This window comes from Euleptes europaea, chromosome 4 (genome assembly GCF_029931775.1).
Source record: "Euleptes europaea isolate rEulEur1 chromosome 4, rEulEur1.hap1, whole genome shotgun sequence".
Taxonomy (NCBI): domain Eukaryota; kingdom Metazoa; phylum Chordata; class Lepidosauria; order Squamata; family Sphaerodactylidae; genus Euleptes; species Euleptes europaea.
In genome coordinates, this window is record NC_079315.1 from 99,265,341 (window position 1) to 99,409,519 (window position 144,179).

The 144,179-nt window shown below is 43.2% G+C and overlaps 3 protein-coding genes across 3 annotated transcripts; 2 read left to right on the forward strand and 1 right to left on the reverse strand.

The window, feature by feature from the left end:
* The first annotated feature begins 33,008 nt into the window (after positions 1–33,008).
* On the forward strand, positions 33,009–41,567 carry MOCS2 (molybdenum cofactor synthesis 2). Its single transcript, XM_056848697.1, has 4 exons — positions 33,009–33,053; positions 37,052–37,173; positions 40,404–40,550; positions 41,457–41,567. The coding sequence occupies exons 1-3, from the start codon at positions 33,042–33,044 to the stop codon at positions 40,528–40,530; spliced, it is 261 nt and encodes an 86-aa protein (XP_056704675.1). The 5' UTR covers positions 33,009–33,041; the 3' UTR covers positions 40,531–40,550; positions 41,457–41,567.
* Positions 41,462–49,361, forward strand: LOC130476721 (molybdopterin synthase catalytic subunit-like). Its single transcript, XM_056848696.1, has 4 exons — positions 41,462–41,582; positions 42,788–42,941; positions 45,823–45,946; positions 49,203–49,361. Exons 1-4 carry the CDS (start codon positions 41,462–41,464, stop codon positions 49,269–49,271), a joined length of 468 nt encoding a protein of 155 aa, XP_056704674.1. The 3' UTR covers positions 49,272–49,361.
* A 9,580-nt stretch (positions 49,362–58,941) lies between these two features.
* Positions 58,942–111,767, reverse strand: ITGA2 (integrin subunit alpha 2). The gene is made up of 29 exons (XM_056848378.1): positions 111,648–111,767; positions 107,047–107,156; positions 105,487–105,578; positions 98,985–99,099; positions 97,587–97,714; positions 96,570–96,718; positions 95,322–95,472; positions 93,864–94,029; positions 93,096–93,169; positions 88,960–89,098; positions 88,538–88,683; positions 87,539–87,682; positions 85,270–85,473; positions 83,545–83,681; positions 82,797–82,936; positions 81,810–81,961; positions 80,816–80,926; positions 79,784–79,866; positions 77,801–77,942; positions 76,126–76,218; positions 73,883–73,959; positions 73,673–73,756; positions 72,588–72,690; positions 69,131–69,241; positions 68,318–68,422; positions 66,281–66,394; positions 64,958–65,047; positions 59,951–60,067; positions 58,942–59,031 (listed from the first exon to the last, which is right to left on the reverse strand). The coding sequence occupies exons 2-29, from the start codon at positions 107,111–107,113 to the stop codon at positions 58,942–58,944; spliced, it is 3,324 nt and encodes a 1,107-aa protein (XP_056704356.1). The 5' UTR covers positions 107,114–107,156; positions 111,648–111,767.
* Between the last annotated feature and the right edge of the window lie 32,412 nt (positions 111,768–144,179).

Sequence of the window (144,179 nt, forward strand, 5' to 3'; positions counted from 1 at the left end):
GGTTGATAAAACATCCCTGATGCAATCAAATTTAAGGATTCATAACTTATGCAAACAACATTTGTATTACTCCCAATAAAGCTGCAAAATGTCAGGTATCCAAACTACTGCCAGCTGTCATCTCTGTGTCTTTTACTTTTGTTAATATCTTTTGAGAGATAGCTGTTAACACATTTATATTGTGGGGGCGCTGAGTTCCAGTTTGTGACTTCTAACTAGAGGAAGAAGAAGAAGAAGAGTTGGCTTTATATCTGCTTGCTGTTTAACTCCCTCTAATGTCCTTTTTCGGGAGTGGAGGTGGCATGGTATAGCCCGATCTCGGAAGCTCAACAGGGTCAGTACTTGGAAAGGAGACCTCCAAGGAAGGCAATTGCAAACTACCTCTGGTTTTCACTTGCCTTGAAAGCCCATAAAAAGAAGAAGAGTTGGTTTTTATATGCCGGCTTTCTCTCCCACTTAAGGAAGAATCAAACCTGCTTACAATCACCTTCCCTTCCCCTCCCCACAACAGAAACCCTGTGAGGTAGGTGGGGCTCAGAGAGCTCGAAGAGAGCTGTGACTAGCCCAAGGTCACTCAGCTGGCTTCATGTGTAGGAGTGGTGAAACCAACCCAGTTCACCAGATTAGCATCCGCCAGTCATATGGAAGAGTGGGGAATCAAACCTGGTTCTCCAGATTAGACTCCACCGCTCCAAAACCACAGCCGCTCTTAACCATTACACTACTTACATTGTGTTCCTCTTGCAGTCTCTTCCAGTTTGGCAGTTCCCCTAGTTCATTTTTACAGCACCGTGTAGTTTTGTATCATTTGCAAATGCATAGATCTTATATGGAAATGCAGGCCCTGCGATCCCCAGCATATACTTTCTAGTGATCAAGGAGGACCCCTCGTCTTTCTTATCTTAAAGCTGGTATCAATCCCATGGTCTGGGAAAATGTGCTTGGGGTATATTTAGAATCAAAATAGGAATTGCTGAAAATATTATAGTAGGAATTTGCCCCACTAGTAGATTTGGAGGTGGGGCTTATAAACCAATGACCCTGGGGCTGGGACACAAGACATTTTTGGGTACTTCATACACACAGACTAGGGTTGCCAAGTCCCTCTTTGCCACTGGTGGGAAGTTTTAGGGGTGAAGCCTGAGGAGGGTGGGGTTTGGGAAGGAGAGGGACTTCCATGCCATGGAGTCTAGTGGCCATTTTCTCCAGGTGAATTTACCTCTATTGGCTGGAGATCAGTTGTAATAGCAGGAGATCTCCAGCTAGTACCTGGAGGTTGGCAGCCCTATCACAGACACATTATATTTCTTTGAATTTTTATTTTAGTGAGTGTTGACTCACGAAAGCTTATACCCTGGGAAATGCTGTTGGTCTTTAAGGCGGTAATGGACTCAAATAGCACATTTCTGGTAATCTAGGGATGAGGTATCCAATGTTAATAATTAGGGTTGCCAGGTCCCTCTTCACCACCGGTGGGAGGTTTTTGGGGCGGAGCCTGTGGAGCGCAGGGTTTGGGGAGAGGAGGGACTTCAATACCATAGAGTCCAATTGCCAAAGTGGCCATTTTCTCCAGGTGAACTGTTCTCTATCGGTTGGAGGTCTCCAGCTAGAACCTGGAGGTTGGCAACCTTACTCCTAAAGACAGTGGGTCCCTTCCAAACAAGCAATAGTTGCATCCACATATTCCACTATGATAAATTAGTTGGTTCATTTGTGTATTTCTGAAGGGGAGCATTTAATAGCAACACAATATCGTGAACTGAGAAACAGATGCGGCTTTCTTCAAAAGTTGGTTTAATATTAACAAGCAGATATTCCAGTTAAGACTTGTGGCTACAACGGGGTATTAATGCACAATACAGACATATGTTAATAAGCCCACTGCAGCACATGTAAATCAATACATTTACCCATGTGTGAAGCGGTGGAGGATCTGAAGAGCAGTTATATTATGACACATGTTAATATTTCACACTCTGAATTAATGCCATTCCGCAGAATATAGTAAACGATTGTTTATGTTATATTAGCTTACACAGATGGAAGTCATTTGGCAAATTATGAAACAGTTTGTTAAGCTTTTTAGCAGTCTAAATACAGTCGGTTTCTCTTCAAACGGATAGCTAGATATGCTCTTAAGAATAGTATTTAAGAAATGAGTTATAATCACTTGTTATTTCCACCTTTTTAAAAAGCACAGATTCAAGTGCTATTAACTTTGATAACCACATCCATTTAATTTCTCATTTGCTCCTTATTTAGGGTTGCCAGGTCCCGCCAAGCCTCCGGCAGGAGGCTTTCGCGTTTAAGCGCGTGTGTGTGCGCATGTGCGCGCGCAACGATGCACGCACGGCACTTCCGGTTTAGAACCGGAGGTGCCGCCTCGCAAAGGGCCTTTACCTCTTAGTTTGAGTGTTAAAGCGGCCCTTTACCACTCAAACTAAGAGGTAAAGGCCCCTTGCGAGGCGGCACTTCCGGTTCTAAACTGGAAGTGCCGCACACGGTATGCACGCGAGTGCACGTTTGCCCGCCGACCCTCAGGTGGTCAGCGGGCAGAGGGGGCAACTGCCGGGGGTTTGCCTGCCACCAGCAGGCACCTGGCAACCCTATCCTCATTACTCCTCATATGTATGTGGAGTAGCCCTGTTAAATATATATTTGGAATATTAGAAGAAAATTTCAGTTGTAGACCACAAGCTTCAGAAAGACTAAGCCAGAAATGTCAGTCTCTTTAATCTTAGAGCATTACCCTTCAGTGTGACAATTTATTTATTTATGAAATTTATATTCTGCCTTTCTGCTCTCACAAGGGCCACCAATAGCGGCTAACAAATTAAACCATACATAATAAATTCATATTTTAAAACCATTTAACACCTCCACGGCCAAAACATACACATAATGAAAACAATAAAGCAGAGCTAAAATACATACAAAGACATAAAAACAATTAAAATGTTGGCCAGGAAGGAGGGATTAAAAACAAATTCTGCAAACTTGAGTTTTCCTCAGGATTTGGAGAACCCTCAATGACAGCCATAGTTTGTTCTGTCCCATTGTTATATATTCGATAGGGTGCAGCCCTTAGCTGTTAGATATAGTAAAAGTAAAATCCAGTGATCCAATCACATATTATTGGATGCTGCTGTGTGAGAAAAACCAGAGTAACACACAAGTAAGGGGAAACCATTCCACTGGGTTTATCATTTTATGCACTGTCTTGCATGTGCCAAGACCCCTCAAGAAATTTAACCATGGATGGATGGGTGCAGTTACACCTTTCTAACCTTTACTCCATTACGGTGCAAATATGTACACACATCTAATGATACTATCATTCCTTGTGGCTTTTCATATGTGGAGCTAGTTACACATAATGTTCTGTTGTGCACAAATATCTTTGGGCCAGGGACAGCATTTTCTAATAGTAACATCCTTCCAAAGGACAATATGTTTTATTTAAAAAAACAAAACAAAAAAACAACAACCGCTAATGGAAGAACAATTGCTAATACAAATGAATAGCCATTGCTGCTAATTTATTCTGTTCCAGTTTTCTGAAACGTGAGTGTCATTCTCAGGAAAGTCATGAATGATGTTTGATCTGAAAGATGCACTATGTCTTCTTCAGTCCATGATTCTTTTCTTTTCAGAGACAGAACAATAGTTTTGATGTTAACCAAGCAATGTTTGGTATATTAATACCAATGGTTGTATCCTATTTTCTGAACCCTTGGTGAGTTTTGTTAGAGGCAAGAGAGAGAGAGAGAAACCAGTAAAAATATCCAGCATTAATATTTCCCTTCTTGCTTTTCTTTAGGCCACACTATTTTATCAAGCATGCTGATTACTGAAAGATCTAAGCACGCCACAAAATCTGGCTCTGTTTCCATACTTTGAAGACGTACAACTTCCAGAAACTATGTCATCTTGAGTCTGGTTCATTTCTAAGCTAGGTCCATTTAAAAAGATTATGGCAGACTCAGCACAGTACTTCAGTTTCAGTAACACTTTGGTAGTAACTGCAGTATCAAGTACAGCAGAAGCATCTACTGGTTTTGTTGAAGAAACTGTGTTCAATTATTGTATTTCAAAAGTGCACAGATCACGAACGGAAAGTATGAATGTCATTTCAACCCACTCTTCTCTGCACACATCACAACCCAAGCAGTTTTTTTAAATGATATAGATCTAAGTATACTGAAAATATACTGAGACTAGGAAGGTCAGCCATGAAGGAGCTAGAAAAGATTTTTAAGTGTAAGGATGTATCACTGGCCACCAAGACTAGATTAATTCATGCCATCGTATTCCCTATTACTACGTATGGGTGTGAAAGCTGGACAGTGAAGAAAGCTGATAGGAAGAAAATAGATTCCTTTGAAATGTGGTGTTGGAGGAGAGGGTTACGGATACCGTGGACTGCCAAAAAAACAAATCAGTAGGTTCTAGATCAAATCAAGCCTGAAGTGACCCTAGAAGCTAAAATGACTAAACTGAGGCTATCGTATTTTGGTCACATCATGAGACGACAAGAGACAGTCATGCTAGGAAAAGAGGAAGACCCAACAAGAGATGGATTGACTCAATAAAGGAAACCACAGCCTTCAATTTGCAAGATCTGAGCAAGGCTGTCAAAGACAGGACATTTTGGAGGACTTCATTCATAGGGTCACCATGAGTCGGAAGCGACTTGACGGCACTTAACACACACACACACACATACTGAAAATAGCCACCTCGGTCAGCAGCTCAGTTTCTTCCCAATCAGTACTTCCTCCCCACGCCCAGGTGTCTTGATGCGAAAGTCAGCGCATTATTAGAGAAGTAATGACTTTCCCATGAAGTCTGGTGCTTGTTTGGACAAACCTCAAGCGACGTCCTACCTCCTGGCTTTTATACATGGTTGTGGATAAAAAATCAATTCACGGTAATGCACTGTTCAGGTAATATGCTTTGGCTTCTCTTCTTGAATAGACACACTTGGTTAGAAAAAAAAATAACACCACAACAGTTCCATTAGGGATTAAAGTGGCACACTTCGCTTTTCCCTGTAAATAGATTTACTTCACAGAAGGCATTTGCAGCTCACCAGTTTAAGGATGCTGACAGAAAACTGTTGTCAGTTCTTCTCGTTGGTAAATTTAAAAGAAGAACATGCTGTAGAGTTGCGACCAATTCATGGCAACCCCATGCATGGCAAGAGAGGTGCAGAGGTAGGGTTGCCAACCTCCAGGTACTAGCTGGAGACCTTTTGCTATTACAACTGATCTCCAGCTGATAGAGATCAGTTCACCTGGAGAAAAGGGCTGCTTTGGCAATTGCACTCTATGGCATTGAAGTCCCTCCCCTCCCCAAACCCTGCCCTCCTCAGGCTCTGCCCCAATAACCTCCAGGTATTTCCCAACCCAGAGCCAGCAACCCTTCTGAAGCCCCTGCCATTGCTACTGCTGATTTCTTCATGCTGCCTGTTTTAAAAAATATTTCCCTTTAAAACACATATATTACACACACACACACACAGAGAGAGAGAGAGCATGGAAATAAAAAGAAAGTAAAGTGGTGGCAGGAAGGAGAGAAAGGGGGAATGAAGGAAAGCCAGAGAAGGGGAATAAAAAGAAACAAATGAAAGCCTGGGGGAGGGAAGGACAAATAGAAGGGGGGATAAGAAGAAATGAAGAAAAACCAGGGGGGAGGGGGAATGAAGCCACACACTAAGGAAAGATCAGGGGCTTACCAGTCCTCCTGATCCTCCAATGACTGTATGAAAATACTTTCATTTGAAGGACGACAGCCAGTCACCAAGCTTGCCCTACAATAGCCCCACCCACTTTCTGAAAAGTATAGTGATCACATGGGGAGGGGCCATGGCTCAGCGGTAGAGCATCTGCTTGGCATGCAGAAGGTCCCAGGTTCAATCCCCAGCATCTCCAGTTAAGGGGACCAGGCAAGCAGGCGATGTGAAAGACCTCTGCCTGAGACCCTGGAGAGCTGCCACCAGTCTGAGTAGACAATACTGACTTTGATGGACCAAGGGTCTGATTCAATAGAAAGCTTCATGTGTTCATAGTGGGCACCAGGTAAGGTTGCCCACCTCCAGGTAGGGCCTTGAGATCTCCAGGAATTACAACTGATCTCCAGACTTCAGAGAGATCAGTTTCCATGGACAAGATGGCTGCTTTGGAGGGTGAATTCTACAGCATTACATCCTGCTGAGGTCCCTTCCCTTCCCTCCCCATATCCCTTCCCAGGCTCCACTTCCAAATCTCCGGGAATTTCCCAACCTGGCATTGCCAACTCTAGCATCAGGGGAAGTACTGGTGGGTGCCATGGCTTACATAGTTCGTGCATGCATCCATCTCTGCTTCTGTGGGCTGGGCAGCCCAAATATTTGACTGCAAAGTTAATAATTGGATATTCTGCAAATATTTTGATATTCTGCAAAAAGTTAAAACAGCAATTTTCTTGTTGTAATTGTACCAACTGGGATTTTATCTTTTCCCCTGGTGAAATATTTTGCAGATGTCAAGCAGAGCAGTATAGATAAAGTTCAAATCTTCATTCAACCATGATGCTCACTAGCTTTGGGCCATTTGTCGTTCTCTGCCTAGATTACAGCATAAGGTTTTCGGAAGAATAAAATATGATTGGGAGAACCATGTAAGACCCGCTGAGCTTAGGGCTGCCACATCCCTCTTCGCCACAGGTTGGAGGTTTTTGGGGTGGAGGAGGGTGGGGTTTGGGGAGGGGAGGGACTTCAATGCCATTAAGTCTAATTGTCAAAGCGGCCATTTTCTCCAGGGGAACTGATCGGTATTGGCTGGAGATCAGTTGTGATACCATGAGATCTCCAGCTAGTACCTGGTGGTTGGTAACCCGACCTGAGCTCCATGGAGGAAGGATGGGTTAAATATAAATCAATAATAATTGCATGAATCCTGAAGGCAGACTTTTGACAAGAAATGGTTGGATTTCTTGGTTTTAGCTGTTCAATTGTTAAGTTGTATTGTAGGTTTTAATGCTATTTATCTATTGTTGTGGTTTTGTATTTTAACTGGGATATTATTGGAAATTGTGTTTGGATGTAAGCCAACCTTTGTTAAGAAAGGTTAAAAAAATCTAACAAAAATAAATAAATAAATAAACTCCTTTTGTTCTGCACGGAAGGCTGTCCATCTTTTAGTCCCAGCTATACTTGCTTCCTGTTTAACTCATTCTAATGTCCTTTTTCGGGAGAGAAGGCGGCATGGTATAGCCCGCTTTCAGAAGCTCAGCAGGGTCAGTACTTGGAAAGGAGACCTCCAAGGAAGACTCTGCCGAGGAAGGCAATGGCAAACCACCTCTGCTTTTCACTTGCCTTGAAAGCCCATAAGTTGGCTGCAACTTGACTGCACTTTACACGCAAAATGTCCTTTTCTCTCTCTGTTCTCAACTAGCACATCTACTCATCTTTTTTCTCCCTTTGCACTTCTGCCTCTACGCCTCGAGTCTCAGCTAGGATTGCCAGGTCCCTCTTCGCCACCAGCGGGAGGTTTTTGGGGAGGATCCTGAGGAGGGCGGGGTTTGGGAGGGGAGGGATTTCAATGCCACAGAGTCCAATGGCCAAAGCAGCCATTTTCTCCAGGTGAACTGATCTCTATTGGCTGGAGATCAGTTGTAATAGCAGGAGATCTCCAGCTAATACCTGGAGGTTGGCAACCCTAGTGTCAGCACCTATTTCTCACGCTGTCATTAGGCCTCTCTTCTGCATTCCTATACCACTGCTTAGTATGTTTGGTATCTAGGGTTACCAACCTCCAGATGGGACCTGGATTACAACTGATCTCCAGACTAACAGCCCATTCCTCAAAATATGGCGTGTAGAGTCACGAAGAAAAGTGCAGTGGTGCCTCTTCCTAAGCCAAATCGCGCACGCCGTTAATTAAAAAAAAAGCCGTTTTGCAGCCTTTTTTTGTTTATCTTGGGGATTTTGCCCCATTGAAAACAGCGAGGTGCTCTTGCAAAATAGCATGTGCAGCAATGCCCTTCCAGCCGCCGGCGCAAGTGGCCGAAAGGGGGTAGGAGAATGCCCCCTGCGCCGGCACGGCCTCTCTACGCCGTTGCCAGTGCCACAGAGATTCCGCTCCGGCGGAGGAGAGTGGCGCACCTCTGCGGCGCTTGGGCACCGGAGGAGCAACCCTCCCCGCCGGCGTAAGTGCGTGTAAGAGGTTACCCCCCCCTCAGGAATGGACTGTAAAAAGACAAGTTCCCCAAGACAAAATGGTAGTTGGAAGGTGGTCTCTGTGGCATCATATCCCCACTGAGCTCCCTGCCCTCCCCAAACTCCACCCTCTTCAGGCACTGCACCTCCCAGATCTATGGGCATTCGCCAAGCTGGAGTTAGCACCCCTATTGAGAGCTAAATAAATATAGCAGTATAACAATTGCAGCAAAAGTTGCAGTGATCACATGCTTGTAGAAGGTTATGGCTGACTAACATGACTATCCACAGTCCTGCTATATTCACTGGTGCTTACTTCCAAGTACAAGTGCATAAGATTGCGCCGTTATGCTTCAATCAGATGAATGCTTGCTTAGAAGTAAGCCTTCTGAACAGAGTGGGACTTGCATTCAAGAATACATGTATGGGATTGGGCAGCACATGTTCTGCTGAAATCAGTACAGTTGCACTGTTGGTGGGGGAATCTATGCTATCACAAATTCCGCATAATTTTTGTGAAATGCTATTTCCTAAAGATAAGTCCGGAGTATATTTTTGACATGATGCCTCTGATTCTCATGGGCACTCTTTCTCTGGAAGTGTCTTTGGGGGGGAAAGAAGACGGGACAGGGGACATCGACTGAGCAATTGAAAAATATTGCTTGTTTGCTCAGCTGTCCTCTGCTAACAGACACGGATGGCTGTTTTGCAATGAGCTTCTAAACATGGTATTCTGAGGTGGGAACAGGAAAACAAACACCAGCAGAGACGTCATTACCTTCTGTGATATGTTGACATTCTGGGAACTTTTACTCACAACACCATTCTGGATACAAGCCATTCCGTTAGAAGATTAAAAGCATTTCATCGTCTCAAGGTCTCGAGGAGAGGCTACTAAGTTAATAACCTCTGGCGTTGCTTGCAATGAAATGACTTGCTTGCCAAGGCCAGTGTAAATTGATCCCAGAACTGATAAGAGTTCCCCTAATCACTAGCTCCGGTAAGTGCCTTGTTCTTACCATGTGCCAAACCAACAGAACTCTAGTGGCACCTGACTCCGTACTCTCCATGGCTAAATGTAACCAACAAACATTGGTTGGAATCATTATTATCATACAAGTGGGGACCTGCAAAGGGGTAGCTGCGAGAGCAGCTATCTCATTCCCCCCATCTTTGCTTCCTCCCCTCTCCCTCTACATTTCTCCATCTCTCACTCTTTCTCCCTCCTGCTACCCTTTTTCTATCTCTCTCCTCCATAACCAGATCAAACTGCTTATCTCCCACTATTACAACTATTCTCCAGCCGACAGAGATCAGTTCACCTGGAGAAAATGGCTGCTTTGGCAACTGGACTCTATGGGATTGAAGTCCCTCCCCTCCTCAAACCCTGCCCTCCTCAGGCTCCACCTCAAAAATCTCCAGGTATTTCCCAACCTGGAGCTGTCAACCCTACTGAGTGGTCAATGCAACACTACAAGTGAGCACTGCAGGGGCCATTCAATTCAACACTGCCAACCAAAGGCATTAGCTCACCCATTGGTTTCTCCCACAAAATGGCGGCAGTGCAGAAAGAGGCAGTTCGGCTGCTGAAGGGTCTGAGTCAGTGGCCCTGAAGAGGTGGCAGAGTTGCTGGGGCTTGGTTCTGCTTGCTCCTGGCTGACAGCAACCCTACAAGACAACACCCTATCAGGAAATGGCCAGTCTGCTCCTGCCTGCCTCTTCCCTTGAGAAATGGTTGTTCCTGAAAGATCGTGCAGGCTAAATTCCAGGTAATCTTTATACCAAACTCTACACCAAACTGAGAACTGCTTGTATATTACTTTCACTACAGGGATTAGTATATACTCATTTAATTCCTTCTTTCCCCTGCCCGACAACACTGTGGTTTGGATCCAGGCTAAATGTTCCACTCTCAAAAGCACTTTAGGTGGAACAGAATGTTCCTCCCCCCTCGCCCACTGATATCCCTGAAATAGTACACCTGGGGGGCAGGGGAACCTTAGGAACAGCATGAGAAGAAAATTGGGGGTCTGCAGCAGGAAAAGGGAATTGGTGGAAATTACCCCACTCCTTCCATTAGCAGAAACTTTAGTCTAGATCCAACCCACACTCATTGTGAGTATAGAGGCCATCACATAATGAGTTTGCCACCTCTGTTAGGACTGCCATTGATATCAAACAATGGGACTGGGGAAAAACTCATCTTCCTATCATGGCTGAGTCCCATTTATGATATACAGATCTGAGTTTAATATCCGACCTTCCTTTAAAATGGGAAGCTGACCTCTCGGTGAAATGAATAGTCTAGATGGGAGCTGTGTTTTGAAATTTCACCTTATAGAAATGGGAAGGTGATAGTTTGGAAAGGTCTGAATTGCCTCCCCAAAAAATCAACAATCCACTTGTTCTAGGATTTTCACTGAGGTTGGTGGTAACATCATCCCTTAATGGGAACAGAGCAAGATATCATTTCTCCATGTTCTATGAAAAATGCTGGCTGCGTTAGAAACTTCACAAAACAAAGTATCACTTTTTGTGGCTTTGTTCATGCATTTGATATATATTTCATTCAGGGTACTTAGAAAAACACATTTTATGAGTAATTTTCCATGTTGATCTTAGTATTCTTTTAAGGTCCAAAATGAAAACCTTGTTTGTTTTGGTCATCAACCATTTTTCTTCCCCAGAAATCCAAAGTTATTAGACTGGTGTTCAGAGCTACTGGTGTTCAAAACTATTGCCCATTTTAAAGTTAGCAATGGCGCATCAATGAACACTGAGCTTGGTTCTTTAGGAAAATCAAGTTTATCAAATGCAAGTAATTTAAATGCAAGGCAGGATGGTCTCCTCCTACATGCTGTGAACTGGAGAAACCATGTAAACCTATCATAGACAATAAGATTTAGCTGTGGACTTCCTTGGTTGTTGGGCTCTTTCAGACAAATTTGTTGTCTGAACTTTATTTTTAAAGCATAGCAGCTACAACAACCAACACTTGTGGGTTAAAATTTGTACTTTGGAATCTTCCTATAGATTTTAGCTCGCTATTACAAGAATTTTGTAACTGTACGAACAGCTCACCAAGAGAGCAAACTATTCAGGGAGGCTGCAAAATCTATTCCACATGGAGTTTTACAGACAAAGAATGAACAAGAATCTTTTAGATCTTTTAATAGTCTTAGTATTTTAGCTCTCAAAGGCATAGGGTGAAGTAGAGATGATCTGATCTTTGCAGATTGGTCATTGGCACTCGAACTTTCTTTGATCACAATGCCTATTTCTTTTAAAGTCAAGCACCCTGTATAATCACACTGAAGCCATCTTCACAATTTAAAACAAGCGGTATTTTAACTTGTTTTCCATCTCCATAGTTAGCAGCATTCTAGATGGCAGCTGGCTGAGTACCTGCAGTTGGTGCATGCTCATATAATTGGCTGGCTTACTTGGCTTACTTGGATTTTATGTCCCCAGGGTCATCTTGGGTAGGTCACACATAATTTCAAATAAGCTATATTTTAAGGATATGAGCTGCTTTGGCACCTGCAGGCCCAGCAGCAGCATTCATTAAATTGGCGCATACTCTGAACAGTTCCCAGCCACCAGTGGGCAAAGTATTTGCGATAAAGTTTAGCACACTTGATGCACATGAATATGCTTGGGTTTGTGAACCAGACAGGAAAAATGATCATGGATAGATAAGCCTTACAGATTGCCCCAGCAGGCTCAAGGCCTTCTTATAAGCTCTTCTTTTGAATGGTGGCATTTTTTAAAAAAGCATTTTAAAAACATACATGTGCAAAGCATTGCCATACTGTTTAGAAAAATGTTGAATGTTCAGTAAAAGTGGGTCCCCCCACCCAAGAGTACTGTTTGTGTTCTAACTGTATTTTTACTAAAGGTCCCCTGTGCAAGCATCAGGTCATTCCTGACCCATGGGGTGATGTCACATCCCGACGTTTTCTAGGCAGACTTTTGTTTTACAGGGTGGTTTGCCAGTGCCTTCCCCAGTCATCTTCCCTTTACCCCCAGCAAGCTGGGTACACATTTTACTGACCTCAGAAGGATGGAAAGCTGAAACAACCTTGAGCCGGATACCTGACACCGACTTCCGTTGGGATCGAACTCAGGTAGTGAGCAGAGTTCTGCAGCTTACCACTCTGTGCCACAGGGCTCTTACTAGGGGACTGTTTTCACTTTTTAAAAACAGGAAAGAACAAAGTTGATCAGATTAACGCAATAATAGAACATATTAAGTGCCTCTTTGGGGCAACATGTAAATATCCACAAAAACCAATTTTTCACTTTCCTATTTTTTAGATACAGCTTCTTTAGAAGGAACTGCACAATAAACAGATAAGTGGCAACTCACAGGTCAGATGTGGGTAGGGTTGCCAACTTCCAGGTTGTTGAACTAACAAGTATATCAAATGTACTAGAATGTTAGTTGAACAAAATGAAAGTACGTGCTCATATGCAAACAAATTTTATCAGTGTATCCAAACAACAATGATACATACTATATAAGGTGAGAAAATACCTAAGCTAACTAGTCTACTGTGTCTTATAAACAATCACATACGGTACATAGAAAGTAGACAATATATACAATATTTACAGAAGTGAGGAACCTTTTATACAGGAGAAACCAAGTTTTACTTATGGTGTCATGAGCAATGCATGGAAAGTTTATTCAATACCAGCAGTGAGTGGAGTGCGAGAGGCAAAAGGTTCTGTGGCGCACACCGAGGAACAAAAGTCAGAATAGACCTCCAAATGTCAAGAATGAGTGTCTTCTTAGTACACTTCACATTTGGGATAGATGCAAAGGAAAATTAGCTCCAGATATTTCTCCTTTGTCTTCTTTTTTGAATCAAAACTGGTTTGAACCAGGGAAAGATTCCACAATATTTAAGAAATGGCATAGAGCTGGTCTGTTTCAAGTGTGTGATTTGTTTAAGAAAAATAGTTTTATGATAAAGGTAGAACTTGAAGACTGCCTCCTGGAGTCTATTCCCTGGCTCCAATTCTTACAGTTAAGTCATCTTGCCAGCCTATCATAGAATCATAGAGTTGGAAGGGACCACCAGGGCCATCAAGTCCAACCCCCGGCACAATGCAGAAAATTCACAACTACCTCCTCCCTCCACACCCCTAGTGACCAGAAGATGGCCAAGATGCCCTCCCTCTCATCATCTGCCTAAGGTATAGAATCGAAAATCAAGGGAATCGAAAATCAAGGGACGAATTTCAAAGCTGTTGACAGAGTTTGAATTCCTTTTGAAATCATATGATGATCAGACCAGGGGGACTTTGACTAAATTGTACAAGATTTTGGGTAAAACTCAAGAACAAAAATATTTGAAATATCAACAATTATGGCAACAAGATTGTAATATAGAGATCTTGGAAGATCAATGGGAACAGATATGGAATTCTCCAGGGTTTAGATCTAAGGTTTTTCTGATTCGATTCCAGACTTTTAAGGTAGTTACTCGTTGGTATCTTACTCCATGTAGGCTCTCTAAGTTTAATCAGCAGTATAGTCCTCTCTGTTGGAAAAAATGTGGACAGCCTGGTACATATTTACATTGCTGGTGGTCATGTGGTGTAATTAGGAATTTTTGGTATTTGGACATGTAGAAAAAATGATGAATTGTAAGATCCCAGATAACCCTGAGATTGCTCTACTCGGTTATTGGCCTAATTGTAAATTGTCTAAGTCGAAATTAGCGATGATTTTAACACTTCTGTCAGCAGCCCAAACGGTTATTGCAGTTAAATGGAAGGATGTTAAACCACCTTCGATACAGAATTGGTTTGATAAAATATGGCATTTATTTGTAATGGGAAAAATCCAAGATGGTTTGGACTCCTTAAATAAGGATAGCCCTTCCAGTTTTGTAGAAAATTGGTTTCTGATAGTTCAGTATTTGACTGACCTTGATAAACTTCCTTCAGATTTAATAAATCATAACTGGTTGTATTTTTGAATGGGAAATGTAAGGTTGAGTATAGTTGACCGGTTATTGTAAGGGCAGTCTGAAGTGAATTGTATTGTATGATGTGTTATATCAATAAAGTGACTCTGAACCCGGAAAAAAAAAAATCCAAGTTCTGGATGTAAAACTTTACTTTAATGATACTGTTCATATGGCCAGTTTGGCCCTGAACAATGTCACATTGAGATCAAAATAAAGAAGGGGGGGGGGGAAAGCAACTATCTAAATAGCCCATAAGAAAATTAGTATTTTTTAATCTTGATTGACTGGGAAAGAAATGTGGGGACTGCCAATGTAGTATTAAAATCCACCCCTGCTAAAAGAACCCTCAGATTATCCAGTTTAGAAGTTGTAAAACAGAAAATAGGTAAATTTATTTCAGTGGTGAGTTAATGTCATTAAATCTGGATGTAAATTGGTGCCCTCAAGTGGAGACGATTGTTCTTACATGCATGAAAAGGGAAACATAAAGGTTTTGCTGGACCCAACAGAACTTCAGTCTCTTACAATTATTGTGGTTACAGCTGTATCAGTGAATAAGTTAACAATGATAATGCCTATGTGGTTATGCCAATCAACTGGGTGATGGGAGAAAAATAAGAGGAAAAGGGGGGGGCATCAGCAGAGTACCGATACACTGACATCATTTCTGGTGTCTGAATGCTCTGAGTCCCACCAGCAATGTAATGAGAGAGAAAAAGAGAAGTTGTTTTTTTATATGCCGACTTTCTCTACCACTTAAAGGAGAATCAAACCGGCTTACAATCACCTCCCCTTACCCTCCCCACAACGACACCCTGTGAGGTAGGTGAGGCTGAGAGAGCTCTAACAGAGCTGTGACTAGCCCAAGGTCACCCAGCTGGCTTCACGTGTAGGAGTAAGGAAACCAACCCGGTTCACCAGATTAGGGTCCACTGCTCACGTGGAAGAGTGGGGAATCAAACTCGGTTCTCCAGATTAGAGTCCGCCACCCCAAACCACCACTTTTAATCATTACACCATGCTGGCTCACATTGCTGGTAAGCCCCCTCCCTCCCAGCCATGCCATTTACCAGCCTCATTCTGGCAACCCTAGTTTGAATGGATGTAACTATGCTTAGGACGGCACTGTTAATCACACGACATAACATTTATTGCCCTCAGAGCTTCTCTTTAAAAGTTTGGCCTCAGACCTTCCCAAAAACCAGAGAAATGGAACAGAGAGCCAGCAAAGCCCAAGCATTTTTTTTTTGGGGGGGGGGGCACATTTTCAGCCCAGGTTATAGTCCCACTGCTGCATTTCATTTGTCACACCAGAGTCTTACATTATGTTGTATTATGGGATGGGATTGCAGTGGTGGTGGTTCTACATTACAATTTCATACTAAATGCATGGTCCATGCCTCTGTGGAAGAAGTCACCGAAGAGGTAAAATGCTAGGTGTTATCTACAGTAAGAGACAAGCTAGCACTTTCTGGAGCTTTGGAGTTCCAGTAATTCAGTCTCTCCAAGACTGAAGGTGAATTACAAAATTTAAAGACCATGCAACCGAAATATTATAAAATGCACAACAAGCAATGAAATAAGATTGGACTGCAAAATTATGAAACAATGCAACAAAACAGTATCTGACATGGCATATCATAAGCAGTGCAAAAACTGGATTGCAGAAGAAAATAATGGAAAATAATGGAGAAAAGAACAATACACACAATAGTGTCATAAAGTACAGAACTAGACCCTTCCTGTCCTGAATGATTCCATCTTACTACAGCTCTATTTTCTTTATAAAAATGTCCTCCTGAACAATTCCATTTTATACTTTCTGTGGAAAGGCAGAAGTGCCTCTTCTGGCAGACTGTTCCACAAAGTGGGAACCACAGCCAAGAATGCTCAAATTCAGGCAGCTGCTGATCTTACTCATTTGCTGGGTGGGACATAGAATCATAGAATCACAGAGTTGGAAGGGTCCATACAGGCCATCTAGTCCAACTCCCTTCTCAAGGCAAGATCTGCTTAGAGCATCCCTGACAAGTGTTCGTCCAGCCACTGCTTGAAGACTGCCAGAGAATGGGAGCTCACCACCTCCATAGGCAGCCAATGCCACTGCAGAACTACTCTTACTGTAAAAATTATTTTCCTAATGGCTAGCTGGTACCTTTCCACCCAGAATTTATACCAATTATTGCAAGTCCTATCCTCGTCTGCCAACAGGAACAGCTCCCTGCTCTCCTCTAAGTGACAGCCTTTCAAATACTTAAAGAGAGTAATCATGTCCCCCCTCAACCTCCTCTTCTCCAGACTAAACATTCCCAAGTCCCTCAGCCTTTCCTCATAGGGCTTGGTTTCCAAGCCCCTGATTATCCTCACTGCTCTCCTCTGCATCCGCTCCATTCTGTCCACATCCTTTTTCAAGTGAGGCCTCCAGAACTGCACATAGTACTCCAGGTGCAGCCTGACCAAGGCAGTGTACAGCAGGACTATGACATCTTGTGATTTAGATGTTATGTCCCTGTTGATACACCCCAAGATAGCATTAGCTGCATCACATCGACTGCTCATATTCAACTTACAGCTCACCCGTACCCCTAGACCATGTACAGTGTTGCCCAGAAGGGTATCCCCCATCCAGTATGCATGCTTCTCATTTTTGTTACCCAGATGTAGAACTGTGCACTTGTCCTTGTTGAATTCCCTCTTGTTCACACCTGCCTACTTTTCCAATGTGTTCATATCTCGTTGGATTCTATCTCTATCTTCTGGTGTGTTCGGCATTCCTTCCAGTTTGGTGTCATCTGCAAATTTAACGAGTAATCCTTCCACCCCCTCATCCAGATCATTTATAAAATTATTGAAAAGTACTAGGCCCAGAACCAAGCCCTGTGGCACCCCACTGGACAACTCCCTTCAATCGGTAGAAATACCATTGACAACTATTCTTTGGGTGAGGTTCTCCAACCAGTTCCCTGTCCACCTAACTATCCTAGAGTCTAGTCTGCCATTCTCCAGTTTACCTGTCAGAACATCACGTGGGACCCTGTCAAAAGCTTTACTGAAATCAAGGTAAATGTCAATGGCATTCAGTAAGCTTGTCACTCGATCAAATAAGGGACCTTCAGAAGACTGTGCTCAGTTTTATATGTCAGGTTATGTTATGCTTATTGTATCTGGATAGTACAGCTTTACTTTTGTTTAAATTTTTTTGTTAGTGGCTTTTCTTGCCTATAAACTGCATTGGCCACCTGATAAGAACAAATGTAAAGTAAATAAAACAGATAAATAATCCAACCAGGTCCTGATAGGAACTTTGATGGCTCCCTGCCCCAATTTCTCTTGGTCACAACCTCAAACTCCCCCTAAAAAATGAGTAGCCTGAGCACCTTTATTTAATGAAAGCAGTTAGATAGGAAAAGAGCAGAGAGCATGCAAGATATTGTTTGAGACAGCCAGAAGAGTTTGGGATTATTTGCGTGCTCTTCTGTGAGATGCTTTGACTGAAAGGCCCTCTTAAACCTGGGTGATGTATTGATTTAGGGGACTACAGATTAGTTCCAGATGTGGTCATTATGCTAGCTTAGTCCTTCAAAAAGTAACAGTTGCACCATCTGTTTGGTTATGGACAATATCAAAGGGGTGCCAAGGCAATGTTAAAAACATTGGCCTGAAGATGATGATGTCTCTTTTAAACACCAAAACATCGAGGTCAGAGCACCTTGGTCTGATTCATGTTTTTCCCCTAGCTACTCATTCAGCTGCCAGTACACTTCAAGAAAGAATTCTCTGTGTCTTTTAACAAATGGTGAGAACATGTTCTAGGCTGTTACTACACAAATTCAAACTTCCAAATTGTTGATCATCGCTGGAGAGTCGCGATTTCATTCCAGATATAGATTTGGTTGTTCCGCCCCAGAACATTTTGACTTTATTTTCAGAATAAATCTTGGAAGGAGCTCAGCGCTGGAAAAGGATCAGTTGTCTGTGCTATATGACAGAACTAGTAAAGCACCTCTAGGATTGTAATAGCACAATAACTGGGACGCCCTAGAAACTGTAGCAGTGGAAGTTTCTCTTTCTTGAGTGTCTGTCCATTATGCACCAGAAAGCCTTCCAGATAAAACTTTATTTATTTGGTTTATTTTATACTCTACCTTTCTCACTGAAACTCAGTGGATTACTTTTGACAATTTGAAGGTATATTAGATGCTTCTGAGGCTTTATGTATTTTTTTTAAAATCTCAGAGTTGTAAGGGGCATTTAGTCCAACCACCTGCCAGTGTAGGAATTACAACTATAATATCCCTGGTAAGTAGGTATCCAATCAATACTTTAAAATTTCCAACGGCGAAGAATCTACCACCTCACAAGGGAGATTGTTCCAGTGTCAAACACACCTCACTGTCAGGAAGTTCTTTCTTAAATTTAGATAAAACTTACTTTCCCAAGATGCCATATGTGGTTATTTCTATATTTAAAATTCATGTAGGTTGCTTGTCTTCTTGTCAAAGTTTTTGAGGCTGATAAAGCCAAATACACCATTATATTAGTTGTAGAGACAGTTTTCCTGGTAGCTGCCATTTTGCAATGTGGTGGATCTTTTTTCACATTCTTGTAGGATGCTCATATTGTTGTCAAAGCATATGGGGTCAATAAAACCGTATATACTACTCCATTTGCTGTAACAACAACATAAAGTGTTTTTTAAAGGTTCGTAATATTTGGGGGGATGATAAATCCAGACAAACTGTTATTTTTTAATGTTTGTATTGTTTGTAAGATTGGGACAAACTGTAGGGGGGAAATTGTTAAGGTGACAACTCCTAAAAGTACAGAACACTATTTATTATGCTATCTTAAATAACAGTAAACAAAATATTAGAGTGCCTGTGCTCGTCACAGGAAGAAATTTCAAATGTGGAAAAGTATCTCATCAGAGTATGGTCCAGAAAAGCTGATGTGGACTCATTTGATGAGCTGAGATTAATTTCGTGAACAAAAATGACCAAATCCCACGTACTTCAGCTCCATCAGAGAACATATTCAATGGGCATTTCTAGTCATCAGAGAGTCACTTACACTCCTTTTGCATAAGCATTCAACTCTGAATCCTATGGACAATGGCTTGGAAGAGGTGGAGTGGTATTTGATATCAGGAAAGTGTCTCATACTGGACGAACTACTGACATTATGTGGCTGTAAAACTTGCAAATCTAATCCATGCAGGTGCAAGAAGGCAGGATGGCTTTGTTCTCTTTATTGCAAGAACCAAAAGAACTGTAAAAATGTGGCACAGCAAATTACTTTTCATATTAGGATTGTAAGCTTTGTTTGCCCTGACCTGGGTGGCCCAGGCTAGCCTCATCTCGTCAGATCTCAGAAGCTAAGCAGGGTCAGCCCTGGTTAGTATTTGGATGGGAGACCACCAAGGAAATCCAGGGTTGCTATACAGAGGAAGGCACCTTGAAAACCCCATAAGGGGTCGCCATAAGTCAGCTGTGACTTGACGGCACTTTACACACACACACAAGCTTTGTTTAAGAATGAGAGTTTAACCAATATATAAGCATTATAAATATCAAGCAAGCACTCTAATATTTTGTTTACTGTCATTTTCTCAATCCCCCCCAAACATTACAAACCTGAAAAACATAATCCTTTATTTTGTTTTTACAACAAAAGGAATGGTACATTCAATTTTATCGACCCCCAAAACGTACGGCTTGACACCATTATGAGCATCCTACAAGAATGTGAAAAAGATCTTTCACCATCATTAGTTAAAACCTGCCCATCATCTCCCCTAAATCATTTCCTTATTCTTCCTCTTACTTCTAACATAATTAAAAAAGACCCCTCCTATTGTTATTCAACGCCTTGGTTTTAAAGCAAATGTTTCATTAACACCTTGGCAGTGTGCAGAAAAATGCCTTATGACAATTATGTTCTCATGCCCATACCAAGAACCTCATGTTCACTTACTAAGAAAAAGTATACCCATCTCCTGTCAAAGTTTAGAGGACATTACATCAAGAGGAAAACCAGGCACTAGTGTAATAGCAGAGTCATAAGCTGTTTGGTGAGAGAGCAAATTTAGCAGCACAATTGCCAAAGCAACATCTTTTTAATATATTGCTCATAAGATGTGAATCACAGGCAACAAAACCAAACCAAACCCATCTGTAGTAAAAATGCTCCAACATGCAAGTTTTCCCAGCATATCCCATCTCATGCTTGCTTTTAGCCCTATAAAGTGGATGACCGCTCTGACTTCAGTCCACAGCAGGGCTGAAGAATGAGACAGCAAACATTGCTCTTAAACATGGGTTGTATTGTTGATAAGGTTGCCAACTCTGGGTAGGAATTTTTTTGGAAATTTGGGGTTGGAGTTTGGGGACGGGAGGATTTAGGAAGAGAAAGGGACCTCAGTAGGGCATAATGTAGGGTTTCGAGCTTCGTATTGGGAAATACCTGGAGATTTTGGGGTTGGAGCCTGAGGAGGAGATGGTTTGGGGATGGAAGGGACCACAATGGGGTATAATGCCATAGAGTTCACCTTCAAAAGTAGCCATTTTCTCCAGGTGAGCTGCTCTCTATTGCCTGGAGATCAGCTGTAATCCCAGGAGACCTGCAGCCACCACCTGGAGGTTGGCAAGCCTAGTATAAGTTCACTCTCCAAAGCAGCCATTTTCTCCAGGGGAACTGACCTCCATAGTATTGAGACTGGTTGTAATTCTGGGAGATCTCCAGGCCCCACTCGGAGCTTGGCAACCGTGATTGTTGAACATGGTCCTCAACCAGCCCTCCCTCACAGGTATTTAGGAAAGTCAACAGGCTTTATAAGTATGGTAATGTCATCTGGACTTTAGTTTCAAATGGCATTTTAACTGTTAATGATCTGAACGCAGAACTTTTGCTTCTGGGATTTATGTGAAACATTTTTATCCTGACTCAAAACAACCTCATATCACAAAAATATACAGGTAACGAGAAGGAGGAGGAGGAAGAGAAAGAGTTGGTTTTTATATGCCAACTTTCTCTACCACTTAAGGGAGAATCAAACCGGCTTACAATCACCTTCCCTTCCCCTCCCCTCAACAGACACCCTGTGAGGGAGGTGGGGCTGAGAGAGCTCTAAGAGAGCGGTGACTAACCCAAGGTCACCCAGCTGGCTTCATGTGTAGGAGTGGGGAAACAAATCCAGTTTACCAGATCAGCATCCACTGCTCATGTGGAAAAGTGGGGAATCAAACCTGGTTCTCCAGATTAGAGTCCGCCGCACCAAACCATCACTCTTAACAACTACACCAAGCTGGCTCCCACTACGCCAAGCAGGTTGGATAAGCTCCACTTTACTGCGCTTCTCAAATCTTTGCAAGGTTGAGGCTTCCTCACCGCCCCAGGAACCGCATTCCATAACACAGGTACAGCCACACAGATTTCACCCAAGCCCAAGTAGAAACAGTTCTCACTGAACTGAGAGGGGGAAACTACTAACAATCCCATGTCTCATGATTGGAGCACCCTTATGGGCACATATGGGTACATCTTTCTTGTTTCCATTCTATAAAAATTGGCAGGAGTCAGGGACACTATTTTTTTTAAACAACTTCCACTTAGGTTTGCCAACTTCCATGTGGGGCCTAGAGATTTCCTGGAGTAACAACTGATCTCCAGACTACAGAGATCAGTTCCCTGGAGGAAATGTCTACTTTGGAGGGCAGAATCTATGGCATTATACTGCACTGAGATGTCCCCAAACCCTCCCCTCCCCAGGCTCCACCATCAATTATCCAGGAATTTCTGAACCCAGAACTGGCAACCCTTCTCTTCTACCTAACAACATACATGCATGCTGAAAGTGGCCAGTTCTAGGCCATGAAAAGTTGCTAATTTCTGCAGCGCAAACTGTTAGGCTGCCAAAGGAACCCCAGACTAGGTTTTTCCAGGTTGGTTGACAATTTGAATGAGGTGTTCATTCTCTCCTTGCCAACCAAGGGATGGTTTCCCTGTCAGCTACACAAATGATGAATGCAATGTCAGATACAGTGACTCAAGATCATGCAGCCCAGGGAAGAATGAATCGAAGCAGTTGTTCATGGTTACGAGCGGCCATGTTATTCACCCAAGGCATGATGTCTTGAGCAGAGTTCAATTTGTAACAGCAGTTAATCATCCACGTCTCTCACAAAAGGGAGATCACGCTTGACTACAACAAAATTAACCTCTTCTGATTCCCAGGACGGGAGATCAAAACACAAAAGGGTAAAATTCTAATTCCAGGGCTTCCAAAGTTAATTTAACCTGAGGGAGTTGGAGGGAGATCACACTGGTTTAACAGAGCATAACTGTCTTCAAACAGGCAAACCTTCTTGGATTGTGGTGCTTTGTTTTGTTTTTTAACCTGCTTCATGTCAAAATAAGGCTCATTTCTATTTTTGCCAAGTTGGGTTTTTTCTCCACGGTGTAATAGAACTCATCTTCCTTCTCTTTCCTACCCCACTCTTTCCTAGTGGGTTAAGAAATAAAAAAAAAATCCCACATATTCCAGTCTACCAATTTCACATGGAGCCGTTCAATTATTGCAGTATGCAGGCCTGAAAGTTCTTCAATATTTGTTCTCGTGTAGATGTTAAAAGTACTAAAAATGCCATTTGGACCTGCTCACAGCTTGAGCTCTTCAAGGATCAGCATTGTCCGTGAGCTGACTCTGCATGAGGTGAGGCTGGTGAGCATAGGGTTCCCAGCTCCAGGTTGGGAAATACCTGGAGATTTGGGGGGTGGAGCCTGAAAAGGGCAGGGGTTGGGGAGGGATTTCAATGGGGTTTAATGCCATACAGTCCACCTTTCAAAGTGGCTGCTTTCTCCAGGTGAACTGATCTCTGTTGCCTGGAGATCAGTTGCAATAGCGGGAGATCTCCAGCCACCACCTGGAGGCTGGCAACCCTAGGTGGGCACCATGTGAGACAACTAAGGTTCCTAACCTCTAGATGGGACCTGGAGATCTCCTGGGATAGACTAGAGGTCTAAGCAGATCTGAAACAAGATGCTGGACTTGATGGGCCACCAGTCTGATCGAGCAGGCTGTTACTACATTAGTTAGATAAGTGCCCATCTTTTTTTTCTTTAAAGAGCTAATAACAGTGCAGGGTCCCCAGTCATGATTAACAAAACTGTGCATGGATGGAAGGGCTAAATCCTCGCTCTTCCTTCTTACAAGAGTTGAGGACAGAATATGGATGGCCGCAATTAACACCTGGCTCAGGCTATCCTGCCAACCTCGAGGCCTTGCTCCTTTAATTATTAAGGATGATTTCCAATCCTCATGGAAACAGATAAAATGTCTACATTAGGCTTTACACTGCAGGTACTAACCCACATGGGCTATGATCTGGCTAAGGCAATAATTAAACAACGTATAATCGACACAGAGCGTCAAACAGATCTTGCCATAACACCAAACTTCATTATTAGTGAACCCTGCAGATATCTTACTACTCCCATGGAGTATCTAAGCAGACTTGAAATTCCAAAACATCTAAGAGCTTTCACCCTGGCCAGATGCCAAGCCCTCCCGTCAGCCATCCAGGAAGGCCGCTACAGAAAGATGCCATATGAGGAGAGAAAATGCCCCTGTGGTTCAGGATATATAGAAACCCTTGAACATGTTCTTTTTCATTGTCAATATTATACAGCTATCAGAGAAAGGTTCATCTCACCACTAATTCATAAATCTTCCAGCCAGTATGGACAGTTCCATATGTCATCCCTGCTACAGGATGTCAACTCAGATATAACATATCAGTTGCTAGATTCTGTGCCGCTGCAATTGACATACGACGGAGGAGAGGCTGTGCTAGCCAGCAGTTTTGAAAATGAAGGCAAACAGTTATATTATATGTGCTCTCCTTTTCTTACCAAGTGGTTCATTCATTATACTAACTAATGAACCAGCATGTTTTATTCAGATGTTTTTTTAGACAACTGTAAATTGGTAACTTACCTATTTTACTTGTGCTGGTCACTGACTGTAATAAAATTTCTATTCTATTCGCTCTTCCTCTCATGTATCTTTATTCCAATTGTGGGATTTCTTCCACGCCTTTCATAATTTTATAATTATCATGTCATCTCCTAACATGGAATTTGCACACTGAGTTGATGTTTTCATTGAGATCTCCACCATGACTCCAGTATCTCTTTCTTGGTTAGTTCCCACCAGTTCTTAAGACTTTACAAATGAATATGTGAGTTTGGGATTCTGTTGCTCCAGTCACGTTGTACTTCCATATGCTGATTCACATTTGACATTTTGGCTACAAACCTAAGCAAACTTATCTGGAAGTATACCCCATTGAATAAAATAGGACTGATTTCTGAGTAAACATACATAGGACTGCACTGTTTGCCACCCATTCACCAAAACACCCTTTGGCACACTTCCCCACACGTTTGGGCATCTTAATCCTGAATAATCTGGTGTCCTCTAGCGTGCACATGAAGTAGCATTAAGTTGCAGCCACTTTATGGCAACCCCATAGGGTTTTCAAGGCAAGAGATGATCAGAGGTGGTTCTGTTCACCATTGCTTGCTTCTGTGTAGCAGACCTAGCCTTCTTTGGTGGTCGCCCATCCAAGTACTGATCAGAGCCAACCCTGCCTATCTTCTAAGACTGGGCCATTCTGGGCCATCCAGATCATGGCACAAGCCTAACAGCCCATTCCTGAGCTGGCGGCAACCGGGGATGGCGGGGAAGAGGTGCCGCCGCGCCGCCTCCTAAGCCATTCCACGGCCACCGAAAGACAAAAAAAGCCTTTTTTTTTTTGTCAAACGGGGCCTTTTTGCCCCATTGAGAAAAGCAAGGCTGTGACAGCAAAAAAGCTGGTGCAGCCTTGCTCCTCTCGCCACTGGTGTACCGGGGGCGAACAGGGACAGGAGACTGCCTAATGGCAGCTCCCCCCCCCCGAACACCCCGGGGACACCAGCGCGGGCCTTTACACTGGTGGGATGCCGGCGGAAGTAGGCTGGACACCGGTGTGGAGGGCCCCAACTCCAGTGCAGCGTCTTCCTGGCCTCCTAAGGGCTTTCGCCCTTAAAGGTGAGGAATGCGCTGTAACTACCTCAGTAATTTTAATCCCATTAATGCAAAATCAATCCAGTGCCCCTCAAGTAATCTATTACTTGGAACAATGGGGTTGCCAATGTTGTTGCTCCCGTGCCGTTACCAGTAAGCTCTGCCATTTCTGTCCATGTGGATAGGGTGGGTTGTGTGATTACATCATTAGCATGGTATAGGATGGTCCTGTGGATGGAAATGACAGATGTGGCCAGAAATGACTTGAAATCAATGACAAAACTCCAGATAATGTGTAAATGAGTCTCAGTCATTGCCATGGCTGTCCCTTAGTCACATGTCTACACAGCCCTAGAAGGTAAGAGAGCATACCAGTCAGCACAGTCAAGGGATGCGGGTTCTAAAATGACTTTTCTTCACCTCCGTTTTACGCTGCCCTCCTCGAAGGAGTAGTAGGCAATTACCAGATCCCCTTCCCACATTTAATTCTCACAGCAATCTGTGAGATAGGTTAGGCTGAGAGGAATGACAAGGCCAAATCCATCCAGTTAAGCTCTTTTTATCATACTGTATCCTCACAGCGACCTGTAAAAATGGTTAGGCTGAAAAAGAATGACTAGACCATGGTTACCCTGTCAAATTTGCTGTGTGGGGATTTGAACCCATGTGTTCTGATTCTTATTCCAACACTCTAACCACTATGTGTGTGTGTCAAGTTGCTTCCTAACCACTATATTAGAACTTGATTTCTTTTAAAGTATGTATGATATTTGGCTGCATACACAAATTTGTTCAGGAAAACCCAGTTTTCCAGTCAGCAAACTGATAGTAAGAGAGTTTGACAACATTTGTAAGAGGTAGGATGGGAAGCTTCCTTTACTAGAAAACGTTGTCAGATGCCATTAATCCCAGCTTTCATTTTAAAGAAGAGTCTTTTTAGTATTTTCCCCCCATACAGACACTTTGATGCGCTCAGCCCTTCTCGTTCCTTTACTGCAGACCTGTATATAAACAATTTAGAATGTGGACAGCACATAGGCTGTAAATGTGCATCACAACTGGAGCTTCAACAAGAAATCAATAGTACAGTAAATGTCAAAATGGATAAATAGGCTGCCTAGCACCTGCGTTGTTAAAGCAAGCAATGACAGCCGGTAGAGCCAGGGCAAGGGCCAAGCGTATAAAGGAATATATAGGCCAGTGTTCTGGCAGCAACACAAGCTACTTTAATTGAGCATCTTGACAGGACATTAGTCAATAAAATGGACTTGTCCGCCTCCCCCCTCCCCACTTGCAACCTCTCGATTGTTTTGCTTCCATCATTCATCACAATGAAAAGACAATAAAATACGTGGCTTATGAATAAACGACAAGTCAGAAACAAAAAGTGGGGTGATGTGTAGTGTATAAAGGAATCACAGAGTCCTTTTATGCATGGGCTGTTTCCGCTGGATCTGCTGCTCTCTAACTGCACAGTGATTTGCAGTCGATCTGTGTTGGGACCGGTGCTTTTCAACCTGTTCATCAATGACCTGGAGTTGGGGTTAAACAGTGAAGTAGCCAAGTTTGCAGATGACACCAAATTATTTAGGGTGGTTAAAACAAAATCGGACTGTGAAGAGCTCCAGAAGGATCTCTGCATACTGGAAGAATGGGCATTAAAATGGCAAATGAGATTCAATGTGAGTAAGTGTAAAGTGATGCATATTGGGACAAAAAATCCCAACTTCACATTTACACTGATGGGATCTGTGCTGGCAGCGACAGACCAAGAAAAGGATCTTGGGGTGGCAGTGGATAGCTCAATGAAAATGTCAACCCAGTGTGCGGCTGCTGTAAAAAAGGCAAATTCCATGCTGGATAAATAGAAGAGGAATAGAGAATAAAACGCTGCTATCATACTGCCCTTGTACAAATCTATGGTGAGACCACACTTGGAATACTCTGTACAGTTCTGGTCACCACACCTAAAAAAGGATATTACAGAGCTTGAGAAGGTGCAGAAAAGAGCAACCAAAATGATTAGGGGACTAGAGCAACTGTTCTATGGGGAGCGGTTAGGACGCTTAGGGCTGTTTAGCTTGGAAAGAAGGCGGCTGAGGGGAGACATGATAGAGGTCTATAAAATTATGCATGGTTTGGAGAGAGTGGACAGGGAGAGGTTTTTCTCCCTCTCCCATAATACTAGAACACGGGGTCATCTGCTAAAGCTGGAGGGTGAGAGATTCAAAACAGATAAAAGGAAGTATTTTTTCACACAACGCATAGTTAAATTGTGGAACTCCCTGCCCCAGGAGGTGGTGATGGCTGCCAGCTTGGATGACTTTAAGAGGGGAGTGGACATATTCATGGAGGAGAGAGGCATTCATGGCTGTTAGTTAGAATGGATATTTGTCATGCTGCATACCTATTCTCTCTAGTATCAGAGGAGCATGCCTATTATTTTGGGTGCGGTGGAACACAGGCAGGATGGTGCTGCTGCAGTCGTCTTGTTTGGGGGCTTCCTAGAGGCCCCTGGTTGGCCACTGTGTGAACAGACTGCTGGACTTGATGGGCCTTGGTCTGATCCAGCAGGGCCTTTCTTATGTTCTTATGAATTCTCAAAACACTATGCACAGGGGCTTTTTCCCCTGGAAGAAATTCCAGGAGTACCTTATGATCAACTATATGCATGCCCAGCAAAAATGCAGAGCTTCTGAACCTGTGGGGGGAGTTATCCTTGTTACATGGCTTGCCACCCCCTCCTTTTTTTTTTTTTTTTTTGTTCACTAGCAATAAATGCTCACTAGCAATAAATCGTGAGATCCCTACCAAAAAACAAAACACGTCAGTGCACATGTCTTTCCTCTCTGAAAATGCTGCTTTATAATTTGCTGTGGTGTATTTTTTTTTTAAGTCACCAGCCCCCCCGCCAGCCTTGTGGAAGGATTTTTTCATTTGAGCTGAACCTAGTAGCCATTTTACAGCCAAAGCAGAGAAGGATGCGTAGAAGGGGAGGGTGGCAAATGAGCCTGGCTCTATTCCATCTGGCCGAGGACTGAAACTGACCACTCGCTGTGAGACCGACCAAATAAGCAGCCTCATAGTATTCCAGCATTCTGTGCCTAGTGCACTTGCAAGCGAACAAACAAAGGCTTTCATGCCTGTAAAAGGATGCGTATAAGGGGAGGGTGGCAAATCAACCTGGCTCTGTTCCATCAGCGGAGGGCTGAAACTGACTACTCACTGTGAAACTGACCAAATAAGCAGCCTGAAAGTATTCTAGCATTCTCTTGCTAGTGTACTCACAAATGGCTTCAAGGGTGAGGTAGGCTAGGCCAAGAGAAAATGATTGGTTCCAGGTTATGGTGAAGTTTGTGGTAAACAGGGTACCTGAGTCTCTCCAGACACAATCTAAAACTCTAACCACTGCACCAATTTCATGTTTCCACACTTAAGATATGAATATCAGTTTGCTTCTTTTGAAAAACCAGGTTTGTTAATCAACAGGCAATTCAGGGGCTCATAAGGATTGCCTTGTGGGATTAAAAAGAAGTCTTCGGGAAAGGGCTTGAATTACCCAGGATTGTAATTTATTTATTAAACAGAACATTTATATCCTAGTGCAGGGGTCGGCAAACTCATTAGTCAAAAGAGCCAAATATCAGCAGTACAACGATTGAGATTTCTTTTGAGAGCCAAATTTCTTAAACTTAAACTAAATAGGTAGATACACTGTTTATTAACTTAATAAACTTTAATTAAAGTTTTAAGTCTTAATTAAACTATAGGTACACTGAATAAAACTTTATATCATACTTAATAGTGATCTTATTTATTGATAAAAAATTAATTGTAAGTTCCTGCCATTTCCCCCTCCCCGTCCGGAGTCCTCGTCTGGAGGCCTGGTCTACCGCCATAGAAGCCAATTGGTAGACCTGGCCTCTGAAGGAGGACTTTTTCCCCTCCTCGGAGTCCAGTAGGTAGACATGGCCTCCCAATGGGACTCAGCCGGAGGCCAGGTCTACCAAAGTAAGCCCGCCCAGCCCAACAGCTGATAGGCGGGGGGGGGGGGCAGGAACCACCGAGCCTCCCGCCCAGCAATCGCGCGGCTAGAGGGGAGGGGAGGCTTTGGCCTCCCAACCATTGAGGGCAAGGGAAAGGGAGACCCACTCTCTCTATCTCAGGCGCGCCGGCTCCGCAGCCCGGCTGCCGGCGCGAGCGGGCACAAGAGCAGGGGCTCTGAACCAAGTTCGGAGAGCCGCACTCAACGGGCCAAAGAGCAGCATGCGGCTCTGGAGCCGCAGTTTTGAGACCCCTGTCCTAGTGGCTCAAGGCAGCTTACAACTCACAATTAAAAATACCACAAACTAAAACACGTACAAAATAGAAATCCAGATAACACCCCACCCCCAGCAAGATGTCTGTCATCTATACCCTGTCCTGGCAAATAATGCTCTTGGATGGTGCACCTCCACCCCTTGGAATACTGTGCATGGTTCCGGTCACCCCATCCCAAAAAGGATATTGTAGAACCAGAAAAGATCAAGAAAAGGGCAGCAAAAAGACCAAGGGATTGGCACACCTCCCCTATGAGGACTGGCTAAAAACTGTGGGGCTTTTAAGTCTATTAAAAAATCCCTTGATGGTTAAGGGCAGGATAGAAGTTAAGAAAATTACATTTGGTGTAGAAAAAGGAGCTATTTTACTCCCTCTTTCATAATAGTAGAACTTGAGGCTCCCCCCCCCCCATGAAATTGATGGGCAGTAAACTAAGGACAGACAAAAGAATCTGCTCCTTTGGATATGTAATTAATTTATGGGATTTAATGCCACAAAATGTAATAGAGGCTAGGCTGGCTCGTGAGGGCTTTAAAAGGAGAGTAGACAAAATCAAGGCAGGTTTCTCCAACTATGGCTCCTGTCCATGATGGCTAAGCGTATGGTCAGAGGTACGGTGCTCTAAATAAGAGAACTTGGCTTTGTCCTTTTTGCCTTACTTGAAGAAATTCTAGGGGTATCTGACTGGGAAAGCAAGGTGTTGGGGCAGATGGACTACTGGTTTGATCCGGCAGGCCTCTTCTTATGTTTTTGGTGCAAATAGTACCAAATTCAATTTCTGGATGAATCAGGGAGCCCACAAGCAAGATATGAGGGCATGCCCCCCATTTGCTCCTAGCACCCAGCATTCATTGAGATACTGTCTGTCATAGTGGAGGTGCTGCGTAGCTATCATGGCCGATAACCACTGATTCTTATAAAAATCTATTTTTCAAAACCATGCTAGCTGATGGTCATGTCATGCAGCAGTGAGTATCATAAGCTGGGTGTGCTTTCTGTATTTTCCTTGGTTTGGCCTCATCCTACTGCCTGTTTTCTTTGGATGATCCTGATTTCTCAAGTTACAAGCAAAAAAAAAGAAAAAAAAAGAAAAAGAAAAGAATAAACCCTCCCCCTTTCTGTGTTTGCCTTTACTTTTCAAAATGTATAAATGTATAAACTCATTCTTATTTAGAAGACAATCCTAAGAAGGGTTACACTCTCGAAATCAGCAGTGCAATCCTAAGTATGTCTACTCAAAATCTTACTGAAGTCTACTCAGTGGGGCTTACTTCTAGGGAAGTGTTCTCAGGACTGCACTATCAGTCATCTTTACCACCATTCTTTCTTCTTGGGGAAATGCATGTATGTATTAAAAGGAAAAGGTCCCCTGTGAAAGCACTGAGTCATTCCTGACCCATGTGGTGATGTCACATCCCGACGTTTACTAGGCAGACTTTGTTTACGGGGTGGTTTGCCAGTGCCTTTATGTATATGGGTGTTCTAGGTACCACTCCCCTTTTGGTACTGTAAAAGGTCCAGGTCCCCTATGCAAGCACCGGGTCATTCCTGACCCATGGGGTGACGTCACATCCTGACGTTTGTTTTACAGGGTGGTTTGCCAATGCCTTCCCTAGTCATCTTCCCTTTACCCCCAGCAAGCTGGGTCCTCAGTTGACCGACCTGGGAAGGATGGAAGGCTGAGTCAACCTTGAGCTGGCTACCTGAAACTGACTTCCGTCGGCATTGAACTCAGGTCATGAGCAGAGCTTGGACTGCAGTTCTGCAGCTTACCACTATGCGCCACGGGGCTCTTTACTATTATGGTAGGAAAAGGAAAAGGTCCCCTGTGCAAGCACCGGGTCTTTCCTGACCCATGGGGTGATGTCACATCCCGACGTTTCCAAGGCAGACTTTGTTTGCGGGTGGTTTGCCAGTGCCTTCCCCAGTCATCTTCCCTTTACCCCCAGCAAGCTGGGTACTCATTTCACCGACCTTGGAAGGATGGAAGGCTGAGCCAACCTTGAGCCAGCTACCTAAGCCAACTTCCATCGGGATCGAACTCAGGTCGTGAGCAGAGCTTTGGACTGCAGTACTGCAGCTTAACACTCTGCGCCACGGGGCTCCTTTACTATTATGGTATCTCAAAAAGGGCAAGAGTCCAGTAGCACCTTAAAGACTAACAAAAATATTTTCTGGTAGGGTAGGAGCTTTCGTGAGCCACAGCTCACTTCTTCAGATAAGTATCTGAAGAAGTGAGCTGTGGCTCACGAAAGCTCCTACCCTACCAGAAAATATTTTTGTTAGTCTTTAAGGTGCTACTGGACTCCTGCCCTTTTCTATCTGAAGAAGTGAGCTGTGGCTCACGAAAGCTCCTACCCTACCAGAAAATATTTTTGTTAGTCTTTAAGGTGCTACTGGACTCCTGCCCTTTTCTATCTGAAGAAGTGAGCTGTGGCTCACGAAAGCTCCTACCCTACCAGAAAATATTCTTGTTAGTCTTTAAGGTACTACTGGACTCCTGCCCTTTTCTATCTGAAGAAGTGAGCTGTGGCTCACGAAAGCTCCTACCCTACCAGAAAATATTTTTGTTAGTCTTTAAGGTGCTACTGGACTCCTGCCCTTTTCTATCTGAAGAAGTGAGCTGTGGCTCACGAAAGCTCCTACCCTACCAGAAAATATTTTTGTTAGTCTTTAAGGTGCTCCTGGACTCTTGCCCTTTTTGACTACCGCAAACAGACTAACACGGCTACCCACTGTGAATTATCTATTATGGTATCTACACCATATCCCGTATAAGCAAAAAAGAGAGAGAGGAACCACCCGCCTTCCATGCCCACCCCACGCTAAAAGCATCCCTGGGTAGATCAGGGAATTCCGCGTGGCTGCTCAGAGAGGGGCGCACCGCCTTTCTACTCCGGCCCTAGGGACTATTGGGGGGCCAGTTATGGCCGGGAGGTTTTGCCTGGGACGGGCTGCTCCCTAGATGCACATTTCCCCCCCAATCCGAATTCTCCGAACGGGGGCTGATGGTTGAGTTTTGCCAATTCGGATGGGGGGAAACCGTGCATCAAGGGCGAAAACGCGCGGCCGCTTGAGCCTCCTTTCTTCCCTGTTCCAGCCAGGATCCAGCCAGGATCGAACTGCGTTCGATCCTGGCTGGATCCTGGCTGGAACAGGGAAGAAAGGAGGCTCAAGCGGCCGCGCGTTTTCGCCCCTGGAGAGCTGCCCATCCCAGGCGAAACCTCCCGGGCACAAGCGAGCCCGGCTCCTCCGGTGCGGCTGCCGCGCCCTCCCTCCGCACTCGGCCCCAACAGGCAGCGAGGCTGCCTCCTCCTCCTCCTCCTCCTCCTCCGATCTGGGCACTGCCCCGCTGCCAGAAGCCGGCCCTTCGGAGGCGGAGCAGGTCGGGGGGGCCGGCCGGCCGGACGCAGGCGCACCAGGTGCCGGCCCGGAGGATCGACCGGGGCTGCTGCTCCCCCAGGACGGGCTGCCAATGACCTGCCAGGTATTCCGCGCTTCCCCCCGGCCGGCCGCGGGCTGCGCTCGGAGTCGCGGGGGAAGCGCCTGCAGGGACTCGAGCCCTGGCTCCCCTCCCCGTCCCCCCATCCGAGCGTCTCAGCTGGGCCTTTGGATGCACGGGAGGTTTTTGCCTCGGGTTGGCCCCTCTTTAGATGCACGTTTCCCCCCCCTCCAGATTCTCCAAACTCAACAATAAGCCCCCCCCCCCCCATGCACAGTTTGGAGAATTCGGATGGGGGAAAACGTGCATCTAGAAATCCAAGGCAAAACCTCCCGGGCTTAAAGGGCCCTTGTGTGTGTTGTGTGTATGTAAAGCGCCGTCAAGTCGCAGCTGACTTAAGGCGACCCCTTTTTGGGGTTTTCATGGCAAGAGACTATCAGAGGTGGTTTGCCAGTGCCTTCCTCTGCACAGCAACCCTGGTCTTCCTTGGTGGTCTCCCATCCAAATACTAACCAGGGCCATCAGTTCGCTTCTGACTCATGAGCCTGGACCAGCCAGGTCAGGGCCGTGTGTGTGTGTGTGTGTGTGTGTGTGTGTGTGTGTGTGTGTGTGTGAAGTGCCATCAATTTCACTTCTGACTCATGGCGACCCTATGAATCAATGTCCTCCAGAACATCCTATCTTTAAAAGCCTTGCAAATCAAGGGCTGTGGCTTCCTTTACAGCACTGGTTCCCAACTGGGGGTCCGCGAGAACTAAATTAGGGTCCGCGAAACAAAGTTATAACCCCATAATAAATTAATATTTTAAATTAAAAGTTCTCTATTATAAAAATATGTATTCAAATATTATTCTAAGTTTAATGTTTAACTAACAGTTATGATTAAAGTTTATTTTCAAATTCTCGGAATTTTTATGTTGAACCTTGGGGTCCCTGCACCGAACAAAAAAGTCCTAGTGGTCCCTGGTCAAAAAAAGGTTGGGAACTACTGCTTTACAGAGTCAATCTATCTCTTGTTGGGTCTTCCTCTTTTCCTGCTGCCTTCAACTTTCCCTATCATGATTGCCTTTTCCAGTTACTCTTGTCTTCTCCTAATGTGACCAAAGTACAACAGCCTCAGTTTAGTCATTTTTGCTTCTAGGATCCCGTTCAGGCTTGATTTGATCTAGAACCCACTGATTTGTTTTTTTGGCAGTCCACGGTATTATCCGTAACCCTCTCCTCCAACACCACATTTCAAAGGAATCTACTTTCTTCCTATCAGCTTTCTTCTGGGCCTTTGAACTACCTGCCGTTAACTGTTGGCAGGCCAGGCCCTCGGATCCGGGACACCTGAGCCCTTAATTTGAGAGGCGAGTTCAGAGGCAACGTTTTGATCGTTGTGATTCCGCATGCCCCTCAGTCAAGCCCAGGCACAGGGGATGTAGGCCAGCATCTAAATTTAGCCCTGCAACTGGATCCCAAGACTGGGGCAAAAAATCCCAACTTCACATATACACTGATGGGATTGTGCTGGCATTGACAGACAAAGAAAGGGATCTTGGGGTCTTTGTGGATAGCTCACTAAAAATGTCGACTCCTGTGTAAAAGGCAAATTCCACGCTTTCCATAATTAGACAAGTAATAGAGAATAAAACTGCTGCTATCATACTGCCCTTGTACAAATCTATGGTGAGACCACAAATACTGTGTACAGTTCTGGTCACCATACCTAAAAAAGGATATTGCAGAGCTTGAGCAGGTGCAGAAAAGAGCAACCAAAATGATCAGGGTCTAGAGCAACTGCCCTATGAGGAGCGGTTAAAACGCTTAGGGCTGTTTAGCTTGGAAAGAAGGTGGTTAAGGGGAGACAGGATAGCGGTCTATACAATTATACATAGTATGGATAGAGTGAACAGGAAGAAGCTTTTCTCCCTCTCATAATACTAGAATGCTGGGGGGTGAGAGAGTCAAAACAGATAAAAGGAAGTATTTCTTCACACAACGCATATTTAAATTTTGGAACTCCTTGCCCCAGGATGTGGTGATGGCTGCCAACTTGGAAGGCTTAAGAGGGGAATGGACATGTTCATGGAGGATAAAGCTATCCATGGCGACTAGTCAAAATGAATACTAGTCATGATGCACACCTATTCTCTCTAGTATCAGAGGAGCATGCCTATTATATGTGGAACACAGGCAGGATAACGCTGCCGCAGTCTTGTATGTGGGTTTCCTAGAGGCACCTGGCTGGCCACTGTGTGAACAGACTGCTGGACTTGATGGGCCTGGGTCTGATCCCGCATGGCTTTTCTTATGTTCTTATGCCTGCTGAGCCCTTTACACAAGCTATACTTCTTTGCAAGAAAATTCCAAGATGCATTCACTTGAGAAATAAAACCGAAGGCCTGGATAATTGTGGGGTTAAATCACATATTCAGCTGTGTGTACGCTGAGTGTGAAATAAGAATGACTCTGCAAGTGTACAAAGAAAAAATCAAGTGAAAACGAGTTGTACATGTGTTCACTGTTTTTCATTAATAGGAATACAGTTTGGAGACAAATGATGTAATATGGTTATTCTGAGATGTCTGGAGCAAGTATAGTGGAATGCTTAAAAGCATAATCTGTTCCTGTTTGAAAGATAAACTTGGCCCTTACCTTACTATGTGGCTGCTGGGAAGCGGCTGTCTTTGCTCCTGCTGGTCTCTTGTTCCGTTAGAACAGGGGTGGGGAACGTCAGGCCCGGGGGCCGTATAAGGCCCTCGAAATCATTTGGTCTGGCCCTTCATGGGTCCTGGTACATCTCTAGCTCAGAAGGATGCTGCCCTGCCTGAATCTCTTGGGCCCAGCTGGGGACACCAGAGCTCAAAAGCGAGTCGCTCTATGTGGCAGACACTCAGAGCCGTCTCCGGTCGTGCCTCTTGGCTAAATGTTTGACCAAATATAGCAGGCTAATTTTTAAGTTGATAATTTTGTATGGCCCCTGAATGATTTTATAAATATCCAAATGGCCCTTGGCAGAAAAAAGGTTCCCCACCCCTGCGTTAGAATAACAACTCCGGTCTAGGGTGCAGAAGTTTTGTAGAGTTTTGAGGTAATGTGCGTCACATAAACATAGAAAACTCGAAACACAGAGCTAGTCCTTCCCCCTATACAACTCAGGAAATTCACAACTACATCCCCCCCCCCCACACACACACCCTCAGGGACTCTGCTCTATGCCCAGAGGAAGGCAAAAAACCCTCCAGGATCCCTGGGCCAATCTGGCCTGGAGGTAAATTATTTCCTGACCCAAAGGTGGCGACCGGCATTACCCTGGCCATGTAAGAAAGGGCCCCGAGAGCCAAGCACTGACTTTCCTGCCCTCCCTCTCAGGATCTTCCTAAGCTCAGAGAATCAGCATTGCTGTCACATGGCTATCTAGTCTCTGCTTAAACATCTCCGAAGGAGAGCCCGCCGCCTCCTGAGGAGGCCTGTTCCATTGAGGATCTGCTCTAACTGTCAGGAAGTTCTTCCTACTGTTTAGCCGAAAATTTCAACCTGTTGGTTCTGGTCCGACCTTCTGGGGTAGGTGCTTCGAGTGCTTAAGAAAGCACTAGAGACTGATTGATTGGACAGATCCTCCAAGAACCCAGGGATACTTTGCATATGGGTTACACTAGGGGTCCCCAACCTTCTTGACCTATGGGCATTTTAAATAAGGATAGTGGATGCCACCGCAAAATGACTGCCATGTGGAGGGCAAATCATTCACAAGATGGGTGCCATAGGGGTGGGAGCCATCAAAAAAGGAAGCCAAGCATCCTGTTACGATGCAGACAGCTATTTCTGAATGGGGCCATCCCTGTAGACTCCGAGAGGATGCACCTCTTATGCCAGTGGGGCTGAGGAAAGCCATCATTGACCCTTTGTTTTAGGGCAGAGATGCTTTGGAGAAGAAGCAGGTGTGGTCCAGAAAACATATTGGCAGGCACTGTGGCAGCTGCAGGCACCATGTTAGGGATTGCTATGCTGTTCAAATGCTGAATTTTATTATTTGTCTGATGGACTCTTAAAAACAGGTGGTAGTGCTGTATTTTGCGAGAAGTGCTGATTTAGCAGGAGTCCGCACTGAGACCATTTCCGTGCCTCAGCAGATAACGTCGCTGCAGCTGTGGGATGAAATTGTGAAGAGACATTCAAGGTATTTGTGTTTTTTACCTAAGGCTTGGCTCAGATATAATGGGTAACTGTAAGTTGCCACTGCATAAACAAACCTGGAAGAGCCTAAGGGTTGTTTTTTTTAAAAGATATTTTATTAACATTTTCAAAAAGAAAAATTGACAAACACTAACATACATACACATTCATCCTTACAGTTAAGACTTCCTCCAGGAAATCAGTTAACACTTTGAATATTAATATTAAACTATTGTTATGGTATTTACTTAATGCATTCAGTCTATATAAAACACTCTAATTTGGATTAAACATTATTTATGCTAATCATATTCTGTTATTCCTATCCCCTTCTAAGTTTATCTTGTTCTATGTCTTATTTAATACATATAATTATTCTTTTTTGTCTCTGTTAAACTCTAACCTACACTTTCCATTTAACATATTCAAAGTAGCATTCCCATTTCTTTTGTGATTCTTCAATCGTTTTTTCTTTCAACATACTGGTTAGTCTGGCCACCACTGTGAACTCTTCCAGAAGATCCTAAGGTTTGCGTTTTCCGCTCTTCCCTTTCTCCTGTTGTGCAGTATTCGAGCACATGAAGCTGAATGAGATTGTGGGTCCATCAGGGTCTGCGTTGTCTACTCGGGCTGGCAGTGGTTCTCCAGGGTCTCAAGCTGAGGTCTTTCACATCACTTAGTGCAAGATCCTTCTCTCCCCCCCCCCACCCCAACTGGAGATGCCAGGGATTGAGCCTGGGACCTTCTGCAAAGCAAGCAGATGCTCTAACGCTGAGCCCCCCCCCCCCCCAATTAACTGCATGATTTCCACTTTACCCTCCAGACCATTACACCTGTAATGGCAGGCTGTGATCCAGGCTGTTCTTCCAAACTATTTTATTTATTTATTTATTGCATTTTTATCCTGCCCTCATTCCCGGCAAGCCGGGCTCAGAGCGGGTCACAACACAATCATAAAACATTAATTAAAGCATACGTTAAAACATATTTTAAAACTCATGCTTCATGTTATAATAAAACAAGATGGCGTATCATCCCAGTGGCAGCAACTAGACAGGCCCGATCAGCTGTGGACCCCCAGACCAGGTTGTGGGAAAAGATGGGGAGGCCAGCAAATGATGAAAGTGGAAAGACTTGCAGCTGCCCTCAGGTGTAGGCCTGGTGGAACAGTTCTGCTTTACAGGCCCTGCAGAACTCATTTAGGGGCCTGATGTTACTTGGTAGACTGTTTCACCAGGCCGGGGCCAAGAAAGCCCTGACCTTGGTTGAGGATAGCCACACACTCCATGGACCAGGGACCACCAGTAAATTGTTGTTCCTTGAGCGTAAAGCTCTCTGGGGGGTGTCCCAGGAGAGGCGGTATTGTAGCTATGATGGTCCCAGACCATATAAGGCTTTAAAGGTCAAAACCAACACCTTGAACCTGATCCAGTGCTCCAGCTGGAGCCAGCGCAGTTGATTCAGCACTGGAGGTACGTGCTCTCGCAGCAAATGAGATCATGCGTCCATCAGGGTCTGGGGTGGGAGCTGTTTCCGAAGACTGTTGTGTTGAATTGAAGTGCCTGTGACATAGTAGTTTTTCAGTGACAATGTTGTGATGTGTGAAAGTTACATAAAACCTCAAGATTTTAAGGGAGCATGGATACCATTTGTTGTTCAGAGATACGGGCTCGTATCCTATAACAAGGGAGGGAAAATTTCATGTTTCTGCAAGCTCCATAATTTTTTTCAAGAGCCTTGGGAGATATCAGTTACTAGATGGCAACTTGGTGGGTGAGCCAGCCACAAAATGGTGGTTTGTGCAAAAATTACAGTGTTTCAGAGCAGGCGTGTGATCGTCAGGTAAAGGACCCTTTCCTCTGTTGTTTTTCCAAAACAAACCACCCCCACCCCAAATTGTAACTTGCCCTGGGGGGAAATCTGACCCTGGTGGTCCCTTCCAACTGTATGATTCTATGAAAAATATATTTACTTTGATGTTTTCCCATGGAAGAGATAAATAGCTGCTTGGATGCAGCGGGAGTCGGGAAGAGCCTTTCCTTTCCTGTCCAGATCAAGGCTGCATGTGTTCATGCTTGGAGGAGGACAGACAGATGAAAAAGGGTTGCTGTGATTTTCCCGTCAGAGCAAAGACATGTGCGCTTATGCACTTCTGTCTCCTTTGCACAATAAAAGAAAAAGAGAAGTAGCTGGCGATAGCTTTAAAGCAGGGGTAGGGAACCTTTTTTCCCGCCAAGGGCCATTTGGATATTTATAACATCATCCGTGGGCCATGCAAAATTATCAACTTAAAAATTAGCTGACCAAGCCCCAAGCAGACAGCTGCCCCAGATGACCCGCCTGGTCCAGGCCCAGGTGGGAAATGGTTAATACAGTTTCTTGGGCAGTCCTAGCAGCTCCATAGCTAATGTCTCTTCTGCAAGGGGGGGGGGGAAGGTTCTTTTTCTTGGCAAAACAAACTCCCAACGGCCTTGAATAGAGGCTATTCCTGTCCGCGGGAGGGGGCAGATTGCCACTCTTAGATTCTTCTGAGCTAGAGATCTGCCAGGACACATGAAGGGACAGTCCAAATGATTTTGTGGGCCTTAAATGGCCCCCAGGCCTGATGTTCCCCACCCCTGCTTTAAAGGGAAGGATAAGGAAATGATTACAGTAGCAATTGAGAGTGACTGGTCACTCCCAAGTGACCATCTGCTCACCCTGTCCTATGACCTCTGTGAGTGGAGTAGAGCTTGTGGAGTAGGAATTTCCTGTCTCCTCCTCCTGACGCCTTGCCCCACATTTTGTTCCTAGAGGCCAGTGAACCTTCCTGAACAACACAAGGGGTGTGGGTGGAAAGAATCAGTGGAAATTACCCTCCATCGTTGATGGAAAATGCCCTTCTATTGTTGGAAGCTGGCAGTCAGATTCAGACCTCTGGTCTATTCCCAGCTGCTGTTAATCTAATAGCGATGCTAGTGAAAAAAAGCTCTTCTGTTCCCTCCGAACATTTCTCCAGAGAAATGTGTGGCGAAAACAGATTAAGAAATCACAGTTGAGTCGCTGGCCGAATTAAAGGAATGCAAATTAAGCATGTCGTTTTCTCAAAAACCTATCCGTTAGGCCCAAGAGCTGACTGGTGATATTTCATCCAGCATTAGCTGGCTCGAGCTGTGTAACGTTGGGCCTGCAGTGTCCTTGCGAAGCGCTGTAACCGCATGAAATGTTGTCTTTATCCTGTTTTGGTTCTTTCAGCCTGGTTGCCCTACGGGATCAAGTGGTCTTGGCCGTCCGCCAGGAATACGTGCTCCTCGGGGATCAGCTGCTGGACCTACGCACGGGTGACGAAGTTGCCATTATCCCACCCATCAGTGGCGGTTAATGCTGAGAAGACTTTTTCAGGTGTGTAGTGCTGTTTTTCCTACATAGTGATTGGGTTGACAGAAATACTGATGAATGGGAACAGCTAAGGCTGTTAAAGTGCCACAACCCCCTATACATATAAGAGAGAGATCGGGGATATTTTAAAAGCTGTATTCCTTAACATGGAGGAGCCTACATGTGTATGTTTCCTGTGTACATAGATTCATGGACCAATTGCCATGTGCAGGGGTGGTCTTAGTGATTCTGGGGCCCTGGGGATAAGGCCGGGGGGAGGGTCTCAGATTCACTGCCCCCTGGCACCCACCCATTGGGGGCAATCAAGAGGACGTCCTCACCTGTGCGAGGCTGGCAGGAGACACCACTGTTACTGGAAACTGGCTCCCCGAGCCCCAAGGGGGTGGGCATGAGTGGGGACAGCTGCAAGAGTTTGCTGTTTCTTGGCAAGGTGGGGTTGTGGCTGGTTAGCTGCCCTGGTTGCTAAGATCACCCCCTGAGTGTGTTTAGTGGGAGGAGCCAATGCGTTCGTGCTCACTCTCCTTTTACGTGCATCGGTTTCAAAGGGCGTTATGTTTTGTGTACAGTGCTGCTATCAGCTCTAATTTGTCTGTCGCCTTATGATAGAGATTTGGGAGATGTCACAAGGCTATTTTACTCGGTGAACATGTAATCATTGCGATGATTGTTTAGTATCCAGTTTTAATTTACTGTAAAATTGTTTGAAGAATATCTCGCCACCCCCCGACTTTTATTGAAATAATTGTGTTTGGGTTTGTATGCAAAACCATGTGATTTTCCCCTCACACACCAAAAGAAGCATATGGATTGATGTGATGCATGTTTCCTTGGTAGACCTCAGCAGCTCAGATATGACTTTGTAAATGATCCAGAACAGTAATTCAACTGTATCATTATTTACTTCTACAGATACCATGAATGGAACTGGAGATGAACCCAAGGACTTCATTAAATTGAGTGAAGACAAGCTCTCTGCTGACGAAGTATCAGCCCTGGTGGTTTCTCCCTGCTGTGGGGCTGTGTCCCTCTTCATAGGTGAGCTTAAATGCATATTGTTCAATAAGAGAGCAGCCTGGTAGACCATTTCAAGAGGGGCTTTGGCTCAGTGGTAGAGCCTCTGCTTGGCATGCAGAAGGTCCCAGGTTCAATCCCCGGCATCTCCAGTTAAGGGACTAGGCAAGTAGGTGATGTGAAAGACCTCTGCCTGAGACCCTGGAGACCCACTGCCAATCTGCGTAAACAATACTGACTTTGATGGACTAAGGGGTCTGATTCAGTGTAAGGCAGCTTCATGTATTCAGTGTGACATGTAAAATTATCTTGGTTGGGCTCGCAAACAGATGGACAGAAGGATGTATTTTGTTCAAAGATACCATGGCTCGTATGACAATGTGTGGTGTGATAGCTATCACCACTAAGTAAAGATGTTCCCTAAGCCACTTCCTAACATAGATTCCTGCATGCATATATATGTGAAAGCATCTTTGCAGAGGTCTGTTGCATCACGCTCCGGGATGTTGCAGCCTGTGCAGGCCACCAGAAACTTCTTCATCGCCACACACTCAATCTTTCCTGTGGCTACGGTGACGTACCGTACTGTGTGTTGCACTGTGTGAACACTGCAGCTAGAGTTGCCCACAACCTTATTCAGAAGATCTGTTTTGCTCAGTCTGTGTGTGCTGTGAACTTCAGCCCGTGCACGTTCACTGCTAGTTATGGATCTTATCATGTTCACGTCTGGGGTCCAAATAACGCCATGGGAATGTCCCTGGAGGGCTGCCCATGCCAAATCAACACAAACCCAACAAATATAGATGGGTGTCGGATCTAGTATTGCTAACCTCCAGGTAGTAGCTGGAGATCTCCTGCTACTACAACTGATCTCCAGCAGATAGAGATCCGTTCACCTGGAGAAAATGGCCGCTTTAGCAATTGAACTCTATGGCATTGAAATCCTTCCCCTCCCCAAACCCTGCCCTCCTCAGGCTCTGCCCCAAAAACCTCCCACCGGTGGCGAAGAGGGACCAGGCAACCCTAGTCGGATCACTGGACCAAGAACATGAGAAGTTGCTTTGTTGCTGACCCTACAGTCAACTCAAATTCCTGGCAAATTCTTGGTAACCATCATCCGTAGTTGATTCACAGACCTAACAAAGCTATTGTTCCAGCGGTGGAGGGCTAGCTGGTCTTTTCTTTCAGGCAGAAGTATCCATTGAAATAACGTGTCTTTCCTTTTTCAGGCACTACCAGGAATAACTTTGACGGGAAGAAGGTCAAACACTTAGAATATGAAGCATATGCACCCATGGCCGAAGTGGAACTAAAGAAAATATGCACAAATATAAGATTAAAATGGCCCTCAGTCAGACATATAGCGATACATCATAGACTTGGGTATGTATGGCCAATCCATACCCATTTCCTGAGTCGTTAAAAAAAGCAATAACATAAAAGGTAGAGTATCCCTTATCTGGACATCCCATATCCAGACTGATCCAAAAACCGGACCCTTCGAGCCAGCATCTAGACAAATCCTTCTGCCTACTTTCAATATTTCCTCTCACCTAAAAAAATAAAATAGAGTGTACGCTGCATCATAGGATGAGACTGAAAGCCTGCCACTGTGTTAGTTTGATTGGTGTTTGTTGTTGCTCTTGTTTAACAGCTGATACAGGTATTCTGTTGAGATAGTTACACCTTTGCTTTCCAACGTCCCCCTGGGCTTGGAGGTGTGGGCCCAGCTCCAAGGCCCATCCCGGGCGAGGGGCGGGGAAAGCGTGCCACCTGCCCGCCCACCAGCCTCTGGGATGGAGGGAGAGAAGTGCCAGGACTCTAGGCAGGCAGGCAGGCAGCAAAAGGGGCGGTATTCTTGTCCGAGCGCAAAACTCCCCCAGCCAATCGCCGTTCTTGGGGGAGGAGAAATTAGCCGGCATGGGCAGGGACAATTGTTCCAAACCAAGGAACAAAGGCAGTTTTTTTCATGGAGCTCTGAGCCAAAAACTGCGCAGCAACAGGAAAGAATGGCACAAAAGTGGTTTGACTTGCCCCGGTTATAACGCGGCTTTTATTGCTCAATCCGAAAAAAATCGGAGCAGCCATGAATAACCAAAAATTTGCAGCGACTCAAACTGGCTGTGAAACTGCTGCATAGCTCCGTGAAAAATCCCCCAGAGATTCTACCCGATGTGAGTTGATAAGAATCTATACAAAGAAACATCTAATAAGCACAGTGCAGGTTGATAAAATCAATATGACAAGGCATCTAATAAGCAGTGTACTAAGACTAGGATTATTGAACTCTGTGCAAGCGTAGCATGTTAGGCATGATACAAGGTCTGGATATAATGAAGAAAAATGGTATTACTGCTTTACTAGGTTGATACCTGCACACATAGTATTTGAGAGACTTATACTAACCAGTATTACAACAAGAACCTATTAAACCAGATGTTTGAGTAATTGGGAATAGAATTTACAACATATACACATGCCTGGTTGGGTTTGAACTGTTTGTATTTGTATTCATTAATGTATTTCTGTAAATGTGTGCAGGTTTAACAAAGGGTTTTAATTAACCACTGATGAAGGCCCCATAGGCCGAAACACGTTTGGTATGTAGTTATAGTTATCAACCTCAGGAAATGCCATTGTGCTATTTTAATGCTTTTAAATAATTTTAGCTTTTATATAGCGCTTCTAATAAATTATACTTTCAGCATTTATACATAGACTTATATATATTTTCTTTTCACCCAACCTTGGGTACCCAGCTTTTGTTTGTAGGTTGGGTTTTATTCCCCTCTTTTTTTCTTCCACGAAAAATGGTAGAAAACCGTGAAACAACAACAGGCTGGTACATGTGGCAAACTAATAACATGCCCTGTGTATATGTGTCTGTGCGTATATAGTGTTGCCGTCAAGTCACAGCTGACTTATGGCAACCTGTAGGTTTTTCAAGGCAAGAGACGTTCAGAGGTGGTTCACCATTACCTGCCTTCGCATCACGCCCCTGGTACTCCTTGGAGGTCTCCCATCCAAATACTTGCCAGGGTTGAGGCTCAGTGTATGTGACTGGCCCAAGGTCACCCAGCAAGTTTCCATGGCAGAGTGGGATTTCGAACCTGAGTTTCCCCGATCCTAGTCCAACACCTTAACCACTACACCACACTGGCTCTCATACGTTGTGTAGATGGTGGTATAATCCACAGTCCCTTTAGCAAGTTTCTTTTTTTTAAATATATTTATTTTCATTATTATATAGGTATACAGAAAAAAGAAACAGAGAGGAGAAAGGAATATTAAATGAATATCAATTTATCCTAAACATAAAGATTTTCTACCCCTCTATTGGTTATAATACATTATTTCTATATCATAAACAGATTTGAATTGATTTCTAAATAAACCATATTATTATTTCTATTGTCTTATTGTTATCTTTTGGTTTTGATGTAATAGTAAAAGGATTTCCATTTCTCTTGATGTTGTTCTAGTGTGTTGTCTTTCAGCGATTCCGTTAGTTGTGCCATTGTTATGTACTCTAAAGATTTGTCAATCCATGTTTGTATTTGCGGGATGTTATTTGTTTTCCATTAAGATGAAGTTTTCAAATACGGCTGCCAGATTCCCCTTCACCACCAGTGGGAGGTTTTTGGGGCGGAGCCTGAGGAGGGCGGGGTTTGGGGAGGGACTTCAATGCCATAGAGTCCAATGGCCAAAGTGGCCATTTTCTCCAGGTGAATTGACCTCTGTTGGCTGGAGATCAGTTGTAATAGCAGGAGATCTCCAGCTGGAGGTCAGTTGTAATAGCAGGAGATCTCCAGTTACTACCTGGAGGATGGCAACCCTATTTTCAAAGGATCTAAGCAATATGTTCCCTTTGGTCTTATATGTTGTCAGTTCGAGGCCTTTGAGAGAGGTTAAACTAACAGTCTAATTCTGTCACTAATACTAACTTTCCTCGGACGGTTCCTGGCTGTGCTACTGCTGCCCGACTCGCAGTTCAATGGTCATTATAACAGGTTGTTGTTGTTGCAAGTTATCTGTTCCTCCTGGCTTTTCTTAATTTGTTTTTGTGCCGAGTCCTACCTTGCAAAGTACAGCTGAGAGACGTGCGGTTCCAGTCTAATTTAAGATTCCTAGAACACGGCCTGCCTGTTTTTGTACGTCGGTGCAGCCTTTAGCAAAAAGGCCTTGGCTTTTCATTTAGACGTCTAAAGATTAAGCTAATGTGGCTAAAAGCAACAACAAATGTCTCTTTTCACTGTCTCCGTAGTACGGTTCCCATTAGCGAAGCCAGTGTGATTGTGGCGATCTCGACTCCTCACAGAGCAGAATCTCTTGAGGCTGTGCAGTTCTGCATCAATACGTTAAAAACAACCGTACCCATCTGGAAAAAGGTACGTGTTTTGCAATACTTCTGTTTTCTGGAACGCTACTGTAAGTTCCACGTACATCATCCATGCTTCATAGGGACAACTGGTCAGAGAGGACGAGGAATTGGTTGTTTGCCAAGGGCGCCCTAGCTAATAATGAGCCATTAAAAATGACTAAACAAGAAACCTTTCCATGAGGTGAAAAGCACACATGATCTGTTGTTGGTTCTTGTAAATGTACTTCCACGTAGTAAGAGGTGGTAGAGGACAAGGCCGTCCGTTTTCAGTGAGAGGGTTTCACGTAGTAGTATAACTTTTTATCTGTTTACAAAACAAACCCAAGTGTGGTTGTGTCGCCTGGCATTTTGAGGCTTGGATCCAAAGGGTCCTTTCCGTTGGCAGGCATTTCTGATCCTGGCCGATGGGGAGGGTGAATTTTGCCAGTCCTCCTGCGTCCCCCACACTTTGACCCTCTGGGGATCCACTGATCCAAGTGGACACAATTTGGGGAGAAACAGCAGACTGCCATGGGAGGAGGGAGGCCAGAAAGTCACCGTTCATGCAGTGCAACTCTATTCATCCGATGTAAGATCCAAGCCATAGTCCACCTTTTTCAAAAGAAGTAATCTTAAAATAAGGAGAAGAAGAATTGGTTTTAATATGGTGACTTTCTCTACCACTTAAGGGAGAATCAGAGCCGGCTTACAATCACCTTCCCTTCCCCACAACATGCACCCTGTGAGGTAGGTGAGGCTGAGAGAACTCTAAGAGCTGTGACTAGCCCAAGGTCACCCAGCTGGCTTCACGTGTAGGAGTGGGGAAACCAACCCAGTTCACCAGATTAGCCTCCACCGCTCATGTGGAGGAGTGGGGAATCAAACCCGGTTCTCCAGATTAGAGTCCATTTCTCCAAACCACTGCTCTGAACCACTACACTATGCTGGAGAAGGGATAAGGAGGTGCCGATTAGTTTTGGGCTAGACTGAGGATGAGATTATGACTGTGTCACTTTTATTGCCATAGTGAGGAGGTAGCATACAATCTGTCCCCCGTTTATATCTCCTAAAAATTACAGGCAAATATTTCCGTGTGAACATGTTTCCTTGACATTTCGATAAGGATGCTGCTTTTGTTGGAGAAGAGAAATAATAGCCATATTTTTTTAAAAAAAACTGCATCAACTAACATTGTCATCCTAAGTAGTTATTCCAGTTTAAGCCTACTGAAGTCAGTGGCTTTAAACTGGAGTAAGTCTGCACAGGATTGTCTTCTTATTGGCAAATTTACTGCCTTCCGTACCCTTTGGTTTCAGACTGCTGCAGCATCCAAAATTTTGAATGAATGACCTTTCCTGCAAAGTTACTGAAATACTCTTGTTTTCAAATTCCTCTCTAACAGTATAATTTGGAGACTTTTGCAGTCAGCTTAACTGTGTTTATATGTTGAATATTTACACAGTGGGTGATTTAAGCTACCTAAGCATATGCAGGGTAAACACTTCTACTTGCGTACGTGTGTGAGGCATCAGTCCTAGTTGAGTAAGTAGGGTTTGGCTCATGGATGAATGTCCTCCAGATCATGAGGGGAAGCAAATGGGACCCTAGCTGGCCTGCTGCTAACAATGGGAGTGGGTTCCTTCACACACCCACTTCTTCACTTCCGTTTTCCATATGATTTCTAAGAGTATCCAGAAAAGTCGTTATACAATTTCAGCAGCTTTTCCCTTGGCCGAAATGTGCAGAATCCTTCCGTATTTTTATTTATTTTTGTTTGTTTGTTTAGTTAAAACATTTATTAGCCTCCTTTCTACCTTATGGAACTCAAGGTACAACAACTGTTATATGTAGAAGATTAGAATGAGGACTGCCACTAAATTAAAAAATCCCCACTAAATTAGTCAATTCTATTCAATACAATTTATTACGGTCATTGACCAGCAGAGTAGATATGACTAAATTAGTCAAATGCAATCCTAAATGAAACCATCTTCAGCTGCCTCCTAAAGACTAAAAGTGAGAGTGCCTGGTATATCTCCCTGGGGAGGTTGTTCCATCATTGTGCGGCTGCCACCGAAAAGGCCGTCTCTTGTGTACCCACCAGATAAGCTTCTTTGGTTGATGGGACAGTCAGGAGGGCCTCTCCCTGTGATCTTTATTCCCAGGCAGAAACATATGGGAGAAGATGGTTCTTCAGATACCCCAGCACCAAGCCATGTTGGGCTTTAAAGGACAAAACCAACACATTGAATTTGGCTTGGGAGTGGATCTGTAGCCAGTCTAAGTGCTGTAGTACCAGGGTCATGTGTTCCTGGTAGCTGGACCCAACCAGCAGTCTAGCTGCAACATTCTGCACTAGCTGCAGCTTCTGAACCCTGTTCAAGGGTAGCCCCAGTAGAGCACAATTGCAGTAGTCCAGTCTAGGCGTAATTAAGGCATGAATCACTGTGGCTAGATCAGACTAAGCCAGGAATGGGCACAGCTGACACGCCAGCTGAAGCAGTCCAAGCTACTGCAGCCACGTCAGCCATAAAATATCTATGCTACCATCCCGTTTTAAACAGAGAGCCCATTCATATGACCCAAATATTTGCTTTAAGTTGGAGAGATGAAGGATGGGCCATCCTTCTTCAGGTGCAACTGAGAATGTGGAAAGGATCAGCATGTGGCTTAATGAAACAGGTTTTTTACCTACTTTTCCTCCCCTCTAGTCCTTTCCTGTGTATGTACTCTACTACAGGTTGAGCATCCCTTATCCGGAATGCTTGGGACCAGAAGTGTTCCAAATTTCGGATCTTTCTGTATTTTGGAATATTTGCATATACATAATGAGATATCTTGGAGATGGGACCCAAGTCTAAACATGAAATTCATTGATGTTTTATATACACTTTATACACATAACCTGAATGTAGTTTTAAACAATATTTTTGAAAATTTTGTGTACCATGAACCATCGATGGCGCTGCTGAGGGCCTGTGAGTAATGCCAGCATGTTGGCTCAATACTTCCGGTTTTCAGGTTGTTCTCGTTTAGGGCCTATGCACCCTTTCCACTATACACAGTTGATGCCCCTAAAGACCCACATTTAGTTACTTGTTCAGCTGTACCCATGGGCTTCTGGATCATGCTTGATTGTCTTTATTTGTTAACAGTTAATTAAAACTAGATGCCAGGGGTTGCAGTATCAGACAAAAGGATTTCTCATTTACATCCCAGTATTGGGAGTGCACATCAGTGTAATCAACATTGCAATAATTCTCTTTGGTATTCCTTGGTTTCAGGAGGTCTATGAAGAAGAATATTCCTGGAAAGAAAACAAGGAGTGCTTTTGGGCTAAGACAGTTGAATAAAACTCCTCCAACCTGGAAGATAATTTGGCAAATTTGCAGGAAATCTCATGAACCAATGCACAAAGTATTTTAAAGGAATTCTCTGTGTTAATGCTTGAGTTCAGATGTATACACAGCGGATTTTTTTTTATATTGTAATCAGCCACTGGCATTTGTCAGAATATGAGTCTGGTTTGAATAGTATTCTCCTTCAAATTCTGACCCCTGCATTCTGTAACCTGTACTGAAATCCATGAATCTGCATGAAGATTTCAGGATTTTTCATGCATTGCTTCTCTGGTTTTACATTAAGCATTTTGCATTCTTACAGTGTTTTGAAATCTTGGGCTATGTCAGCCCTTTCTCACAAAACCATTTTTAAAAATCCTCATCCACATTATGAACACTACTAATCCCATGTGTGAACATTCACACCTACCTTTTTTGCCCTACTATGTGAGCAGCCTTGAGTTTTCCTAGGCCTGTACTTATATGGAGAAGTATACCATGTAAACTGGGCGATTGTGGGTATGGCTGGCAGGAATGGCCATGATTGCAGTGGCTCTCCTGTCTAAATTAGAATAGTTGCCAGCTATGGATTTTCTGCCCCACACACTAAAATTCTATGCTAATGTAAACCCAGAGGTATGGTTGCATAAGGAAATAATATATAAAATCACTAATACCCAGCTTGCTGGGGGTAAAGGGAAGACGACTGGGGAAGGCACTGGCAAACCACCCCATAAACATAGTCTGCCTAGTAAACGTTGTGATGTGACATCACTCCATGGGTCAGTAATGACCCTGTGCTTGCATAGGGGACTACCTTAACTTTTTTTTAACCTAATACCCACAATACTCTTTCACAACAAAATTGGGAAAGATTGATGCTTTGATTCTGGAAAAATTAGAATTTTCAATACAGTGTTGTAAATCGGCTAAGGGGGAATAAAGGCAATATAAAAGAAGGCTTCGTGGGTGTTCTCTAACCCTTCTGTCAACACACTTTGACAACTGACCTGAGACACTGAGCATAATAAAATAAAACTTGAATCCAGTGGCAAAGGCAAACAAAATGTGCTGTGGCATAAGCTTTCGTGAGTCAGAACTCGTATCAGATGTATCTAATGAAGCGCGTTTTGACTGCTGAAAACTTACGCCGGAATAAATGTTGTGACTCTTTAAGGTGCAGCAGCACCAAGATGGAACTGGCAAATGAGTGAATCGAGCACTGGTTGTAGCCTATCATTTGTCCTTTTCCATCTAGTCCTGATTCACTGCTGCCATCTCCTGCTTCATCTGGGCAAAGTTAAACTCTGAGCCACAGGTGAGCGCTTTGTTAACTTTCCGCAGATGTTGCTGGAAGAGCAGAGGAGGGAATGAGTGGATGAGGGAATTCTTGTGAATGTAATGTGCAACCTCTTCATATGTGTCTGACATTTTCCCTTAGAATGTGAGCTGGGGAATCTCCAGTTGCACTGGCCTGTTTCTCAGCTTCAGCCCTTCCTTTAAAATATGTAGATTCAAATACTTACACACCTTACAGGGATATTGTAGAGGGTTATTGAGATATCGTATGTGATGTGTTTTGAACACATGAAAGCACCGTAGAAATGCTAAGCATAGATGAACCTTTAGTGCCTCTTGTGGCAGTCTATGAGGACCGGACTTTTATTATGCATTCAGGATTTTACTTTGGTGTCAAATGTAAGATGGGTATGATGTACAGATTTACACACTTGCTATTGATCTAAAAACCTACTAAATTATTTAAGACAGACTTTGTATTATTGTTTACTTGCATTGTTAGTTCTGCATCACGCATTCGGTTGGATCCTGCTGATTTTTTCACCCAATTCCCCTCCCACTTACAGCCCCCGTCCCACATGGCTTTTGCCCAAGCGGGACCTATGAGCCTCAGCATGAACTTTTTGGTGATCAAAGGAGACCAGCTCCTCTTTTTTTTTTTACCAGTGAAAAAGCTGGTTGAATCCAAACCATTACCTTTTTGATAGGGAGCTGTGTTAGTCTGTCTGTAGCAATGGAAAAGAGCATGAGTCCAGTGGAACCTGAAAGATTAACAAAATTTCCGGCGGGGGATGAGCTGTTGTCACAGCTCACTTCTTCAGATAGGTGTCTGCTGGCCTTTATGTGCTCTTTCAAAATCTGGGTAATTGAAGTAAGCAGATCTTTACAGACAGGTGTGCGTTGGGGATCAGGTATCAGCCATCAACTGCCAGCACACCACTTTGGTTCTATGGGTTTGGTGAAACAGCCTTCAAAATCCTGTCAGAGAGAACATTTTGGAAAGGAAAATAGTGTTTCATGTGGGCAACAGGGTTTGGGATAGCAGGAAGGGTGGAAGAGGGACTAGGCTCATGACTTTTGCAGACTCAGGCATGCGTTTGCATCTTCTGAGCCTTGGAGTGAATTAAAGGCTATATTTCTTTGGGGGTGGAAGTAAGGAGTCATACATTTTATGCAATGGTGCCATTTGGGATTTTATGTACGTATTTACTTCATTTATGCCCTGCCTTTCCCCCTAAAGTGGCTTACATCATTCTCCTCTCCTCCATGTTGTCTCACAACAACCCTGTGAGGTAGCATAGGCTGAGAGAGTGTGACTTGGCAAACATCACTCAGTAAGCTTCCATGGCAGAGTGGGGGTTCGAACCTGGAAATCCCAGATCCTAGCCCAACGTTCTAACCCAGGGGTGTTGAACTCATTTATTACGAGGGCCAGATATAACATAAATGTCACCTGGTCGGGCTGAGCTATGCTTCGCCAGCCCAGATTTGGTAGGTGGAGGTGGCTGCCTCGGGCTCACTAGCCCAGATTGAGAAGGGGATGGCTGCCTCGGCTGGCAAACCCACTGCAGGCTCGCCAGTCCAGACTGGGACTGGGGGTGGTGGTGACTGCCTTATCTGGCTCAAGGTCCGGATCCAGCCCCTGGGCCATAGGTTTGACATCCCTGTTCTAACCACTGCAAATCTTTATTGAGCTAGAGGTGCACTAACTTAAAGGTATGCAGTTTTCCTCATGGCTGTTTCCTACAATGAATAATATTTCTCTCCAGGACCGGAGGATCATGCCTATTATATTAGGTGCTGTGGAACACAGGCAGGATGGTGCTGCTGCAATCGTCTTGTTTGTCGGCTTCCTAGAGGCACTGTGTGAACAGAGTGCTGGACCTGATGGGCCTTGGCCTGATCCAGCATGGCTTTTCTTATGTTCTAATTATGCTTGCTTGTTGTGAGCACAAAGAAATTTGCAATACTGATTGCCATACATATTTGACTGTCCATGGGAGTAGCTTGACAGGCACCATAAGGGCTCTTGTACAAGCCACACTGAAATGAATGGCAATGTGGCAAGTCAAAAGGATCTTTAAATTCAACCGAATGAAATTGATCACACTGCGCATTACTTGACTCTTCTTACCCCAAAAACACAACTGAAAACACCCTAAAACAGGGATGTCAAACATTAGGCCCGGGGTGCGGATCAGGCTGCTTGAGAGCTCTTATCCAACCTGCAAGCCAGCTGAGGCAGCCACCCCCCCTCCCTTTCTCAATCTGGGCCTGCATTGGGAAATTTAGCCAGTAGGTGGCAGTGAAGAGATTATTATGGTACATGAAAATGTGTGTGTAAAGTGCCTTCAAGTCGCAGCCGACTTATGGCGACCCCTTTTTGGGGTTTTCAAGGCAAGAGACTAACAGAGAGGTGGTTTGCCAGTGCCTTCCTCTGCACAGCAACCCTGGTATTCCTTGGTGGTCTCCCATCCAAATACTAACCAGGGCTGACCCTGCTTAGCTTCTGAGATCTGACGAGATCAGGCTAGCCCCAGGGAATTATGTGTTTAAGGAAATAACGCCACAACAATAAAATTAAAGTTGACCCTTGGTTTCTGTGTAAAATATGAAATAGTATTCATTTCAGTTATCATAAATGCCTATCTTTCCTTGAGTGTTGAAGATACGTGATCATTGGAAAGAAAATACTTGCTTTGTAGAAACTTTACTTATACCTCATCTTTACTTTGCAACACAGATGTACTCAGCAGACAAAAGTTGCCAACTCTGTGTTGGGAAACTCCTGGAGATCTGGGGGTGGAGCATGCAGGGGGTGGTTTCTTGGGATGGGATGGGCCTCGGCAGGGTATTGTGCCATACAGTCCACCCTCCAAAGCAGCCATTCCTGCAGAGGACCTGATCTCTGTAGTCTGGAGATCATTTGTAATGCTGGGAGGTCTCCAGGCCCCACCTGGAGGTTGGCAACCTTATCAACCAATCGTGGTATAACTGGATTCAACAGAGGACAGGGTCCCTCAGTTGTGTATGAGGAAGAACTTTGGTACCTCTCCCAAGAAGTTACCAACAGGGTTTTAGATTCACTCAAGCAGCTCAATCTTTATTTCACGCACTCACTTTAAGTACACTAATTGTTTTGATTGTGGAGCAAAGTGCAAAATATACATAACAATGGAGTCAAAACCTTTACCATCCATTAAGCCCTCACTTGCAGCAGAAAGCGAACATGTTACTAAAGGCTACATTGTACTTAAAAGACAGTGGGGAAGAAAAGAAAGAACACCCAGACCGGGACAGGCACAATTGATCAGGAATCTCTCTTGAGTAAACCCCACTGGGATGAACTCAAACTGTGTAAGGGTTTATCCCTTCTCTTGTGCAATTCCCCTTCCTCTCTTGGTCTGTATGAGACGCATTCCCAGGGCATTGTGAGCTACATTGTAAAGATACATGCAATTCTGCTTTAAGAAGTCTCATATGCAGAGCATATGTATGTAAAAATTGAAGGGTCGCTGGAGGAGGATGGAGCTTTTGTTTTTTGTGAAATAACCAGCAAGCCCTTTTGCTGCAAGTCTCCAGTAACTTTTATGCGTATGCCAAGTGAAATAATATTCTATTTTGGGAGGAAATTATTACTTTGGCCCCTTAATAACCACCCTAGAAGAATATTTCGGGTGTTTGCCCAGAAATGTCCTTTTGCGTGGCTCTGCAGGAGAGCCAGCATATAGGGGTTAAGAGCGGTGGGACTCTAATCTGGAGAACCAGGTTTGATTCCCCACTCCTCCACATGAAGCCTGCTGAGTGACCTTGGGCCAGTCACAGTTCTCAGAACTCTCTTAGCCCCACCTACCTCACAAGATGCCTATGCGGGGGAGGAGGGAAGGGAAGAAGATTGTAAGCTGGTTCAATTCTCCTTAAAAGGCAGAGAAAGTTGGCATATAAAAAAACCAACTCTTTTTCTTCTACAGTTGCAAGGGGAAAACCACATGGTTTCCAGCATAATGGGCAGATTTTTAAAATTTATTTTAAAAGCTGTTTTCAAGTACAGGTTGAGTATCCCTTATCTGAAATGCTTGGGACCAGAAGTGTTTTGGATTTTGGATAATTTTGGGAAATCTGCATATACATAATGATATCTCTTGGGGATGGGACCTGTGTAAACACAAAATTCATTTCTGATTTCTGTATACCTTATACACATAGCCAGAAGGTAATTTTATACAGTATCTTTAATTGGTGCATGAAACAAAGTTTGCATACAGTGAACCATCAGAAAGCAAAGGTGTCACGATCTCACCCACCCACCATGGAGCAGAGAATAAGCATGGAAAAGATATATCGCAGCTGAAGGGGACTTTTTTTCCCTCGGAGACGCTGAATAACCTCTCTGTTGTATGCCTGTGTTTTAACTGCATCCCATCACATGAGGTCAGGTGGCATCATGTCGGCTCTCAAAAAGTTTTGGATTTTAGGATAAGGGATACTCAACCTGTATTGTAGTTTTGAGTACTGTAGGTGTTCAATGTACTATTTGGGGCCAATGCAAATATAAAGGGAGTTAGATTTTCAGGATCCTCGGTTCCAAAAACATTTGATTAAAATTGGTCAGACATGCAATATCCCTGGTAAAAAGAAATGGGGGATTTTGCCTGTGAGAAGGGAGGAGCTTGAGGACAGGCACTGAACAACCTTGGGTTCCTTTAACCCCTAGTTAACAGCAAAGTAGTGGTGCATCTGCCTCATCATTTAGTAATCAGCCACCCTGATTCTTGGCATTTAACATTGCATCAGATCCCATCTTATTAAAAAAGTGCTTTTTCAGAAACTTCCACTTCCCAAATACAATTTTAAATATTTTTAAATATGCAATGCTACAGAACTACATATTTATATCATGTCTTCAGAAGATTTGCAGAGGTCATACCCATTAAAAAGTGCAATAACAGAAACATCAGGTGCAGGAAATTATAAAACATGACATTGTGGCTTAGTGGAATATGTGGGGGAAAAACCACCAACATTTACACACCAGGGTTGCAAACTACAGTTTTTGTCCAGACAGTTCAGACAACAGCTGCAATATCCTGAATAATAAACTAATTATGACACCAGGATTGGGTGGTACCAATGTTGCTACAGATGCATCTTCGTGAATCAGCAGATACTGGAAAACAACAGGTTATCTATTGATGATGTGACAAGCCTCTTTTTTTGGTCCTACTGAGGGGACGTACAGAGCCTACTATGATTTCTGGGATCTAGGTTCGTTTTGAACTATAAACCTTCCCCTCAATGTCCAAGTGTTCTACAGGTAGCAAGTGTATAAGCTTTGGGTTCGCTGCCATGAGGTAAATTTTGGGGTGCACAAGGAGACCAGAACCAACAGGTTGAAATTAAATCAAAAGTTTCCATCTAGACAGTAGGAAGAATTTTCTAACAGTTAGAGTGGAACAGGCTTCCTTGGGAGCGGGGTGAGAGCTCCTTCTCTGGAGATTTTTAAGAAGAGGTTGGATGGCCATCTGTCAGCAATGCTGATTCTATGATCTTAGGCAGATGATGAGAGGGAGGGCATCTTGGCCATCTTCTGGACATGGAGCAGGGGTCAGTGGGGTGTGGGGGGGAGGTAGTTGTGGGTTTCCTGCATTGCGCAGGGGGCTGGACTAGATGACCCTGGTGGTCCCTTCAAACTCTATGATTCTGTGAGATTATTGAGACCACTGAGGCTGGAGTAATATGTAAACAATTAAGAAGATTTATTTATTTACAGGTTGGTTTTAGAGGAACAAACCAGCAGCACAGGTCTCCAGGTAGACAAAGTAGAAACCTGGCTGAGGCACAAAAATTTAAACTGGTGATCACTTCAGAGAGTAGTTAGACTTTCCTACAATGGTTTCATACACAAATAGACTTTTATTAACTAGCCACTAGGCTGGATCCTCTCATACCCGCAGGATTCCACCCACACCAGCCTGCCCTCTCCCCAGAGTCAGACTAAACTGTACAAGGTCTGCTCATCACCAAAGACAGGCCTAACAACCGAGCACTCTTGTCTCTCCCAGAGTTAGAGCTAAACCACTCTGCCACATTACCAGGCAGAGCTACTTTTCACTCTGTCTGCTCTTTCTCCTGAGCTGTCCCTGCTCTCTCTCTCTGAGGCAGAACTCAACTCTCGCTTCTCATGTGTTCCCTCCACCCTCTCCTTCTTGAAAGTGAATGGATGCTGAAGCATCCTATGGGCTCATGTGAGTAGCTGAATTTCCCTTCATGGGCAGGACACCATGACATACCAGGCACACAGGTTTGCATTACACAACTTAACAGTAACAGAACAGTGCATCTGTTAGGCTATACTTGGATGCAGTAAGGGACTGCTGTGCAGATGTATAGTCAATTGCTCACCCCTCCTCATCCCACCCAGTACCCGAGGCTACAGTTACATCCTCAGGTGCTGAAGGATCATTTTAAGTCTTGGGAACAATGCACTGAGCACCCATTTGTAGACCATACAGCAAGAGAACACACGTATGTCCCTAGTCAGGCTGCATGTGTATTGGGGTTTTTCAGTACAATCCTTCTGAGCTCATTACAGTCAATGGGCTCAGTATGACATACCTAGACTTAGGACTGTATGTTCCCAGGTCTGTCCTCATACATGGTTGCTGTCCAGGTTAATCTGTAACCTGCAGTGTCTCTGGAGGATGTTGCTGTGTCCCATTCAGGGATGAATCAAGTCACATCCACAGCCACCCCAGTAGCTTATGGTTCAGGATGGGCACAGCAAGTCAGTAGGTCCACCTGGATGGTAGACCATCCAGACGTCTACCAGCCCACCGACACACAAAATACATTTTTAAACGTATAGCATATACTATTTCAGGATACAAGAAGTATCAAATAATTGCACATTTTTACATCCCCCCTCCATACATTTAGGAAATTGGTTCAATAAAATGGAAGTGTTCTGAACCATGCTCAGCCTGAGCGGTCAAGAGGAAGGAGAAAGAGGGACTTCAGTGGGAGGAAGCAGGGGTCCCATTAGTCTGTGCCCAGGACCTTTAGCTGACATCTTGAGCCAACTCCACAACAGCCTGTATTGGCTTTAATTATGGAGGCTGGCCCTCCTAAAGTCAGGAGACAAGTCAGGCTGCTCTCGTTCCTAAGTTACTTCTCCCTGCCCATATCCTGCGGGGTGACAGGGGCTCTCTGCTGAGCACAACCTGCCTGTTGTCCGACATACAAGAATGCCAAGATGCGACAATCCTTGGAACATAATATGCAAGGAGTTCATTAGGTTTCTCCATAAATTAAAACATGTTAAGAACGTCAGAAAAGCCGTGCTGGATCAGACCAAGGCCCATCAAGTCCAGCAGTCTGTTCACACAGTGGGTAACCAGGTGCCTCTAGAAAGCCCACAAACAAGACGACTGCAGATACATTATCCTGCCTGTGTTCCACAGCACCTGGTATGCTCATCTGATCCTGGAGAGAATAGGTATGCAGCATGACTTGTATCCATTTTTACTAGTAGCCATGAATAGCCCTCTTCGCCATGAACATGTCCACTCCCCTCTTAAAGCCTTCCAAGTTGGCAGCCATCACCACATCCTGGGGCAGGGAGTTCCACAATTTAACTATGTGTTGTGCGAAGAAATACTACCTTTTATCAGTTTTGAATCTCTTACCCTCCAGCTTCAGCAGATGACCCCATGTTCTGGTATTATGAGAAAGAGATGTCTTATAGGAAGTTATGGCCACAACGCAACCCATTATTAGCTCAAGCCAACAGTGGTCCTTTATCACCCTTCTCACCCCCACTCCAAATATCTGTACTGCATAACATCCCAAACTGTCTTTTAAGATAAGAGGATTTTTTTAAAAAGCAGAATACAGCATAGGAAGGTAAAGGAGATGAAGGTGCTGCATTTATCCTAGATGGGCACACGTGAACCTTGTTGCATACCTACATGATCCATTTGAATGGCAGACTGCATCTTTCCGTGCAGAACAAGCGATTCTTCCTTGGCCCATATGACCATGAATGATACAAAACACCACAGTTTTTGTGACACAGTTCAGTATTTCTGCCTCTGGGCCTGCCAATTCCGAAGTTCTTATAATTCAAACGTACCAGGAAAAAACAACACAATATTTAAACCCCTGTAAACAAAACCCCAAACTGACCAGCAGCTATTTGTAAAAAGAAAACCATCCGTGTAAAATATTTTCATCTATAAAAAAGCATGAGACATTTTCATTATTAAAAAAAACAAAAACAAGAGAAAAGTAACCCTTTATAATAATCCGAAGGCTGAATTAGTGTGACCAGAAGCACCGTTCGTGGCTCAGTAGGTTGGCGCACAGAGTCTTGGTACCGCTAGATTCATTCTGTCTCCTTAGTGAGTTCTGTAGCTTCATCCACATCTTCCGCATCCTTTGCCATTTTCTCATATTTTCGTTTGAAGAAGCCGAGCTGTAAGAAGTTTTCAGAAGTGTTCTTAATAGCAAAATGGCATGCTACCGAGGAAGGGCTCCCAGATTGAATCCCCAACATCCTCAACTAAATGGTCTCAGGAAAGGCCTTACTCTTACTCGGGAAAGGCCTTACTTTGGGGAGGGGCTGTGGCTCAGTGATAGAGCATCTGCTTGGCATGCAGAAGGTCCCAGGTTCAATTCCCAGCATTTTCAGTTAAAGGGACCAAGCAGGTAGGTGATTGTTAAAGACCCCTGCCTGAGACCCTGGAGAGCCGCTGCCGGTCTGAGTAGACAATACTGACTTTGATGGACCAAGGGTCTGATTCAGTATAAGGCAGGTTCATGTGTTCATGGGTACTCTGCTACAGGCCCTGTTCAGCCACTGTCAATCAGAGGAGATAACAGACAGGCCAAAAGCACTCACTCAAGTATAAAGTGGTGGTGGAAAGTGCCATCAGGTCACAGATGACTTATAGCAACCCTGTAGGGTATTCAAGGCAAGAGACGTTCAGAGGTGGCTTGCTGTTGCCTGCCTCCACGTGGGCTGAGAGAGTTCTGAGAGAACTGTGACTGGCCCAAGGTCACCCGGCAGGCTTCATGTGGAGGAGTGGGGAAACAAACCCGGTTCACCAGATCAGAGTCTGCCACTCATGTAGAGGGGTGGGGAATCTCCAGTTCTCCAGATTAGAGTAGACCACTCTTAACCATTACACCATGCTGGCTCTCTTATAAGTATGCTTATAAAGTAATTGTGCCCTTGATTGCTGAAACCTGCTTTTTCCCAAAGCCGCCTGGAGCTGCGGTTTCAGGACAAAAGATGGATTATACATATTTAAATAGATAACAAACAAATAACTCCTAGTTCAGGAAACGAGAGCCTCTAGCCAAATTTGGATGAAAAAGTCCTAAATATTTACTTTCCATAAAGCAGCAACTAGTGCTATCAGCAAAAGGAGGCCCGCCACGATGCTTCCTATCACAACTCCAACTGGGACTTCCGCTTTTGCATCAGGCTTTATTATTGTCACTGGGATCTGAAAGAAACAATGCAATTTGTTACCAAACAGAAAGCAATGATTAATATATGAAAGCAGTATTTGCTATCTGCATGCCTAACAGTGTATTGGTGTAAAGCTATATGATGATTAACATAGTCCCATGGGGCTCAGGGTTAATTCATTACCTTGGACTCAGAAAGCTTGGGATCAACGAATAAGATCAAGGCAGCTCCTTGGGCAGACAAAAGGCATTTCCATTTGCATCGGGAGGGCTTCTGAATTCCGCCCTGTACTGAAACGTTCACTGACCCACAACAGCAGTAGAAAAGAGTAGGAGTCCAGTAGCACCTTAAAGACTAACACCATTTCTGGCAGGATATGCGCTTTCGTGAGCCACAGCTCACTTCTTCAGATTGTTAGTCTTTAAGGTGCTACTGGACTCCTACTCTTTTCTACTGCTAGTGACAGACTAACACGGCTACCCAGCGTGATCTGACCCACAGTAGTAGCTCTTCTGGGAATGCAGAGGAAAAGAAGTTGCAATAAAAAAATCCAGTTCTGCAGACAAGACTCTGCTCACAATTCTTGGGCACAAACAGCTTTTGCCTGCCCTTTATTGAAAGATTACAGAATTCTGCAGTGTCCTTATTGGAGGGGTGCAGAATTCTGCATGTCTTGCTCAGTAGTTCAGTTCCTACACAAAGCTATGGCTCCCACAGGCTGGAAAATCTAAAGTGAATGCTGAAATTAAAGAGCTGTCCCTTTCTGTCCTCTCCCCAATAGTAAGACATTCATCGAGGCACTGGCCAATTTTTCATGAATATGATTAGAAATACAGATGTGCCTGCTGGCTTGCAAAGACACTTGGACCTTTTAAAAACCTATGAAAACCCAAAACGAGCTATGAAAATTTGGAAGAACATTTTCTTTTTAAGTGCAAGATGTGTAAAGAATTACAAGGAAACTGACTGATGTAATTTAAACTCATGGCTTCTGGGAGCTCCACCCTGAAACCACTCAGATATTTGAGACTTTATTACTGGAATTCATTTTTATTGTCCCGGTTTGGGTGAGGATATATCTATACATTTCATTGTGGCTGAAATCCATATACTTTGTAACAGAACCACTGTGGTAATGAATTTAGCAGGTCTCCAAATGGCAGCTTTCTCTGACAGTGTGGGGAAATTATATATATTTCCCCACTTTCGTGGGGATATATATATTTCCTTTACTCAGTGACTTTATAAAGTCTAGTCATAGAGCAATTACATTGAACCAAATTAGCCTAAATTAAATAACTTAATTGTATAACTTGTTTCTGCATACTGGTCACATGTTTTAATGCAATGATACATTTGGATCTTTTTTTGTAAATAAATAAATACTTGGTTTTTAAAATGGTCTTAATGATGTGTGATTGGGAGGGGGATGGATTTTAATGTTTTTAAAATGTGATATTATCGTGACACTGTCCTTCAGTGTTACTCCTCTGAAAATGCCTGCCACAGCTGCTGGTGAAACGTCAGGAAAGAAAATACCAATACCACGGTCACACAGCCTACAAGAACCAATTATCGGGTATGTTTTAATTGTTAGCTGGGTTTTTAGGTTGGGTCTTTCTTTCTCTCTTTCTGTTTGTTGACAGTTGTTTAAATTGTTAGCCACCTTAGTGGCCCTTGTAAAGTCAGACTATCAGGATACACATTTTGTAAACAAATGAATAATTTTTGAAAGCCTTAAAACACGTTTTGCAGAACCCCAAATATTATGTTAACCTCAGGAAAGGCATTTAAGGAAATTTCAGCTCTTAACAAAGAGTGCAGTGATTAGCGAGGCTATTTACCAGCTGGTGGCTTGTAAATTCCTTCTACTAGCCCCAGTCTCCTGGTTTGGTGAGACTGAAGAGCAGGAGAAAAAATGGCCACCATCATAGAGACACTCTGTGTTTTTCCCCTCCTAGTCTGTATGGTAGAAGACCATAAATATTAGAAGGCAAGAACATTGCCAGCTGTCCTCTCCCCTTGACCTAGCCATAGTGGAGCAGCTGCTGCACAGCTTCAGTTTGCCCTCTTGAGACTTTCCTCCAGCTGGCCAGGGATGCCAAACAAGGATTGCCAGCTATGATAAACAGCCCCAGGCAGGGCCCCCAGCTCTTGTGCCACCACCTGCCTTCCCTCAACTCGCCCACCCCAGACGAGCCATGCCAACTGGAGGGAGACAAATAGTGAGGGAGGGCTGTTGCCTTCCCGACCCCAAACACACATGCTTCCTGGGAGCTACAAAAATGGTGGCAGCCAGATGCATAGTCCCTGTGATCCAGAAAGGCTCCTGATCTTTTAGATCGCTTTCTCCATCTTTTTGCAGGGGTGGTAGGGGGAGAAAAGCCAAGGATGAACATGTGAATATCTGCTGTCTCTTCCTGTGAATCCTAGACTTGGATCTTATCCCCTGGGATTCCTCAAGGAAGCATTACATTATTTTAATTGTCTCAGTTTTGTTTCTGTCATGCCAAGGAAGGGATGTTTGTGGGCAGCCAGGCTTGGAAGAGCAGCTTTTTATCATCAGGAAAGGTTTGCTTACTCTCTTTTCCTCAGTCCATTAAGCAGAAAAGATATGGGGAAGATTTTAATTAAAAAAAAATACTTTGGCTTGCTGCAGTTTGCAAAGTATTTATTGATCTGTTGGTCACAGCCACTGATATCAGCAGTAAGGCTATGTCGGTGTATACTTTTCCAGCCAGGTATGGTCTTCTAGCTAAGTTTTTTTTAAAGCTCATTCCTCCCCAAACAAAATTTTGCAAATATTGTGCATGATTTTATGATTTTTTAGTTTTTATAATCAATTTGTAAGCTGAAAGATGGGGTTTAACTGTTTTCAGTATGCAGGTAGCTGTGTTTCCCCTCCTAGTGGAGGGGATGTGGCTCAGTGGTAGAGCCTGCTTGGCATGCCACTGTTGCTACATAGAAAGTTAGGCCAACTTTCGGAGAATGAAGTGTAAGCCTTATGGAAGCCAGATCTATCCACAGCTCTGAGATGTGATGGACCTCAGTGTTCAGGGCAGTACACATTTGCTTACTAGATCTTGGGGATAATCAACACTATCTGACATTGAAGAAACAGAAATTGTTAAAGATTTTCTATTCCTTAGCTCAATCATCAACCAAAAGGGGAGGGGCTGTGGCTCAGTGGTAGAGTGTCTGCTTGGCATGCAGAAGGTCCCAGGTTCAATCCCCGGTATCTCCAGTTAAAGGGACTAGGCAAGTAGGTGATGTGAAAGACCTCAGCCTGAGACCCTGGAGAGCCGTTGCCAGTCTGAGTAGACAATACTGACTTTGATGGACTAAGGGGTCTGATTCAGTATAAAGCAGCTTCATGTGTTTATGTGTTCAAAAGGGAGACTGCAACCAAGGAATCAGAAGCACATTGAGAGTGTTGAGGCTCTCATACCTTTTCCACTGCAGGAAGAAAAGTAGCTGCAGAGAAAAGTTTGAATGGAAAGATGCATCTTGGGTTAAGAATTTCCTCCCCTTTAGCCTTCACAACTCCAACCAAATTCACAGCAACCTATGACTTCATAGTAATAAATGTTAACTGATGATTGGTGCAGACCACTAAAACATTCATGACCAATCCAAAATGCTGTGATTGTAACCAGGGCCGATGTCAGCATACCCTGCAGTGGGGCATCTGCCAGGGCCCATTGGCCGCTGGCTTCCTTCTCACGCATCTCCTCCGGTGCCTGCACACACGCCTTTCCACTGTTTGCTTGTGAGATGCTTAGTCACTTATGCTCCCAGCTTCCCACTGCTGGAGAAGGGCATGTGGGTTTGGCACAAAGCATCAGCATTCCTGTTGCTGGCACTCTTGCTGAACCCACCACCCAGCACCATCGGGGAAAAGTACATGCAGGCAATGTGGGCAGCTATTACTGCAGGTGGTGGGAGAACAATGTGCAAGTGAGTGGGGACAGGTGGGTGGGTGGGTGGGCAATAACAGGGTCCTGGTGGTGGGCACGGGGGTCCCTGAGCATTCTCTGGCCCTGGTTGTAATTATGCAAATCTGTATGAAGTCTCCTTATTCTGAGTCAGGTCACTGGTCCAGCTAGTCCAGTAGTGTCTGCTCTAATAGTGGCTCCCCAAAGTCTCAGGCAAGGGTCTCGCCCAACTTTGCTAGCTGAGATCATGTGGACAAGAGGGACTGAACTCTGAACTTTCCACATTATTTATTTTTGCATTTCCACACTGCAAGTGGTATCCAATATTTTAAGACCACGACTCTCAACAAATGTTAAGAAGCGGCAACAGAGATTGTTTCCAGTGGAAGCATGGTCCAAAGTAGAGAAGGTGTAACTCCATGCCCACAAGTTCTGACAGAGTGGGGAGGATTTTATGGAAGGGGGTGTCTCATATTTCTTCAGGCACTTGCCTACAACTTCTGTCCATAGGTAGGCTTTGTTTAGGGAAAGGCCCCTCCAAACTGTGGGAACTGAACTGAACTGACATCTCCTGTTTCCCACTGAGCTACCAGCCAGGACACTTAATGTGTACAGCCACCTTCCTTCACTAAGGTTTGGAAGTTTCTTACACCTCTTTTTGGGGGGGTAAAAGTAAATGTTTACTGGAGCCACTTTGTACAAAGCTGGTTAAATAAAAGTATTTGGGGGAGTTTCAAGTTTCTTTCCAACCAAAGTTTTGGCATGTGAAATTAACTGAAATGTCCATGGTAATCCCTGGCAGGTCAATCTGCTCAGTTTCCAATGACTTTAAAACTCCAAAAGATATATTTTATACATGCGACTAACAGCAGTTTAACATTTTTATAAGAAGAAGATATAGTGTTGTGGCATGCCATGTGGTTTTTTAATAGGGACACAAACAATGAAATAGCATAGTAAGATTGAAGACATAAAACAGTCCTACTCACTGATAAATTATTCTCTCCATCCACAAATATATCTGAGTCATATGTATCAATCTGTGCACTTGAAGATAACTGCAACATCTGGAAAGTTGACTACAATAGAAAAAATGACAATCGACAATCAAAAACCATCTTTAATTAGTTACAAGCAGGTCTCTCCCACCCTTCCTTTCCAATAGATTTTAAATAGCTGCCTATCTTTATTGTTCCATTATAAAACCCATAACATATAATACATACAACCACCACTTATACAAAACTGACAACTAGCCAAAAACCCGGTTAAAGGCTAAGAATGCCAAACAGCATTAATAAAACCTGTTACTAGAACCAATAAAACTATAATTTGCCAACTGCATAATCAGTAATAAATTAAAGATTTACAGCAAAAAAACATAAAAACAAAAACAAAATGGGACCCAGTGGACTTGGTTTAGTAGAACATCCATTACTTAAGTGTAGACACAATTATTTTGGACATAGCCAACTCTAGTATTAAAAAAAAAAAACCCAGAACTGACTTGCTAACTTGTAGCAATTAAGTCATTATGCAAAGGTGATGTCTAATTTTTAAATGAAGAAACCACAGTGCTACTTTAGGAGCCAGTTTTAACATTAATGTTGAATCCTGCAGGGATTTTAACTGGTAATTGAAGTGCTCCCTTCTACTTGTTCTGGAACAACCAAAGCTGATTCCAGACAATGGTTAAAAGAAAGGTCTGTGGGAGATCTCTGGAGATCCGATGGATACAGGCTTAAGTTCCATTATGGAAAAAAGGCAGGACATAAGTTGCAGTAACAACCCATCTAAAAGCAGCATCGTGCGGCTTTTGTTCATTTTATCTGAAGTATGTTGACTAAACTGAGGCTATTGTACTTTGATCACATTATGAGAAGACAAGAGAGAGTCACTGAAAGAGACAATCATGCTAGGAAAAGTTGAAGGGAGCAGGAAAAGAGGAAGACTCAACAAGAGATGGATTGACTCAATAAAGGAAGCCACGGCCCTCAGTTTGCAAGACCTGGGCAAGGCTGTTAATGATAGGACGTTTTGGATGACATTGATTCATAAGGTCGCCACGAATCGGAAGCGACTTGATGGCACTTAACACACACACACATGTTGCACACTTCTATTTTTAGCAATTCAATAGGTGTGTTACAGTTTTAAACAGTTCATACTTCTAAATCAGCATGTGTTACAATAGCTTTAATCTAGCCTTTATAATATTATACCAAAAGGCATGACAAAAAGGCATACTGTTTTATTTCACAAATATTAAATATTCAGGAATTGGTAACTCTTAAAATATGGATGCTACTCACAGCTGCAAATGTCCCATTCCAGATTCTGGTAGAAACATTAACATAATACTCGGCTTTCAGCGTGAGATCCTTCAACTTGCATGAAATTGTTTCACATACGACATTCTTGCAGTTCTTTCAGGTAAGGGAGAAAGATGATAATTTAGAACAGAAACAGGTTTTATCATTATTTTAAGAATGTTCAGTATGGCAATTAACATCTAAATTTTTTAAAGGCATTCATCGTTTCTGGATAAAACTTACTGCACAATTCCAGCTGGACCTGCTTGTCGTCAGAACGGCCCTACTAGATCAGACGATCTATTTAGTCCAGCATCCTGTTTCACACAGAGGCTAACTAGATGAACCAGAAGACCCACTTCAGGGATACTTCATTATAGTTCACCCTTGCATCTAAAAAAGTATGCTGTAGTGCACCGAAAGTTATGCTGGAATAAAATTTTGTAACGTTTTTAAGGTGCCACTAGAATCTTGTTTAATTTTGCTACAACAGACCAAACCCCTTTGGAATGACCAGCAACTGGCATTTAGAGGTATGCCGCCTCTGAACATGGAAGCCCTATTAGTAGGGATGTGCATTTGGATATATCTGGTCCAAACAATTCCGAAAAATACCTTGTCAATATTTTCCAGATATATTCAGGTATCTGGATGTTATCCGGGATTTGCCGGGATGCTGGGAAATGGATTTCAAAAAATCTTGGAAATGCTCAGGAATAACTAGAAATATTGGGAAGAGTCCCAGTGTTCAAAGGCTCCCGGGACTGTTTTTATTTTTCCTGTTTGTGTCTTTCCAGGCTTGGTATTGGCTTACCAGGTTGATTTTGCTTAGATTCTATCCTTTTACATTGTTTTTGTTGATTCTGCAACGTTGTGTTCTTTGCTCAAGTTGGTTTGTGTCAGGTTTGTGGTTTTCAGTGGATTCACAGGTTTGACATTGCCTTTGATTCTTGGGTGGTACATTGGCTGGATTCTCTCCAGTTTTTTAGGCTTGCAACAGTGTTCCTATTCCAGTTAGTTCTGGAGACTCGCTGGTTTGATAGTGGGTTGGAATGTTGGGCTGTACATTTATTGTGTTAGGCTTGCCACGTTGCCCCATGATTCTGATGGGATTCCCTGGTGCTGCATTGGTTCTTTGGGCCTGTTGGTTCTGTATGAGGCTTTTAGCCAGGGGTTGCTTCCTCTTGAGAGTGTTTGGTTACTGTTTGACTGGGGGAAGATACCTTGGAGATACCCCTCCACAGGGAACACTGGAGGATGGTGGGGGGCACCTTGTTCAGGGGCACATAGTACTGGACTTCTTGGTCCAATTCACTTGAAATGTGGGGGTTATTTAAAAGACAGGCACCAGCAGCTCTGCTGAAATGTTGGTGCCATTAGCTTTAAAAACAGCCCCTCCAGCCATCCTGCAAAAGGGTAAAGTCCGGCAGTGGCCCAATCACATGCATTCTTAGTGGTGGCTCCCACTTTTTGTCACTTTCCTGAGGAAATCTACCATTTTGCAGAATTCTGTAATACCTACTCCTATTGCATTGTTCAGTGGTTGTCTGGGTACACTGTTTATGTTCTGTAAGCTGCCTCGAGTCTGAGCAAGAAATGCAGACTATAAAGTAAATAAATAAATCATGCAACTTTTTAGTGTATATTCATCAGTGATATTGTCGAAGGCTTTCACGGTCAGAGTTCATTGGTTCTTGTAGGTTATCCGGGCTGTGTAACTGTGGTCTTCGAATTTTCTTTCCTGAAGATGCCTGCCACAGCTGCTGGCGAAACGTCAGGAAAGAAAATTCCAAGACCACGGTTACACAGCCCGGATAACCTACAAGAACCAATTCATCAATGAATTCCAGACTCAGAAGGCAGGGGCCCAAGACCAATCAGATTTGCCTGCAAATCTGGAAAGGGGGGGTTATTTGCATGTCACATGCACATACATGGAACATTCAGACAGACTACAGAATAGTTAATAATTCAGCCTTCCTGAATAACAACGCAGGAACCACACAATTAGATACTGAAGCACTAAACTGAACTCACCAGTTCTTTCATGGCTTTGAAGTTTTCTTTCCGGAACGATACATCATAGGGTCGCTCTCCTATTCTAAATGGATTGATCTGCGCATCACAGGTAATATCACTGCCCTAGAAAGAATATGCAAAATTATACATAAAGTATCAGAAGTAAATTTTGTACAGATTATTACCTAACCTATAACTGTGCTATAATCCACAGAATGCGTCAGGGAAAAAATATTTGATGTCCATGTATTTAAATCAGTATTACAAAGACCTGACTAAGACAAATTAAAGAAGCATACTGATCCAGGACCAACAGAAACGGTCCCTGTTTTGCAGTCTCCAATGCATTATGGGAAGCTCCTTAACCAGCACATGAACACACATGAAGATGCCTTATACTGAATCAGACTCTTGGTCCATCCAAGTCAGTATTGTCTACTCAGACCGGCAGCGGCTCTCCGGGGTCTCAGGCAGAGGTCTTTCACATCACCTTCTTGCCTGGTCCCTTTAACTGGAGATGCCGGGGATTGAACCTGGGACCTTCTGCATGCCAAGCAGATGCTCTATCCTTGAGCCACAGCAGCGAGCATCAATCAATAGAGTGCAGGTATAGACTGTCGCATCATTATTAGTTCTTGCTGCATTGCTTTGGTCTCATACTGCATTTATTATACATGTTGTAGATGATAAGTGATGCTACTACAACTACTACTATTATTATTATTATTATTACACTCCTCTGACCAAAGGTCTTGAGTGAAGTCAAAACAAAGACAAAATAAAATACAAGATACAATAAGCAGCTGTGATGCTAGTAAACCATGGCTTCACCTGACTGGTATGCACTGCAGTCACATACATCAATGGATTGTTCCCTTCAGTGTGTTTTGGAATATGGATTTTCAAAGATGCCATATTTACTGGAATACTTCCTCTTGTGACCTGAAAAAAAACCCAGACATCTAATGAGATAAGCATTGGATTTAAAAAAAAAAAAAAAACCACATACATGGGCTACTGGTTCTAAGCAGCCTATTCTGTGAGATTTGTTTTCTGTTGGTACAATAATGTAAGAAATTTAAGCTTTTAAATGTTAGTATAATAGGCATGTTTTTTATTGCACATGGCCAAAGGTCGTTACAAGATTAGACTAAGTAAAATATGAATTACAGAAGATAACAAATAAAAACAATCAGTAAGATAGGTTGCCAATCATCAAGCAAGCTTCATCCTGTCCAAACAAGTATGAGTATAAATGTTAAAATATTCCACACTCTAAAAACAAGTTATGTTACTAAAAAGTATGACTTTCAGACACAACGTTTGCACAAATGCTCTTGGCAGCCAAAGCACATAAAGCTATCATATGGGCAACATGTGGGGATCCACATCCTCTAGAATATTTTCTCCACAACTGTATATGAAGATAGTTTTGCTAAAATAGCTGCAAGAAATGTATGTCTGGGTTCCAAATGTAGAGGGTGGTTCAGGATATAATGAGGAAGCTCCTCCCTCTGCCACAACACAAGTAGACATTAGGAAGAATTTTCTAACAGAGCGGTTCCTCAGTGGAACAGGCTTCCTCGGGAGGTGGTAAGCTCTCCTTCCCTGGAGGTTTTTAAGAAGAGGATAGATGGCCATCTGTGAGCAATGCTGATTCTATGACCTTAGGCACATCATGAGAGGGAGGGCATCTTGGCCATCTTCTGGGCATGGAGAAGGGGTCACTGGGGGTGTGGGTGGAGGTCGCTTGGAATTTTCTCCATTGTGCAGGGGGTTGGACTAGATGACCCTGGTGGTCCCTTCCAACTCTATGATTCTATGAAATACATATATGCTGGATAACCTGTTTATGTCAGTCTTGTCCAGCTAACATGGATGCATGGCTTGAGAACAAATAGCAGTAAAGGCTGATCTTACGTTATAAAACATGATATTGGACAGTGGGCTCTGTTATGTTCCACTTTAAACAGTTTATACCAGGAAGAAATATATACCCAGTTGCAGAGTTCTGGATTAACCTGGGGGAAGTTGATCCCACATTGAAACTGTAACAGAGCAAGTCAATAGCCTAACTCCTTCTAGAAGTCGGGGGCTGGAACAATGGATTAATTACTGGAGACAGTTCAAAATCTTTTTCTTTAAAAAAATCCTTGTATTGCCTAAGTTGAGGGGTTAGGCTCTGAGGACCACGTCTCCTGCAAAATCCTCTAAAAACAATTGAATTTCCTTCCTCTGAACAACAGATCTTGATAGAAGGTTAAGTTTAAATGTATTCTTTGTAAGGTATAAGCTGTTTCCCACTAAGGGTCACATCCTGTGTTTGAAATTTCCCTGGAGGAGGCCGAACTAGAAAGATAGAGAAAAAAATGTGCAAAGCACCAGAGGTTACAAGGCATTTATCTAATCACTTGTAGCTACTCCAAAGTATTACAAAATAATAGTAACATCAAAGGTTCAATTAAATTGCCAACATGTATTACAGCATACGAATAATGAGCAAACACAAAAAGCAAAAGTGTTGGTATTTGTATTAGTTATACTTCTGTTTGTTTTTGAATTTCAAGGTTACAGTCCAAATAAGGATATTGAAACGGGATATTAGCCGGCAAACCTGTCACTGTTTTATGTTATATTATCAACACTTTTACTTTTTGCATTTGCTCATTATTTGTATGCCCTGTGGCGCAGAGTGGTAAACTGCAGTACTGCAGTCCAAGCTCTGCTCATGACCTGAGTTCAATCCCAAAGGAAGTTGGTTTCAGGAGCCGGCTCAAGGTTGACTCCTTGAGTAGCCTTCCATCCTTCCGAGGTTGGTAAAATGAGTACCCAGCTTGCTGGGGGTAAAGGGAAGATGACTGTGGAAGGCACTGGCAAACCACCCCGTAAACAAAGTCTGCCTAGAAAACGTCGGGATGTGATGTCACCCCATGGGTCAGGAATGACCCGGTGCTTGCACGGGGGACCTTTACCTTTACCTTTTTTTAATACATATTTGCAATTTAATTGAACCTTTGATGTTACTATTATTTTGTAATACTTTGTAGTAGCTACAAGTGATTAGATAAATGCCTTGCAACCTCTGGTGCTTCGCACATTTTTTCTCCCCTCTCTTTTTCTCTGTGTTTTTTCAAGCTAGAAAGATGTCAGTTTAGACCAGTGATTCCCAAAGTGGGCAGTGATTCCCGAGGGGGGGATTATCCAGGGGGGCACTAAGAGGCAAGAGGGCAGCAGGGGGGCACTAGAGGTGGGCCCCTTCAACTGTGTTGTTCAATAATTTACAATAGAGCAAGCTATGACACCGTGTTGGTAAATATGGTGGACACTTTTTCCCCAGACTTTGAAGAGCTGGTACCACTGGATCAAGTTCATCAGTTTTGTTGAATAATTTTCAACTAAAAAGTTTTAATTTGAGTTTGAATAGATCTGCAATTAACTGTTACTGTTTTGAAATTTTATTGTTATTATCTTCCTTAGTGAGTCATGCAAACCCCTATTTTGAATAATGCTTTGTATAGGATAGGGTAGGGGGTGCTGGGGTTGAGTTTGTGGAACCAAGGGGGCGGTGGCCCGAAAAGTTTGGGAACCACTGGTTTAGATAGTCTTGACCATAATTACTTTTGGTGAAGTGGCGGGGGGGTATAGGAATTAATTTACTACTTGCAATCCCACACACCTGGTCCTCAGCTGCTTAAGTTTATCAATTGTGTCCTTTTGCTCAATATCAAGAAGGGCTTTGTAAGAATAAATTCAATCCTCCTCTGGCAATTCCCTAGCTAAAGGGTTCCCCACCAGAGTTTCGACTGGAGAGGTTAGGCTAGGTTGTTAGGTTGCTGAAGGTTGTTTTATTTAAGTAACTTGTTTTAATACAGATTACAATGTTGGTTTTTATGATTTCATTTTGCAGTATCGTTGTTTTTTTACTTTGTGAGCTGTTTTGAGCAAGTCCCTGGAGAGGTAGCATATGAATTGCCATTGATGTCTTTAAAAGGGGATTAGTCAGATTCATGGACGATAGTTTCAACAATGGCTATTAGAGGAAACCTCCAGATTCAAAGGCAGTGAACCTCCGAATACCAGTAACTAGGAGGCAATAATCTAAAGAAGGCCTTGGCCTCTACGCTCTGTTTGCTGGCTCTCCAGTGTAACTGGTTGGCCATCATATAAAAGAGGTTTCTGGACTCGATGGACCACTGTTTGAACCCAGAAGGGCTCTTCTTGTGTTCTCTAAATAAACCAAACAGATAAATAAATCATGTATTCAAGAAACAGAGGAACTTTTACTAACCTTAACAGAAAAATTAAATGCTGGTCCAATTTCATCATAATTGTTCACAGTGGAAAGAACACTATGATTGGAATATATCTCATAAAAATTCATGCTGGTAAGCCTGAACAAAAACAACAAAAACGTTATGAATTAGCATTTTTCAGAAATCTCACTTACACTTAGGAGTTTAATTTTAAAAGAACAGTGTTAAAGTCAATGTCCAAAACATGACAATGTTATTCTCTTGTGAATGTTGACATCCCCACAAATTTAGTGAATGCGCTGACATTTTCATGACTTTTCAAACAGATTCAATTGGAATGCTTACAGTTGCACTAAGGTTGCTATAAACTGTCCATAACTATCAACAGTCAAGAAATTTTGAATTTTTCAAACATTCAGTGAGCCAATGGTATAACAACCACGGTGATGTAGCAGTTACAGAGCAGGACTAGGACTGGATAGTCCCTTTTTTATATCCATGCTAAACATGAAGCTTATTGGGTGACCTTGGGCCAATCATTCTCTCTCAATCGACTCTACCTCACAGGGTTGGTGTGAGGATAAAACGGAGGAGGGGAGTACCACAAATGCCTTGGAGAAAAGATGGGATACATTCTGTCTCTTCCTCACAACTGTGGGAAGACTACAAGCATAAGAAACTCCAGGTAAAAAAAAGGTAAAGGTCCCCTGTGCAAGCACTGGGTCATTCCTGACCCATGGGGTGATGTCATATCCCAATGTTTTCTAGGCAGACTTTGTTTGGGGGGGGGGGTTGCCAGTGCCTTCCTCAGTCATCTTCCCTTTACGCCCAGCAAGCTGGGTACTCATTTCACCGACCTCGGAAGGATGGAAGGCTGAGTCAACCTTGAGCCGGCTACCTGCAACCGACTCCCGTCGGGATCGAACTCAGGTCATGAGCAGAGCTTGGACTGCAGTACTGCAGTTTACCACTCTGCGCCATGGGGCTCATAAGAAACTCCAACAGATGTGTAAATTATACCTAAGATTTTTGCTTTGAGGTCAAACTTTTATTGTACCCAGAAGATGACCATGCACCCTGACAGAACCACTGCAAAAGTTGTTAGTTAATTCAGGATTACCTTGTTAAGTGAAGTTCTGCATTGTAACGCAGTGGAACTGTTAGGTTGATTTGATTGTTTGTATCATCCTCTTCAATGCTTGCACTATATATGTCAAAAAGAAATGTATATTTTAAAATGTTTTAATGAAACAACTGCTCTTACAAACACAGCCTTTTAGTAACAGCTAGCTATGAGCTGCAGATAACACATGAAAATATTATATCTTACCTTAAAGCTTGAAAATTTAGAACTGCCTGATTCTGAAGACTTTTCAAATTAAAGTCAAAATTAACATCAAACGATACCTGCCCAAAACAGAAATTAAAGATTAAGTTACAGCAAAGTTACAGTTAAAGCAAAGTTACATCATTTGTCATTATAATCATTTTAGGACACTACAGGATGCCAGAATGGTATAGAGTATCAAACTAGGATCCGAGAGACCTGGGTTCAAATCACCACTCTGACAGGGAAGCTTGCTGGGTGACCATAAACCCTGGACCCCTCTGTCAGTCTAGCCCACTTCTCTCAGGGTTGTTGTTGTGAGTATAAAATGGAGGAGGGGAGAATGATGCTGTACCCACTGGGGAGAAAAGAGGGGGAAAATAAATAAGACCCTTTGGCAGGGTTGAAATCACTCCCGTATTCCAATGTGGGGAACAGCAAACGCGCTGGAGCCCATAACAAATCCTGACTAATGTGTGATGCAGCTGTCAGAGGAACCACACTTATCACTGCTAGGAGGGAAAGAGAGAATAAGGGAGGGAGGGGATTAATCTGGCCGTCTCCTTTCTTTCCCTTCCCAACTGAGGTGTTTCTCTGACAGGAAGGACCACGCATGTGGAAGCCATAGTTTCTGGGTGCCGGGGTTCTCACACATCTGCACTCACACTGCATCTGGTTTCTCTGCTCCCATTTACAGACCTCTCGCTGTGCAGCACCAGCATTTGTCCCGCTGTTTATCGTAATGCTGGACAGAATTAATGGCGCTGCGGTTGCTCCGTTGACAACCCTCCAAGATTTCAGCAAGTTAACTGGTAGGGTGGCTGAGAGCCAAAGTGACTACATCATATAAACAGTTTTGATGCATCTTTTAATTTCAGCAGCAAATATTTATTGCTTTCCCATGAACACAACCATTTATATTATATGGTCCAAAGCATTGGCACTAGTGCATGGAAAACTGCATAGTACTCTCTGGGCAGGATCCAGCCAACCTATTTGCTCAGTCTCCCCCTGCTCTCCTCCTTACTACAGCCCCTGGTGCTGCATAGCCTTTGTCCATGCCAATTCCATGATTTCCAGCATAGCTATTCTGGGCGGTCAAAGGGCCCCCCTCCTCTATCTATTAGTAGCAGAAAAGCTGGCTGGATCTAACCCATTCTGGATCGATGGACACACAACTACATTCTATCTGTGAATTTTATCCAGGGATGAATTTGCACAGCTATTTCAGAGCTGGTTTGCCATTGCCTTCCTCTGTGTAGCAACCCTGGGCTTCCTTGGTGGTCTCCCATACAAATACTAACCAGGGCCAACCCTGCTTAGCTTCTGAGATCTGACGAGATCGGGCTATCCAGGTATTTATTCTCCACCATATGGAAATTATCTCAGCAGAGGGGAATAATGTGAGCTGCTTTGACCCCCACTGTGGAGAAGGGTGGGGTCTAAAGGAATAAATAATAAATATAGACTACGATGGGAGGCAGATAAAAGGTAGGTTGGCGAATGGCTGAGAAGGGGACAATGAGGCAGGGGAAGGGAAAGAGGAAATCGCGTAGGGAGGGGGATAGAGGGGAGATGCCTTCTCACACAGTGGGGACCAAAGTAGCTCACACTATTCTCCTTTTCTATCTATCCAACAACCCTGTGAGGTAGGTTAGGCTGAAAGTATGTGACTGCTCCATAATCACCCAGTGAGCTTCCACAGCAAGATGGGGCTTCAGACTTGGGTCTCCCAGTCCCTACTTTGAAGCTCTAACCACTACACCACATTGGCTTTCATAGCTGGCTGCTGCTGAACAGTAGCAAGCAGCTAGGCCTAGTTGAGTCATACAAGTCCAGCGGTATCAAGTCACCCAGAGGTTGCTGCCAGGTCTAGTGTTGCCAACTTCCAGGTGGGACTTGGAGATCTCCCAGAATTACAACTTAACTCCAGATGACAAAGATCTGTCCCTCTGGAGAAAATAGCTGCTTTGGGGTGTAGACTCTAGGGCAATGTATCCGGTCGAGGCCTCACCTTCCCAAACCCTTTCCTCCTCAGACTCCAAAACAACATCTGCAGGAATTTCCCAACCTGGAGCTGGCATCCCTAGTCAAGCCTGGCCCCTATGAGTTCTACCTCAAAGGCCAAAATAGGCCTGGAAAGGCCCCTGCCCCCTCCTCCTGCCTTTTACTGACCGAACCAAACCTGAAACCCACATGATGACTATGGCATCATATATGATTCAAATATGAAATCTAAGAAATACCTGTTGCCCTTCTTTAAAAACAGGATAGCTGATCTGGCAGATAACAAGTTGCTGGATAGTGGTCACCTGACATGAAACTTCAGTACCATCAACCTAAAGGTAACATACAGACATCTAATGTGTAAACTATATTACAAAACTGGAGATTGCTTACATGATGATCTTTAAGGATAGTTCTTGTGGCAGTAATGTATTAGGGACGCTCACAAATGTGTCACATGCTTATTAGACATCATTTCTTTGGTTCAAATACAACTTTCGCAAATGCCCTGAAATCTGTTTCAAACGAATCAGGAGAATGCTTCCGAGGTGTTTAGCGAACAAGAGAAACTATTGCAATGAGGCAAGTGTGTCGCTTCACTCTCACCCCAGACACTGGTGACGACAGGTAGGACACAGGGCAATGATTTCTCCTAAGGAATTTCCTGATAAGTCTCCTATCTTTTATTATCCAAGCCTATGTGTATTTACCAATATAAGCAAATATGCCAGAGGTCTAAGCAAAAGTGGATGTTCTAGCACATGGGACAAATGTGCTTTCCTGATTGTAGCTTCATTTCTATCCCCATACAAGCCAAAACAGTCAATTAGCTTGCATGAGATGAGGGGCAGGAAGAGGAATTGGGAAAACCCTCAGGGAATGAGGAGTCACCTTGTCCCCTGTCATCTCTACTGTCTGGTGGAACAGATGAGTACATTTCCTCCAACACACTTCTTCACTGCAGCCCGTTATCCAAAACCGCTCTTATCAATATTTGGCATTGTTTCAGAACTGGGCTCATGATTCAGAAAGACTGAGATCAGGATCAGATTCTTCTAGGAGTATTCAAGGCACCTCACAATACAGAAGAATTATGTTATTTAAACTGATATGTATCAGTTCTTGCAATGAGCAGAGATTTACCTACCAAAAAGGTAAAGGTAGTCCCCTGTGCAATCACCGGGTCATTACTGACCCATGGGGTGACGCCACATCATGACGTTTACTAGGCAGACTATGTTTATGGGGTGGTCTGCCATTGCTTTGCCCAGTTGTCTTCACTTTACCCAAGCAAGCTGGGAACTTGCTTTACCAACCTTGGAAGGATGGAAGGCTGAGTCAACCTTGAGCTGGCTACCTGAAACCAACTTCTGTTGGGATCGAACTCAGGTCGTGAGCAGAGCTTTGACAGCAGTATTGCAGCTTACCACTCTGCGCCACAGGGCTCCTTTACCTACTAAACGCAGGTGTAAGCCAGAAACAGTAAGAGGTGGTTGATACTTTTAAAAGCAAAATCAGTGTGAATAAGGACCAGAAAAAAGTAGGGCCACTTCTTGCTGAACTCATCACATACAGAGTTGCCCCTTTTCATCTTCTAAATGCAGCACATGCGGGTTATTTAAGGGAGGGAAATGAAAAAGAAAAGAAACCCTTGCATGATGACTGTATATATGTGAACCAATATGACCTGTATTTATGTACCAATGTGATACATACAGCTGAAAACATAATTATCTGGCAACTTATTCTACACATATAATCTGTCGAAATTAATGGGAGCAATACAATAGTATATTTGCAATTCATGCTAGTTAACACAAGGAGGGAAACATACTTAAGAGAAAGGGTTAGTCTTGTAAAAAAATTCAAATGCCAATGTTAGCAGGAACAAAAGAAAAATCAAAACAAACATACAGGCGCAGAAGACGAAGCAAAAAACAAGTTTTCCGAAAAAGCAATTTGAATTCTGGTGTTGTATGCATTTTCTTTCTCGTTTCTCAGTTTCACACTGAATGTTAGTCTTTTGTTCTTACTGCTGATAATAAAGTGTCCTTTGCTGTTACAAGGAAGAAAAGAAAAAATACTGTTCACATGGTCTGCAGTTTAACTTCGGGCTAGTGAAAGAGAAGCACATGCACTAAAATGACAAGCCTGGACTAGATTCTGCATGCAGTTAAGAGACTCAAGTCTCACTGAAATCAACGGGCCATGAGCATACTTCATTCACAGCTCAGTGACACTATATTTATCTGACATTTCTGCTTGCATCCCAGTGACTAATTCAACATTAATTCTGAAGGGTCATACGTGCAAGAACAGTTTTCACAGTCATTCAAGTTTTGTCACAAGCACTGCACTCCTATGCAGAGTTACTCCAGTCTAAGCCCATTGATTTCAATGGGCTTGGACTGGAGTAACACTGCATAGGATTGCACTGTAAATAACAAAAATGTAAAAAGAGCCATTTCATTGGTGGTTAGCAATATTGGATGTAATGAAGAAGAAGAAGAGTTTGGTTTTTATATGCCGACTTTCTCTACGACTTAAGGAAGAATCAAACCAGCTTACAATCACCTTCCCTTCCCCTCCCCACAACAGACACCCTGTGAGGTAGGTGGGGCTGAGAGCGCTCTAACAGTTGTCACTAGCCCAAGGTCACCCAGCTGGCTTCATGTGGAGGAGTGGGGAAACCAACCCAGTTCACCAGATTAGCGTCTGCCGCTCATGTGGAGGAGAGGGGAATCAAACCTGGTTCTCCAGATAAGAGTCTACCACTCCAAACCACCGTTCTTAACCACTACACCATGCTGGCTCTACACCAACATGGCCAACCCATGTTCAACCCTGAAGGGCACATATGGTTGCCAGCCTCAAGGTGGGATTGTGGGTTCTCCTGGAATTACAACTGGTTTCCAGACTACAGAGATCAGTTCCCCTGGTGGAAATGCCAGCTTTGCAGGGCAGACACTATGGCATCACATCTCTACTGAGCTCCTTCCCTCCCAAAAATCTGCCTCCCCAGGCACTCCCCCAAATCTCCAGATATTTCTCAAGCCAGAGCTGGCAACCCCACATGCCTGATGCTCACAAACACCCGTCTCTCTCTTCTTGAAACTCTACACCAGGGGTGTTGAACTCATTTGTTACGAGGGCCTGATATGACATAAACATCACTTGGTTGGGCCAGGCCATGCCTCGCCAGTGCAGATCTGGAGTGGGCGGGGGGATGCTTCCCCGGCTGGCTCGTGGGCCGGATAAGAGCTCTTAAAGGGCTGGATCCGGCCCCCGGGCCGTGTGTTTGACACCCATGCGCTACACAAATTATTAGTTCACGGCAAATGATATCAAAATCTGGTAACTATAGTTTGTACAAAGGTCAGTGTGTCTCAAAATCAGAAATGGTAATCATGTTTGGAAACAGATTGCCTGATTCCCATGTAATGGAAAATTATAGTTTCTTCTGAAGGAAGCAGAGGGAAGAGTATGTGCACACGAGTTCCATCTTTAAGAACCAGTGTAGTGGTTGGAGTGCTAGATTAGAGTCTGGGAGATCTAGGTTTGAATTTCCGCTTTACCATGGAAGCTTGCGGAGAGACCTTGAGCCAGTCACACACTTTGGGCCTAACCTCCCTCACAGAAGAAGGCGAGGAGAATGATTTAAGCCATTTGGGTACCCATTGGGGAAAAGGCAGGGTATAAATGAAGTAAAAATCATAAATAAATAAATGACATGTGAAATAGGATCCTGTATCAATGTAAAGGCTGTGTCAGGGTTGTTTAAACCTAATAGAATCACAGCAAAATGTTAAACATGTATTTTCTTCTTAATTTCTCTTTTTAACCAAAGGGTAACAGTTGTCCCTTATTTAAGAGAACTGAATAATCATCCTGTCTTACTCATTATTTGTTTTCTGTTGAACATCAAGAACAAGGTCAGAACTGCAGATTTCATCTTCACCACAATCTTTAACAAACGGGATCTACAGGAATTAAAAAAAACAAGAAGAAAAAGGTTTGCTCCTACCGCCATAGGATCTTACTTCTTTAAAAATAGCAGAAGAAGGGTATCTGTGGGGCTGTCTACAATCAAACCAAACCAAATCCAAAATTGGGAATTATTGGTGGTCGGAAAAGGCATACATAATCAAAGCAAAGCCCCGAAGCAGTCAAGGGGGTGACCACAAGGAAACAGCCATGCATAAAAGGCCTCAGCACTTGTTCGGTTTAATAATGAAAGTGAAGAATTTCTTAAAGCTTAACTAATCACTTCTGTAGTGCTTATGCAACACCATCATAACCTCAGGCTATTTACCAACACAGTGAAACACCACATATCCACTCCCTCCAGACACATCTGCTCCCAGGACTCTCTGTTGCAGATATGAAAGTCACCTTCAGCAAAAGAGTGTCCAAGGAAGCTTCTGGTATGCCGCCACTGAAGTGGGCTTTGTGGAGATTTCTCACAATCTCCCCTCCAGGGCTGAACAGGGCCTTGGGATTTTTAACTTCCTTAGCAAAACCTCAAACTCTACACCCATTACAGTTAACAACAAGCTTAGCATTACTAGTGAATGGTCTCTGCATATTTCTTGACCAGATTCAATCTTACAATTATGCTTCAGTCTCCGCTTTCTGAATTTCAGGACTCCTTGACCCTGCTCTTTTGTTTTTCTCTACCAGCTGAATAGAATGTATGCATAGGAAGGATTCACCTATTGTACTTGAAGAAGTGGGCTCTATTCCACAAAAGCTTATGCTATAATAAAATTCTGTTAGTCTTTAAGGAGTCACAACTCAGTACCTTCCTTCCTATCACATTTTTAGCTTGCTCGTCTGCCAAAGAAGATCAGAGTGGCATACAAGTTTTGTGTTTTCCCCACCAAATTATGTGTTGACTCAGCAAGGAGTGCTGTGTGTCAATATACTTACACTGTAAGTAACAGATGCAGGGGAAGCTTTATCAAGAACTGGACCCGAGCCAGGATTCTTGAGGCTTATATCGATGCGTACACTAAGAGAGTTGACAGCATCAGAGAGCTCCTAAAGGAATACACACATATAATCAATCGATATCCTGATATTCTAATCTAATTTTAACGAAAGAGAAAAAACGATGTCATCTTCAGACTTAGTTTGCATGAGACAGTAAACCTGTCTCTGGTTGTCCCATTTCAGTCTGGGTCTATATCGTGGCAGCAAACCTCTGAATACAGTGCCGGGAGGCAGCATTAAGAAAATGCCTCAGCCTCCGTGCCCAGTTTGTTTGGCCTTCCAGAACAACTGGTTGGCTGCTGCGTGCAAACAGGATGCCAGACTAGATGGACCACTAGCATGATCCAGCAGGGCTCCTCTTATGTTCTTATGCATACGGCAGAAGAAAGTGGAAGAGTGCAGAGGAGGTAGAATAGATTGTACCACTTCAAGAAGCAGGTGAGGAGGCCAATGTTCAAACGCTCCCCAGTGCAAAACATAAAAACAAAATCTCCAGAAGCAGACAACTAGGATAGTGGTGAAAACAAGCTAGAACCACTGTCTTGCATGTGCTGACTTTATACTTGTAGGGAGTTTTTGTGTGGTGGAGCATTCAAATATGTTAATTCCTCTGCAGTGTGAAGTGGTACAATCTGTTTCTACCAATTCACTGTTCCACAATCCACTGCTTTCCCCCCTGTATGTGTAGACTGGGAACAGACCACAAACAGGGGCCCACTCTTCCTTCTAGAAAAAATATTCTCTGCACAAAAAAGCTGCACATCAGGGTAAAGCATCCTGTCTTAGCTTCCTACAAACAAAGCAGATGCTCTACGACCAAGCTATAGACTCACCCCCAGCAAACAGTTTAATCTCTTGTTCTTGACAAACAAGACTCCAACACAGGTTTCTTCTCATGCATTATATGGAATGGTTGGGTGAGAATATTTACCTGGATATTGAAAACATGTTCTATGCAGTTCTCCCTGGGATGAACTATGATGTTATTTTGCAGATACCTCTCACTAGTTTCTTTAAATACTCCTCTTGAGGTCACTCGAGAAGATAGGAGGTCAGCATCCAACGTCAGGTTGTATCTGATACCTAAGGAGATTTCAGAAGTGTTGTAGCCCCGTGAGGAAGCTGTGTTCATGGTGTTTCAGACACACTGTCAATGGATAGCCTTGGGAAAGGAGTCTTTGGATGAGGTCTGCAACTACAGAGTTTTTCCAGCTCTTCCATCTCTATGGATAACAGCGGTGTGCGGTATGATTGAAGCCACCATAGTGAACCTATGGAACTACTGTTAGGGTGAAGACTGTAAAGCACTTTGCAGCTTTAATCAATGCCATGTAAATTGCATATACTGATAAGAATATTAACTCAACTAAATTTATCTACATAGATGCTCAGCAGCAAGCTCTGGTTAGTTTGCTAAAAAAAAGTCTACAAGTAAAAGCAAATTCACTTATTCATACTAATCACTCAATCATTTCCCCCTCAATGGACATTTTCTGTCAGAATAAGGACACTTCCCCTGGGAGGGAAGTTTTCACCAACTTCCCCCTTGTACTACACTCTGTATCATGCCTGGTTCTGTCCCCATTTTAGCAGGTGTAATAGGCTGCAGTGGGAGGGGGAAAAGAGTGAAAGTTGTTCCATAACCTGAGCTGTGCTTGTGGTTGTTTGGATAAAACCCACTAGTAGGGTTGCTACCTACAAGCAGTTGTGAACATTTGGTAAGCACTGCAACAGCGAAGCAAATTGTCCTTCCCCAAAATACTGAACGGTGATTTATTTTTTATTGGTATGGATCTAGATTTGTGGGGGAAGGTGGCGAAATTTAGTATGTTTCTAGTAACTCCCCCTTCCCCGTCAATAAATTAAATAGCTCTCTTCCACAAAACTCAACACGTAATGAAACATAAGAAATACTTACCAACTTGATTACTCCTACTGGCAGGTCTAAATGTTGCACTGAAACATATCCTCAGAACTATCTCAGTATTCTTGTTTAGCAGGCTGATCTTCTTCGGTGTAGAGGAGGCATGTATAGACACATCAGCTATACTCTGAGACCTAAAAGAACAGATGCACCTTTGTCTTTCTCAACCAGACAGAGTGGTATGGGTAGTGAGTCTTCAGTACTTGCCACTAGGCCTGTTTAGTCCATCACGGAACATGATAGGGAGGGGAATGGGATCCTTTCCAGGGTTTTTGCCTCCCCTAACCACCTTGGGCTTTGCTTTACAAAAACCAAGGCTTGGGCGTAACAATGTTGTTGTGTTTGCTTAGCAACCTCCAAAATCGCAACAGATTTCAAATGGCATTCTTTTCTTAAAGCTACAGGTGTTTCTATTGTTTTGGGGAAATTTTAATCCCCTAATGCTTTTTTTTAGATTACAGATTTTTTTTCAAACCTGGGACTTCCTTCACATTTGCAGAGAAATCCCCCATCTGTCACTAACTCCATTTTGCACATTTATTAATCCGTACTCTATGGTCCAGTTCAGAATTATGTATAGGATAATGCAAAATGTTGAATGTCTGGGGGACGTTGGGTGATAACACTGGACATGTAGGATCCTGCACTGTATTTTAACTTACCAATAGTGTATTGCATTTCTTGTACACATCTGGTGTCTCATTCTATTATTTTTAGCTACTTTATTAAAACCACTACTAACCAGAGCTGAATCACGTTTCCGTCACTGCCAACTGATACATCAGTAATTCCATCACCATTTAAATCATTACGGCCATCAATTGATCTTCCAAAATACTGGAGCTGCTGACCAAACGCAGGGTCAGATCCTAGAATTTTCTAGAAAGAAAGATGATTACAGTAGATACAGATTGGTCTCTAAAGAGAAAATCACCTTGTTTCATCTACAAATATTAAGCTATGTATTTTGAGAATCTCCCCTTCCCATATCTTCCATGTGAATGAAATCACATTTTCCATTCTTATTGTTTTGTGAATTAGTTACAAAACTAATACATTGAAATGGTAGGGTCAAACCCAAAATGTTTATGACATGATATGATTATTAGTTTTTAAGGTGCTATGGGAGTTTTTTTCTGGTATGTATCATAATAGTACAGTGATCAAAAACAAACATTTCACAAAACCACTAAGACATTTTAGATGCATTTACATTCACACAATGAAAACATACTGAAATAGCAATCATTGCTAATAGTAATATCCAAGAGTAGCTGTGTGATTGTCAGTGCAATCCTAACCAGGGGGGTGGGGAAAAGCCCTTAGGAGGTGATGTGACTTTGGCACCGGCATAAATGCCACTTGTGCCAGCTAAATGGGCATTTATGCTGGCACAAGGTCACTTACGCTGATGCCAGGGAGCAGCGCTGTAGGACCACACATGGGCACCAGCGCAGCCATGGCGTCAGCGTATCTCTGATGCAGGAGCTCACGCCAGAACCAATGGGGGGTGTTCCTGGGTGTGGGGCTGACTTTAGTCTACTCCATGAGCCCTTTCGCCCTGGGAACGCCCCCTTTCGCTGGGGCAAACTGGCGCCTGCAAAAATGGTGGTGTAGGCCCATGGAACTGCACAGAGCAGTTTCACGGGGCTTAGGGGAATTTTCCTGGGCAGCTTGCTTGCCTCAGTGCAACAAACGGCCCAGGAGGCAGCGCCGTGGCTGCGCCATCCCCAGCAAGAATACCCCCCTTTGGATTTCACTGTAAGTCCTATAAAGTAAGCTACCATAATGGAGTGGTCTTGGAGCCTCAGTTCTGAATCCCCATTCAGTCATGGAAGCTTGCTGGGTGACCTGGGGCCAGTCACATATTCTCAGCATAACCTGCCTCACAGGGTTGTAATGAGGATAAAATGAAGAAGAGGAGAACCATGTAAGGCATGTTGGGTCCCCATTGGGGAGGAAGTTGAGGCATAAATGAAGTAAATAAATACATAAAAATATAAAATGCAGATGCATTTATTTTATCAGGGTTCATCAGAGAAAAAACCCATGGTGCAGAGTGGTAAGCTGCAGTACTGCAGCAAGCTCTGTTCACAACCTGAGTTCGATCCCTACGGAAGTCGGTTTCAGGTAACCGGCTCAAGGTTGACTCAGCCTTCCATCCTTCCGAGGTTGGTAAAATGAGTACACAGCTTGCTGGGGTGAAGTGTAGATGACTGGGGAAGGCACTGGCAAACCACCCTGTAAAACATAGTCTGCCTAGTAAACATTGGGATATGACATCACCCCATGGGTCAGGAATGACCCGGTGATTCCACAGGGGGACTATCTTTACCTTTCTTATCATTGTAAAGGATCTAAAAACATGTAAGAATGAAAGGAGTTGACACTGTATGAGCCTCACAAAACTCTAATAAATTCAGAATAGGTAACAAGCTCCTATTCCCCTGCATTCAAAAGGACTTACCTGGGAATACTTAGTATGTATTGTCCTCTGTTTACCATTGTAAATGTAAATCGCACCAGAATTTTTGTTTTCTAATGGCGCACCAACTATCACGTCGTTAAAGCCATCCAAATCAATATCTGAGACAGCAGTGATGGCAGATCCATAGCGAGCATTTTCTAACCCTTGAGGACCTTCCAGAAGTTCTTGTTTACCCAAAATGCCCTATGAGAAAACATCAGAAAATGAACGGGGCCCCCCCACACCATTATCTTATCAATACCAGACTAAAATTCTTGTATCCTAATACAATTCTTCGAAAAGGAGATGGAATTTCCTAGTTCCTACACAGACATAAAAAGCTGTGGAAATACTTAACTTCCTTGACTTTTATTGTGCCAGCTATAAAGGAAGTGTTAAAAAACAACTTACAGACATAATAAAAAAAATTTCCATTAAGCATCCTGGCAACCGTTGCTGAAGTAAACTTTACCATGGTGCTTGCACTGACAATTGTTGCTATTTAAGCAGTTACCAGATCCAGCTAGGAACCTTTCATGCTGGATTCTTGCATGCATGGTTTCCATCTCTTATGTTCTTATGTTCATCTCTAATCCAGCAGCTGAGCTTGTGCATGGATAATCTTCTTTAAAATGCTCAATGCTGATTACCGGTTTAGGAAAAGGAGTGAGGGAACCCTACCACACTCTTGTGTGTTTAGCCTGAATGTTTAGCCTGAAGAGGAGAAGACTGAGAGGTGATATGATAACCAATTTCAAGTACTTGAAGGGCTGTCATATAGAGGATGGTGCCAAGTTGTTTTCTGTTGCCCCAGAAGGTCGGACCAGAACCAACGGGTTGAAATTCAATCAAAAGAGTTTCCATCTAGACATTAGGAAGAATTTTCTAACAGTTAGAGCGGTACCTCAGTGGAACAGGCTTCCTCGGGAGGTGGTGAGCCCTCCTTCCCTGGAGGTTTTTAAGAAGAGGTTAGATGGATATCTGTCAGCAATGCTGATTCTATGACCTTAAGCAGATGATGAGAGGGAGGGCACCTTGGCCATCTTCTGGGCATGGAGTAGGGGGTCACTGGGGGTGTGGGGGGGAGGTAGTTGTGAATTTCCTGCGTTGTGCAGGGGGTTGGACTAGATGACCCTGGTGATCCCTTCCAACTCTATGATTCTATGATTCTTCCTTCTCTGTAAACAGCTAACTGATGGGATTTTAGCAACTTTCAAAGGAATCCATGAAAATCCCCTTGGCTACTCTGTGTAGATGCTTTTGGTTTATTATGCCTAATGTGCAATCTTCGTTAGCGTGTATTAACAGCCAGTGCAGTAACAGGCACTGTGACTAAATTTGATTAAGAAAGGAGAGACCCAGTTTCCAATCTCTACTTAGCCATGAAGCTTTCTGGGTGACCTTGGGTTTGTCATGCTCATTGGGTTGAAGATAAAATGGAAAAGGGAGGTGGTGGTGAGAGTTATGTATGACACCCCAAGCTCCTTGGAAGAAGAACAGGGAAAAATGTATAGAGAGCACTGGCCAGTCACAAATCCCAAAGGTTGGCTTAAAAGTTTGCATTAGAGGTACAGCCTTCCTCTGGTGGAAGAAGCATGAAAGAAAAATTGTTAACTAGCATAATCATGATAGATAGAACTGATTAACTTACTCCATATAAGTAAGTGGTATATTTCTCTCCCCTCCTCTACAGTTTTATGTCTCACGATGGGCAGCAGTGTTAGTCTGTCAATAAGAGTAGAAAAGAGCTAGAGTCCAGTAGCATCTTGAAGACTAACACAATTTCTGGCAGGGTATGAGCTTTCATGAGCCACAGCTCACTTCTTCAGATAACTGAAGAAATGAGCTGTGGCTCACAAAAGCTCATACCCTGCCAGAAATTTGGCTAGTCTTTAAGGTGCTACTGGACTCTTGCTTTTTTCTAGATATATGTATGTATTTAAGATTGGCCACTGTGTGAACAGACTGCTGGACTTGATGGGCCTTGCTCTGATCCAGCATGGCTTTTCTTATGTCCTTAAGATTCTGTTAAAATATATTCCAGAACTCAGAGGCAGTGGCTTAGGTCCACCAGTTTTTCCACAGGCAGAAGAATTTACTCCCATGTAGGCAATTTCCTCATCTCCCACCACCCACCCCACAGCAGCCCAAAATGCCCCAGGAGGGGGGAAGTGAGAAAGTCATGCTCTGGGGAGGTAATCTTTCCACTTGCATAAAAATTCTGGTGGATCTAAGCCTGTGACTTGGAACCCTGGTACAATTTACTTGCCTTTCTGATAGAAAACAAGTAGACTCGTCCTTCTTCTTTTTTAAAGTCATTCATAAACATTGGCGCACCGATCAACAGCACATCTGTAACTGCATCTCCATTAACATCTACCGAACACACGACACTGCCAAAATAGGAGCCAATCTGGAATGACAAACACTTTTTTTTAAGCATATGATGCATGCAATCTCTCAGTGCACCCCTTCCTTACCAATTACAATCATGCATTGCAATGAAGTTTGTACACCCGGAATGCAGCATGGAAAAAGCACCATACATCACTTTGGGAAATTCTAGTAATGAACCGGCATGATTCAAAGGAGCAGACCCCTATGGCATCTGTAAGTCAGGTGAAGTCGAGTCTATTGTGCACGTTTTCTTCAGATGCTCTACGAGGAAGCAAGATTTAAGCTAATTTCCCCTCTCCTCAATCTAACAAAGGACAGCTCTGAGGAAGGGAGGCTGAGGAATCTCTTATGGGAAGGGTCAGCCCAGACGATGAAACAAAGCAGCTAAATTCTGTGCTGCAATATACAAGATTCGCCAGACAAAGCAGGGGCGTGGCAATCTAGCCTAAAATGGAGAATGTTATTTTAATCTGAGGTTTTTAGCTAATTTATTTTTCTATTTAAGAATTATATATTCCAGTTTTAGACATTGTATCTTTTAATTCTATTTTGTAACTGATATTAATATTTTAATGGCTTCGCCATAGTCCTAAATCTGATTAGCAGTCACATATAAAGTCCGCTGCTTAAAGCTGGATCATGGCAACTAGATTTTTTAATTTTTTTCTTTTAATATTTAGTGAATTTTAGTTTATTAAATATTAGTCAAGAATTTTAACCAGGTATTGTCTTTTTAAAATCTATGTAATCTTTTATCTCATGTATAGATGATAAAAATGTTTTACTGGCATATGCCATACTAATAAATCTGAATCTGATCCCTGTGGCATTAGTTGCATGTGTTCAGGAAAACTCTACATGTTACACTTGCCTGCTCTCCTCTCTGAGAGTGAATAATAGTTGCATTGCCATTGGTATCCACCTCATAGACCACAACTTGGCCAGTGTAGTTTGACCGCGGAGCTCCGGCGACAAAATAGAGTGAATGTTCCGATGAGACAACAGCAACAGAATAACCTGAGGAGAAACGTTGCAGTAATCATTTCCGAGCAGCAGACGATGCAGAGACCAATTCTAAGCAGGTTTAATCAGAATCTTACTCAAATGTACTGAGTGGGGTTTTCTTCTAGGAAAGTGTTCTTACGATGGCACTGTTACATATATGAGGAAGATTGAAGCCCGTAGAGACAATTGCATATGGCAACTCATTTAAAATACTAAAAGTGGAAGGTGGAACCAGGTTTGCTGATTTCCAAGGGTGCTTCTGACCTTTGGTGTAACTTCCATCCTCACCTAAATAGGAGCTCTGATCTCTGTCTTGCAAAATTTTTCCGAATGCTTGACTGGGAAATATAATTGTTTGTTTGGATATCTCCTGGATCACTGTTCCGTTCCATTCATAAGCCCCAACAGCACCTAACATGAGAGCTTCCTTAACAGGAGGGGGGAAATCAAGGTACACACAATTTAAAACAAAACCATTTATTTTGCAAGTGATTTTTAGAAACAACAGAACACGTAGGGTCAAGCTACATGTGTTGGGAACTCTCAATGTTTTGTTTGATCCTGAATATTAGAAGGGGAGGGTTCAAAATGGATCAGACCATAGTGCTTAGCGCTCTATCTAGGTGCCATTTCTCCAGCTAAATTTTGTTCCCTCAGATGACTTTAAGCCTTAGTAGGGAACCTGTGTCATTCTGCCCTCCCCCATCAGGACAAAGTTGCCTGAGGAGCCATTTTTTCTGTGGCAAAAGGCAAAAAAGTGAAATCCTTCCTTTCCCCAGCACAATCCTCCTAATCTATACTTGGGTGCCTGCATCTGTTTGTTAAGGCCATATAACATGTTGGGAGTTCTGATCATGGAACTTCTCTGTCATGTGTATTTTGGCCCTAACAAAGGTAAACTAAATACTGATGAACAAGGAAAATATTTGTGACAATGGAGAACAATTAATGTGTTTTATTTCTGCAGAGTGGTAGATGCTTCAATCCACCAGTAAAGAACATGTGGCATGTTCCCAGGGATTACATGTTCTCTGGCACTATGTTCCTGAATTGACTGCTCTGTTGGCCATACTTGCAGCCACTAGTCTCTCCTCTGGGGTCAAAGCATGCTTTTCCTGGCTAATGGACGGACAGGGCAGTTTTCTCTGGCTTCATTGCATACTGCTCTGGCAATATAAGAACCATATGATAGGGCCAAGTACATAGGTTCTTCACATGCATATGTTACGCTGTATACCTCACTGATCAGGCTGCACCTGGAGTTCTGTGAGCAGTTCTGGAGGCCTCATGTGGACAATGGAGTGGGTTCAGAAGAGGGCAATGAGAATAATCAGGGGCCTGTAGACCAAACACTACAAGGAAAGGCTGAGGGACTTCAGAATATTCAGTCTGGAGGAGAGGAGGTTGGGGGGGACGGACGGACAAGATTGCTCTCTTTAAGTATTTGAAAGGCTGTCACTTAGTGGAGGGCAGGGAGCTGTTCCTGTTGGCAGCAGAGGACAAGACTCACAATAATGGGTTTAAATTACAGGCAGAAAGGTACTGCCTGGATATTAGGAAAAATGTTTTACAGTGAGAATAGTTCAACAGTGGAATCTGCTGCCTAGGGAGGTGTGAGCTCCCCCTCTTTGGCAGTCTTCAAACAGCAGCTGGACAAACACTTGTCAGGGATGCTCTAGACTGATTTTGCATTGAGAAGGGGGTTGGTCTAGATGGCTTGTATGGCCCCTCCAGCTCTATGATTCATAGTCATGGGATAAGAGGACAAACCCTCTTATGGATTGAGAGCTGGCTGAAAAATAGGAAGCAGAGAGTAGGAATCAATGGTCAGTTCTCACAATGGTGGGATGTGAGCAGTGGGGTGCCTCAGGGATCTGTGTTGGGACCGGTGCTTTTCAACCTGTTCATCAATGACCTGGAGTTGGAGTTAAACAGTGAAGTAGCCAAGTTTGCAGATGACACCAAATTATTTAGGGTGGTTAAAACAAAATCGGACTGTGAAGAGCTCCAGAAGGATCTCTGCATACTGGAAGAATGGGCATTAAAATGGCAAATGAGATTCAATGTGAGTAAGTGTAAAGTAATGCATATTGGGGGGAAAAATCCCAACTTCACATATACACTGATGGGATCTGTGTTGGCAGCGACAGACCAAGAAAGGGATCTTGGGGTGGTAGTGGATAGCTCAATGAAGATGTCAACCCAGTGTGTGGCTGCTGTAAAAAAAGGCAAATTCTACGCTGGCCGTAATTAGACGAGGAATAGAAAATAAAACTGCTGATATCATACTGCCCTTGTACAAATCTATGGTGAGACCACACTTGGAATACTGTGTACAGTTCTGGTCACCACACCTAAAAAAGGATATTACAGAGCTTGAGAAGGTGCAGAAAAGAGCAACCAAAATGATTAGGGGACTAGAGCAGGGGTCGGCAAACTCATTCGTCAAGAGCCAAATATCAACAGTACAACGATTGAGATTTCTTTTGAGAGCCAAATTATTTAAACTATGTAGGTAGGTACACTGTTTATTAACTTAATAAACTTTAATTAAAGTTTTAAGTCTTAATTAAACTATAGGTACACTGAATAAAACCTGATATACTTAATGTGTGTGTGTGTGTGTAAAGTGCCGTCAAGTCGCAGCCGATTTATGGCTACCCCTTTTTGGGGTTTTCATGGCAACAGACTAACAGAGGTGGTTTGCCAGTGCCTTCCTCTGCACAGCAACCCTGGTATTCCTTGGTGGTCTCCCATCCAAATACTAACCAGGGCTGACCCTGCTTAGCTTCTGAGATCTAACGAGATCAGGCTAGCCTGGGCCATCCAGGTCAGGGCATCATACTTAATAGTGATCTTATTTATTGATAAAAATTAAATTGTAAGTCCCTGCCATTTCCCCCTCCCCGTCCGGAGTCCTCGTCTGGAGGCGTGGTCTACCGCCATAAAAGCCTATTGGTGGACCTGGCCTCCGGCTGAGTCCCATTGGGAGGCCAGGTCTACCCATTGGCTTTCTTGACAGTAGACCTTGTCTCCGGAGGCCCATAGAAGCCAATTGGTAGACCTGGCTTCTGAAGGGGGACTTTTCCCCCCTCCTCGGAGTCCAGGTCTACTGCCAAGAAAGTCAGTGGGTAGACATGGCCTCCCAATGGGACTCAGCCGGAGGCCAGGTCTACCAAAGGAAGCCCACCCTGCCCAACAGCTGATAGGTGGGGGGGGGCCAGGAACCTCCAAGCCGTCTACCCAGCAATCGCACGGCTAGAAGGCAAGGGAAAGGGGGACCCGGCCATTCTCCACGGCGGGGGGGGGGGGCAGCGCGCCCACTCTCTCTCTCTCTCAGGCTCGCCGGCTCCGCAGCCTGGCTGCCGGCGCGAGCGGGCGCAAGAGCAGGGGCTCTGAACTAAGTTCGGAGAGCCGCACTCAATGGGCCAAAGAGCCACATGCGGCTCTAGAGCCGCAGTTTTGAGATCCCTGGGCTAGAGCAACTGTCCTATGGGGAGCGATTAGGACGCTTAGGGCTGTTTTGCTTGGAAAGAAGGCGGCTAAGGGGAGACATGATAAAGGTCTATCAAATTATGCACGGTTTGGAGAGAGTGGACAGGGAGAGGTTTTTCTCCCTCTCCCATAATATTAGAACAAGGGGTCATCTGCTAAAGCTGGAGGGTGAGAGATTCAGAACAGATAAAAGGAAGTATTTTTTCACACAACGCATAGTTAAATTGTGGAACTCCCTGCCCCAGGATGTGGTGATGGCTGCCAGCTTGGAGGGCTTTAAGAGGGGAGTGGACATATTCATGGAGGAGAGGGGTATTCATGGCTATTAGTTAGAATGGATACTAGTCATGCTGCATACCTATTCTCTCTAGTATCAGAGGAGCATGCCTATTATTTTGGGTGCGGTGGAACACAGGCAGGATGGTGCTGCTGCACTAGCCTTGTTAGTGGCTTCCTAGAGACACCTGGTTGGCCACTGTGTGAACAGACTGCTGGGCTTGATGGGCCTTGGTCTGATCCAGCAGGGCCTTTCTTATGTTCTTTATGTTCTTATGATTCTCCCCCAGAAAGGTGACACTGGTCTAGGATGAAACCATGTTTGCTCTGTACCTGGGACTAGAGCAATGTGTAAAGAAGACATGGGGAAGCAACTCCCACAACGATTTTTTTTTAGGTAATTTAGGTGTGATATACTCTGTCTCAAATTTGACTATGTTCCAGGTGGCCTCTGATAAACTTTCTGGATCTACATGTCCCTTGTTTAGTGATTCTTTGCCGTTTTGAAGGTATTTGTCAAATTTCTACTTAAAGAAAAAGTACAATTATGTGTGTAATATCTTTGTAACATACTATATAACAGAGTAATATTAATATAGTTAAGAGGATATAGTCTAAATCAACCCAACATCAAGTTACAAGATACTATTTACCTTCTGCAGTGAGTAAGAAGCACTGAAACCAACTTGTGACATTTCCATCTGGAACGAATCGCCTTGATGAGTACCTGGCGACGAAACAGTATTCTTGGAAGTTATACATATGCCTAACACCACAAGTTGCAAACATGTTCCATACAAGAAAGCCCTTTCAATCTCAAAAAATATCTTAGATCAAAGTTGTACTGCAAGTGCATTCAAGGGTTCTATATACCACTCTTTCACTTGGTATATGTGTGTTGTGTGTTAAGTGCCGTCAAGTTGCTTCCGACTCATGGCGACCCTATGAATCAATGCCCTCCAAAATGTCCTGTCAAAGATAGGACATTTTGGAGGGCATTGATTCATAAGGTCGCCATGAGTCGGAAGCAACTTGACGGCACTTAACACACAACACACATATACCAAGTACAAGATTTGATTTTATGTCTTTGAAGAGGAGACTTCTATTCAATTTTCTGAAGTAGTGTTCCACATGGTCTGGCAGAGGAGCCATGGCTTGAAAGATACAAATCCAAAGCCCTCTTGAGAATAACCTGCACATTTCTTTAGCTCTTATCTAATGAATGTTAAATTATTTTTTCCTCCCACAAGTTCCCTGCCATTTTATATTACAAATATCAGGGAACTATAGGTCATATTTTTGTTGTATTTTTGTGAAGCTTCAAAAGGTGTGTAAAGAACCTGATAATAAACGAACAGCATTAAAATTAAAAACAACATTTCAAGGAAGGCATCCTAACAAAACTTTGCGTTTGGTACCTTCTATGCTGAAAATTCGCTCTCCCAGTGTTCCTGCTTCTCCTAAAAGGGCATCTTCAGAGGAGACATTAAAAAAATATTTTGATGTTGGAAGGCTTGCAATTCCTTTGATTTCCTGAATTAATTTTTTTGTATCTAAGTCATTTCTAGTTAAGTATCCCAATACCTAGAGGAAAAAGAGAAAGAAAAGTCATTTTTCCATTCAGTAAGAAATCTATAGATTTCTTTGTAAGAAATCTGAAACAATTGTTTCTGTCTCTTCCTATTTCCATTGTGACTTCAAAATCAATATGTTTACATCTCTATCAGCCCATTCCTGAAGGGGCTGGTGGCCGGGAGTGGGGGTGGCTGCACCATCTCCTCAGAGGCTTCCTGGCCACCAAATAGATAACAAAAGCTGGTGTAGCAACACTGCTGCTCAACGGGCATCCCCATAGCCAAAGGGGTTAGGAAGCTGACTAACTTCAGCTCCAGCCCTTGGAATGCCCCCACATGCCAGTGCGGGCTCCCACTTCTGCGATTTCACTGCCGGCATAGCAGCACTGGCAGCAGAGTCCCACGCAGTGATGTTGCTTACCGGAGCCATCGTGAATGGGGGCCCCCCCATGCCAGCGTAAGTGCCCCTTATCCCCCCTTCAGGATTGCAGCCTGATTGTGGCAGCTCAAGTTACAAGGATTAAAAAATATCCACATTCTCCTTGCCAAGCAGAAGAACAAACCTATGTTTTTTAAAGGGTGAAATTGCCCTTCTTGTTTAATCTTTTCTCTCCTCTCCACTCCCCCATCCACACAGTACACACCTCATGTTCGCAAGTTCAGAGAAAAAAGCCTAAATGCATGAATACTTGTGCTGTTCTCACTGATGCTCACTTCCAACATTACTTCAGGGTAGAAATAAAATATAGGGATGCCTCTCTATGAAGTGATCAAGTGGAAGGAAATGGTTAAGACACAAGTTAACCATTGGATATAGTTAGAATTATGTGGCTCACACAAGCAAATGGCTATCCGACGATGAGTAGAGAAAGGTGCTCCTTTGACTGAACTGAAAGCCACACACACTATTTGGCACAAACTGAGCCCTGAGCAGACACATTCCTCCAAGAAAACTGTCTCCAGAGTTACTACATTTTAGGCCCCTTTATTTTATTATTTATTTATGGATTTTTAACCCGCCCTTTCCCGACCAAGGTCGGGCTCAGGGCAGCTTACATCTAAGCAATATTCCATGACATTCAGTTAAAATACAAATATATCAGTAAAATTCCCTTATAATCTTTAATAAACCTTATAATTTAACAATTTAAAACCCTTTCTTTTACTGACAAAAATCAAGGCTTGAAGGCTAGCAATATCGTTATGGTTGTCTCTAATTTTTTCAACATTTTCGTAACATATACATTTAACCAAGTGGGACCAGCTAAAAATGATCGTTATAATAGTGAAAACATTACGTACTGCTATACCAAATCGAGTGATGTTATCCTCATTGCATTTAGTTATCACATCATGTAGCCTTGAGCCGTCATGAGATTCACCGTCTGTCACAACCACCATGACTTTAGAGGCTGTTGGCCGCCCACCGGCTTCTTTGGAGAAAGCGTAACGTCTGTGATGAACAGTAAAGTTAGCTAGATGTGAAGGCTGCTTTTTATGCACATTTATATCATCAGGTTAGAACCATCTAAAGCTACTTAATGCAAAAAATCACAATTCTTAGGTCATAGCAGACAATGTTTATTTCATTATTTATTTTATTTGTTATTTACAGTCCACCTTTTTCACTGAGAATCAAGGTGGATTACATAATGTGAGTACAATCGATAAGATGAGAAGACATATAATAAACAATGGAATAGGACTAGAATTTCAAGAAAAGTGAAACAAGGTATAAAGATTAAAGACAGATTAAACAACGCAATAAATTGTACCTGTATTACATAAGCAGAAATATATTTCAATGAGAGAAAGATAAAGGAGAGGTGGTTTTTTTACACCACTTTTCTCGACCTTAAGGAGTCTCAAAGCAGCTTACAATCACAATCCCGCTCACAAGAGACACCTTGTGAGGTAGGTGGGGCTGAGAGAGTTCTGGGAGAACTGTGATTGTCCCACGGCCACCTAGAAGGCTTCATGCGGAAGAGTGGGGAATCAAACCCAGTCCACCACTCTTAACCACTACATGCAGCAACCGATAATACATATTAGTAGTACAGTCCACAGTCCTGTTCTCCCCACTGAAACATCTTCCTGAAGAATTCTGAGGGGAGACCTATACAGAGTGCACCACAGTAGTCTAGTCTTGATGTTACCATGGCCATGAAAGCTAATGCAATTCTAAATTGTAATGAACGCATGAGGCTGCTGACCTGGTCTACTAAGGTCAGTATTGCCTGTTCTGATCAGCAGCAGCTCTCCAGAGCTTCACTGTGTTCACATCACCTGATCCTTTTCACTGGAGGTACTGGGGATTGAACTTACAACCTTGTGCAGGCAAAGCGGATACTGTACCACTGAGTTTCAACCTTCTCTAAGTTGACTTCGATGGACTTAAAAGGGTGTAACTCTGCCTGGGATAGCATGGCAGATCTGTTAGTTTTTTGAAGTGCTATAGGACTCTGGGTTGGTTTTGCTACAGGAAACTAACCTGACTATTCTACTTGAATTTGTTACCATGGGATACTAGCTACCAGTGGATATGATTACCTGGCAGAATCAATTGCTTGGAATGTATTTGTATACTCCCCTCCTTTCTGAGTGGTTTGTGACATTGCCCGTACAACATCTTCTTTGTTTTTATAAGTATTCAGCTGGAACACTACTCGTGGGTCATTGCCATACTGAATTAACCCTACCTAAAATTTAAAAAGAAAAGCACAAATAAAAGGCAATCCAGCACTAATCACATTATTCATTATGAGATCATATCTAGATGGCATTCCTGACTAATGCTACTGTGTGGAATTTTGCACTCTGCCTATCACCATATGAATAACAAAAGCCGTTTCCATTCTACAGAGATGTTACTGTACACAAAGCAAACTAAGAGAATTCCCAAATGCTTTGATCCTGGAAAAGGGCAAACTTTAGCTGCCATACCTCACCTGCAGCTCTCTCAGCAGTGAAATATACCAAGGTAACATTCTAGTGAGCATTTGATAGATCATGCTTTGTATGAGGGGCCTGGGAACATCTGAGAGGTGGAAACAGGGAACATCTAAGGGAAATAACAAGACCTGTGGCTGATTAATATCCCAAGGGAGGAATTGTCGTAACTTGCACAGGGACATTATGATAGATCACTCTGTGTTAGTCTGTCTGTAGCAGTAGAAAAGAGCAAGAGTTCAGTAGCACCTTAAAGACTAATTTCTGGCAGGCTTTGAGCTTCCGTGAGCCACAACTCACTTCTTCAGATATCTATAGTACTGGAATAGATGGGTTCTTAGAAGCTGGCACAGTAGCAGGAACGGAAACATCTTGTGATTGACCGTGCCATTGAATGTATTACTTTGATAAATGTAATTTATACAGTCTCACCAGTCAATGGTATTGTGGGTTAGTTTGTATTTGTTTTGTATAGTTGATTAATAAGATGGGTAATTAATAAAAATATACCACTTCTCAAACTATGAAAACTTTATGGTAAAGGGGACACTTGTTTTTCTTTACAGCTGACATAGGTGGCTAATGAAACAACTAATTTTTTTTAAAAAATCTACCCACCTGAGTCGTTGTGGGGCCTATATCCAAGCCTTGGACAAATTTTGTCAAAAAAGCACTCACAGCATTCCACGGATAAATACTGTTTGACTCATCGCATACCACCACAAGGTCTATGGCCGAAGAACACTCTGCAAATGGAAAGACAGAAAAGGTACTTGGTGGATAAAATTTGAATGTCATTTTAATTCATTCACTGTGCTATATTATGTTCAAAATCTACAAGCAAAAAGAAAGAAAGGTTTTTCCTTGAGTCCTTCCAGATGACAAAAAAGACACTTTCCTATGTCAACTATATCTGTGTTACTACTGAACACATGAAACACATGAAGCTGCCTTATACTGAATCAGATCCTTGGTCCATCAAAGTCAGTATTGTCTACTCAGACTGGCAACGGCTCTCCAGGGTCTCAGGCAGAGGTCTTTCACATCGCCTACTTGCCTAGTCCCTTTAACTGGAGATGCCGGGATTGAACCTGGGACCTTCTGCATGCCAAGCAGGTGCTCGACCGCTGAGCCACACCCCCTCCCCTCCCCAATGATGGAATGCTAGCACTACAACGGGTTGCCATGGTAATCAGCATAGGCTTGTTTGTTGATTTGTTTTTGTTTTTTTAATGTATGCCCTTATCCTTAGCTTTGGGATGGCTCCCCAAAAACTACAGATTTAAATAATCCAATAAAAACAATTAATAAAATATTAAAGCAATCATTATATCTAATCATTAAGATAACCAAACACTGAAGAGACCAGAAAAGTCTTCTGGTACAGAAAACAGGAAAGACCAGGTATCTGGCCTTCATTTGCGGAAAGAGAAGCTATATCTCAAGTAGTTACCCAACCACCTCTGACAGTGGGAGCCACATCCATAGAACTCTCAGGAATTTTGTACAGTGAACATAGCCATTCTCCATTTTGATAAAGCCAGGGCATATGTGTTTCCCAGAACTGGAAGTGGTGAGGGAGATCACACCTCCTCCCAAAATTTAATAATAAAACATGCAAACATTGTGACACTCATAGCTCTACAGAAAGTGTAAGCCAAGTAAATGAAAAATTAATCAAGATATAGGCAAGGAAGAACGGTGTGCCTTATCAGTGGAGATGTTACATGTGCTATCCAATGACCCACAACCACATTCACTGGTTCACAATCACAAAGGATATACTAATTGAGGGGGGGAATCCTGTTTTCACAACTAAATTCCTCACACATGCAAAAGACCAAAGCTTCCATGTTAGAAGGTATGTTCTTTAGGCAGTATTATGCTATGACATTTTTAATTTTACCAATTGAAAAAATATATATTAAAAGATTGAGTAGGTACTTTCAGATGCGCAAATTCTTTCTCGATATGAAGCCATTCCTTAACAAATGGTGTTTACATTGACTGCCTTACTTTGCAGAGCGGGCGAAAAACTTCTCATGAGCTGGAAACTTGGACTGAACTCGGAACAGATTCCTGTTGCATAGTACTGGCTCCCGCACTGCTGTGCCCACAAAGGACCACAAGTCTTTGAAACAGAAAACAAAACAAAAACAACATTCTAAAGAAACGCAAAATAAAACACTCTTTTTAAACCCCTCCCTGCCATACTTGATAGAACTGCTGTACCGACAGCTGAAAATAATCAAAGTGGGTCAGCAGAGGTAAATCCTACATGGGAAGGTTGCCTGTATGAATCATCATCATCTTCTTCATCATCATCATCTTCTTCTTCTTTTGCCATCAAGTTGCAGCCGACTTACAGAGACCTTGTAGGGTTTTCAAGGCAAGAGATGTTCAGAGGTGGTTTGCCATTGCCTGCCCTCTGCATCGCAACCCTGGACTTCCTTGGCGGTCACTCATCCAAATACTACCCAGGGCTGACACTGCTTATCTTGCAAGATCTGACGAGATGGAGCTATTCTGGGTTATCCAGGTCAGGGCATGTGTCTCTAGGCTGAACCCTGGAAACTGGATCTAATTTTGTCATTCAAAAATAATAATCAAAAATATCCTTGCCTGCAGTAAACCCTTTACACTGTTGGTAACTCAGGTTCAGCTGAGTTCTTGAACCATCCTACTAAGGTTTTACTGCAAATGCACAGAGAACTCCAGTGCAACATTACCATTAATTACCATGGAAAATGGAGTTCTTCAAGAGTGCTTTTCTATAACAGTAACTGTGCTGTACTATAACAGAATGGGCCTGGGGAGGCACTTTATAAAGGAAAAAAGACTGCAGACTATGTATAGGTAGAATAGTTGGTAGAATTTTGTCAGATTGCACAGAGAAGCCATTGAAATTCATAAACATCAGCACAACTTTAACAGAAAAGAAGAGAGTTTAAAAATGAATAAGGCTTGGCTTTCTGTCCTGAAAACCTCCAGACTAACAAAGACTACAGTCCACAATAGCCATGCGGATTAGCTTTGGATTCCACATGTTAACAGATCACTTCAGGATACAATGGTTTCACATTAACATACCACACCCTCATTAGCACATTATCTTGATTCTTACAGGACAATGATTAGCACATTACCTTTGATACTTTTTGCAGGACAATGACTCAGCTCAAACCCAACCCCCTTCTGACTATATATATTACTCTTCCTACACACTTGACACTGAGAGACACTGTCCTTCAGTGTTGCTCCTCTGAAGATGCCTGTCACAGCTGCTGGCGAAACTTCAGGAAAGAAAATACCAAGACCACGGTCACACAGCCCAGATAACTCTGACAGTGAAAGCTTTCGACAATATTTTTAATACAATTTTCCTTGTTATATCTGCACTCTGTATCATGCCTAATATGCTCTGCTTATTCAGACTTCTGTAATCCTAATCCTACATATGAACGTAAGTGTCATAAGTATGTTATAACCCAGCCAGGGGCTTCCAGGGTAAGTAAGAAGCAGAGGTGGTTTGCCTTTGCATTCCTCTGCAGAGTCTTCCTTGGTGGTCTCCCATCCAAGTACCGACCCTGCTTAGCTTCCGAGATGGAGGCTGAGCTGTACCATGCCGCCTTCTCTCCTAGATCATTTATAACCTCGACACCTCAATATAAATTCATCTCTGAAGTAATCTCCTTCAATTCGCGAGTGACCAGAAGATGGCACCATTCTTAATATTTTACCAACCAAAATGAAAAGTAGGTGAGAATTATTAGGAAAAATTACCAGGTAAAATATTTTTTTCCACCATTCTGGATAAAAAGACAATGAAAGTCAAAACATTACCTCAACATGTGTTTTGTCAATTAAAGATGAATTAACACAGCAATAAATTGCAAACCTCAATATGAAGAATCCTTAGTTTTCACAAATTCCAGCTTATTCACATTACCTTTTTTTGTGGCAGAAGGCAGGGCTTTGTCACATTTCTACAAATATGTTTGAGTGTACATAGCCTGCTCCATTTTTTACCAGTGAAAAGTTTGATTGGATCCATCCCCTGGACCATAACTAACCAAAGATTGTGTAGTGATCTACGCTCCAAGGATTACTTAAACAATAGTTTTGTGTGTATCTGAACCAACCTTTTGTTTTTAACAAGCATGGATTTAGTCTGTTCTCAGGCTCACAAACTCCCTCTGTCCTCCCCTTATCTGGAGCCATGATTGAAGACTTGCTGGTTTAGGAAGTCTTCAATCTAACATCAAATTAATGACACATTAACAAATTAGAGTTCCTTTCATGCCCACAAAATGGGATTCTAAATCAATATTAAATTGTGGTTTAGAGTCCCAGTTCGTGTGTGAACATAAAATCATATCCTATGTCAATGGCCTAACCAACCACAGGTACTGGAGTGGCCTACATTGAGACAATCACATTAACCATAGTTAAATTAATTATACAATGCTTTTTAGTTATGTCTTAATTGAGTCAATGCCAACAAAATATAAGCCAAGCTGAAATGGAACATGAGCTGTAAATATGGAAGCTATTCTCCACATTTAGACTACCGGTAAATGAATCCAAGGGATTCAAAACCGTGGGGGGGAGGGTTGGGGTCACTGGGGATGTGGGGGGAGGTAGTTGTTAATTTCCTGCATTGTGCAGGGGGTTGGACTAGATGACCCTGGTGATCCCTTCCAACTCTATGATTCTATGACAGGTAAATTCAATTGAACTTTCCACGTTGAACACCCTGGAGCTATCAAGCAATATCCAAGAAGTTTTGATGAGGAAGACAAGGACACTGGTATTGAACAAATGACTTCCATCTCTCTCTCCTCCCCCCCCACCAAGCTTTTTAACCCTTGACTTTAAAAAAATTCATTCCCATGCACAGGTAAATTGTATTAGAGAAAAACTGTAGTGGAATCTTCACAGCTTTATATTCTGTAACTTTTCTATTAACAAGTACTCGCTCCTCCAAGTGGCATTCTTCCAGATCAATAGCAAAGAAAATAAGAATATGCTTACAGTAGCACAGCATAATTACTTTCTTTTCCTGAGTGGCAATATTTTAAAAAACAATGTCCCATTTCCTTCCTTAGTAAATGAACTTCTTTGTTCACGTATGACTTCAGCTCCTGCACTGCTAAGATCTCAAAATGCCAATAGTCTACGAAGACTGAACTAATTTCACAGTCTGGGAAATCAACAGAGCCTTACGCTATGAGGAAAGCTGATGTCAATGTGATGTAGTGGTTAGAGTAAGAGAAACCAGGATTCATATGTTGCTCTACTGTGGACCTCACTAGGTGACCCTGAGCCAGTCATTCTTTCTCAGCCTAGCCTATCTCACAGAGTTATTGCGAGGATAAAGTAGAGAAGGAAAAACCATCTGTGCCACCCTGATCTCCTTGGAGGCAAGGTGAGATAAAAACGTACTAGATAGATTTATACACCTCATCTGAATGATTTTCAGCCCATTCCTGAGCTGAAAGGACAAAAGTCCTTAGGAGGCCAGGAAGGGGCTGTGCCGGCATTCAAGCCCCCTGAACTGGCACCCATGCCACTTACACTGCCCAGGGTGGCATGGATGCTGGCGGGGGAACCCGGATGCCATCCTCCAGCTTGGCCTCCCAACGGCATCCAAATGGCACACTTCCATGCACCATCCTCCTGGGGACATTCCCGGGGCATTCTGGGGAGAGGAGCTGCCAGTAGGAAGCTACCTGATCCCTTTCAGGCTGGGAATGCCCCCCTCCAAAACACAGAGAGCGAAAAAAATGCCAAAAGCTTTCACAATTTCTTAAATATAACTAATGCTGTTCTCTGGTGTGGGGCCATATTACAAAATTATGTCTTCATAGTTAGGTGTATCACAATTTGTTTGTGCATTAGGCTGTTTAGAGAAGTAGGTGGGATTGCCCCACTGACTTGTTACTGCGGCACAATCCTAGGAACAGCCCGAAAAAAGATAATATTCATTTAACTTGCTTGCAATAGCCTACACTACAGTGTGACTTGTATGGGGTATATATCATCCTGTAATTCTTTCAAAAGGAAAAAAATCCTTGTTATTTGAAACATGCTGTATGTGGAACTACGGATTAGCAACAAAATGCAGCTAATGTTGTATGTGTGTTAAATGCCATCAAGTTGCTTCCGACTCATGGTAACCCTATGAATCAATGTCCTCCAGAACATCCTATGGTTAACAGCCTTGTTCAGGTCGTGGCTTGCTTTACAGACTTAATCAATTTCATGTTGGGTCTTCCTTGTTTCCTGCTATCTTCAACTTTTCCCACCATTATTGTCTTTTCTAATGACTCTTGCCTACTCATAATGTGACCAAAATACTAATGATAAGCACTTTTAAATCTCACTGATTTCTGGGTGAGATATTTAAGCATGCAATTAACTCTTCCACTAACATCAATGGGACTTAAAGTACTTCTGACTAAAAAAAAAACCCTAAGACGTGATTCAAACAGTCATGGCAAACCCAGACATTAAAGAGATCCATGCTAGTAGGTCTGCTATATAACTGTTATTCTGAAGATCCATTTTTCCCCCCAAGCATGGATGGAACATCAGAGACAAAGTAAAAATATTGGCAGCGCAATTAAATTTACTGATGTCAGCTGGCTTAGAATGGCTTAGGATAGCGTTGTAAAAGTTCTACAACCCTTGCAAATTTAATACTACATCCCTCCCTGGCTTTCTGTCTCAAATCATTACCAATTGTTTTTATATGTATGTGTGTGAAAAACTGTCAAGTTGCAGCCAACTTAGGGCAACCCAGTAGGGTTTTCAAGGCAAGAGACTAACAGAGGTGGTTTGTCATTGCCTTCCTCTGCATAGTGATGCTGGTATTCCTTGGCGGTCTCCCATCCAAGTACTAACCAGGGATGACCCTGCTTAGATTCTGAGATCTGACGAGATCAGGCTAGCCTGGGCTATCTATGCCAGGACTGTTTTTGTATAGTATGTACAAAAATTTCAATATAATTGATCACAATCTGCGTAACTTTTCAACACATCTGCTTATTACAGTTCCCATAAATGCTATAGTACAAGTTTGGATTTTAGATCTCTCTAATATGAGAAATACTATGCATAATGCAAGCAAGTCATAAGGGACATGTTTTTCTTGCAGCTTCAGCATGGAAACCCAAAAGACTGGATGTGCATTTGAGAACTATGCAAATAGCAAGCTGTAAAAGGTTTCTCAGACTTCCTTACCAAGCACATAGAATATTTCTAAAGAGCTTCAAAAGTGAATGAAAACATAAATGTTTCCCAATTTTGTGACTGAGCATGTTGAACCTGGTTAGCTTCAACAAAGCTACATTATATGGCTTCAGACCATGCCCTCGCAGATGATAATGGTGTGATGTGGGTGAACATGTATAACAGAATGAGCACTTACAGTTTTTTTTTAATCTTTCAACTACCCTAAGCCTGACAGGAAGGGTGGGATAGCAAGATTTAAGCAAACAAATCCAAGCTTGAATAGGAAAACCAGTGCTGTTGAACATAAAAGCAGGTCCAAAGTGACCCAAGGAAAGAATGCATTCTATATAAATACCCCAGACTGGGGGAAAAATAAAATAAATATAAATATACAAAGCCAGAGAAACAAACAGGTTGGATAGAATCCAGCCAGCTTTTTTGCTCAATCTCCCCTCCTTAAAAATACTCCTTAATACAGCCCTCATCCCACATGGTTTTTCTCCAGTCAGTTTCAATTATCACCAGCTTAACCTTTTGGGTGGTCAAGGGGGAAAAAACTGGTTAAATCCAACCCCATACACATAAATAATACAGCTATTTATTTGTACTATTTGCATACCATCTTTTCCATTTAGAAAAAACAATGGGTTGCATCCTATCACTCAGGTCAACTTAGTGTGCATTTGTACATACGTAGCTGCCTTATAATAAATCTGACCATTGGTCCATCAAGGTCACTATTCGGACTGGCAGTGGCTGTCCAGGGTCTCAGACAGAGGTATTTCACATTACTTACTACCTGATTCTTTTAACTGGAGATGCCGGGGATTGAACCTGGGACCTTTCGCATGCCAAGCAGAAGCTCTACCACTAAGCCACAGCCCCCTCCTCAAGTGTGGAGCTTTCCTCAAGCATCACAAGCCTTTCAGCAGACAAAGAGCCTCTTCTAGTGGAGGAAAGTTCATTGAGATGGAGGGAGGCTCCCCCCATTAGCTGACTGGAGTGGGAGGATACAACTTATACTGAACTTTGGGTTTGATCTTACTGATCTGTTCTGTTAATGGTGATGCTTTCTCACTGTATAAGAACCCTTCCACTTGTGCAAGAGGTCCTTTTAGCAGACAGAAAAACAGGAAGACACCACCACTACCGGAATGGATCCACAGGATCTAGCACATTTTTTTTCTCATTCAGTGCATCATCAAGTATACAACAGGCTACTGTTTTGTTATGGATTGGGAACATAATTTATGCTTTTATTACTCACATCTCTAGCACTTACCAAAAATCCTCCCGTTCTTGAGTTCCTTATCAAGGTTAGCCCCAGATTCATATTCTCCTTTATCTCAGTAACATTTGGGATGCTTGCAAAAGCTGAAAAGCCACAGTACACTGTTAATTCCAGGAACAATTCAATGTACTATTTTTAATCTATACATTGTGTGCTGCCTGAGCCCTGCACACCTTCAAAGGTATCTTCCAACCTATGTCAACTATGATTAATTCATGTGCTTTCTTAGTAAGTATCTCACATGAACAGCCTTGAAAATTAAGGACATGCAGTAACATTTTGTGGTAACCAATGTACATTTACGCAGCTCATTTCCCCCTGGTGGCTCCCAGAGGAAGTGAATGTGAGGAGTAATGTAGGACCTTACTGTTTTGGCTAGTATTTGTGGCTGAAATCAAACAATCTGCTTGCTATAAAGTTGCAGCAGAAACTAATAATCAAGCATTATTTATTTACTTCATTTATATCCCACTTTTCTCCCCAGTTGAGACCCTAAGTGGCTTTGATTGTGCTTCTCTCCTCTATTTTACCCTCACAACAACCCTGGGAGGTAGGTTAGGGTGAAAGAAAGTGACTGGCCCAAGGTCATAAGAACATAAGAAAGGCCCTGCTGGATCAGACCAAGGCCCATCAAGTCCAGCTGTCTGTTCACACAGTGGCCAACCAGGTGCCTCTAGGAAGGCCCCAAACAAGACGACTGCAGCAGCACCATCCTGCCTGTGTTCCCCAGCACCTAAGATAATAGGCATGCTCCTCTGATACTAGAGACAATAGGTATGCAGCATGACTAGAATCCATTTTAACTAATAGCCATGAATACCCCTTTCCTCCATGAATATGTCCACTCCCCTCTTAAAGCCTTCCAAGTTGGCAGCCATCACCACATCCGGGGGCAGGGAGTTCCACAATGCTTCCATGGCAGTGGGGATTCAAAGTGGGTCTCCCAGGTCTTCGTCCAACCCTCTACTCAATGGTGCTCTCTCGGAAAAGCATTACTTATTTATACCAACTGAAGATTGGCAAACCTCAAGAACACAGGAATTAATTAACCTGTGGAGCAAGGAGACCTTTGCTGAAGGGCTTTTCTTCCAAGTAGAAACATAGAAGGACCCTGCCTGTGGGAATGAATTTTTATGGGGAATATAGCATTTGTGCTGTGCAGAACCCCCACTGCAAATTTTACTTGCAGCTGGATGCGGAAAAGGAACTTTTGAACAGCACAGAACAATGGTAGTGCGGAACAAGCAAAAGGGAGCCCATGTTATTTCATAACTGGAACTGACAGATTTCCCAGTTTTTCATCCAAATTCATACAAACACATTATTTTCTCTAGAGGCCTCTTATAAGCATGTCCAGCAGGAAACTTAATTTTTTAGGCTTTAGTATCTCTTTTTGTAGTTTAAAGATCAACCCAGTAAATATCAGACATCAGATCAAAGCATGCTATTCTAGAAGATTTCCTACTTCATACAGTTCTTCATAAAAAGCTTTTCTTGTCTGTCTGCCTTAACTCACTCATGAAAATGTAGCATGTTATTACTATAACTTACTCTGTAAATTCATCTTTAAACATTCATTGCTCTGCTGATTAACAGCACACTTATAGATGTCTCCCATTCTATTTTTCGGATACCCACTCCAGGGTGAGCCAACAAGTAACCTGGAAAAAAGAACAAATTGAATTGATTCTTATCCCTTCTTTCTTCCAGAAAACGTCATGGCAACATATATGTTTCTTCCAACATTTCATTTATTTAGAAAATATATATGCTACCTCTCCAGAGACCTGCTTAGGGTAACTCAAAAAATAAAAGCAATGCAATAGTAAAATCATTAAAAAGCAACAAAGCATAAAATTATCAGTATTAAAACAATCAAAGCATCCCTAGGGACGTTTATCAGCATAAAAACAATATTCAGCAGCATAAATAGACAAATTTACCAGGAAACAAAACCTTTAAAAAGCTGGATACCCCTTCAATTAAAAGCCTCATTAAAGAGATACATTTTGATATGGCACCTAAAAGACAGTAAATTCGATACCAGGTAAGCCTCAAGGGGGAGGTGCCACCACTGGAAAAGCCATGTGTGTGGTTGCAGGCAGGGGCACAGAATAGTAGAGTTTAGGGAGGGACATCTTTAGGGTTGCCAACCTCCAGGTACTAGCTGGAGATCTCCTACCATTGCAACTGATGTCTAGCCGATAGAGATCAATTCACCTGGAGAAAATGGCCGCTTTGGCAATTGGACTCTATGGCATTGAAGTCCCTCCCCATCCCAAACCCCGCCCTCCTCAGGCTCCACCCTAAAACCTCCCACTGGTGGTGAAGAAGGACCTGGCAACTCTAGACATCTTAAATGGCAAGCAGAACAGTATTGAAGGAAGTGGTCCTTCAACTACCCTGGCCCAAACACTTTGGTTTATCCTCAAACATTCCTGTGAATTAGATTGTGCTGAAAGAAAGTAACTGGGACAAGATCACAGGGTGATTGGGTTGTGAACCTGTGTATCCCCAGTCCTAGCTCAATAGAACTGGGGATACCACACTGGCTGTGAGATGCTGATGAGAATAATTTCCTTGACATGAAATGGGAGGTGTCCTATGAGCTCAGCTGAAGACTCCATCTCAACAGCTCCAACCTATACTCATGTACCAGGAACTACATCCCACTGAGTTCATTGGTGCTTACTCCCAAGAAAGTGTGCACAAGACATCAGTCTAACTCCAACAACTGAATGTAAGACCTAACATTACTATTAAATTGACCTTTATGGTGGATTGTTACTGTCTGTTGAGGGTGCAGATCAAAGAAATTGACACAATGTGGTTGGGCTCACCAGGTGGCTCAATGAAGACACATTACAACCCCAAAATAGACTAGACTTATTTCTAGGAGGAGCTTTAAGGAGAATTTACCTTCCCTGCCTGCCATTATTCCAGCAATCTTAAAGAACAGCTTTGCTAAAGGGAAAAGATCCCGAATAGATTCTGGAAATTCCGAAGTATTATTATTCTAACTTTGCCTCTGAAATTAGACAAGTAAATGTCTGCCTGCACCGGAGTTATCCTGTAATGATACTTGCATTTAATGGATGTAGCTGCAGCATATTATTTACACAGGTACCCAAAGCAAAAACAGCTGCAACTAACTGCTCACCTCTCTTATAAAATATAGCCATTTTGTTGGGGTGTGTGTGTTGAGATTCATAATGCAGACAAACTTTGTCTAGCACTAATAACTTTGTTTCCACCACTGCCCACTGCTAGTCTGCAACTGAGAGGAGTCCCACCTGTTACTTGATACTACAAATACATCCCGTTTGCCTGGCGTTTACTGCCATGATCACGTAAAGTGAGAAAAGACAATGGGCTGGATCCGGACAACTTTTTGACTTAGATTTCCCTAATTCTCTTCCTTACTACAAGCCCTGTCTTGCTTGGTTTTTGTGACCATGCAATTCCCATGATTCCCAGAACAGACACTGCCTACCCTTTTGCACCAGCAGAAAAGCTGCTTGAATCTAACCCAATGTGCAATCCTAAACACTCAATTCTTCTCATGCTGAGTAATTGTGACAGATGGCGGCTCCCTGGCACATCTCCTCATTTATGATTTGCACAGTCCCCCTTCCCACTATATTTGTTTAGTAACAGCAATCATCATATCCCCCCTTCCCTGGCCAAGTGCTGCATAAAATACAATATGGCCGTGATATTCTAAAATACTGTTACTCAGATTTTATGACATTTGATTCTTTCCTGTCCTCCATTTCCAACAGATACTGCTTGGTACCTACACCCTCATCTGCACCCACCTCTTTACACCTAGCCTGAGATTACTGAATCTTGTTTCTGACAAATTGGCTGTACTCAGACATTGTAACAAGCTGTAATTTAGTTCCAACTGGGCACAGATACTGTTCCAAGAGCTCCAGGGGCTCTTGGAAGAGGCTGATTTCCTGGATCCATTTCAATCTGGATTCAGGCTGGGATTTGGAACAGAAACTGCTTTGGTTGCCTTGGTTGATGACCTCTACCAAGACTTAAGACGGGGGAATGTGATTCTGCTATTTCTGCTGGATATCTCAGCGGTCTTTAATACTATTGACCACAATATCCAATTGAGGGGCACCATGTTTCAGTGGTTTGAGTCCTATCTGGGGGGGGGAGTCTCAGAGGGTGGTGGGAGGGGCTATGGCTCAGGGTAGAGCATCTGCTTGGCATGCAGAAGGTCCCAGGTTCAATCCCTGGCATCTCCAGTTAAAGGGACTAGGTGAGTAGGTGATATGAAAGACCCCTGCCTGAGACACTGGAGAGCTGCTGCCGGTCTGAGTAGACAATACTGACTTTGATGGACCAAGGGTTTGATTCAGCACAAGGCAGCTTCATGTACTCATGTGAGGGTGGTCCTGCTTTGCCCCATGACCATTAACCTGTGGGGTTTTACAGGGTTTGATCTTATCCCCCATAATACCTATGTGAAGCCACTGGGAGTGGTCACCAGGAGGTTTGGACTGCAGTGTCACCAATATGCAGACGATACCCAGCTCTACCTCACTTTCCCACCTAATTCCAAGAATGCTGTTGTTCACCCCACACAATATGCTCTAGCTGGCATGGAGTAAACAAGCTCACGTTCCCTGAAGCAGTTGCACTTGAATGCCGTGATGATCTGAATGCAGATCTAATCTTACTCTTCCATTTGGGATCCACATTAGGTGGGTTCTCACTATTAATTGCCTACTAGTATGAGAAATGTACAGCACAATTCTATGTAATTACTCCACTCTCAGTTAACTGATTTCATAGGATTGCCCTGGTGACTTCTCCACCTTGCGCTGGTCTTCCATAACTATGAAGTTATTAAACAATATTACCTACACCAGCGCACAAAAACATGTCTCCGCTAATTAATTTGGCAATATCTCTTTAAGGCAAGTAGAAGAACTTAAAGTCTTGAATACCATGCTGAAATTTTTTAATAACATATTTGTTTTTAAATCATCATAGAGAAAACAAGAACGGGACACAGAAATACAAAAAAGAAAGAATTGGTTATAAATAAAATTCCAGGAAAGATACAAGCTAGGGGTCCAGGAAGATTCATTAGGAGGTTGGTTGGGATAATTGATTTTTTAAACTCACAAATTATTTTTGCACATCTAGGGATTCCACAGATATGTTGACCCCTTTACCTCGTCCAGCATGGTGTAGTGGTTATGAACGGTGGTGTGGAGCGGTGGAGTCTGATCTGGAGAACTGGGTTTGATTCCCCACTCCTCCACATGAGCGGCGGAGGCTAATCTGGTGAACTGGATTTGTTTCCCCACTCGTACACATGAAGCCAGATGGGTGACCTTGGGCAAGTCATTCTCTCTCAGCCTCACCTACCTCACAGGGTGTCTGTTGTGGGGAGGGGAAGGGAAGGTGATTGTAAGCCAGATTGATTCTCCCTTAAGTGGCAGAGAAAGTCAGCATATAAAAACCAACTCTTCTTCTTCTTCGTCCGCAGCAGCCCCACCATTGCCTTCATGTTAGGCACTCAGCCATGGATTTTCCATTAAGTGATGGAAGGACAGATCACGGCAGGCCAACTGAATCCCAGAAGGAACCTTCCATTTTAAAAATAAGTCATTCTGTATATGACTTTTTAAAACAAAGTCATTATCTCATTTGACCATCTAGGTATTTGCTTCCAATTGTGCTGTTCTGTAAACTTTCTACCCTGCCTTGACAATACCGTAGTGTCGAAAACTGAAACACTCCTTCGGAGAATTATTAGTCAGCTTTCTAAACATCCTGCCAACAAATGTTCTTGCAAGTAGGTCTGAATTTAAAGGGGTGTAAAACTGTGCAAACACAATGACAAATACAGGGCAAACAGTGGGTGGGAGTAGATCAAAGTGCATCGTGAGTTATCTGTAAAAAGCTTAATTATGATGTAGCTAAGAAATGGGTGCAGCATGAAATCAACTTTAAATCAACTTTGCAGTCTACGGTGCCTTTTTTGTTTTGTTTTTTTGCATTACCTGAATGGGCCTTCAGATGTCATGCTTGAAATATGGGCCTCATTAAAAGAAAATTCCATAGCTACACAGCTTTAGATTTCCCCTCTGCACTGTGAATGAAGAATTTAAAAAAATGCTTACCATTTGCCTTCTTGGTTTAAAAGCTGCTGAACTATATACCCAAACTGTTCGCTTGAGGGGCCAGAGAATACTTTTGCTCCTTGGAGTCCAATATTGTATGCTTCGCAGCAGTTTTGAAGAATGCCTATTACAAAGAAGAACAATATAAAATCAATTAAGCAAAGAAATTGATTTTGTTGATGTACTCTCTTCTCTTCATGCCAGTTCCATCCCCACCCGCCACACCTTATCTATGTGTCACTTTTATGTATTCTGCATTTCCACAATTGTAAATTCATGCCATCGTTTTCCCTATTACTACGTATGGGTGTGAAAGCTGGACAATGAAAAAAACTGACAGGAAGAAAGTAGACTCCTTTGAAATGTGGTGTTGGAGGAGAGTGTTACGGATACCGTGGACTGCCAAAAAAAAAACAAATCAGTGGGTTATAGATCAAATCAAGCCTGAACGGTCCCTAGAAGCTAAAATGACTAAATGGAGGCTGTTGTATTTTGGTTACATTATGAGAAGGCAAGAGTCACTAGAAAAGACAGTCATGCTAGGAAAAGTTGAGGGCAGCAGGAAAAGAGGAAGACACAACAAGAGATGGACTGACTCTATAAAGGAAGCCACAGCCCTCAATTTGCAAGATCTGAGCAAGGCTGTCAAAGATAGGACATTTTGGAGGACGTTGATTCATGCACTTAACACACACCGTGTATATGGGCAGGAACTGGCATTACGACAGAAAGCAATAAGTTTCTAGTTTTTAAAATTGTACAGATAAGCATACAGTTGAACTCTCTAAAGCCAGTCTATGTATGTCCACGAGAATGAGTGTTTGGCAGGTCACTGCAGGATTTCCTGTGGCCAAGGAGCATTACTTGTACCCCGTATAACTCTTTCCCCTTCCCATGACCAAATGAAGAAGAATAAATGCCACAAATAAGAAAATATGTATAATTTGTTTTCTGTCCATAATTTTTATATGGAATCATTTTTCCTTAGCACAGATTTCTGGATGGTCATAGCATTTAAGTGTGACATACACAAAGCCCGATATGTCATGTTCGCTAGCATTGTTATAAAGGTAAAGGTCCCCTGTGCAAGCACTGGGTCATTCCTGACCCATGGGGTGACATCACATCCCAACGTTTACTTGACAGACTTTATTTATGGGGTGGTTTGCCAGTGCCTTCCCCAGTCATCTTCCCTTTACCCCCAGCAAGCTGGGTACTCATTTTACCGACCTCAGAAGGATGGAAGGCTGAGTCAACCTTGAGCCGGCTATCTGAAACCAACTTTGGTGGGGATCAAACTCAGGTCCTGAGCATTGTTATAGGGAGTAGAAATTCCTTGTCCTGAAATTCACATGAACACATGAAGCTGCCTTATACTGACTCAGACCCTTGGTCCATTAAAGTCAGTATTGTCTACTCAGACTGGCAGCGGCTCTCCAGGGTCTCAGGCAGGGGTCTTTCACATCACCTACTTGCCTAGTCCTTGCCGGGGATTGAACCTGGTACCTTCTACATGCCAAGCAGTTGCTCTACCACTGAGCCACGGCCCCTCTCCTTCATTTTTTAAATTCCTCGTTATTCTCTTTCAAAAGAGAAAATTCACTGTAATTTCTTTTTTATTTCTTTTTACAGTTTTGTGTTACATCTTTGTGCGCTCTTTTGTAACGTCAGTCCTTGCAGGATTTTTTCTGACGTTAATTACTTTTCAGCCCAGGCACCCTGATGGAATGCTCTGTCTAGTAACATCAGGGCCCTGTGGGACCTGAATGAGTTTCTCAGGGCCTGTAAGACAGAGCTATTCCGCCAGGCCTACAGCTGAGGACAGCCACAGGTGAGATCAAGTGAGATCAGTGCTGGCCTCCCTACTCCCCATCCACGATCAACCTTTTTAGCCCACGATCAACCTTCTGGGGGTGGACAGATGACCCAGTTATGAGCTGTTGTTCTGTGGTTGGCTGCAGTGGGAACTTTATATATATGGCAACCACCGTGTAATGGTTCTATGGTTTCATAGGCTTTATTGTAATATTGTAAATTTTCATGTTGTAACCCACCCTGAGCCTGGCCTGGCTAGGGGAGGGCGGGCTAGAAGTATGAAAATAAATAAATAAATAAATAAATAAATAAATAAATAAAGTGGGGATGGGGGTTCTCCCATCCTCAGTGGGTGTTCCCCATCTAGGGTTGCCAACTGCCAGGTAGTAGCAGGAGATCTGCTAATTCAACTGATCTCCAGCGAACAGAGATCAGATCACCTGAAGAAAAATGGCCACTTTGGCAATTAAACTCTATGGCATTGAAGTCCCTCCCCAAACCCCGCCCTCTTCAGGCTATGCCCCCAAAATCTCCCGCCGGTTGAGAAGAGGGACCTGGCAACCCTATCCCCATCGCTGCTCAGCTCGCAAGCAGGGGAAAAATGGGCAGGAAACTCCAGGGGATAAGATGTGCAGTCTGTATGAGCCCTAAATAATGATGAGCTCTTGTTCAAACCCATGCCCAGTACATATTACAGTATAGTCTACTTGATAAGTAATCATGCAATTTCAAAATACTTAGAATAATTTCTGAGTATTTTACTATCATTTTTTTTTTAAATTTAGTGGCAAGTTGTACAAGCAATGATTGTTTAAAGGCTTACAGATTAGCAATACAGGAAGAACCCATAAGCATTTTATCTGGGATCATTCCTGTATCAAGACGACAGTGAAAATTCTTGAACACAGTGAAATCCACTTTTCCCTTTATCAGTGTGAGTCTGTGGTTTCAGGCATTTCTATTTTTGCACAGTTGAGAGATTGTTTTCAGTCTCCATGCACAGTAGAAATGGAAGTCTGGAGATGGGAATTAAACTAAAGAAAAGGAATTATAAGCCTAAGAGAAGGCACTTTGTGTTTTGAAACCATGGTACAATTCAGCCCCAGATCAAGCCTGGTATGGGCCATATGTATCACAGACATAATTATCAGGCCTACTTTACATAGGAACACAATGCCATCTTTGAAGACCTGGAGGTAGCCCTATTGCAATCCATACTATATATATGAGCACTGCTATCATTCATAGGAGATCTATGAGAGTTTTCCCTTCAAAAACATCAGTCATCTTTGGACTGTGAGAGGAGCATTTTAGAAGCAGCCAAGAACAAAGGATGTGCATTCAGTCAGTGCAAGATATTATTTTAAATGCTTATTAAAAATGAGATGCTATTTGCATGAAATTTGACAGGGGGGATTCCTTGGCTGACAGGGTACAGAAGAATGTTTTCGTAACTGAATGAGTGAAAACGTCACAGCCAGAAATGCGTTTCCCACTGAAAACCAATAGAAACTAACAAAATAAAGGAAACAAAGTACGGTAATAATAATAATAATAATAATAATAATAATAATAATAAATAAATAAAAGGTATACAAATATTTTAAAACTACAATGGACCAAAAATGCAAACAATTTTTGTACACAGTCCTACTAGGAAATAAGGGATGTGCACTGGGATATTGACTAATGAATATCCAAACTGTCTTTAATACAGAGAAACTGATTACTAAAATTAACCACAGTGGGAAAACTTCATTATTCTGGTGCTCCGCTTTCTGCTTTTCAATGATATATAAGGGGAGAGCGTCTCACAGCGCATTCCTAAGTCTGAAGGGTGAAAGCCCTTAGGAGGCCAGGAAGGTGCTGTGCCTGCGCTCGGGGCTCCCGCACCAGCGTCCGGGCAACTTATGCCAGCTTTAGTGGCCCGGACGTCGGCAGGAAGGCCCGGACGCCGGTCGCTGCTGTGGCAGCGCTGCCCCAGGATGCTGACAGGGCCTTCCGCCAGCATCCTACCAGCATAAAAGCCCGAGCCGGCATCCCAGGAAGCGTCCCAGCATCCCGGAAGGCATTCCCGGGGCGTTCCGGTGCCAGGCTGGGGGAGGAGCTGCCTTTAGGTGACCTCCAAAGCCCTTTTGGGCTGGGAACGTCCCTTTTTTATTTTCTCGAGATACACCACCTTTTTAGGTGGTACATCTCCCTATGAAGGGTATCGTGGCCTTTTTTTACACCGCAAGGAGGTTTTGGGGGGGGGAACCTCCTTTGGAGGCATAGGCATTCCTCTCAGGAAAGCGCTGTCAGTAGTTAATCAGATGGGCAGGGGTATCTTCTAACCAGAGGTTCTGTCTGAGACTGGCAAAGACCTCCCTAAACTTACCCACCACTCTGGGGGGCTGGCCAATAAGCTGTGGCGATGTTGGGACCAAAGAAGCCCTCCACCGTGCCCACCACCAATGCCAGGCAGCTGCAGCAATGCTGGCGGCGCAGGAAAAACCACACCCACATAGCCCTGCAGAACAGTCAGAAGACTGTGGCAGAAGCAAAGCAGCAGAAGCAGCAGGGGAAGGCAGGTAGGGTGAGCAGAGGCAGACTCACCTGCCAGGAGCAGAGAAGGGGGAGGAGCAGAGAAGGGGGGCTTGCTATGCTACCCAGGGACAGCTGACCAGGTTTACACAGGCGCTAGAGTGGACCCTGGGCAGGAACCACTGGAGACAGGTGGAGGCAGTGGGTGGTGAATTCCTGGTAGCAGCACCAGCAAGAAAGATTTCATTCCCTTCTGACCTTCATTTCCTATTTTCCTTAATATGAAAGTTGCCAACACCAGTTGCACGTTACAGTGAATGGACATACAGTGTACACTTGATTTTTCTTTATGCGTGTGTTCAGTCACTCTCATCTCATTTGACTCTCGAAAGCTCACACCCTGAAAATCCTGCTGGACTCTAAGGTCCTACTGGACTCGAACTGGCTGTTCTACTGTAGGCCAACAAGGCTACCCTCTGAAACGGTAATTATGCTCAATTCATGTTCAATGCACGTAAGCTCAATATGTGATTTTAAGCCCCACATTTATCCAGGTGCTGGTCCCCCATTACATTTGTAAAGTGAACATGTGTTGACTCTTTCTCACAAACAGATGTTTACTATTGCATGCAGGATGCATGTCTCACTGCATAGGCATGAAGAAGGGACAAACTTCATGTGGTTCTGTGCAGCCAATTTACAGCACAATCCTAAACAGAATTAGACTATTCTAAACCCATTGAAGTCTTCTAAGCCCATTGAAGATGAAGCCCATTAATGACCATGACCCCAAGGATACTGCACCTTCTCCAGTAAATGAATTTATTTAGTTCTTGGAGTGGGCAAGACAGCCAAGTGTCTACAGCGTAGGCCCAGCCCAGATGAACTTTGTGAGGGAACACTGAAGAGATCTAAGTCAAGCAGAGTGACCATTTAAACTTTCATCATTCTGAAACCTCACTCAAAGTCATAAATTAGTAAAACAAAACAAAGATGACCTCTTGAACAAATGCTACATAGTAAAGTCATTTACCATATAAAGCTAAAAAACCCACCACAACCAATGAGATTTCCTGGGGCACTATCTGGTGGGCAGGATGCAGGAACTGCGTGGGAAGGAAGATGCCAACAGACATAATAATCAACATTTTTTCTGAATCCTCCCCCTTGCAACAGTCGTGATCACTTACAAATTTTTACTAGCGTTTTGGAGCCAAAGGCTTGATTACTGTAAAAGTTTGGGAAATAACCACTGGATCAGGAATGGAAGAGCTTCTACTGGGAGCCTTGAAGTACAAGCCCTGACTCCATCCTCACTAGGCCACAAGGACAGCTGCTCAGAGAAGCGCTGTTTACTCTTCAAAGTGGAAACCCTAATTAAGATAATAGGATGCACATATACCGTTCATGGTTGCTATGCTGATTAATTCCAAACTGTGTCTGATGGTCAAGATGTCAGGAATAAAAAAAAAAAGGGACAAGAAAGCTAATGGTTCTAAGGCATGAAACCCTCAGATCTGTTTTGGGAAACGGGGACATTTTAATCAGGATACAGACTGCTTACTGATAAAAAGGTTCCTGGACTAAACAGTGTGTCTGCCATTCCTTGGCAAGTCAAGGCCCCAGTGCTTGTTATGGTTTGGACTGAAGATGCAGTGTTTTCTTTACTGATTGAGGCAATGTTTTATGAAGTTCAAATCTTTGCCCTGCCTATCAGTCCCAGTAAATTATACCCTTTCACCTAATTTCATATAGCATTTTTCTCAAAGCTGAAGGAACTGTAGCTCACTATGCATCTGTAGAAACTATAGGCGACTTTTCATGCAGCACGCAGTTACCTGATTAATTTTCTTCACGTATTACTGATTGGCTAGTACATGAAACCACAGGATTGGAACTATGACCTAATTTATACAACTGTTAATTTAATCTATTTGTAAAAATTCCACTAAGTCTAAGCCCCGTGGCGCAGAGTGGTAAGCTGAAGTACTGCAGTCAAAAGCTCTGCTCACAACCTGAGCTCGATCCCAACAGAAGTCTGTCTCAGGTAGTTGGCTCAAGGTTGACTCAGCCTTCCATCCTTCCAAGGTCGGTAAAATGAGTACCCAACTTGCTGGGGGTAAAGTGTAGATGACCGGGGAAGGCAATGCCAAACCACCCTATAAACATAGTCTGCCTAGTAAATGTCGGGATGTGACGTCACCCGATGGGTCAGTAATGACCCAGGGACGACCTTTACTTTTTAAGTCTCAGGCATCAGATGAGCACAGTCGTTTATGAAAGTGCTGGGTACCCTTCAAAATTAAGAAGCTGAACATCTACAACATTCCCTTGGATATTAACAGCTAATGATGAATTCATACATGGATATGACTCTAAGCTGCAGCACCAAGTTATGATACGTACATGTGACACAACCGTCACAGATCACAGGCTACCAGAAATAGCATATCATCTATTAACTTTAATAAAAGGAGATTGTTAAGAACATAAGAACAGCCCTGCTGGATCAGAGCAGTGGTCCATCTAATCCAGCATCCTGTTTCACACTGTGACCAACCACTTGCCCTAGAGTGCCAACAAACAGGGCATACAGGCCAAAGTCTTTTCCTCATGTTGCCTCCTAGCACTGGTATTCAGTGCCTCTGAATATGAAGATTCCCTATAATTAGGGTTGCCAACCTCCAGGTACTAGCTGGAGATCTCCTGCTATTACAACTGATCTCCAGCCAATAGAGATCAGTCCACCTGGAGAAAATGGCCATAAATTGGACTAATCCCATTAAAGCTATATATAATGCAAGGAACACATGAAGCTGTCTTATACTAAGTGGTGGTTTATCAAGGTCAGTATTATCTGCGCTGTCTGGCAGCAACTCACCAGAGTCTCAGAAATCATTCACATCACCTACTACTTATCCCTTTAATGGGAGATGCCAGGGATTGAGTTTGGGATCTTCTGCATGCAAAGCAGATGTTCTGCCACTGACCCATGACTTTTCCCTTACTTTACAAATCCAGCTGCAAGGAATGATGTCATCTGATGGATGTGCAGGATTGCACATGCAGGCTACATCATCATTCTGCACACGTTAATTGAAACCTGTACATAGAACCAATGGACACACAAATATACGCACTCAGGATTCATTGCACATGATCACAGATCCCCCAAAAGCACACAGAGTGTGCCATACGCTCGTACATCCACTTTTGCAGGGTGTACAAATCTGATACATTTCAAAAACCACATGTAGGTCAGGAACGAATCTTGTGATTCCAATTCGGTTATATGCATTCATTGTATGTGCTTTTAAAAAGGGCTATGGTCTATATTGACAACATCTCTCACCATTGTTTGAAAATATGAAGGTGCTTCTTTAGTTCCCTAGTTTAGTTCCCTAAGTTTAGTTCCCTGTTTATCAGCCCCTGAATTCTTCCTAAAACCACAGCAAAGGCTGTTCCTTTTCTACATTCTGACCAGCACCTAGAGACAAAAATAAATGGCAAGAAGTTATTGTCATCCCCTGCCAACAGAGCAGAAGTCAGCGTGCACTATTAACCCTGGAGACTGGCCATAAAGAGTTACCTTCAAGACTGCTAACATTAAAAGGCTACCCTTGGAACTAAATGTACATATGAAACATTCTGATTTGTAAGTTGTATAGTGACAAATATTCTTCATACAGTCCACAAGAGATAAGGAGCAGTGAACTTGTAACAGAACACCAGCTGAAGTTTCTCTGTTTAAAAGCAGCCACCTTTCTCACTCAGTTTGGCATGGTATAACCTGGTGAATCAGAGCAAATGAAGTGAAACCACAGGCTGTGTACAAGCATCAAAATAAACCACAGTTAATAAACTGCAGTTAGATTAAATCGTAGTTAATTGTGATGTGTATTACTATGTATGGGTGTGAGAGCTGGACAATGAAGAAAGCTGACAGGAAAAAAGTAGATTCCTTTGAAATGTGGTGTTGGAGGAGAGTGTTACGGATACCCTAGACCAGCAAAAAAAAACAAATCAGTGGGTTTTAGATCATATTTAGATAAAATTAAGCCTGAACTGACTCTAGAAGCTAAAATGACTAAACTGAGGCTGTCATACTTTGGACATATTATGAGAAGACAAGAGTCACTGGAAAAGACAATCATGCTAGGAAAAGTTGAAGGCAGCAGGAAAAGAGGAAGACCCAACAAGAGATGGACTGACTCTATAAAGGAAGCCATGGCCCTCAATTTGCAAGATCTGAGCAAGGCTATTAAGGATAGGACACTTTGGAGGACATTGATTCATAGGGTCGCCATGAGTCGGAAGCGACTTGACAGCACTTAACACACACACACAATTGTGATGTGTAGATACAGACGGTCCAAGAAACCAATATTTATTAAAATATTGTAAACCACCTTAAACCAAGAGGAAAGGCGGGATAGAAATGTTTTAATAAATAAATAATTTATATCTCGCCTTTCCTCATGGTTCAAGGGAGCTTATAAGTCACAACTAAAGACACCATGATTTAAAACCAACAAAATAAAACTTCAGATACCCCCTCCCGTAAAAGATGTCCATAGTTTATATCCCATTAAAATCCCTAGAAAATAAAATGGCTTTGCAGTACCTCCTGGAAATTTCTAATACAGAGCTTTCACTCTTCCTTAGGGAGCCTGTTCCACAAAGCAGGAGCTACGTTGGAAAAGGAATGGCTCTGGCCTGATGCCATGGGTTACCTTAAGCAGGGGAATAGACAGCAGTCGGCAAAATGAGGACAACAGTTGACGCATGGGGCCATATGGGAACAGACAATATAGGTCCTAGGCCATGAATAAGCTTGCCAGCTCTGGGTTGGGAAATACCTGGAGATTTTTGGGGTAGAACCTGAGGAAGGTGGGGTTTGGGGAGGGGAGGGACTACAATAGAGCATAATGCCATAGAGTCCACTTTCCAAAGTGGCCCTTTTCTCCAGGTGAACTAATCTCTGTCGCCTGGAGATTCGTTGTAATCCCAGGAGATCTCCAGCCACCACCTGGAGGCTGGCAACCCTAGCCATGAAGTTCATAACCAGCCCTTGAATTGGACTCAGAAATAAACTGGCAGCCAGTGTTACTGTTTGAAGCTGGGCAAAATATAGTCCTTTCAGCTAGCTCCTGACAATGATAAAGCTGACACATTCTTCTGAACCAGCTGCAGATTCCAGGCTGTGTTCAAGGACAGCCCAACATAGAGTGCATTACAGTAATCCAACAGTGAAGAAAGGAGGGAACAAACAAAATACAGCGGACAGAAGGCATGCTTGTCTACGACACCAACCTGCTTTTTGAACTACAAGGATGGAACAACAAGCACCCGTCCAAGCTCTGCAAATGCCAACTCTACTCCATCCACTATAAGTGGATCCAATCCCCCTAAAACAGAAGTCTTCCCAACCAACATTGCCTCTGTCTTGTCTGGATTTAGGTTCAGCCTGTTCAACTGTTGACACCTGGCCATCGTCTCAAAACACCAGTTCAGACATTTGTTACTTGTCAACAAACAGGGATTTCGAACGAGAGCTTGTGGCTGGTTTTACACTCATCATAGTTCACTGTGAGGTCTGAATTAACTGACCACAATTTGTTGGCAGCCCTGGACACAGAAACAATGGCATTAGGAGTGGTAGACTCTAATCTGGAGAACTGGGTTTGATTCCCCACTCCTCCACATGAGCGGTGGACTAATGTGGTGAACAGGGTTGGTTTCCCCACTCCTACACATTTAGCCAGCTGGGTAACCTTGGGCTAGTCACAGTTCTCTCAGAGCTCTCTCAGCCTCACCTATCTCACAAAGTGTCTGTTGTAGGGAGAAGAAGGAGCCAGTTTGATTCTCCTTAAAAAGTAGAGAAATCGGCATATAAAAACCAACTCTTCTTCGAGACTAAGTAGTTTGCTGTGTGGTTCATTGTGAAAACTGCAGTCATAGTGGTAATGGTTAGATTCTAAACTACAGCAAAAATTCATCTATTTACACAATAATACTTCACAATAATACTATTAGTAATAATTTGAAAGTGAACTTTTTTGGTCACTTCCTCTAGAGATTATTATTTATAACTCCACAAATCTGTGGAAAGTAGTCTGCCAAATGCAATACAGCCCCATTTTGTTCTTTCATTCAGTCTAGAATATTTTTTTCTATTTTGTACATTTGAATTAAATTGCAGTAGTCAGGAAAAGATATTCAAATATTCAGACCCAGAAAAAGAAATAAAACTGCCAAGTTTGCTTCAGACCTATTTTGAGCCCAAGAACGAATAAGGGCTTCTGTTTTGTGTTTATATTAATAGAGAGCCATTCAGTACAGATGATGTAATAATGTTTTATGTATACAGCGATCCAGTACTGTGATATTTTGTTTCTAATGATCTTTCAATACGACTTGCACATCCTCAAGTATCCTAAGATTAAAAACTATATAGTGTCCGTTGAACCTTTTCTGGAATGTATACAATTAAAATGTTTTGTCAGGCAAAGTTGTATTTTATTAAGTAATTAACATGATGGCATACTAGCCTGAAGGGATAAAGTGAACTTGATTGTTCACTGAAGGGAGGCAGCAAATTGGGAACTGGGGAAGGGAGAGAGGAGGAATGTCAGTTTGTATTTTAAAATGTAAGCCAGCTAGAGGTCATTATGGCTAAGAGCGGGACATAAATCTAATACATTAATAAATTAATTAAAATTATAAGTACTATTTTACTTAATATGACCAAATTTTGTTCTCTTCACTCTTCTACAGCAATCAGTTTGTGATCAGTAAGATGGCAATACTCATGTTCATTCCAGGGCCAGAGCACAATAAAAAAGAAAAAGAAGCTGAACCAAATGGTTCTTTTGAGGGCCCATACTAGGGAGGAAAGAACCATAAAAAGAGATTGCGTGCTTGATATGCTGGTAGCACTTATAACACAGCATGTAAGCACCCCTGCACCCCTGTCAGGGAGTCAACCTCCAGATGTGGCTTGGAATGGCTGAGTAGTACAATATCTGCTTTCCATGCAGGAGGTGCCAGGTCCAATCCCCGGCATCTCCAGCATGGATGAGGTGATGTGAACTGCCTCCGCCTTGGAGAGCCGTTGCCTGCCTGAGTAGACAATACTGACTTTGATAAACTGATGGTCTGATTCAGTATAAGATAGCTTCATGTGAGTTCTCTCAGTTTTACATTCAGCGTAAAGTGCCATCAAGTCGCAGCTGACTAATGGCAACTGTAGAATTGGGGTTTTAAGGCAAATGAGAAGCAGAGGTATGAACATAAGAAAAGCCATGCTGGATCAGACCAAGGCCCATCAATGTCCAGCAGTCTGTTCACACAGTGGGTAACCAGGTGCCTCTAGGAAGTCCATAAACAAGACAACTGCAGCAGCATTGTCCTGCCTGTGTTCCACAGCACCTAATATAATAGACATGCTCCTCTGATCCTGGAGAGAATAGGTATGCATCATGACCAGTATCCATTTTGGCTAGTAGCTATGGATAGCCCTATTCTCCATGAACACATTCACTCCCCTTTTAAAGCCTTCCAAGTTGGTGGCCATCACCGCATCCTGGGGCAGGGAGTTCCACAGTTTAACTATGTGTTGTGTGAAGAAATACTTCCTTTTATCTGTTTTGAATCTCTCACCCTCCAGCTTCAGCAGATGACCCCGTGTTCTAGTATTATGAGGGAGAAAAGCTTCTCCCTGTCCACTCTCTACATAAGATGAATAACTTTGTAGACCTCTATCATGTCTCCCCTTAACCGCCTTCTATCCAAGCTAAACAGCCCTATGCGCTTTAACCGCTCCTCATAGGGCAGTTGCTCTAGCCCCCTGATTATTTTAGTTGCTCTTTTCTGCACCTTCTCAAGCTCTGCACTATCCTTTTTTAGGTGTGCTATGTGAGGTGTTTTGCCATTGCCTTCCTCTGTACAGTCTTCCTTGGTGGTCTCTCTTTACATAGTCTTCTTTGGTGGTCTCCCTTCCAAGCGCTGACTCTGCTTATCTTCTGAGATCTGATGAGATCCCGCTGTCCCTCATTATGATCTCCAGTTGCCTTAGAGGAACTCCCTCCCCAAACTCTGTCTTCCCCAGGCATTACCCCCAAATCTCCAGGATTTTCCCAAGCCGGAGCTGGCAACCCTACATGACTGTAAATGTGCCAGCATCCTTCCAGTAAAAAAAAAGAAAAAATATTTTCTGGCAGAGATCCGGAAGAAATTTGTAAGCGCCATATAATTAAACATATACAAACCAGACGGTGACTATATGCCACATAAAGAAATAAAATTAAAAGAGCAGGTCAAAGAAAAAATAAAAATCATACAAATGGACCCACCACTATTTATTGTAGTGGAAAACAAACAAAAAGAGAGTTTCTTATTGGAAGGGGGTTTGATATATCCTAATAACTGAGAGCACAGCAATCAGTGCAAAATGTAGAGGATACACCACTGCATCTCAAGCAGAGTTACATTCCTGCAAGTCCACTGAAGTTAATGGCCATAAAAGCCATTGTGGTGTAGTGGTTAAGTGCGGTGGTTTGGAGCGGTGGACTCTAATCTGGAGAACCGGGTTTGATTTCCCACTCCTCCACATGAGCATGGATGCTAATCTGGTGAACCAGATTGGTTTTCCCACTCCTACACATGAAGCCAGCTGGGTGACCTTGGGCTAGTCACAGGTCTCTTAGCCCCACCTACCTCACAGGGTGTCTGTTGTGGAGGGGATGGGAAGGTGATTGTAAGCCAGTTTGATTCTTCCTTAAGTGGAAGAGAAAGACGGCATATAAAAAACAACTCTTCTCCTAAAAAGGTATAACTCTGCATAGGATGGTACTACCAAAAGCCCAGGTATGCCAGACACCAGTTCCATTACTTGTATAGGCTAGAAGTATCACACAGCCCCCAGTCTGATTCAGTCCTCCAGCGTCTTTAATTTTGTGCACATCGTAAATGAAAGGTCATGTTCACAAGCTCCCATGATTAAGGCGTTTTCAAATGGATGCAATAAAATGTGTTAGTTGTCAGAACATGCTCCAGGGGAGCTTATTTTCATTCCACAGTGTCTGTAAACTAGACATTAAGACTGAAGAAGCACATATTAAAATGAAATATATGTAAATAATTCAGGCTTTTGACATGTTTTTGAAACGTGTCTCGCATTCATGAACATCAAGATTATCGTGATCAGCAAAACACTCAAATTCAGTGGTTAAGTGACTGAAGTTCCAATCCTTAATTCGCTTTTTGTGAAAGTAAAGGCCACAGATTGCATGGCAGGGCACCAGCGTGGCACAGGGGTTAAGAGAGGCGGACTCTAATCTGGAGAATTGGGTTTGATTCCCCACTCCTCCACATGAAGCCTGCTGGGTGTCCCTGGGCTAGTCACAGTTTTCTCAGAACTCTCTCAGCCCCACCTATCTCACAAATGCCTTTTTTTGGGGGGGGAAGGGAGGGTGATTGTAAGCCACTTTTGAGACTCCTTAAAGGGAGAGAAAAGAAGGGTATAAAAACCAACTCTTCTTCTTTATCTCTTTATCTGCATGCCTGCCAAATTTACTCACAAAGCAGAAGGCAAAGGAATAATATACAACACAAAGAGCATATGAGTGACAGGAACTGAACTCTCCAACTCCTCTGCCTTACCTGTTCATCCTCTATCTCTTCAGATACTCCCAACTCCCATCTTAGATCATCTCTTGTAACTGTGGAGAAAGCACCTGCAGTGACAGGGTATGGGGAGATAGGGAATATGCCTCTTTTATTGCTATTATTATTAGTAGTATTGTTGTTTTGTTGTTGTTATTATTGCAATTCATGCATTCATTCTAATTTTATTTGTATTGGTGTAGTGGTTAGAGCAGTGTTTCTCAACCTTTTTATCCTTGCGGAACCCTTGAAATAATACGAATGTCTCAGGGAACCGCGACATATGGTTTGCGTGTTATTAGCCTATATCTGACTCTCAGGTAAGTATTCCTAGGACTGTTAAACAAAATGGGCCTTTGAATTCACATGCATAGGATTGCACTGCAAACCCTCTACAAACACGAATGTTTTTTTCCAGCAGCATATAATTTGCAGAGTGTCTGCTCTTGGCAAAATGTCTTGCTTGTTTATGTTTAGTATGCACAGTGCTGCACCAGCGGGTACCCTTAATGAGCTCCAGACCCAGCCAGATTTAACCAGGCCATCTCAGTGATTTACTGTGTGAATCTATTTCTTTGGGACCCAGAAAGCTCTGAATGATCCCAATCCTCTTCATCCATCAGGGCTGTTTTTAAAAAATTGATTTCTTTTAGTCTTTGTGTTATTTAGGAGGTAAGGGCAGTGGATTTTTCATTTTTTAAAACTGAAATCAGTTTTGATTTCCTACTAAAAGGTTTTCTCAAACCCATTGGCCAGGGATGTGAATTGTTTCCAAGGCTGTTTATTGCATTTCTTTTGGTGCAACAGATTGTATCAAAAGCAATGATGTTCGAAGATCACATCAGCTTGGGCTCAGTGGAGAAAGCATTATATGCAGGGATCTAATGGGGCACTGTGACCACAGGGGAGAGTTCATATCCTGTAGCTTTGTATGGTGACAACTGGTGGTCAGTGTATTGTTCACTAGTAGGTTGCAGAGACCCTGACCTAGATAGCCCAATCTAGTCAGATTTCAGAAGCTAAGCAGGGTCAGCCCTGATCAGTATTTGGATGGAAGACCACCAAGGAATACAAGGATCAGTACACAGAGGCAAGCAATGGCAAACCACCTCTGAATGTCTCTTGACTTGAAAACCCTACGGGGTCGCAATAAGCAGGCTGCAACTTGATGGCAAAGAAAAAGGTCATAGAGGTGGCAGCTGTTCATTAGTAGCTTGTGAATTGTTGAGTTGTGATGATGCTATCTGTCTATGCGTGTTCTGTCCCAAGCTATGGTGAAAGTTCTTCAGATGATGGGAAAAGGCTACCAAGAGGCACAGAACTATATCATCTGTGTGGATGTAATAGGGCAGAAGAAAGAACAAGGTTCCTCTGACAGCGTGGAGAGCCAGCATGGTGTAGTGGTTAACAGCGGTGGTTTGGAGCGGTGGACTCTGATCTGGAGAACCGGGTTTGATTCCCCACTCCTCCACATGAGCGGCGGAGGCTAATCCAGTGAGCTGGATTTGTTTCCCCGCTCCTACACATGAAGCCAGCTGGGTGACCTTGGGCAAGTCACTCTCTCTCAGCCCCACCTACCTCACAGGGTGTCTGTTGTGGGGAGGGGAAGGGAAGGTGATTGTAAGCCGGTTTCAGTCTCCCTTCAATGGTAGAGAAGGTTGGCATATAAAAACCAACTCTTCTTCTTCTTCTTCTTCTGCCAGTTTGAGTGTGTGCTGAGAAAGGTTGACAATATTGCTAGAGGAGATGCTATTATGGGCCTGCAGGTTGCAAGAGGTTAGAAATTTTTTGTAATACTGTTTCTTCAGGGAAGCAAGTTGTGAGCTGCAGATGGCTTGCTTTTTATGGCAAAAATCCTGCCAAACAAGTGGCCCAGGGAGTTTAAGCTATGTGTGGTTTGTGTCTATGCATTAGAAGTAAGCCTCACTCGGTTTAATGGTGCTTCCTCCTGGGCACAGGAATGCACTCTTAAACATATGAAGCTGCCTTATACTGGGTCAAGCCACTGGACTCTCTAGCCTAGCATTATTTACTCTGACTAGTGGTGGACTTCAGAATTTTACCCCAGATTGCTCCTAGTGCTGCTACCTGAGACTCTGTTACCTGGAGATGCCTGCATCTGAACTTAGGAGTGACGTGAAAAGTATGTGCTCTGCTACTAAATTATCATTCATCACCTTCATCTAGAAAAACCTGATTCTGAAAAAGCAAACTCAGATCTGTGAACTGTTGCCACCAAAATGTGTGAATCTTGTCCTTGGAAAACTTGTTATTCCTTTTCAATTTTGCTACAAATTCTTTGGATAGGAATTTGACTAAACACCGTATTAGCTCCTGCAACAGAAAATACCTATTTTTATAACAAGCTCAAAAACCTATAGACATTTGTATGTTTTTATTTATTTGTATTTATTTTTTGTTATTTTTTAATGTAGAGTGAACTTCTTCATGAGATAAATGGATACTCAAATTTTATATGCAGTTACTTCCTTTTTAAATTCTTCCACACATATAAGAAGTTTAAAGAACTGTTTTCCTGTTAGTATAAACTCCAATTAGCCTAGGAATTATCTTACGTACAAGTCCATCCTTCCAAGGTCGGTAAAATGAGTACCCAGCTTGCTACTGGGGGTAAAGTGTAGATGACTGGGGAAGGCAATGGCAAACCACCCCGTAAACAGTCTGCCTAGGAAACATCGGGATGTGATGTCACCCCATGGGTCAGTAATGACCCGGTGCTTGCACAGGGGACTACCTTTACCTTACAAATAACATAGTGGTGGAATTGGACTTTCATCATAGCTGGCTGGCAGAAGACAATTGCTGGCTACTGAGTCTAGACACATCTTGCTGACCCTGCCTGCAGCTACAGCAGGTAGCCCTGCAGAGAAACTTTGCTATGAAGCTAATTCTGCCCATGCTTGATGCAGGCAGTCCCCCACTCCTTCCTTTGCTAGCAAGTGACACCCTAATGAAATAAAAAGGCAAGTTGCTGGACATCCTTGGCTTCGTGGAATATTCAACAACACCTGACCATGATCAAACTGACTAGCCAACAGACAATATTTGATCAATCATCTTGCATGCCAGCTATATTCATGTGCACGCACGCACTCCACTAGCACTACATGTAATTCAATTTCATGTGATTGGCTGGGATCAAGATAAGCTTATGCATACATACAATGTATTTCTGTACACAGATGAGAACAGAACTGTCTAGTTTCCCTTCCCATAGCTGCCACTGATGTTCAAGTTTTCCTGGTCCTTAGAGGGGCTTTAGAGGGCATGAGGGGCAACCACAGGAAGGGCAGAGCTTAAAAACTCCCACACAGATTGCAAGGATTGTGCATGGAGCTTTGGGTCTCAACCAATTCATCCTACCTTCTAAACTAGACTGCCTAGCGTGTCCCATCCGTCCCACAAAACTGAAGCCTCTCCCAAACGTCCTCACAAATAAGGAAGAACTTTTTGTATGGATAACAAAAACATCTTCTGAATATCCTTTTAAGGCTTGCTTAGTTACCCCCTCTAACAACAGCAACATATGCAACAAGATAACCACCTCATGTGTTTCTCATTGATAAAAAAAATTATGAGTTCTCATGGGCACCTGTCACAAGCGTATTACTCTATGCTATCTCTTTCCTTTCAGTGCTGATGTTTCCTGATGCAGATGAAGCATGGCCTTCAAAAGGAAAGAAGCACATTTGTTCATAATCAACCTCTTTGCCCACTGTTTTCCTTTTTAAAAAAAGCTTTGCAAAAGAAATAATAATCAAGCTTTACGTTTCAGCATGATTTTGCTCATTTAAAGAATGAAGAAACTCTGTGCAGCCTTAGAAATAAGACCCTCCCCCCCAAAAAAAATTCACGGACATTTTTATAAGCCCACTTAACACAGATAACCGTGGTAGTCATTTGTGCCTTAAAAGGGGGAGAAAACATTTTAAAATGTTGCCTGCTGGACTGTCAGGAACTGTTACCCACCACAGGAAACCAACTGAGTGACTATAGATAAAAATAAATAAATTTGCAGGGCCATTCCTTTGTGTAATTCCTCTGCTATGATGCACTCTGGCCTCCAATGCAGACAACCACTGAGAGTCACAGCACTGTTTGTATTTCTCACATAGGAGAGACCCCCACTTGCATACTTTTTTTTTTTTTGTAATGTGCATCTGCCTCTACTGTAACAAATAACCAATTTGGCCCAATCTGTAAAGAAACCTTATTTCAAGTATATACCACTAAAAATAAATATTTTACCTTTGTTTCTCCAAAACAATACTTGGAATTGTTCTGAGACAACTCTGCTACAACATCCCATCTTCCATCACACAGACCCATAGTTCCCAGGATGTCATTGGAAAGAAGTGACTAGTGAGCTAGTTACATTTATAATGTGGGTATGCCTCCAAGATTGGCACAAAGTAGAAAACTCAAAAACTATTATGCAACACCAATTTGTACCAACACTTAAAGCATACAGATAATGCTCTTTCTCACTTCCATGGCTGGTAATAATGAAATGTGACTCCAAAACCCCTTTGGCAGAGAGCCAGCGTGGTGTAGTGGATAAGAGCAGTGGTTTGGAGCGGTGGAGTCTTATCTGGAGAATCGGGTTTGATTCCCCACTCCTCCACATGAGTGGCAGAGGTTAATCTAGTGAACTGGATTTGTTTCCCCACTCCTACACACAAAGCCAGCTGAGTGACCTTGAGCTAGTCTCACTCTCTCAGCCTCACCTACCTCACAGGGTGTCTGTTGTGGGGACGGGAAGAGAAGGCGATTGTAAGCCGGTTTGATTCTCCCTTAAGTGGCAGAGAAAGTCGGCATGTAAAAACCAACTCTTCTTCTTCTTCTTTGCAGCAAGTTAACAAATTTGATCAGAAACTGTATAGTCAGAGCAAATGTTTTATTCATTTACAGTCAGCCTTTCTTGCAGAGACTCAGGGCAAAACACAAAATTTAAACCAATGCAATAAGGGTAAAACCAATTTAAACCAATGTAATAAGGGTAAAATATGTAGTAACTGTAAAAGGGTAAAACATGTAACTGTGTAGTAAGACTAGGGATTAAAAAAAATGAGGACCCAGTGCAATAACATATACATGGTATCTTTATCTTTCTCCCACTTCATTCTGTGCTCTCTCTGTATAAAAGCCCGACAGTAATTTTGAGGATTAAACACAGAACTGGTGACTGCCTTGTGTATGCAAGCTCTTTAACAGTTTGCAAAAATGTCCTAAGCACAATCAAACAATGCTGGTGTGGAGCTGAATGAACAACTCTGATAGGAACGCAGCTTGTGTCCCGTCTGCCTTTTAGCACGGTAACCATGGCAATGGGAACAAGCCCGCACAAAGCCCAACAAAGGAAACCTTGAAATGAGTAAGTGAAAATGACAACAGCGAACGGAGTATGTTCAGACTTTTATGAGGGCTTGCTCTGGCTTTCTGGCAAAAAACAAAAAAGCCAACAAGAAACCAGAAACCCACGGAAGTATCCCTTATTCTCCAAAAAACCAAATGTAATTCAATGTAATTGCTTGGAAATACTTGTTAATGCACTCATATCTAAAACCAGCTGCTATTAAAACGGTAGTTCAACAGGAGCCGTTTATTAAGTTAGCTCGTTATAATATAATATAATGATAAGAAAGTACTCGTTGTCTTTAACATGTTGTATAATTACAAGTTAAAAATGTATCTCGTGATAATAAAGGGGATCTTTCCCTTGCTGGATCTGCTATGTCCACTTAGGCAAATAGTGCAATTGGCTGCAGAATACTCAATGAAGTTCCTTCCTTAAACAATCCGCTTACTTCTGTTTACAGATTGTGTTACTGATCAGACAGCCAGGGAAACCAGAAAAGGTCCCTGGTGTGCTTTAAGGGATTCCAAGTCAGTGTAGCTAGAATGACAGCCAGGCAGGCCTCCTACTCTGTTCAAAGATGGCTAGTAGTTGCTATTAAGACTCCTCAGTTATCAAAGTACCACATCTGCTCTTTCCAGCTGCGTAATTTCACCTGGCAGTTATGTCAAACAGCATTTTGACAAGTCCAGGTCCTTGCTCATTTTTGTCCATTTGTTCTCATCATGCACAATGGACATTGTATTAATGACAACTATTTTCTTACTCAAAGTATGGGTATGACATGGTGTAGTGGTTACAGTGTTGGACAAGGATCTGGGAGACCCAGGTTCAAATCCCCACTCTGCCAATGGATGCTTGCTGGGTGACCTCGGACCCATCGTACACTCGCAGCCAACTAACCTTACAGGGATGTTGTTATGAGGATAAAAAGGAAGAGAGGAGAAAAACTGAGTATATCTGTCTAAATAAATATCCTTCCCCTGCTCTGATTTACTTTTCACAGTGAGCACAATGGCCAGTAGTACAGTCAAGGTTCTGAAACAGTGTGAGCAAAATCATGGTATACCAGGTGATATTATTACCTAGGTAAGTTATCTGTTCCAGTGTTTGAGGTTATCCCTAATACTTTGAACAGACAGAAACTGGAAAAGGAAATTAAGTGCTCTACTTGGGAGCCAGCGTGGTATAGTGGTTAAGAGCAGTGTTTTGGAGCAGTGGACTCTGATCCGGAGAACCGGGTTTGATTCCCCACTCCTTCACATGAGCAGCGGAAGCTAATCTGGTGAACTGAGTTTGTTTCCCCACTCCTACACATGAAGCCATTTGGGTGACCTTGGGCCAGTCACACTCTCTCAGCCCCACCTACCTCACAGGGTGTCTGTTGTGGGGAGGGGAAGGGAAGGTGATTGTAAGCTGGTTTGAGTCTCCCTTAAGTGGTAGAGAAAGTGAGCATGTAAAAAACCAACCCTTCTTCTTCTCTCTCTTCCACTGAAAGTTTGTACTGTTAAAAGTTGCTGAAATATGTATTTAGTTACTTCATTCACACCTTACCTCTCTCCCCAATGGGGATCAAAGCAGCTTACATGGTTTCCTCTCCTTCATTTTATCCTCACTAGAACCCTGTGAGGTAGGTTACGCTAAGAGTTTGTGACTGACCCAAGGTCACCCAACATGTTTCACGGCAGACAGGGAATTTGAACCCAGGTCTGCCAGATCCTAGTTTTGACACTAACCACCACACCACACTTGGTGTTGCCAGATAGATAGCTCACTACTACCAGCAGGTTGCATGCTGAGCCAAGTGCATCACTGATGTGACTTACTTCGATTAAGATGCCTTTATGTTCTTAACCTTGTGGAAATAAGAGGCTCCTTTTAACCTACATGCTCAGAGGCATGTTACTCAATGTTCACATACAGAATTGTTAATTGATTTATACTGCAGTTGTTGCTTTGTGTGTCTCTGAAAGTTTGGCTTGAGTTTAGTGAGCAGGTGCAGAAGCAGGAGAAACTTTCATTCCCCTGGTCACTGCAAACTAATTGCTTTAATGCTGATGATAAATCTCAAATGGAAATCATTGCATTTTGCACTATGAATAATTAAGTAGCACAAACACACGTGTGCAACATTCTCCTTTCCTGCAGCTCTCACATCAGAACCATCTTTCCCAAACAACTATATTCTGCTGACTTTGTTTTGCCACCATTGGTGCGCAGGCGCTTTAGACCAGGCTTCAGCTGACTAAAACAACAACAACGTTTTGAAGTAGAGAATCGAGGACAGATTAGAGAAGAATCCAGAGACAAATGTTTCACGTACTGATGCCTCAGCCTTTTTAAAATTATCACCGAACTGTTTGCATGCCGCAGTCCTCCCAAAAGGTTAACGTATCTAACTCCATTCCCTCTAGCACTACATTTCGTAATGTTTCCCATAGTTACTAAAGGAACAAGTTGGAACTTATCACAGGTAGCATGCTTTTGGATTCTCTCAAATCCAACAGTAAACGCAGATGAAATAATACAATCCTTTTTACAACCTGGAAGTGTTGGGGAGGGGGATGTTATGACAAATGAATGTCACAGCCCACTGTTCCCAGAAAAAATATATATGTAAAGTCTCTTAACTTCTTCAAAAATACAAGACAGTTCAGATTTCCAAACCCAAGGCGGAATGTGAAGGGCAAAGTACTCACAAGATTAGTGGTTTTAAAGCTATTCAAATGTAGTGATGAAGTTGGAAAACATGTTGTTTCTTAAATATAGATCTATGTTACCATTGTGTACTAAAATTTCCATCATGCAAATCCAGGGGATGAAGGTGAGAAAGGTTTACTTAGGGATGTGAGTTCATAACTGAAGGGGACTCAGATGTCAGGAGCATTTCTACTCAGAAGTAAAGCTCATTTTAGTCAATAGGTCTTATTCCCAGGATCATATTCTTAGGACTGCAGCCAACTGACTAGCCACTTTCCTCCCATACCACCAGCTTCTGAAGGAACTAGCAAACATAATCAGTAAAATCCTAAACAGAGTTACCCCCTTAAAAGCCTATCAGCTTCAACTGACTTGGAAGGGAGTAACTTTGCTTAGGATAATTCCATATATCAGCAGTGGTGTTAATTGAGGTTGAGGCAAACCATGATTCCTGGTTTAATGATGGCTCCAAATCCCGAGTTAAGTAGAAATCTTGGTGTTAATTTTTAATTTATGCTGACACTGATGTAACACTGAAGTGTCATTTTAGACTGGTGATGGGAATTTGTACTCCAGAAAGAAAGGAGTGTAAATAAGGAACATCTGATCCTGTCACCCAATCAGCAGCATTGTAACAGTGCAAGCCCTGTAACTTTTTTGTATTAATTAGGTAAAAGGTAAAGGTCATTACTGACCCATGGGGTGACCTCACATCCCAACATTTACTAGGCAGACCATGTTTACGGGGTGGTTTGCCAGTGCCTTCCTCAGTCGTCTACACTTTACCCCCAGCAAGCTGGATACTCATTTTACCAACCTTGGAAGGATGGAAGGCTGAGCCAACCTTAAGCCAGATACCTGAAACCAACTTCCGTCGGGATCGAACTCAGGTTGTGAAGGTCAGTAAAATGAGTACCCAGCTTGCTGGGGGGAAAGGGTAATTATAATCCTTTAACTTTATAACTAAGGGGTGGCCACCATGCAGATTACAAAACTGCAAAATGGGGCCAGCTCCAGCTACTTTTTAGGAACTTTAAACCCAAGAAAACATACCAGTTCACAGAAAGCTAAGATTTTATGCCAAAAAGAAAGGGGGAGAGTCTCCTAACACTTTAAAAGCTATGTCTGTGCAGACACAGAGATTTAAAAAAAAAAAAAGACCCGATAAGAGTTCCTTGCCACCTAAGATCTTGTCACAGACTTCTGAGATCCTGGTCACCCTTTTGGGTTGCCATGGCATCCCTCCACAATGCCAAGGCCTCCGTGTTGCATTTGGAGAATCTGCAGAAGGGTTTACCTGCCTGACACCTGATGATTGGTAAATATCACTAAATCTTAAAGCACCACACAAGATGGGGGCCTTGGCTTGCTCAGGGGATACAGACTGCCACAACTACGGGAGAGGCTCTCTCCTTTCTCCAGCTCCTATGGAGAAGCACCAGTATCAAACTCTGGCGCTGAGAGGACAAGGAGGTAAGAGAGGAGGAAGAAAAAGAAAGTGGAGAGAGGGCACTGTGATGGAGAAAGCAAGGTCACCATGGGACGGGGGCAGGGCCACACCTAGAAGGGGAAACAGGGCATGGCAGGAAAATGTTTGCTTGAAATTAATGTTCACGGGTCCCAATCTTGTAGCAGTAGTAAAGGTATTAGGGGAGGGACTGTGGCTCAGTGGTAGAGCACCTGCTTGGCATGCAGAAGGTCCCAGGTTCAATCCCCGGCATCGTCAGTTAAAGGGACTAGGCAAGTAGATGATGTGAAAGACCTCTGCCTGAGACACTGGAGAACCACTGCTGGTCTGAGTAGACAATACTGACTTTGATGGACCAAGGGTCTGATTCAGTAGAAGGCAGCTTCATGTGTTCATGTATTGATGGACATGGCACAAGGCATGTCCTTGCCATAAGAAGCTTACGTTCTAAAATTTGACACAGGGGAGATAATAGTGGGAGAAGTTGGAGGGGAGGGTGAATATGGATTCATTTGTGTTACATAGACTGTGTTACATAGACTGTGTTACATAGACTTGTGTTACAGCAAGGGATGAGGACTAAGCAGTTGTAAATGGCTCAAAGAAAAATGGCTTTGGAGAGAGAGAGGTGGCAATCTGCAACACTGTTCTCCATGGTACTAAGTTTCTAAAATGAGAAGTACCAAGGCTGTAGCATGTTTAGAAGCACTGCTCACATTTGTTTGTAGAGACTAATTGTGCTGCTCAGTGATGAGGGCATATCTGACACTGGAGGATGACAAGGTAGGGGCTAGGATCCTGGGACCAAAGTGGTGGTGGGTAGAGAACCTCCATGTTCTAAGGAAGCAGGATAGATCTTCCACAAAAGCACTACTGTTCCTGGACAGAGATGAAGCTGCCTTTTACATACAGTAAAGAAAGTTGGGTGGTGAAGGTTCCCTTGTGTGTGTTTTTTTTGGAAAGAATTTAAGTAGCTCGGCTTAGTTAAATGTATCATCCAGACATGGGACTCTGGAATGCTTCTCACTTTGGGCATCTCCTCACCATCACTATCTTGCCAAAAGCCCTCCCCCCCATCCTAGCCAAGCTTGGTGAAGAAAGGTTCTCTGTACATGTTCAAAGGCATTCCTTTCTATTGTTTCAGGCCTTGACAGAATTACACTGTTGAGTATATAATACTTCTGCACCAGATGGAATTACATTGTTGTTCCGGTGGTTTGATATTAAATGACAACAGCATGCTTTATTCCACATACTCTTTAAGGGATACATGAAACAGAATACAGCAATGCCACTCCCCCCTTGGAAGTAAAAGCTGTTGTAATAATATTAATGTAGTGATTAGGGTATGAGTTGTAACCCATGGTTAAATTTCACTCCATCCTTCTAGCCATTCAAAGTCCTTAAGCAAACTACCTCTTTCACAGTTTCAACCCCAAGGTCTGCAGCATGGAGAATATGATGCTGGCTCACCTTACAATGCTGGTGTGAATTCCAGATGGATAGCCACACTAGTCTTTTGCAGCAAAATAACGCAGGAATCCAAAGGCACATTAGAGACAAACAACATTTATTCCAGCATAAAACTTTGTGAGTCAGAGCTCACTTTGTCAGATGCACTGAAGTATTCATCTGTCATCTTTATTTATACTCAAGCTATCCTTGAAAGTCTGTTGGATCAGAGTTTCTGTACCGCATAACCCTGGGAGGGGACACTCCTTCAGAAAGTTCTATGCATGATGGGCACTTCATGCACCTGCTGGAGTGAACTCTCATTCACAAAAACCTATGCTGAGTTACACATTGTTTGTCTTCAAGGTGCCACCTTAAACTTTATTTTATTTACTTGACTTTAATGCTGCCGTAAGAACTATCGAGACAATAAGTGTGAAGTACAGGTGGGCATATGGAACATGCTATATACAATGCCAAGCAGGACCGCAAGAAAGGGGGCGGAGGACAGAAGAACCCCGTTCCTTTCCGCCTATTTCAGAATTCATAGGATGATAGGATCGTAGAGTTGAAAGGGACCAAGAGGGTCATCTAGTCCAACCCCCTGCACAATGCAGGAAATTCCAAACTACCTCCCCCCCACATACACCAGTGACCCCTACTCCATGCCCAGAAGTGACCCCTACTCCATGCCCAGAAGTTGGCCACTCTCATGATCTGCCTAAGGTTATAGAATCAGCATTGCTGACAGATGGCCATCTAGCCTCTGCTTAAAAACCTCCAGGGAAGGAGCGCTCACCACCTCCCGAGAAAGCCTGTTCCACTGAGGAACCGCTCTGTTAGAAAACTCTTCCTAATTTATTGTCTGCAAGATTATAAAAACCGGCACTACTCAGAGAGTGGCTACCTTTCAAGTCCTGAGACTTCCAAATCTCAATGGGAAAACTCTCAAATGGATGCTGTTCCCCCATTGGCGGGAATGGGATCTCAGAGTGCCTAAATGGGAGCAGGACTGTGCGCTCTGGCGTTCAACCGCCCCAGCAGAAGCCTCAATTTAGGGGGTTACCGCACTTTGTATTCCCAGCGATGTATTAAGAGTTTGAAAATGTTATAAAAAAATACTGTTCGCACTTTCTATGTATTCCCAGCGATGTATTAAGAGTTTGAAAAAGTTCTAAAAAATACTGTTCGCACTTTGTTTGGCCCCTTTAGCTGTGAAGACGTCTTCCGACCATTTATTAGCCGTTGTATTCAAAAACCCTTTTAAAGCGATGTATTAAGAGTTTGAAAATGTTATAAAACACATTGCTTTAAAAGGGTTTTTGAATACAATGGCTAATAAATGGTCGGAAGACGTCTTTACAGCTAAAGGGGCCAAACAAAGTGCGAACAGTATTTTTTAGAACTTTTTCAAACTCTTAATACATCACTGGGAATACATAGAAAGTGCGAACAGTATTTTTTATAACATTTTCAAACTCTTAATACATCGGTGGGAATACATGGAAAGTGCGAACAGTATTTTTTATAACGTTTTCAAATTCTTAATACATCGGTGGGAATACATGGAAAGTGCGAACAGTATTTTTTATAACATTTTCAAACTCTTAATACATCGCTGGGAATACATGGAAAGTGCGAACAGTATTTTTTGTAACATTTTCAAACTCTTAATACATCGCTGGGAATACATGGAAAGTGCGAACAGTATTTTTTGTAACATTTTCAAACTCTTAATACATCGCTGGGAATACATGGAAAGTGCGAACAGTATTTTTTATAACATTTTCAAACTCTTAATACATCGCTGGGAATACAAAGTGCGGTAACCCCCTTAGGTGCTATTCACACAGCCCAAATAATGCACTTTCCATCCACTTTCAATGCACTTTGCAGGTGGATTTGGCTGTGCGAACTGGGCAAACCCGCTTGCGAACGATCGTGAAGGCGCCGTGAAGGTGGACTGCCAGCGCATTATTTGGGCGGCGCGAACAGCACCAAAGTCTCCCGGGAAGACTTGACAAGCGGCGTCCCTTTCCCTGCGGAAAGCCCCTTCTTCGACCCCCGCCCCACTTTTCAGCAACTCCCCGGCGCAACGCATCGCGCGCCGCGGCCAGGGACTTCCGAAAGAAAAAGTTCCTCGCGCAGGAACACGAGTCCCCGGCCGGGGCCACGAAAGGAAAAGCCGCTTACCTGGCACGAGGAGCAGCAGGGCCGCGCAGCCCACGGCTCTTCCCGAGCCCATGGCTCCCAGCGGAGGGCGGAAGGATCGCGGAGCGCCGAAAAGGGCGCGGGGGGCTGCAGTGGGGACTCAGCGGCGCGCGCTGGAGTGGCCGGGCGAGCGCGCTCGGAGGCGCCGCCCACTGCCGGTCACCTGGGCGGCGCTCCCCCAGGGGAAACCCGAGACAGACCTTCCCCACCCACCCACCGACCCACCCACCAACCCCCACGCGACAGACCCCTCCTCCTTTCCCATCTGTCCTCCCCAAAGCCGCTGCGTTTCCCGCCACGAGCGCAAAGGCGGCTGCGCAAAGTCGCCTCTCACCTGCCTGACGGAGAGGGTTGCCAGCTCTGGGTTGGGAAATGCCTGGAGAGTTTTTTTTTGGGAGGGGGGAGCGGTTTGAGCGAGAGGAGGGCGGGGTTTGGAGCAGGGGGGGGCTTCAATGCCCCTAGAGTCCGCTGGCCAAAGGGGCCGTTTCCTTCAGGGGAACGAGCGTCGCCGGGTCCCTCTTCGCCCCCGGCGGGAGGCTTGGGGGGCGGAGCCTGAGGAGGGCGGGGCTTGGGGAGGGGCTTCAATGCAGGGTGGCCAACCTCCAGGTGATTAATTCACAGTGGGTAGCCGTGTTAGTCTGTCTGCAGTAGTAGAAAAGAGCCAAGAGTCCGGTAGCACCTTAAAGACTAACCAAACTATTTTCTGGCAGGGTATGAGCTCATACCCTGCCAGAAAATAGTTTGGTTAGTCTTTAAGGTGCTACCGGACTCTTACTCTTTTCTACTACTGCAGGTAATTAGTACAGGAGCGAGACGTTTGGTAACAAAAGTGCAAAAATGTTTATAACTTGCTAATTAGCCACAAACACATCATAGTGAGCATATAATATGTTCCCTATGATGTGTTTGTGTCTAATTAAGTAGCTTATAAACATTTTTTGCACTTTTGTTACCAAACGTCTTGCTCCTGTACTAATTTCCTAAGCTCTTTGATTAGAGAAATTAGTACAGTGGTGTCTGTTTTCCCCCCAACCTCCAGGTGATAGCAGATCTCCTGCTATTACAACTAGTCACCAGCCGATAGAGATCAGTTCACCTGGAGAAAATGGCCTCTTTGGTCATTGGACTCTATGGCATTGAAGTCCCTCCCCAAACCCCGCCCTCCTCAGGCTCTGCCCAGAAAATCCTCTCTCTGGTAGTGAAGAGGGGCCTGGCAACCCTACTTCAATGCCATAGAGTCCAGTTGCTGAAGCAGCCATTTTCTCCAGGTGAACTGATCTCTTATCGGCTGGAGATCAGTTGTAATAGAAGGAGATCTCCAGCTACTACCACCTGGAGGTTGGCAACCCTAGGTGGAGATCGGTTGTAATAGGAGACCGCCAGCTAGTCCCTGGAGGTTGAGCAACTAAGAACAGCACGCAAAAAACAATATGAATATAGATATATTAATAAAGTTACTGTAAAAGTGAAATATACAAAAGTACAAATAGAACAAAATGCACAAATATATATACAAAGAATTCCCAGCCTAGACAATTCAAGCAATCATCACATAGTCACTTTATTAATATATCTATATTCATATCATATTGTTTTTTGTGTGCTGTTCTTGGTTGCTCTACCTACTATACAGCAGGGAGCCTCTTCTTTTCTAGGAGTACCTGGAGGTTGGCAACCCTTCTGACACATAAAGCCTTTGCCAGTCGTTAGCTGCCAATGGGTCACCTGGTGGAGCCCTCATTGTATTCCAAGCCTCCTCCAAGCTGGGCTACTCACAGTTCTCTGAGCTCTCTCAGTCCTACCTACCTCATAGGGTGTCTGTTGTGGGGAGAGGAAGGGAAGGAGATTGTAAGCTGGTTTGAGTCTCCTTAAAAGGTAGAGAAAGTCGGCATGTAAAAACCAAATCTTCTGTGGTGAAAGTGGATGGAGGTTTTGCCATTCCTCCATAAAATGTGGCTGGGAGGCGAGGCTGTACCTGCCTGTTCCTGCCCGCTTCATTACCCTCACCGCTTGGTGAGGGAGATTCCGATCAGTCACGGTTGGTTTAAGGCTAAACTGAGAAATGAGGCAGCAATAGTGCTGCCTGCTAGAGAAACTAGTTTTCCAGGCCTCTTTTAGATTGCCCCCAGTGCTGAAAGCCATGGATGCGCTCTCCTCTGACTCACCAGCCAAGACATTCAAGGGACTGCTTTGGGCTTCACATGAGAACATAAGCCATGCTGGATCAGACCCAGGCCCATCAAGTCCAGTAGTCTGGTCCCACAGTGGCCAACCAGGTGCCTCTAGGAAACCCCAAACAAGACAACAGCAGCAGTATCCTGCCTGCATTTCACAGATGTGCATCATTTTTGTATTCATTTTGATTAGTTGCCAAGAATAGCCCTCTCCTCCATTAACATGTCCACTCCCCTCTTAAAGCCTTCCAAGTTGGCAGCCATCACCACATTTGGGACAGGGAGCTCCACAATTTAACAATTTAACACAATTTCATGATCAGGAAGGTGCTCGTGCACCACAGGAACTTAGCTTGCTCCTGTTCATCAATGGCGAGGGAGATTATGTGAGGTCAGGAGCAACTGCACCCTCCCCATGAAGCTACTCGATACTGAAAAAAACCATCCATTTATGAAGGTCTACTCTGATTGGCAGCAGCTCTCTGGGATGTGAAGCAGAGGTCTGTCATATCGTCTGATCCTCATAACTGGAGATACCAGGATGAGAACCGGAGAATTCCTGCAAGCAAAGATGCTCTAACGCTGAGCTGTTGCCCCCACTTCTAAGTGAAATCCGTTCAACAAAAGATGGAGTTTCAGAAAAAGAACTTCAGTGGGAGATGGCACAACAAATAAATGCTGAGAGGCATAATTGGCGTATGAGTTCATACACAGAGAGATGTGGGTTCTAGGGGTCTAAAGGTAACAACCTTCAATGGAGCCTGGAAACAAATAGATAACTCATGGAGCTGTTTCAAAATTAGTGGGACTTACTCCCAATGGCTACCTTCAGCCAAAAGGAAAGCAGGCATGCTTTCTACCCATTGAAGTTTGAAAACTGTCTTGAAGGACAGCCTCACGCAGAACTTATAGTAGTCAACTCGAGTCTAGAAAACATGAAAACCATTAGGACAAGTGAAGATTGGGAGGAAATAACCAGTATCACCATCATTCCTGACCAGTATCACCATCAACTTAACTGGCTTCAGTTTTACTGTGTCCCCCCCCCCCACCTTAGCCACTGACTTGTGGCTATCAGAAAGCAGCCAAGAGTAGAGAAAGCTGCACTAGGACTCACGTTAAAGACATAGAATTGGGAGAACAGCATATGGATGTCATCCAATTTCCAAGATCCATACAATTTCATTTTATCAGCATCAGTTTAACAAAAGAAGCCACCCCTCCTTCCACCCAAAGCTACTTACTCTACCCGTCCCTCCCTCCTCACTCCCCTGGGACTCTTTAAACTACAAACATGGAAGTGTTTAGCCTCACCCCAAATCCCTTTTTTGCATTTCAAATATTAATGGTTAAAAATTTGTCTCAGTCATAAGCTAGCTCTTCCCAAGAAGGAAGATCTCTCCATTGGTAGGAAGTTTTAATTGCATTCCTACCTCCTGTTGGCTCAAAAAGGAAACTTTTCAGCTGTTCATGATACCCTTTCGTTCCTAATGAGAACTTAAAAGAGAAAGGGGGGGAACCCATTATACTTTTTTCTACTGTAGTGCTGTGTATGTGTGTTAAGTGCCATCAAGTTGCTTTCGACTCAAGGTGATCCTATGAATCAATGTCCTCAAAAACACCAACATTCTTGTTCAGGTCTTGCAAACTGAGGGCCATGGCTTCCTTTATAGAGTCAATCCATTTCATGTTGGGTCTTCCTCTTTTCCTTCTGCCTTCAACTTTTCCTGGCACTATTGTCTTTTCCAGTGACTCTCATCTTCTCATAATGTGACCTAAGTACGATAGGCTCAGTTTATTCATTTTAGCTTCTAGGGAGAGTTCAGGCATGATTTGAACCTCCTTATTTGTCTTTTTGGACTGTGACTATAGTGCTACTCCAGGTTTAATTAAATATATGATGAGCTGTGGGAATAGGGTTGCCAACCTCCAGGTACTGCAGGAGAGCCTGGCAAAAAACAACTGACAGAACTAGTGATATAACAAGGTGTATTAAGTGCACTACAAAACAACAATAAGGACTAACAAGGCTATGTACAAAACATATACGAATTCTTTTCAATAGTCCACAAAGGTACAAATATCCAAAGGATGCTATGTTGGTGATGCAGTAAGAACTTTCATCATATGGTGAATAGGAAGATGATCGTTTCTTTTTCTTCAGTTTTGTTCAGTTAGAATTTTCAATACATGCACAAAAGTACTTGCTTTACCCTGCTTGGGAACAGTCAACCTAGAAGAATACGTCTGTGCAACCATGTATCTGATATGATGTATCCTGTATTGGAAATAGATTACTTGGAGTTTACATAGTTGTTTTCTCATCCCTATGGGAGAAAGGAATCGAACTTGGATGTGATTTTGAAAAGAATTCGTATATGTTTTGTACATAGCCTTTTAGTCCTTATTGCACTAACTTTCTTACCTTTGGTACTGGTGCAGAGGTGTTTATTTTGGTTGCTTAACCTCCAGGTACTAGCTGGAGATCTTCTGCCATTACAACTGATCTCCTGCTGATAAGTTCACCTGGAGAAAATGGCTGCTTTGGCAATTGGACTATGGCATTGGAATCCCTCCCCAAACCCTGCCTTCAGGCTCCACTCCAAAAATCTCTCGCCGGTAGCAAAGAGGGACCTGGCAACCCTATGTGGGAACTTCTAACGCAAAGAAAAAAGTTTTACTCAAAGCAGGAATGAATCCAGGAAGCATTCTAAGTTAACTGTCTCAGATATATGACTAAGAATGAGTAGAGGCTTGCCTTTTAAGAACTCACAGCTCCCATGCACTTGGGTATTTTTGTTTCCGGCAGTTTTGTTGCTTACCTTTAAGCAGCCACGCCTAACTAATCAGTTATTAGCCCTCCTCAGAACACAGTCATTCGACTTGCCCTTTGTGGTTGCGTTACACAGAAATGTAAATAATCTGCCTACGAGTGACCAACCACTAAATTACTGATTCTTAAATCTAACCAAGCATGCTCATTATCTTAATATATACAACATAACTGGGTTTTGCACAGATAATACACAGTAAAGAGGGGACAGGAGATCTCAAAGGCAAAAACCCACAGGAAATGTCACCTTTGTTTATTTGCTTGTTTACTTTTTTAATTAAAATAAATTTAATCTATGACAAAGGAAGTAGGA

Excerpts from the sequence above, each read along its gene's own strand:
- ITGA2 (XM_056848378.1), bottom strand. The coding sequence starts at position 107,113 with ATGGGAGACATCTATAAGTGTGCTGTTAATCAGCAGAGCAATGAATGT. Across the intron at positions 89,099-93,095 it reads CTTCTTACTCACTGCAGAAG|GAAGCTCTCATGTTAGGTGC; the intron begins GTAAATAGTATC and ends CCTCCTGTTAAG. Across the intron at positions 77,943-79,783 it reads CAACAGAAAACAAATAATGA|CAAAGGACACTTTATTATCA; the intron begins GTAAGACAGGAT and ends TCCTTGTAACAG.
- MOCS2 (XM_056848697.1), top strand. Across the intron at positions 37,174-40,403 it reads ATTGTGAAGAGACATTCAAG|CCTGGTTGCCCTACGGGATC; the intron begins GTATTTGTGTTT and ends TGGTTCTTTCAG.
- LOC130476721 (XM_056848696.1), top strand. The coding sequence starts at position 41,462 with ATGAATGGAACTGGAGATGAACCCAAGGACTTCATTAAATTGAGTGAA. Across the intron at positions 42,942-45,822 it reads GCGATACATCATAGACTTGG|TACGGTTCCCATTAGCGAAG; the intron begins GTATGTATGGCC and ends CTGTCTCCGTAG. Across the intron at positions 45,947-49,202 it reads CCGTACCCATCTGGAAAAAG|GAGGTCTATGAAGAAGAATA; the intron begins GTACGTGTTTTG and ends CCTTGGTTTCAG.